Below are 136,188 nucleotides of genomic sequence, written 5' to 3' on the forward strand. Positions count from 1 at the left end.
TTGGCCGTAAAGTGCTTTGGGACATCCTGAGATGGTAAAAAGCACTATATGTATGCAAGTCTTTCTGTCTTTACCCTACTGCTACCAAGTGCTGGTCTCCACCTCGACCCACACGCATTCCTCACGGGGGGGGGGGGTTTGCACCCAGCCTCAGCCGCTGCAGCTCCCAATCACCGGTTCCGACCTCCACCATGACCTCTAGTTCCTTCCTGCTCCTGCTCCTGATCGCCGGTCGACAGTCTATGGCCTGAGCTCCTGGTCAGGGTCCCGGGCCTACCCCCCGCCCCCCCGCTTCTCCTCTTCGCCAAGTGCCCACCAGCCAGCTGGGACCAGGCAATCGGTTTTTAAGGCACTTCTGGCGTTGTCACCTGTCGACAGCCACGTTGACAAGCAGCCCCCCCCTGCTCCCAGCTCAGTGCTGGGAATCCCCTTCAGTTAGGGCACGGTGTGGGGGATGGGCACGAATGGCCAATGGGGCTGCAGGGGTAAGGCGGCAGTTGTCAGCCGTGGCTCAGTGGGCAGCACTCTCAGTCAGAAGGTTGTGGGTTCAAGTCCCACTCCACCAGCCTTCAGCACATAAATCTAGGCTGACACTCCAGTACAGTGCTGAGGGAGTGCTACACTGTCGGAGGTGCCATCTTTAAGATGAGACATTAAACAGGCCCTCTCAGGTGGACGTAAAAGATCCCACTACACGATTTCAAAGAAGAGCAGAGGAGTTCTCCTGGTGTGCTGGGGTTAATATTTATCCCTCAGTCAGCATCACAAAAACAGATTATCTGGTCAGTATCACATTGCTGTTTGTGGGAGCTTGCTGTGCGCAAATTGGCTGCTGTGTTTCCTACATTACAACAGTGACTACACTCCAAAAGTACTTCATTGGCTGCAAAGTGCTTTGATACGTCCAGCAGTCGTGAAAGGCACTATATAAATGCAAGTCTTACTTTTTTTGTCCTTTTTTTGCGAGGGTTGGCGACCTATTTGGCCACAGAGGGCATCGCGGCCAAGTCCTGTCATGCCTTCCATACGGGGCCTTTGATACACGGCCTTCAATACATGACTTTTCATACATGTCCTTTCATACATGGCCTTCCATACATGACCTTCCATACAGGGCTTTCCATACATGGCCTTCCATACAGAGCTTTCCATACATGGCCTTCCATACAGGGCTTTCCATACATGGCCTTCCATACAGGGCTTCCATATGTGGCCTTCCATACAGAGCTTTCCATACATGGCCTTCCATACAGGGCTTTCCATACATGGCCTTCCATACAGGGCTTCCATATGTGGCCTTCTATTCGGGGTCTTCCATACATGACCTTCCACACCTGACCTTCCATACATGGCCTTCCATACATGACCTTTCACACCTGACCTTCCACACCTGACCTTCCATACATGACCTTCCATACGGGGCCTTACATACCTGACCTTCCACACCTGACCTTCCATACCTGACCTTCCACACCTGACCTTCCATACCTGACCTTCCACACCTGACCTTCCACACGTGACCTTCCATACCTGACCTTCCACACCTGACCTTCCATACCTGACCTTCCACACCTGACCTTCCATACATGGCCTTACATACCTGACCTTCCACACCTGACCTTCCATACCTGACCTTCCACACCTGACCTTCCACACCTGACCTTCCATACATGGCCTTACATACATGACCTTCCACACCTGACCTTCCATACATGGCCTTCCATACATGGCCTTCCATACGAGGTCATCACTCAGTAATCTGGAACTGGGACACCTGGCTGAATTCTGGCTCCGCTGGTGGTGGGACTGGTTGCAGTGTCTGTACAGCGGCCCCGGTTAAAATTGGCCGTCCCGATCTTGTGCTATTGGTTCCAGCGGGCGCCAGAAGCCATCGGCCAAAAGACGGGCCGACATATGTCAATGAGGAGGTTCTGATGATGTGACTTTATACAGGAAGAATGTTCCCAATGTTGGGGAAGTCCAGAACCAGGGGTCACAGTCTAAGGATAAGGGGTAAGCCATTTAGGGCCGAGATGAAGAGAAACTTCTTCACCCAGAGAGTGATGAACCTGTGGAATTCTCTACCACAGAAAGTAGTTGAGGCCAATTCACTAAATATATTCAAAAGGGAGTTAGATGAAGTCCTTACTACTCGGGGATCAAGGGGTATGGCGTGAAAGCAGGAAGGGGGTACTGAAGTTTCATGTTCAGCCATGAACTCATTGAATGGCGGTGCAGGCTAGAAGGGCTGAATGGCCTGCTCCTGCACCTATTTTCTATGTTTCTATGTTTCTATGTTTTAACAGGCAACATTACTAACAGGCACTATTGCCGAGTCAACAACAGCAACAATCATAGCTTGCATTTATATCAAACAAAATTTGTCACAGCACCACATAAGGAGCAATTGGGGCAGGTCACAGAGGTAGGTTTTAAGGAGCGTCTTAAAGGAGGAGAGATATGTAGAGAGGCAGAGAGGTTTAGGGAGGGAGTTCCAGAGCTTGGGGTCGAGGCAGCCGAAGGTATGGCCACCAATGGTTGAGCGATTATAATAAGGGATGCTCAAGAGGGCAGAATTAGAGGAGCGCAGACATCTCGGGGGGGTTGTGGGGCTACAGGAGATTACAGAGATAGGGAGGGGAGAGGGCCATGGAGGGATTTGAAAACAAAGATGAGAATTTTAAAATCGAGGCGTTGCTTAACCGGGAGCCAGTGTAGGTCAGCGAGCACAGGGGGTGATGGGTGAGCGGGACTTGATGCAAGTTAGACATGGGCAGCTGAGCTGTGGATGACCTCAAGTTTACATAGGGTGGGAGGCCAGTATACAACAGGCACTGCTACCAAGTCAGTAACACTGATGCTACCTCTGCCTGTCGTCAACATTGCTGCAATGATGCAGAGCAGGTAAAAGAATTTACAATAGTCATCAAAGGCCCTGACATTAATGCAAAGGTTGAAAGTTGATTGATAGCCTTTTCCGCATTGCTTCATTTTGCAGCCTGCGCATGTATGTGTGCACGCGGTGAGTGTGAGAGCGTGTACGTGTGTGCGTGTGCATGTGTACGTGAGAGCATGTTCACGTGTGCGTGTTTACGAAAATACAATTGGGCTCATTCTGTGCTACTGACCCACAGGCGCTGTCTGCCCTCCAACACCTCACTCAACACCTTAACCAGAGCGTGAGCCGGAACTGTGAGAGCTGCCAGGCTGCTGGACCAAGGGGGGCGTCACAGCTAAGCTCACCAGACGTGCGCACAAGGCACTCTCCCCCTGAGGTCCGCAGATAACAATCAGGAGTGGGATCCCTGACTGATTCCCCACCGTCCCCCCACAACCCTCCCATTGTGGACCAGGCTGTTGATTCCAACTGGACCGGCCCTGCCTGCCAGTTAACCCAGCACAGGCCGGGGAGCGAGACCGGGCCCTCCTGGTTCCTGTCCGCTTCAGTGCCACGCCGAGGTGGAGTTACCAGCCGAGCCTGCGTGAGCCCACCCGTCCCCTCCCCTCCCACCCCCGCACACCCTGATCACGGCACATGCTATGAATCAATGGCGGCCTTTGTCTGTAGGCAGCTCTCGCCTGGGCACGGACTCAATTCCCAACACGTTGTACGGTGTTTCCTTACAGACCTGTAGGACAAGAGGAAGGCTTCATCGACCAACCCGGTGTCCTCATTAACCCACAGGGCCGTCTGGAATGCTGTACCAGCACCAAGCTGAAAAACTCCCATTGTTCAACTCTGTTACACTCTGCAGTGCAGGGCCTGTGTAGACACATTTATATATATATGGGGAAAGAAAGTCAGACCGGGCCCTCCTGGTCCTGTCCGCTTCAGTGCCACGCCAAGGTGGAGTTACCAGCCGAGCCTGCATGAGCCCACCCCGCACACCCTGTTCGCGGCACATGCTGTGGACCAATGGCGGCCTTTGTCTGTAGCTCCTTTCACAACCTCAGGTTGCCCCAAGGCGCTTTGCAGCCAATGAAGTACTTTCCGAAGTGTGGTCACCGTTGTAATGCAGGAAACGCAGCAGCCAACTTGCGCACTGCAAGCTCGCACACACAGCAGTGTGATAATGGCCCAGATCATCTGTTTTACTGATGATGGTTGACGGATAAATATTGGCCCCAGGACACCGGGGAGAAATGCGCAGATCTTTAACGTCCACTCTGAGAGGCCAGAAGGTGTCTCAGTTTGTCTCAACCGGAAAAGGCCACCGCCGACAGTGCGGCACTCCCTCAGCATGGCACCGGCAGTGTCAGCCTAGATTTATGTGCTCAAGTCACTGGAGTGGGACTTGGATCTGCAACCTTCTGACTCAGAGACGGGAGTGCTGCCCACTGAGCCACAGCTGACACCGTGCCATGTTTGCCGACTATATAAAAGTGTGCGTTTGTTGGTGATGAGCTGTTGTTTTAATTGTGGGTCACTGGAGCCCTTTAACCGGCGCAGATGTTTATACACTTTCCTGGGACAGAGTCTGAATGGCCTAGGTTAATCTGAACTGCAGAATGCTGGACTCCAGGGTGAGACTGGAGTACGGTGACCGTTCGAGAGGCAACCACTCCGGGGTTCACCCAGCAGCTCCACTGCTGGGGAACGGGAGCTGCGCGTGGAGAAGAGCCCTCCCAAACTGCGAGTGCAAGGCCCTGGCTCAGTGGGCAGCACCTGAGTCAGATGTTTGTGTGTGCAAGTCCCACTCTAGGGACGTGAACACACAATCTAGGCCGACACTCCAGTGCAGTGCTGAGTGAGCGCCGCACTGTCGGAGGGGCAGTACTGAGGGAGTGCCGCACTGTCGGAGGGGCAGTACTGAGGGAGTGCCGCACTGTCGGAGGGGCAGTACTGAGGGAGTGCCGCACTGTCGGAGGGGCAGTACTGAGGGAGTGCCGCACTGTCAGAGGGGCAGTACTGAGGGAGTGCTGCACTGTCGGAGGGGCAGTACTGAGGGAGCGCTGCACTGTCGGAGGGGCAGTACTGAAGGAGCGCTGCACTGTCGGAGGGGCAGTGCTGAGGGAGCGCTGCACTGTCAGAGGGGCAGTACTGAGGGAGTGCTGCACTGTCGGAGGGGCAGTGCTGAGGGAGCGCTGCACTGTCGGAGGGGCAGTACTGAGGGAGTGCTGCACTGTCGGAGGGGCAGTACTGAGGGAGTGCTGCACTGTCGGAGGGGCAGTACTGAGGGAGCGCTGCACTGTCGGAGGGGCAGTGCTGAGGGAGTGCTGCACTGTCAGAGGGGCAGTACTGAGGGAGTGCTGCACTGTCGGAGGGGCAGTACTGAGGGAGCGCTGCACTGTCGGAGGGGCAGTGCTGAGGGAGCGCTGCACTGTCAGAGGGGCAGTACTGAGGGAGTGCTGCACTGTCGGAGGGGCAGTACTGAGGGAGTGCTGCACTGTCGGAGGGGCAGTACTGAGGGAGTGCTGCACTGTCGGAGGGGCAGTGCTGAGGGAGCGCTGCACTGTCAGAGGGGCAGTACTGAGGGAGTGCTGCACTGTCGGAGGGGCAGTACTGAGGGAGCGCTGCACTGTCGGAGGGGCAGTGCTGAGGGAGCGCTGCACTGTCAAAGGGGCAGTACTGAGGGAGTCCTCGGCCACAAGGAAAGTCATTGCAAGAATCCTCCTCAATCGCCTTCTCCCCATGGCTGAGGAGCTCCTCCCAGAATCACAATGCGGATTCTGTCTACTAAGGGGTACAACAGACATGATCTTCACTGTGCATCAACCACAAGAGAAATGCAGGGAACAGCACCAACCCTTGTACATGGCCTTCTTTGACCTTACAAAGGCCTTTGACACTGTCAACTGCGAGGGACGATGGAACGTCCTCCTCCGTCTTGGCTGCCCCCAAAGATTTGTCAATATCCTCCGCCTGCTCCATGATGACATGTAGGCCGTGATCATGGCCAACGGATCCATCACAGACGCAATCCACGTCTGGACCGGGGTCAAACAGGGCTGCATCATCGCCCCAACCCTCTTCTCAATCTTCCTCGCTGCAATGCTCCATCTCACACTCAATAAGCTCCCCTCTGGAGTGAAGCTAAATTACAGGACAAATGGGAATCTGTTCAACCTCCGCCGCTTCCAGGCCAGATCCAAGGTCATCCCATCCTCCGTCATTCAATTACAGTATTGGATGACGCTTGCGTCTGCACACATTCAGAGGCCGAACTCCAAGCCATCGTCAACACCTTCATTGAGGCGTACGAGAGCATGGGCCTTACACTAAACATCCTTAAGACAAAGGTCCTCCACCAACCTCACCCTGCCATACAGTACTGCTCCCAATTATCAAGATCCACGGCCGCAGCCTTGAACAACGTGGACCATTTCCTATACCTCGGAAGCTTACGATCAGCAAAGGCAGACATCGTCGATGAGGTCCAACACCGCCTCCAGTGCGCCAGCACAGCCTTTGGTTGCCTGACGAAGAGAGTGTTTGAAGATCAGGACCTCAAATCTGGCACCAAGCTTATGGTCTACAGGGCTGTAGTGATATCCGCCCTCCTGTATGGCTCAGAGATGTGGAGCATATACAGTAGACACCTCAAATCGCTGGAGAAATACCACCAACGATGTCTCTGCAAGATCCTACAAATCCCCTGGGAGGACAGATGAGCGTCCTCGATCAGGCCAACATTCCCAGCATCGAAGCACTGACCACACTCGACCAGCTCCGCTGGGTGGGCCACATTGTCCGCATGCCCGACACAAGACTCCCAAAGCAAGCCCTCTACTCGGAACTCCTACACAGCAAGCGAGCCCCAAGTGGGCAGAGGAAACATTTCAAGGACACCCTCAAAGCCTCCTTGATAAAGTGCACCATCCCCACCGACACCTGGGAGTCCCTGGCCAAAGACCACACTCAGTGGAGGAAGAGCATCCAGGAGGGTGCTGAGCACCTCGAGTCTCGTCACCGAGAGCATGCAGAAATCAAGCGCAGGCAGCGGAAAGAGCGTGCGGCAAACCTGTCTCATCCTCCCTTTCCTCCAACCACTGTTTGTCCCACCTGATACAGAAAGTGCAGGTCCCGCATTGGACTCATCAGTACTGAGGGAGTGTTGCACTGTCGGAGGGGCAGTACTGAGGGAGCGCTGCACTGTGGGAGGGGCAGTACTGAGGGAGCGCTGCACTGTCGGAGGGGAAGTACTGAGGCAGCGCTGCACTGTCGGAGGGGCAGTACTGAGGGAGTGCTGCACTGTCGGAGGGGCAGTGCTGAGGGAGCGCTGCACTGTCGGAGGGGCAGTACTGAGGGAGTGCTGCACTGTCGGAGGGGCAGTACTGAGGGAGCGCTGCACTGTCGGAGGGGCAGTACTGAGGGAGCATTTCACTGTCAGAGGGGCAGTACTGAGGGAACGCTGCAGTGTCAGAGGGGCAGTACTGAGAGAACGCTGCACTGTCAAAGGAGCAGTGCTGAGGGAGTGCTGCACTGTCGAAGGGGCAGTACTGAGGGAGTGCTGCACTGTGGGAGGGGCAGTACTGAGGGAGCGTTTCACTGTCGGAGAGGCAGTACTGAGGGAACGCTGCACTGTTGGAGGGGCAGTACTAAGGGAGCGCTGCACTGTCAGAGGGGCAGTACTGAGGGAGCGCTGCACAGTCGGAGGGGCAGTACTGAGGGAGTGTTGCACTGTCAGAGGGGTAGTACTGAGAGAGCATTGCACTGTCGGAGGGGCAGTACTGAGAGATCGCTGCACTGTCGGAGGGGCAGTACTGAGGGAGCACTGAACTGTTGGAGGGACAGTACTGAGGGAATGTTGCACTGTCGGAGGGACAGTACTGAGGGAATGTTGCACTGTCAGAGGGCAGTACTGAGGGAGCACTGCACTGTTGAAGGGGCATTACTGAGTGAGCGCTGCACTGTCGGAGGGGCAGTACTGAGGGAGTGCTGCACTGTTGGAGGGTCAGTACTGAGCGAATGCTGCACTGTCGGAGGGGCAGTACTGAGGGAGCGCTGCACTGTCAGAGGGGCAGTACTGAGGGAGCGCTGCACTGTGGGAGGGGCAGTACTGAGGGAGCGCTGCACTGTCGGAGGGGAAGTACTGAGGCAGCGCTGCACTGTCGGAGGGGCAGTACTGAGGGAGTGCTGCACTGTCGGAGGGGCAGTGCTGAGGGAGCGCTGCACTGTCGGAGGGGCAGTACTGAGGGAGTGCTGCACTGTCGGAGGGGCAGTACTGAGGGAGCGCTGCACTGTCGGAGGGGCAGTACTGAGGGAGCATTTCACTGTCAGAGGGGCAGTACTGAGGGAACGCTGCAGTGTCAGAGGGGCAGTACTGAGAGAACGCTGCACTGTCAAAGGAGCAGTGCTGAGGGAGTGCTGCACTGTCGAAGGGGCAGTACTGAGGGAGTGCTGCACTGTGGGAGGGGCAGTACTGAGGGAGCGTTTCACTGTCGGAGAGGCAGTACTGAGGGAACGCTGCACTGTTGGAGGGGCAGTACTAAGGGAGCGCTGCACTGTCAGAGGGGCAGTACTGAGGGAGCGCTGCACAGTCGGAGGGGCAGTACTGAGGGAGTGTTGCACTGTCAGAGGGGTAGTACTGAGAGAGCATTGCACTGTCGGAGGGGCAGTACTGAGAGATCGCTGCACTGTCGGAGGGGCAGTACTGAGGGAGCACTGAACTGTTGGAGGGACAGTACTGAGGGAATGTTGCACTGTCGGAGGGACAGTACTGAGGGAATGTTGCACTGTCAGAGGGCAGTACTGAGGGAGCACTGCACTGTTGAAGGGGCATTACTGAGTGAGCGCTGCACTGTCGGAGGGGCAGTACTGAGGGAGTGCTGCACTGTTGGAGGGTCAGTACTGAGGGAATGTTGCACTGTCAGAGGGCAGTACTGAGGGAGCACTGCACTGTTGAAGGGGCATTACTGAGTGAGCGCTGCACTGTCGGAGGGGCAGTACTGAGGGAGTGCTGCACTGTTGGAGGGTCAGTACTGAGCGAATGCTGCACTGTCGGAGGGGCAGTACTGAGGGAGCGCTGCACTGTCAGAGGGGCAGTACTGAGGGAGCGCTGCACTGTGGGAGGGGCAGTACTGAGGGAGCGCTGCACTGTCGGAGGGGAAGTACTGAGGCAGCGCTGCACTGTCGGAGGGGCAGTACTGAGGGAGTGCTGCACTGTCGGAGGGGCAGTGCTGAGGGAGCGCTGCACTGTCGGAGGGGCAGTACTGAGGGAGTGCTGCACTGTCGGAGGGGCAGTACTGAGGGAGCGCTGCACTGTCGGAGGGGCAGTACTGAGGGAGCATTTCACTGTCAGAGGGGCAGTACTGAGGGAACGCTGCAGTGTCAGAGGGGCAGTACTGAGAGAACGCTGCACTGTCAAAGGAGCAGTGCTGAGGGAGTGCTGCACTGTCGAAGGGGCAGTACTGAGGGAGTGCTGCACTGTGGGAGGGGCAGTACTGAGGGAGCGTTTCACTGTCGGAGAGGCAGTACTGAGGGAACGCTGCACTGTTGGAGGGGCAGTACTAAGGGAGCGCTGCACTGTCAGAGGGGCAGTACTGAGGGAGCGCTGCACAGTCGGAGGGGCAGTACTGAGGGAGTGTTGCACTGTCAGAGGGGTAGTACTGAGAGAGCATTGCACTGTCGGAGGGGCAGTACTGAGAGATCGCTGCACTGTCGGAGGGGCAGTACTGAGGGAGCACTGAACTGTTGGAGGGACAGTACTGAGGGAATGTTGCACTGTCGGAGGGACAGTACTGAGGGAATGTTGCACTGTCAGAGGGCAGTACTGAGGGAGCACTGCACTGTTGAAGGGGCATTACTGAGTGAGCGCTGCACTGTCGGAGGGGCAGTACTGAGGGAGTGCTGCACTGTTGGAGGGTCAGTACTGAGCGAATGCTGCACTGTCGGAGGGGCAGTACTGAGGGAGCGCTGCACTGTCAGAGGGGCAGTACTGAGGGAGCGCTGCACTGTGGGAGGGGCAGTACTGAGGGAGCGCTGCACTGTCGGAGGGGAAGTACTGAGGCAGCGCTGCACTGTCGGAGGGGCAGTACTGAGGGAGTGCTGCACTGTCGGAGGGGCAGTGCTGAGGGAGCGCTGCACTGTCGGAGGGGCAGTACTGAGGGAGTGCTGCACTGTCGGAGGGGCAGTACTGAGGGAGCGCTGCACTGTCGGAGGGGCAGTACTGAGGGAGCATTTCACTGTCAGAGGGGCAGTACTGAGGGAACGCTGCAGTGTCAGAGGGGCAGTACTGAGAGAACGCTGCACTGTCAAAGGAGCAGTGCTGAGGGAGTGCTGCACTGTCGAAGGGGCAGTACTGAGGGAGTGCTGCACTGTGGGAGGGGCAGTACTGAGGGAGCGTTTCACTGTCGGAGAGGCAGTACTGAGGGAACGCTGCACTGTTGGAGGGGCAGTACTAAGGGAGCGCTGCACTGTCAGAGGGGCAGTACTGAGGGAGCGCTGCACAGTCGGAGGGGCAGTACTGAGGGAGTGTTGCACTGTCAGAGGGGTAGTACTGAGAGAGCATTGCACTGTCGGAGGGGCAGTACTGAGAGATCGCTGCACTGTCGGAGGGGCAGTACTGAGGGAGCACTGAACTGTTGGAGGGACAGTACTGAGGGAATGTTGCACTGTCGGAGGGACAGTACTGAGGGAATGTTGCACTGTCAGAGGGCAGTACTGAGGGAGCACTGCACTGTTGAAGGGGCATTACTGAGTGAGCGCTGCACTGTCGGAGGGGCAGTACTGAGGGAGTGCTGCACTGTTGGAGGGTCAGTACTGAGCGAATGCTGCACTGTCGGAGGGGCAGTACTGAGGGAGCGCTGCACTGTCAGAGGGGCAGTGCTGAGGGAGCGCTGCACTGTCGGAGGGGCAGTACTGAGGGAGTGCTGCACTGTCGGAGGGGCAGTACTGAGGGAGCGCTGCACTGTCGGAGGGGCAGTACTGAGGGAGCGTTTCACTGTCGGAGAGGCAGTACTGAGGGAGCGCTGCACTGTCGGAGGGACATACTGAGGGAGCGTTTCACTGTTGGAGGGGCAGTACTGAGGGAACGCTGCACTGTTGGAGGGGCAGTACTAAGGGAGCGCTGCACTGTCAGAGGGGCAGTACTGAGGGAGCGCTGCACAGTCGGAGGGGCAGTACTGAGGGAGTGTTGCACTGTCAGAGGGGTAGTACTGAGAGAGCATTGCACTGTCGGAGGGGCAGTACTGAGGGAGTGCTGCACTGTCGGAGGGGCAGTACTGAGGGAGCGCTGAACTGTTGGAGGGACAGTACTGAGGGAATGTTGCACTGTCGGAGGGACAGTACTGAAGGAATGTTGCACTGTCAGAGGGCAGTACTGAGGGAGCACTGCACTGTTGAAGGGGCATTACTGAGTGAGCGCTGCACTGTCGGAGGGGCAGTACTGAGGGAGTGCTGCACTGTTGGAGGGTCAGTACTGAGCGAATGCTGCACTGTCGGAGGGGCAGTACTGAGGGAGCGCTGCACTGTCGGAGGGGCAGTACTGAGGGAGCGCTGCACTGTCGGAGGGACAGTACTGAGGAAGTGCTGTTCGGAAGGAGATGGATCCACGAACTGGCTGAACAGGGAGACAGGAAAGGTGCTCATTTCAGACCCGCATGGCAAATTCCTTCCAAAGCCACAGGTATGCTTGGGCTGACAGGCACTCATGGTTTGAGAGGTAACTCCCCATAACCCTCCCCCTGACACCCCCCCCCTCCCCCTCCCCCCCACCACCCACCTCCTCCTCTCCAATGACGGAGCATGTCTTTCTCTCTATAAAGAAAGAAAAAAAAAACAGCTAAACTTTACATTGATAAAATAAACCAAACTCCGACAGGGCCTTGCGCAGACAGAGGCCTCCTTTGTTCACTGGGCCGGGCTGGGTTTCAAATGAAGCTGAGGAATCACAGGTCAGACTGCCTGCTCCTTCATCAGCTCCCGAGCTGCTCGGGCAGAGTGTAAGTCTGTCCCCACCTTGGATAGATTCCAGCGCTCTCTCCTGAACCCGGCCTCCCAACTTGCCCCCTCCGTAAACCTGAGCTCCTCCAAAACTCTGGCGCCCGTATCCCAAACCGCACTCGGTCCTGTTCACCCATGACCCGCGCCCCCCCATGGCTCGCTGATCTCCATTGGCTCCCAGTCCGGCAACATCAGAATGTCGGGCAGGAGCAGGCCATTCAGCTCTCTCCAGCCTGTTCCTACAATGATTTAGGTCGCAGGTTAATCTGTACCTGAACTCCATCTACCCGCCTCGGTTCCATAACCCTCAATACTCTTGCTGAACAAAAATTTATCACTCTCAGTTTTGATATTTTCAATTGATCCCTCCCCCCGGCCTCAACAGCTTTTTGGGAGAGAGAGCTCCAGATTCCTGTAACGTCCTTACTCGACAGCATGAAACCAAACGAGGCACATTCCAGGGACAAGGTCACTCTGTGACCTTAACTCTTTATTCACAGGACTCCAGCAGTGATGACCCTGCGTGGGACCTCCCTTTTTATACCTGTGTGATCAGGTAAGGGGTGTCTCCCACAAGTTCACCCCTTGTGGTCAAGGTGTGCATCTAGGTTGAGTGTATACAGTAATACAGTGGTGTTACATTGTAGTTACAAACATGACATCACCTCCCCCCCAAAGTCTTACTGGGATCATAGGTTTAGTCTTTCAGGTGGTCTCCGCTCCCTCGTGGAGCGCTGCAGTTGGGGCTCTGGTTGTTGGACACTGATGTGAGTGTCTGTCACCTGTGGTGATTCCGGCCTGTCCGGGCTGACCGCAGGGACTGTGCATTCTTCTGATTGCTCTTGTTGCTCGTTCACTGGCGGTGTTGTGAGCTCCATCTCATGGCTGAACCTTTTTTTTACTTGGTCCAGATGCTTACGGCATATCTGACCATTGTTGAGTTTTACCACGATGACCCTATTCCCCTCTTTGTCAATTACAGTGCCCTCAAGCCATTTGGGCCCCATGGCGTGATTGAGGACGAATATAGGATCATTTATTTCTATACAACTCCCCCTCGCATTACGGTCATGGTACTCGTTTTGTGACTTGCGCTTGCCCTCAACTATGTCGGTCTGGATTGGGTGGATGAGGGACAACCGAGTTTTGAGTGTCCGTTTCATAAGTAGCTCTGCGGGTGGGACCCCAGTGAGCGAGTGCGGGCGGGATCTATAGGCCAGCAGGAGGAGCGATAGGCGGCATTGTAGGGAGGGTCCTTGAATCCTGAGCATACCTTGCTTAATGATTTGGACTGCCTGTTCCGCCTGGCCATTGGAGGCCGGCTTGAACGGCGCAGTCCTGACGTGGTTGATGCCATTGCCCGACATAAACTCCCAGAATTCATAGCTCGTGAAACATGGGCCATTGTCACTAACCAGGATGTCTGGCAAGCCATGGGTTGCAAAGATCGCACGTCGGCTTTCCATGGTGGTGGATGATGTGCATGAATTCAGGATGATGCACTCGATCCATTTCGAGTACGCATCTACTACAATGAGGAACATCTTCCCCATGAACGGGCCCATGTAGTCAACATGAATGCGTGACCATGGCTTGGTGGGCCAGGGTCACTGGCTGAGCGGGGCCTCCCTGGGGGCATTACCCAGCTCGGCACAGGTCGTGCACCTGCGAACACAGTGTTCCAGGTCTAAGTCAATTCCAGGCCACTAACGTGTGACCGGGCAATGGCCTTCATCATCACAATGCCTGGGTGCTCGCTGTGGAGTTTTCTGGTGAATGCCTCCCTGCCCTTCTGGGGCATGACTACCCGGCTGCCCCATAGTAGGCAGTCGGCTTGGATGGAGAGCTCATCCATCCGCCTGTGGAACGGTCTGACCTCCTCAGGGCATGCTCTGTGTGTGGGCTCCCAATCCCCAGTCAGGACACATTTCTTAATCAGGGATAGGAGGGGATCACTGTTTGTCCACATTTTGATCTGTTGGGCTGTGATGGGGGAGCCTGCACTGTCAAAGGCATCGACAGCCATGACCATCTCGGCGCTTTGCTCCGCTGCCCCCTCGGTGGTGGCTAGTGGGAGCCTGCTGAGCATGTCAGCGCAGTTTTCAGTGCCGGGCCGGTGCTGGATGGAGTAGTCATAAGCAGCGAGCGTGAGAGCCCATCGCTGTATGCGAGCTGATGCGTTGGTATTGACAGCCTTGCTGTCTGACAACAGGGATGTTAATGGCTTGTGGTCTGTCTCTAATCCAAACTTCCTACCAAAGAGGTACTGATGCATTTTTTTTACACCATAGACACATGCAAGCGCTTCCTTCTCGACCATCCCATGGCCCCGTTCTGCTTGAGAGAGAGACCTGGAGGCATAAGCCACAGGTTGTAGCTGACCCTCAGCATTACCCTGCTGCAACATGCACCCAACCCCATAGGACGATGCATCACATGTCAGAACTAAACGTTTACAGGGGTCGTACAGGGTCAACAACTTGTTTGAACAAAGTAGGTTTCGCGCCCGTTCCTGACAGTCCCCCCAAAACCAATCGAAACTCTTACGCAGGAGTATGTGCAGCAGCTCCAACAGCGTGCCCAAGTTCAGCAGAAAGTTCCCGAAATAGTTCAACAGTCCCACGAATGAATGCAACTCCGATGTGTTGCAGGGCCTGGGTGCTCGTCGAATCGCCTCTGTTTTGGATTCGGTGGGCCGAATCCCATCTGCAGCAACCCTGCTGCCCAGGAACTCAGCCTCAGGAGCTAAGAACACAGATTTAGACTTCTTGAGTCGCAGGCCTACCCGGTCCAGTCGGCGTAGCACCTCCTCCAGGTTGTGGAGGTGTTCCTCGGTGTCTCAACCCGTGTTGAGGATGTCGTCCTGGAATACGATCGTTCCAGGAATGGATTTAAGCAGGCTTTCCATGTTTCTTTGAAAAATCGCGGCCGCTGATTGAATGCCAAATGGGCACTTGTTATAAACGAACAGTCCTTTGTGCGTGGTGATAGTGGTCAGTAGTTTGGATTCGTCAGCCAGTTCCTGGGTCATATAGGCTGAAGTGAGATCCAACTTGGTGAACAGCTTGCCGCCTGCCAGCGTGGCGAAGTGGTCCTCCGCTCTTAGGAGCGGGTATTGATCTTATAGGGACACCCGATTGATGGTGGCCTTGTAGTCGCCACAGATCCTGACAGAGCTATCCGCTTTTAGAATGGGAATGATGGGGCTCGCCCAGTTGCTGAATTCAACAGGCGAGATGATGCCCTCTCACAACAGCTGGTCTAATTCGCTCTCGGTATTTTCCCACATCACGTACGGCACTGCTCTGGCTTTGTGGTGCACTGGCCTGGCGTCCGGGGTGATGCGTATCACCACTTTACTGCCTTTGAAAGTCCCGACGCCCGGTTGAAATAGTGACTCGAATTGTTGTAGGACTTGTGAGCACGAACTTCGCTCCACCGAGGACATTGCGAGAACATCCCCCCATTTCCAGTTCATCTCGGCTAACCAGCTCCTCCCCAATCCAGAGCGACAGCCGGTTCACTAGCCCATTGTGTGTGACAGCCATCATTGCACTGCCTAGCACCGGAATGATTTCTTTGATGTAAGTCCGTAATTGTGTCTCAGTATGAGCTAATTTGGGTTTACTGACTTTAAGTGGCCATAGCTTCTCAAATTGGTGAATGCCCATGAGTGACTGGCTGGCCCCAGTGTCCAGCTCCATGCGTACTTTGATATCGTTCAACAAAACCCTCATCATCATTGGTGACGATTTGGTGTATGAACTGTGAATATTCACCGCATGGACCTGCTGAACCTCGGCGTCCATCGATTTGCCCCAAAAGTCATCCTGCCTCACAGAACCCTCTTCTGGTCCATCTGCCTCATATATTAATCTGGTTGCCGGTTTTCTGCGCATTCGAGCTAAATGGCCACTGAGATTGCAGTTTCTGCAGACAAACTGTTGGAATCTGCAAGATCTGGCTGAGTGTTTTCCCCCACACCTCCAGCATGAGTTAAAGTTTCCATTGTTGGGAACAAAGGGACTATGGCCAGGCATTCCGCGCTCACTGTCCCTTTGACTGCTCTTAAGTACTCTATTAGTGGGTGTCAATGGCCCCATCCTGGGCCACATTGTCCACTGTGATGGTGTGAACGTCCGTTCAACCTGCCATTGTCTCTGTTGAGATCCTGCTCTGGGGTCTATTGCTGCGTGGTAAATGTTGGACTGCCCCTGCCTGCCTGCGGGGCTCTGAGTAGCATTGATGATGTTGACTCCATCAATGTGATGGAGTCAACATCATCAATGCTACATCGCGGTGTTAGAGGCAGAATTGCGCGTGTAAATCATTTTTGTCTCTTCCTCCAACGCCATGAAAGTTTGAGCTAACAAAACTGCCGCTTCCAAGGTCAAGTCCTTAGTCTCAATTAACTTGCGAAAAATTCCCGCATGACCGATACCCTCAATAAAGAAGTCCCTTAGCATCTCCCCCTGCAGGCGTCTGTGAACTTACAGAGGCTGGCCAAACGCCGGAGGTCCACTACAAAGTCCGGTATGCTCTGTCCTTCACGACGTCAGTGGGTGTAGAATCTGTGTCGGGCCATATGTATGCTGCTCGCCAGTTTGAGGTGCTCCCTGATTAATTTGCTGAGCTCTTCAAAGGTTTTGTCTGCCGGCTTTTCAGGTGCCAGTAAGTCCTTCATGAGCGCGTAAGTGTTTGGTCCGCAGCTGGTCAAAAGATGAGCCCTTCACTTGTCGGCCGCTGCATCCCCCAGCCATTCTTTCGTAATGAAGCTTTGCTGAAGCCTCTCAACAAAATCGTCCCAGTCTTCCCCAACACAGTACCGTTCCTCTGTGCTACCGGTGGCCATTCTCGTGGGTCGTGAATTGCTGTTTCCTGTCGCCATGAAACCACATGAGGCACATTCCGGGGACAAGGTCACTCTGTGACCTTAACTCTTTATTACAGGACTCCAGAAGTGATGACCCTGCGTGGGACCTCCCTTTATATACCTGTGTGATCAGGTAAGGAGTGTCTCCCATACATTCACCCCCTGTGGTCAAGGTGTGCATCTGAGTTGAGTGTATACAGTAATACAGTGGTGTTACATTGTAGTTACAAACATGACAATTCCCACTGCCCTTTGTGTGAAGAAGTGCTTCCTGACATCACCCCTGAACGGCCTAGCTCTAATTTTAAGATTATACCCCCTTGTTCTGTACTCCCACACCCGAGGAAATAGTTTCCCTCTATCCACCCTATCAAATCCTTTAATCATCTTTAACATCGCAATTCGATCGCCCCTTAATCTTCTATACTCGAGGGAATACAAGCCTAGTCTATTCATCCTGTCCTCATAATTGAACCCTTTTAGACCCGGTCTCACTCTGGTGAATCTGCTCTGCATCACCTCCAATATCAATGCATCCTTCCTGAGATGCGGAGTCCAGAACTGATCACGGTACTCCGATGGGGTCTAACCAGAGCTTTGTACAGCTGTAACATAACGTTCACCTTTGTATTGCAGCCCCGTTGAGATAAAGGCCAACATTCCATCCGCCATCTTAATCATTTTTTAGACCTGTCCACTGGCTTTTAGTGATTGAAGTACATGGGCCCCGTCTTTCGGATGAGACGTTAAATCGAGGCCCCACCTGCTCTCTCAGGTGGACGTAAAAGATCCCACGGCACTATTTCGAAGAAGAGCAGGGGAGTTATCCCTGGTGCCCTGGCCAATATTTCTTCTTCTTAGGCAGTCCCTCGGAGTTGAGGATAACATGAGTTCTCAGGTGACTGATGAGTCCAATGTGGGATCTACTGTCTCTGTCACAGGTGGGACAGACAGTGGTTGGAGGGATGGGTGGGTGGGGTGCTTGGGTTGGTCTCGGTGTCCTGGGGCCAATATTTATCCCTCAATCAACATAACAAAAACAGATTATCTGGGTCATTATCACATTGCTGTTTGTGGGAGCTTGCTGTGCACAGGTTGGCGGCTGCCTTTCCAACATTACAACAGTGACTGCACTCCAAAAGTACTTCATTGACTTTGAGACATCCGGTAGTCATGAAAGGCGCTATATAAATGCAAGTCTTTCCTTCTTTCTAAATCTCTCTGCTCCTCCACAGTTCCGAGCTTCTCAGCATTTATAAAATACGCTGATCTATCTTTCTTCAGTCCAAAGTGGATGACCTCACACTTCCCCAGCCGACCTCCATCTGCCACAGTTTTACCGACTCACTTAATCTATCAATGGCCCTTTGCAACTTTCCACTCCCATCTACACCACGTACCGCCGCCTAACTTAATGTCGTCAGCAAACTTAGATATATGGCTCTCTATATTTCTTTATAGGATGGCAGGACTGTCGTATGAGGAGAGATTGGGCCGACTAGGCCTGTATTCACTCGAGTTTAGAAGAATGAGAGGGGATCTCATTGAAACGTATAAAATTCTGACTGGGTTGGACAGACTGGATGCGGGGAGGATGTTTCCCCTGGCTGGGAAGTCTAGAACAAGGGATCGCAGTCTCAGAATACGGGGAAAGAAATTTAGGACCGAAATGAGGAGAAATGTTTTCAGTCAGAGGGTGGTGAACCTGTGGAATTCTCTACCACAGAAGGCTGTGGAGGCCAAGTCACTGAATATATTTAAGAGGGAGATAGATAGATTTCTCAACACAAAAGGCATCAAGGGGTATGGGGGAAAAGCGGGAATATGGAGTTGAGATAGAGGATCAGCCATGATCATATTGAATGGTGGTGCAGACTCGAAGGGCCGAGTGGCCTACTACTGCTCCTATTTTCTATGTCTCTATGTTTTATCTCAATCCTTGATATGAGGGTAGGGTTATCCTAGAATTCACAGTGCGTGTGAAAGGCCCACAATGAAACCAGTAAGTGGCACTGTTTTTATAGAGCACCTTCACTGTTGCTAGGAATGCTGGGAGGGCACTACCTTCATTGCTGTCTCTTACATCCTTCTGCTCTCCCGCTGGTCTTTTGAATGGGAATTACCTGCACAGTGCACAGATGTGGGAGATTTTGATCCTGAGGCAGAAGGGGAGGCACACCAGTGAGTCTGTTTTTGAGGCCAGCCAGGAGTCCAATGCACTCCTGGCCGGCCTCCCACGTTGTACCCTACGTAAACTAGAGGTGATCCAAAACTTGGCAGCCCATGTCCTAACTCGCACCAAGTCCTGCTCACCCATCACCCCCTGTGCTCACTGACCTACATCGGCTTCTATTTAAGCAACACCTCCATTTCAACATTTTCATCCTTGTTTACAAATCCCTCCATGGCCTTCGCCCCTCCCTATCTCTATAATCTTCTCCGGCCCCACATCCCTCCCCCGAGATGTCTGCACTCTTATAATTCTGCCCTTTTGAGCATCCCTGATTATAATCACTCGACCATTGGTGGCCGTGCCTTCTGTTGCCTGGGCCCCGAGCTCTGGAACCTCTCTACCTCTCTTTCATCCTTCAAGATGCTCCTTAAAACTTACCTCTCTGACCAAGCTTTTGGTCACCTGCCCTAATTTCTCCTTATGCGGCTTGGTGTCAAATATTTTGTCATAATACTCCTGTGAAGCGCCTTGGGACGTTTTATTACGTTAAAGGCGCTATATAAATACAAGTTGTTGTTGTTGAGTGGGGAAGGAAAGAAAAGAAAAACTTGCATTTATATAGCGCATTCACGGCCTCAGGATGCCCCAAAACGCTTTACAGCCAATGAAGTACTTGTTTTGGAGCGTAGTCACTGTTGTAATGTCGGAAACGCAGCAGCCAATTTGCGCACAGCAAGCTCCCACAAACAGCAAATTGACAATGATCAGATAATCTGTTTTTTTGTTATGTTGATTGAGGGATAAATATTGACCCCAGGACACCAGGGATAACTCTCCTGCTCTTACTCGAAATAGTGCCCGTGGGGTCCGTTACATCCACCTGAGAGAGCAGACGGGGCCTCGGTTTAACGTCTCAGCCGAAAGACGGCACCTCCGACAGTGCAGCGCTGACGGAGCGAGAAAAATGAGAGGAATTGTTGGCTTAGGTTGGTGATGTTGATGCTCCAAGTTCTGTCTGCCAGATTTCAGGAAGAGCCAATATTGGCTGAGGGCAGGGTGAGGCGAGGCTGGGCAGTATAAGATGTTCTTTAGCTGGGAGTGGCAGTTATTAATAGGCAGTTCCAAGCACTGAAGGCACAAAGCCTTCTCATTGTGAGCAAATGGAAGCAGAGGCGAAAGAAAAAATTAGGCCGAGGAGGAAGGGGAAGGAATGTGGTCAAGAGCCAGTGTGAATCGAGCTTGCCTTTCATCAATCCATCCTCCCCAACCCCCACCTCTCCCCCGCTCCCTGAAGGGATCGACTCCTTGTAGGGGACATGGCCCTCGGGGCACTTGGTTCTCTCCAATGCTCCCACCCGAGAGGCCGTTCTTCATCAGCGGCACCTGCACCACAAGGCCAGGATTCTTTGCCCCACCCCGCCACCACGTGCTCCTGGTGCATGCTGGAAGCGCACATTGGCCAACCTACGACCTGGAGCAATGCTGACGGGGGAGGGGTGGTGGGGGGGGGGGGGGGGTGCCGGTCAGTGCGATATATCCCAGTGAGCCCCATGAGCGCGGGACTGGGAAATGCTTTACAGCCGATGAAGTGTTGTAATGTAGCAAACGCAGCAGCCAACTTGCGCACAGCAAGCTCCCACTGACAGCCACGTGATACTACAACAACAACAACTTCTATTTATATAGCGCCTTTAACGTAGTGAAACGTCCCAAGGTGCTTCCCAGGAGCGTTATGAGGTAAAAATTTGACACCGAACTGCACAAGCAGAAATTAGCGCAGGCGACCAACAGCTTGGTCAAAGAGGTAAGTTTTAAGGAGCGACTTCATAGAATTATAGAAGTTTACAGCACGGAAGGAGGACATTTCGGCCCATCGGGTCCGCGCCGGCCGACAAAGAGCTATCCAGCCTAATCCCATTTTCCAGCTCTAGGTCCGTAGCCCTGTAGGTTACGGCACTTCAGGTGCACATCCAAGTATTTTTTAAATGTGGTGAGGGTTTCTGCCTCCACCACCCTTTCACGCCGTGAGTTCCAGACCCCCACATCTCTCTGTGTGAAGAAGTTTCCTATCAAATCCCCTCTAAACCTTCTACCAATTACTTTAAATATATGCCCCTGGATGTTGATCCCTCTGCTAAGGGAAATAGGCCCTTTCTATCCACTATATCAAGGCCCCTCATAATTTTATACACCTCAATGAGGTCTTCCCTCAGCCTCCTCCGTTCCTAGCAAAACAAACCCAGCCTATCCTCTCTGTCCTCATAGCTACGATTCTCCACTCCCGGCAACATCCTCGTAAATCTCCTCTGTACCCTCTCCAGTGCAATCACATCTTTCCTGTAATGTGGTGACCAGAACTGCACGCAGTACTCCAGTTGTGGCCTAACCAGTGTTTTATACAGTTCAAGCATAACCCCCCCTGCTCTTCTATTCTATGCCTCAGCTAATAAAGGCAAGTATTCCGTATGCCTTCTTAACCACCTTATCTACCTGGCCTGCCACCGTCAGGGATCTGTGGACATGCACTCCAAGGTCCCTTTTTTCGTCTACACTTCTCAGTGTCCTACCATTTAATGTGTATTCCCTTGCCTTGTTAGCCCTCCCCAAATGCATTACCTCACACTTACCCGGATTGAATTCCATTTGCCACTATTCTGCCCACCTGACCAGTACATTGATATCTTCCTGCAGTCCACAGCTTTCTTCTTCATTATCAACCACACAGCCGATTTATGTATCATCTACAAACTTCTTAATCATAACCCCTATATTCAAGTCCAAATCATTGATGTATACCACAAAAAGCAAGGGACCCAGTACTGAGCCCTGCAGAACCCCACTGGATGCCACTTTCCAGTCACAAACACACCCATCAACCATTACCCTCTGCTTCCTGCCTCTGAGCCAATTTTGGATCCAACCTGCCATTTTGTTCTGGATCCCATGGGCTTTTACTTTCGTGACTTGAAGGAGGAAAGAGAGGTCAAGAGGTGGAGAGGTTTAGGCAGGGAGTTCCAGAGCTTGGGGCCTAGGCAACAGAAGGCACGGCCACCAATGATTGAGCGATTATAATCAGGGATGCTCAAGAGGGCAGAATTTGAGGAGCGCAGACATCTCAGGGGTTGTGGGGCTGGAGGAGATTACAGAGATAGGGAGGGGCGAAGCCATGGAGGGATTTGAAAATAAGGATGAGAATTTTGAAATTGAGGCGTTGCTTTACTGGAAGCCAATGTAGTGAGCGAGCAGAGGGGTGATGGGTGAACAGGACTTGGTGCAAGTTAAGACACGGGCAGACGAGTTTTGGATCAGCTCTAGTTTACGTTGGGTAGAATGTGGGTGGCCAACCAGGAGTGCGTTGGAATAGTCAAGTCTAGAGGTAACAAAGGCGTGGATGAGGGCTTTAGCATTGGATGAGCTGAGGCAGGGGCGGATGTGGGTGATGTTACGGAGGTAGAAATAGGCAGTTTTAGTTATGCTGCGGATATGTGTTCGCCAGATAATTTGTTTTAGTAGTGATGTTGGTTGAGGAATAAACATTGGCTCCCCCAGCTCTTCTTTGAAATAATGCCCCTGGCAGCTTTTGTGTTCACCTGAGAGGGCAGTCGTCTCATCCGAAAGCCAGCACCGCCCACTTGCAGGACGGAGACAGCAGCACACTGCCCCGTGAAATGGGAGATCTGAGGGGAGATGTTCATTCAATTCCTCGGTCAGATTTCCGAATGGCCTCTGATTCAGTGGTGCCTAATGCACAGCGTGCTTTAACACCAGGTGCCATGACATCACCTGCTCCTGATGAATAATGGAATTCAAAGTCCAGAGACTTTGCAAAACTGTGCCTACTGCTCACAACGTTGCTGGAACCCCATTCACCTGACCTTCCATGTAGTTCCATTATCACATCACCGACATTGGCTCCCAGTCTGGCAAAGCTGCGACTATTTTTATTAATCGTTCCTGGGATGTGGGCATCGCTGGCATGGCCGGCATTTATTGCCCAACCCTAATTGCCCCTTGAGAAGGTGGTGGTGAGCCGCCTTCTTGAACCGCTGCAGTCCGTGTGGTGACGAGGGTGCTCCCACAGTGCTGTTAGGGAGGGAGTTCCAGGATCGTGACCCAGCGACGATGAAGGAATGGCCGATATATTTCCAAGTCAGGATGGTGGGTGACTTGGAGGGGAACATGGAGATGGTGGTGTTCCCATGTGCCTGCTGCCCTTGTCCTTCCAAGTGGTAGAGGTCGTGAGTTTGGGAGGTGCTGTCGAAGAAGCCTTGGTGAGTTGCTGCAGTGCATCTTGTAGATGGTACACACTGTAGCCACGGTGCGCCGGTGGTGGAGGGAGTGAATGTTTAAGGTGGTGGATGGGGTGCCAATCAAGCGGGCTGCTTTGTCCTGGACGCTGTTGAGCTTCTTGAGTGTTGTTGGAGCTGCATCACACTCCTGACTTGTGCCTTTTAGATGGTGGAAAGGTTTTGGGGAATCAAGAGGTGAGACTTCAAAATTCTCATCCTTGTTTTCAAATCCCTCCATGGCCTCCCCCCTCCCTAGCTCTGTAATCTCCTCCAGCCCTACAATCGCCCGAGATGTCTGCGCTCCTCCAATTCTGGCCTCTTGTGCACCCCCAATTTCCTGTGTTCAACCATCGGTGGCCGTGCCTTCTGTTGCCTGGGCCCCATGCTCTGGAACTCCCTCCCTAAACCTCTCCACCTCTCTACCTCTCTTTCCTCCTTTAAGCCGCTCCTTAAAACCTACCTCTGTGACCAAGCTCTGGGTCACCTGTCCTGATATTTCCTCATGTGGCTCGGTGTGAGATTTTGTTTGATAACGCTCCTGTGAAGCGCCTTGGGACGTTTCACTACGTGAAAGGCGCTGTACAAATACAAGTTGTTGTTGTTGCACCACCCAGCACCAGAGCTCAAAGGGCAGCATCTTATCCGCAGCACCAACCAGCTCAAGGGGTGAAAGGTCAACGCGTTGGGTTGCTTTCCGACGGCCAGGGCCGCGACATAAACGCAGGCCGTTGTTTAACCCCACTGCCTCACTGTGGCGAAAGGCCAGAGGCCATTTCACCTGTGACGGGAAAGCTGGACGAAGGTTGGAAGCGGAGGAAGAGGCAATACTACGAGGGGAGCGCGGGGTGTGGGGGGGGAGAGGTGTGGGGAAGCGGGGTACAGCAGGACCGAATGGACATGCGCCGGGAGTAAATGGCCTCCTCCTCCTCTGTCTCAGGTCTGTGGTTCCTTGCCTTCGTGAGGTGCGGGGGAGCGATCGCTGTTTTAGCTGAGCGTCATCATCAGAGGTGGCCCCTCGTATCGAGGGTGACTTGCTTCCACACCAAAAGGGATGAGTTCACAGGTGTTCCACTGGAGAACCCGATATTCCAGTCCTGAGCTCCAGGGGTGGAAGATGCCTGTGCGTGGATTTATTTTAACGGGGTTGCTGATCATCTCCACATCAGCCACCGCACGGGCTTGACAGAGCGAGGCCTTTATCCAGTGGCGAGGGTAAACCAGGACGGCTGGAGACCTGCCCTTGCTGCACGGACCCCGTGCGGACACATATTTGCTGAGCGTTGCAAAAATGAAACCCACAATTGCTTTCCGCTCAGCAAAAATCATCTGAAAGTAATGCGTTGTGCGATTAGCCAGGTTTACATGAAGCCACCACCTCCCCCCCTGACCCCCCCACCCCCCTGCAAACCCCTCCACCCCCAACCCCCCCCACCCACCGGGAACCAAAGCCTGCAGTGTCGGGCAAATGCAGGAATGAGAAGAACGTGTTTACGAGGAAGCCTTGCAGTCCAGGTGATCGCAGGGCCGGAGCCAAGGCGGTGGGCCGGAGAGAGAAGCCAGGTTTGTTAAGCTGCTTTATTCATAGTTCCTGACGATTGTTTTCTGTTCCTGCAAGGGAGCATTTGATCTTGGTTATAAAGAGAGGCCTTTTTCACACTCCTCCTCCCCCACCCCCCCCCCCCCCCCCCAGGCCCCCACCTTCAGCTCCACGTCAGGAATGTGCAGACTTCAAACCTGGAGCCAGCCAGCGGCTGCAGACAGCTGGCTGTGGAGTCCTCACTCGAAGCTTTCTTCTCCGTGCAGTCAGCTTCCCGGCCATGCCAAAGTAAGCAGTGGTCCGGGGCGGGGGGGGGGGGGGAACGTGCTGCGGCCTGCCGTTCAGAAAGGGCTCACTGTTCTCCGCAGCCTTCCACAAGCCCTTCCCACCAGGCCCGTGCAGCGGGCCTCTTCCCAGCGAGCACCCCTCCATCTCCCTTCCTTCGCGGGTAAAACGGTGCGCTTCACTCGCGGAGATTCGGGGGAGTCAGGGATCGGCAGGGAGCTGCCTCGGCTTTTGACGGTGTAGGTTTTTGGCGGGGGGGGGGGGGGGGGGGGAAGAATATGTTAGGCAGAGACATCTGGAGAGGCCCCTCCTGAATAGCGCCCCAAGGGGGAGCTTTTACCTCCAATGGGGCCTCGGGTTTAACGTCTCACCTCGGACAGTGTCACCTCGGACTGCCGGCCTGTGGATTATGGGCACGTGCCTCTGGAGCGGGACGCAAACCCACAAGCTCCTTACTCTTTCAAAATACAGGCAATTGCCAATTTAAAAGTCAAGCACGTGCCATCCTTTTTAAAGGTGCACAACCGAATAAAAACCTGGAAATTAACAAATTTTAACTAAAGCGTAACTAATCAAGTTAAAATTTGGTTGCCGGGGACGATGACGCACTCCAGTCCCTCCGGCGCCCACCTCTGGCGGAAGGCCGCGAGCGTACCGGTGGACACCGCGCGCTCCATCTCCAGGGACACCCTGGCTCGGATGCAACCGCGGAAGAGAGGCAGGCAGTTGGGAGAAGCAACCCCTTCAACCGCCAGCTTGGGGCAGGCCCGGGCCTACGAGGAGGCCTTCCAACCTGCCCGATCCCCTCCACACAGGGTGCCCAAAGATCAGGAGCATGGGACTGAAGTGCAGCCAAAATCTGAGGAGCAGCCCCTTTAAATAATGGAAGAGGGGCAGCAACCTCGTACATTCAACGTACACGTGGAACGCGGATTCTTCAAGGCCGCAGAAAGTGCAGGCGGCCTGGGAATCCGTGAACCGACTTAAAAACTTATTGCACGGGACTGCCCCATGCCACACCCTCCAGGCCCAGTCCCCAGTAGATAAAGGGAGGGACTCCCGCGTCACGAGCCCTCACGACCTTCTGACTCAGAGGCGAGAGAGCCACCCACTGAGCCACAGCTGACACCGAGATGAATGCAAGATTCTCAGCTTCAAAACAGTCTGGTGGCAGACAATCACAGCGCAGATACAGATGAGGGAGGCCACCATTCGAGAGAGAATGTTTGAAGTAGTGTACTGGATTTACCTTACCTGTGACCTGTACTCTCTGACAGGCCTCGATATAAGGTCCCCTCTCAGCAGTCTTCTCTCAGCGCTCAAGTGCCCAAGCTTCCCCCGTCGGTTCTTGCAACTTTTGGATGACCTCAAGTTCACGGAGGCCTGCAGGCGTTAAAACTAAAAGTTTACTTAAATTTGGAGGCACACAAAATATTTTAATCAACAACCCTCCCCCTGAGAACATGTTGGTCCTTCGCTAAAAAACTGGGTTGGAAGTGGATTGGGGCCCAGTTGCCCAATTTTTTTTTTAACCCCCATCCCAACCCACCCCTGGGAGTTAAAATTACCACTATGGTTTCAGGCAGGAGAAGACCTTTGGTCCATCTAGCTCACATATCCACAGCATTCCCTTGGTACATTTCTTACAACCCTGAATCCCGAGTACAATGGGGCTACTTAAGCAGGATTTGATTCCAAGAATATTACATTCAATTCAGATATAAAATTATTCCCAGTCGCTGCAAGATGTGATTAAGCTCAACTTTTGATCATTTCAGATGTTACTTGCCATCTTTCCAGAATCACTAATTTGTTGAACAAAGACTCTTTAAGTAGGCTCCCAGAGACGGCAAAACATATATTTTTTTTTGTGAAATCCATTTTGATCAGTTAATATTAGCAAAGCATTAAATGTTGCGATCACTCTTAATACTTATTATTCTGAATATATCTAGCAAGGCGTCCCTTGTGTGTCGGTGCCTGGAGGGGGAACAAGGGGGCATAACCTTCAAATTCGAGCGGGGTCATTCAGGGGTGATGTCAGGAAGCATTTCTTCACACAAAGGGCAGTGGAAATCTGGAACTCTTCCTCAGAAATCTGTTGAGGCCAGGGGTCAATTGAAAATGTCAAAACCGAGCTCGATAGATTTTTGTTCAGCAAGGATAGTAAGGGTTGCGGAACCAAGGCGGGTAGATGGATTTGAGGTGCGGATCAGCCATGATCTAATTGAACAGCGGGACAGGCTCGAAGGACTGAATGGCCACCTCCTGTTCCAACGATGTCTCCGCAAGATCCTGCAAATCCCCTGGGAGGACAAACGCACCAACGTTAGCGTCCTCGACCAGGCCAACATCCCCAGCATCGAAGCACTGACCACACTCGACCAGCTCCGCTGGGTGGGCCACATTGTTCGCATGCCTGACACAAGACTCCCAAAGCAAGCGCTCTACTCGGAACTCCTACACGGCAAGCGAGCCCCAGATGGGCAGAGGAAACGTTACAGGGACACCCTCAAAGCCTCCTTGATAAAATGCAACATCCCCACCGACACCTGGGAGTCCCCGGCCAAAGACCTCCCTAAGTGGAGGAAGTGCATCTGGGAGGGCGCTGAACACCTCGGGTCTCATCGCCGAGAGCATGCAGAAATCAAGCGCAGGCAGCGGAAGGAGTGTACGGCAAACCAGACTCCCCACCCATCCTTTCCTTCAACCACTGTCCCACCTGTGACAGAGACTGTAATTCCCGTATTGGACTGTACAGTCACCTGAGAACTCACTGTTAGAGTGGAAGCAAGTCTTCCTCGATTCCGAGGGACTGCTTATGATGATGATGTTTGGGTGTAGGCAGTCAAAGGAGGACAGTGGACTACAACTCAAAACAGAGATCGCTCCGGGTGCCAGAATTGAGAGAAGAGTCTGCTCACATGGAGGATAAACGGCGACACGACGGGCTGGCCTGATGCCGTGTGGTAATCTCCGCCCGATGGCACGTAGCGAACGGTGACAGATCGACTGTCTCCACGCACGATGAGCACTCGTTCCAGTGGCATGGGACATTGCCGAAGACAGCAACATGGCAGGTTGACTTCAGCAGGAAGCAGTGAGCAAAGGGGAACTGAGAGTGCAGACTGTACAGGAGGTGGCGATAGGCTATTGCAAAAGCTCAGCAATGGTTGCCTTAAGGATGGTTCCTAATGTGATGTATGCACCTGCGAGGATGCTCACAGGTTGGCAGAGCTGTTGAGTTGGGAGTGGCTTAGTCAGTCACGTGATGTTCACAAGACTCAATAAAACCCCGGCCAGTTGGGTTTGGGGGATCCACGATGAGGCAGGTGAGCATAGGAACATAGAAAATAGGAGCAGTAGTAGGCCATTCGTCCCTTCGATCCTGCACCACCATTCAATATGATCATGGCTGATCTTCTATCTCAACACCATATTCCCGCTTTTTCCCCATACCCCTTGATCCTTTTGTGTCTAGAAATCTATCTATCTCCCTCTTAAATATATTCAGTGACTTGGCCTCCACAGCCTTCTGTGGTCGAGAATTCCACAGGTTCACCACCCTCTGACTGAAAACATTTCTCCTCATCTCAGTCCTAAATTTCCTACCCCGTATCCTGAGACTGTGATCCCTTGTTCTAGACTTCCCAGCCAGGGGAAACATCCTCCCCGCATCCAGCCTGGTGGATGAACTGGTAATGTGTAATGTGATTGTTAAACCCTATTCTAATAAACCAACTAGTTCTTAATAGCAATGTATTGCCCTGAATTCTTAAGCATTGTGACCCATGAAGCAAATACAGTACAGCTATCTACGCCCCTTCACATCTCAGTAATGGAATTAAAGCCAAAACAAGGCAGTTAGTTGAGAAAAAGAGAGAAGAAAGAAAGACTTGCATTTCTAACAGTGCCTTTCACAATCGCAGGACGTCCCAAAGTGCTTCACAGCCAATGAAGTACTTTTACAGGGTAGTCACAGTTGTAATGTAGAAGGCGCAGCAGCCAACTCAAGCACAGCAAGCTCCCGCAACCAGCAATGTGATCATGACCGGAACATCTGTTTTAGGTGCTGGTCGAGGGTTAAATATTGGCCCCTGGGAGAATTAGAATCAGAGAATGGTTACAGCACGGAAGTTGGCCATTCGGCCCGTCGAGCCCGTGCTGACTCTCAGCTAGTCCCACTCCCCCGCCCTTTCCCCGTAGCCCTGCAAATTCTTCTTCGGATACGTATCAAACTCCCCTTTGAAAGCAATGATTGAGTCTGCCTCCACCACCCTTTCCAGCAGTGCATTCCAGGTCCTAACCACTCGCTACGTCACCTTTGGTTCTTCTGCCAATCGCCTTAACTCTGTGTCTCTGGTTCTCCACCCTTCCACCAATGGGACCAGTTTCTCTCTATCTGCCTTATCCAGACCCCCTCCTCTGCCCTGCTCTTTTTTGACTAGTGGCCATGGGACCTTTGACATCCCCCTGAGAGGGCCGATATCTCGGTTTAACGCCTCATCCGAAAGACGGCACCCTCTGACAGTGCAGCACTCCCTCGGTACTGCACTGGGAGCGCCGGCTTGGATTATGGGCTCAAGGCTCGTGGCAGGGGGCTTGAACCCACGACCTTCTGAGCCAGAGGCGAGAGGGCTACCCACGGAGCCACAGCTGACACAAGCCGAGTGGGAAACACAGTCAGCCGGTGTTGCTAATATTCTGTCAGGGTCATGATCCGAACCAAGGTCTGACTAAGGGGAACTGCTCATGATGCTGCAACGCAACGCATCATGGAGTGGTGGGCCGCAGGTCTGACCCACTGATGTCCCACATAGGGGGGGGGGGGGGGCTCTCAGTCATACCCACAGTGTGAGCGGTCGCTGAGCAACGGTCAGGCACTCACCCACTGGAACAGAAACGATAGGGTCAGTAGTTCTATTACAGGGCTCCTGCACTCCCAATATGGAAGCCAGACGAAGCCAGCCTCCTGGTGCCTTTGCTCACCATCTTTTGCCGGTGAATGGCACAAGGAGAGGGGATCGGCACCAAAACCCCTGCTTGGCCAATGTCCCACAGGCAGGGAGGCCTTGAGTAGTGCCTCAAAGGCCCAATGGGCAGTGCCACTCTCCCAGGGGCCACAGGTAAAAAAGATTTGGATTTATTTATATAGCGCCTTTCATGACCACCAGACGTCTCAAAGTGCTTTACAGCCAATGAAGTACTTTTGGAGTGTAGTCACTGTTGTAATGTAGGAAACGTGGCAGCCAATGTGATAATGACCAGATAATCTGTTTTTTTTTTGTTATAGAAACATAGAAACATAGAAAATAGGTGCAGGAGTAGGCCATTCGGCCCTTCTAGCCTGCACCGCCATTCAATGAGTTCATGGCTGAACATGCAACTTCAGTACCCCATTCCTGCTTTCTCACCATACCCCTTGATTCCCCTAGTAGTAAGGACTACATCTAACTCCTTTTTGAATATATTTAGTGAATTGGCCTCAACAACTTTCTGTGGTAGAGAATTCCACAGGTTCACCACTCTCTGGGTGAAGAAATTCCTCCTCATCTCGGTCCTAAATGGCTTCCCCCTTATCCTTAGACTGTGTCCTCTGGTTCTGGACTTCCCCAACATTGGGAACATTCTTCCTGCATCTAACCTGTCTAACCCCGTCAGAATTTTAAACGTTTCTAATGAGGTCCACTCTCATTCTTCTGAACTCCAGTGAATACAAGCCCAGTTGATCCAGTCTTTCTTGATAGATCAGTCCCGCCATCCCGGGAATCAGTCTGGTGAACCTTTGCTGCACTCCCTCAATAGCAAGAATGTCCTTCCTCAGGTTAGGAGACCAAAACTGTACACAATACTCCAGGTGTGGCCTCACAATTGTAGCAACACCTCCCTGCCCCTGTACTCAAATCCCCTCGCTATGAAGGCCAACATGCCATTTGCTTTCTTAACCGCCTGCTGTACCTGCATGCCAACCTTCAATGACTGATGTACCATGACACCCAGGTCTCTTTGCACCTCCCCTTTTCCTAATGTGTCACCATTCAGATAATAGTCTGTCTCTCTGTTTTTACCACCAAAGTGGATAACCTCACATTTATCCACATTATACTTCATCTGCCATGCATTTGCCCACTCACCTAACCTATCCAAGTCGCTCTGCAGCCTCATAGCATCCTCCTCGCAGCTCACACTGCCACCCAACTTAATGTCATCCGCAAATTTGGAGATACTACATTTAATCCCCTCGTCTAAATCATTAATGTACAGTGTAAACAGCTGGGGCCCCAGCACAGAACCTTACGGTACCCCACTAGTCACTGCCTGCCATTCTGAAAAGTCCCCATTTACTCCTACTCTTTGCTTCCTGTCTGACAACCAGTTCTCAATCCATGTCAGCACACTACCCCCAATCCCATGTGCTTTAACTTTGCACATTAATCTCTTGTGTGGGACCTTGTCGAAAGCCTTCTGAAAGTCCAAATATACCACATCAACTGGTTCTCCCTTGTCCACTCTACTGGAAACATCCTTAAAAAATTCCAGAAGATTTGTCAAGCATGATTTCCCTTTCACAAATCCATGCTGACTTGGACCTATCATATTACCTCTTTCCAAATGCACTGCTATGACATCCTTAATAATTGATTCCATCATTTTACCCACTACTGATGTCAGGTCTATAATTCCCTGTTTTCTCTCTCCCTCCTTTTTTAAAAAGTGGGGTTACATTGGCTACCCTCCACTCCATAGGAACTGATCCAGAGTCAATGGAATGTTGGAAAATGACTGTCAATGCATCCACTATTTCCAAGGCCACCTCCTTAAGTACTCTGGGATGCAGTCCATCAGGCCCTGGGGATTTATCGGCCTTCAATCCCATCAATTTCCCCAACACAATTTCCCGACTAATAAGGATTTCCCTCAGTTCCTCCTCCTTACTAGAGCCTCCGACCCCTTTTATATCCGGAAGGTTGTTTGTGTCCTCCTCAGTGAATACCGAACCAAAGTACTTGTTCAATTGGTCCGTCATTTCTTTGTTCCCCGTTATGACTTCCCCTGATTCTGACTGCAGGGGACCTACGTTTGTCTTTACTAACCTTTTTCTCTTTACATATCTATAGAAACTTTTGCAATCCGTCTTAATGTTCCCTGCAAGCTTCTTCTCATACTCCATTTTCCCTGCCCTAATCAAACCCTTTGTCCTCCTCTGCTGAGTTCTAAATTTCTCCCAGTCCCCGGGTTCGCTGCTATTTCTGGCCAATTTGTATGCCACTTCCTTGGCTTTAATGCTATCCCTGATTTCCCTTGATAGCCACGGTTGAGCCACCTTCCCTTTTTTATTTTTACGCCAGACAGGAATGTACAATTGTTGTAATTCATCCATGCGGTCTCTAAATGTCTGCCATTGCCCATCCACAGTCAACCCCTTCAGTATCATTCGCCAATCTATCCTAGCCAATTCACGCCTCATACCTTCAAAGTTACCCTTCTTTAAGTTCTGGACCATGGTCTCTGAATTTACTGTTTCATTCTCCATCCTAATGCAGAATTCCACCATATTATGGTCACTCTTCCCCAAGGGGCCTCGCACAATGAGATTGCTAATTAATCCTCTCTCATTACACAACACCCAGTCTAAGATGGCCTCCCCCCTAGTTGGTTCCTCGACATATTGGTCTAAAAAACCATCCCTTATGCACTCCAGGAAATCCTCCTCCACCGTATTGCTTCCAGTTTGGTTAACCCAATCTATGTGCATATTAAAGTCACCCATTATAACTGCTGCACCTTTATTGCACGCACCCCTAATTTCATGTTTGATGCCCTCCCCAACATCACTACTACTGTTTGGAGGTCTGTACACAACTCCCACTAACGTTTTTTGCCCTTTGGTATTCTGCAGCTCTACCCATATAGATTCCACATCATCCAAGCTAATGTCCTTCCGAACTATTGCCTTAATTTGCTCCTTAACCAGCAATGCTACCCTACCTCCTTTTCCTTTTATTCTATCTTTCCTGCACAGGAGGGCAGGAAAAAGAGTGGGAGAGCAATAGTGATTGGGGATTCAATGGTGAGGGGAATAGATAGGCGTTTCTGCGGCCGCAACCGAGACTCCAGGATGGTATGTTGCCTCCCTGGTGCAAGGGTCAAGGATGTTGATTGAGGGATAAATATTGGCCCCAGGACACCGGAGATAACTCCCCTGCTTTTAAAAACATAAGAACATAAGAATTAGGAGCAGGAGTAGGCCATACAGCCCCTCGAGCCTGCTCCGCCATTTAATACGATCATGGCTGATCCGATCATGGACTCAGCTCCACTTCCCCGCCTGCTCCCCATAACCCCTTATCCCCTTACCGGTTAAGAAACTGTTTATCTCTGTCTTATATCTACTAATTTCCTTCAAAATAGTGCCACGGGATCTTTTACATCCACTTGAGAGAGCAGACGGGATCTCGGTTTAATGTCTCATCTGAAAGACAGCACCTCCGGCAGTGCGGCGCTCCCTCAGCACTGCACTGGGAGTGTCAGCCTAGATTTATGTGCTCAAGTCTCTGGAGTGGGGCTAGAGCCCACAACCTTCTGACTCAGGGGTGAGTGTGCTGCCCATTGAGACACGGCTGGCATGTGAAAGGGAGGTGGCTTCAAGTAGCCCGTGAGCCATAATATGCGCAACATTGCTGTGATTGGCTGGTGGTCCGGGTGGAAGGGTCAAGTGAATGAATTCTACACAGGGCCGAGAGACACGGCAAATGGTCCAGGGTGTTGGGTCAGTTCAACAGCTGAATGGACTCGACACAGGGCCGAGAGACACGGCAAATGGTCCAGGGTGTTGGGTCAGTTCGATAGCTCAACAGTCTCGAAGCGGTCTGAGAGACACTTCAATAATCAGATGGACAGTGGAATAGGGCTTGGATCTGCTCAGGAACCCATGGGACCTTCTCAGCACCACTATAGTACACCAGGGGTCATGGAAATCCGCTGGGTTGGTCTGGGGACCTGGACCTGAAGCACAACCCACTCGCTCGAAGGTACGCTCCTCAGTCACTCCGGGGCAGCAAGGGTTAAACCTTCGGGAGGCCCGCCGATTGCTGGGAATGGAAATATTCCAAGACTGCAGTGAGGAAATGAGGAGAGAGCTCGACACAAATACACACACTGAGCACTCTCAACCAGCCTAATGAAAGGCTCATTGTCCCCACAGCCCTGGCTCACAATTGGCCTTTTCAACAGGACACATTCCACAGTGAAAGCAGCCATATTCAACAGGATCAGATACACACGTCGCGGCCTTTGAATTTATTTAACAAGTTATTTTTCATATGCCCAGGGCGGGGGCTGAACCTTCACCAGTTTACTGGAAGTGAGAGGCAGGGTCACAGACAGCAGCACTGGAACTGGGGGCTGATCAATCAAACCCTTTCACTTTGCAAATCCAGACACCTATTTCAGCAACAACCGGCTTTATAAAATCCTGTTACAGCAAGCGGCTCACAGGATCACAAGGGGGCGAGAATTTGTCTTTACTTTTCATACTTTCCCTCTCATATACCACATCCCTCAACACACTGCCTGATACACCACACCCCTCACTGCACTGATATACCACATCCCTCAACACACTGATATACCACACCCCTCACTGCACTCATATACCACATCCCTCAACACACTGCCTGATACACCACACCCCTCACTGCACTCATATACCACATCCCTCAACACACTGCCTGATACACCACACCCCTCACTGCACTGATATACACACCCCTCAACACACTGATATACCACACCCCTCACCGCACTGATATACCACACCCCTCAACACACTGATACACCACACCCCTCACCGCACTGATATACCACACCCCTCAACACACTGATATACCACACCCCTCACCGCACTGATATACCACACCCCTCACTGCACTGATACACCACACCCCTCACCGCACTGATATACCACACCCCTCAACACACTGATATACCACACCCCTCACTGCACTGATACACCACACCCCTCACCGCACTGATACACCACACCCCTCACCGCACTGATATACCACACTCCTCAACACACTGATATACCACATCCCTCACTGCACTCATATACCACATCCCTCAACACACTGCCTGATACACCACACCCCTCACTGCACTCATATACCACATCCCTCAACACACTGCCTGATACACCACACCCCTCACTGCACTGATATACCACACCCCTTAACACACTGATATACCACACCCCTCACTGCACTGATACACCACACCCCTCACCGCACTGATATACCACACCCCTCACCACACTGATATACCACACCCCTCACTGTACTGATACACCACACCCCTCACCACACTGATATACCACACCCCTCACCACACTGATATACCACACCCCTCACTGTACTGATACACCACACCCCTCACCGCACTGATATACCACACCCCTCACCACACTGATATACCACACCCCTCACCGTACTGATACACCACACCCCTCACCGCACTGATATACCACACCCCTCACCACACTGATATACCACACCCCTCACCGCACTGATATACCACACCCCTCACCACACTGATATATCACACCCCTCACCACACTGATATACCACACCCCTCACCGCACTGATACACCACACCCCTCACCGCACTGATATACCACACCCCTCAACACACTGATATACCACACCCCTCACTGTACTGATACACCACACCCCGCACCACACTGATATACCACACCCCTCACCACACTGATATACCACACGCTTCATTGCATTGATGTACCACACCCCTCATCACACTGATATACCACATCCCTCAGCAGACTGATATACCACGCCCCTCACTGCACTGATATACCACACCCCTCACCACACTGATACACCACACCCCTCACCATACTTTTTTATATACCAATCCATCTAACTGGGAATGTTTGATGGGACAGTGTAGAGGGAGCTTTACTCTGTATCTAACCCATGCTGTACCTGAACTGGGAGTGTTTGATGGGACAGTGTAGAGGGAGCTTTACTCTGTATCTAACCCATGCTGTACCTGCCCTGGGAGTGTTCGATGAGACATTCTTGGCAAAAGATCCAGAAGGGAGATGTGTAGAATTTTACTTTTACGCAACGAGTTGTGTTCTGGAACGCACTGCCTGAAAGGGGTGGTGGAAGCGGATTCAAAAGTAACTGTGAAATAGGAATCGGATAAATACTTCAACAGATAAAAATGATAGGGCTATGGGGAGAGAGCATGGGGGAATGTGACCAATTGAATTTCTCTTTCAAAGAGTTGATATGGGCACGATGGGCCGAATGGCCTCCTTTGGACTGTTAGATCATATGGACATAAAATCAGGTGATTTCCTTTACGAAGCGGCAAAATTCCTTCCAGAACTTTCTATGTGTGCTGAACCCAGCCGATGGTCTTAAGTACGGAAGATGGAAATTTAGGCCGCTGTCACTGAAACAACGTGAGGTGTTGAGGGAAGGGTTTGGGGAAGGGGGAGGAATGAGGGATGAGGGGTGAGAGGACAGAGTCTTCTGGTCTCCCACTGTAGCTCTGGGTTAGGTTAAAGATTGGAGGTCTCTATCTCCAGTGGGTGATGGGTGGATGGTCTCGAGAATCCAGACTGGACTGCTGAGTCATGAAGGTCAAGGGATGTTTAGAATCTAATGACTGTCCTTAATGCTCAATAAGTGCCCAACAAGCCCTCCCTCACAGATCTACTGCACCTAACCACCCCCTCACAATTTCCACAAACCCCTTTTCTCTCTCACGCAGGGAGAAGCGTTTTACGACCTTTGACTCATTGACACTGCCCACTTCAGTGCCCCTACCCTGGCATCTAATTCCACAGCGCCAGCCTTGGCTCAGTGGGCAGCACTCTCATCTCCGAGTCATGGAGGTTGTATGTTCAAGTCCCATTCCGGAGACTTGAGCCCGTAATCCAGGCCATCGCTCCAAGTGCAGTGCTGAGGGAGTGCTGCACTGTCGGAGGTGCCGTCTTTCGGATGAGACATTAAACCGAGGCCCCGTTTGCCCTCTCAGTTGGGTGTAAAAGATCCCACGGCCACGATTTCAGAGCCAGGGAGTTATCCCCGGTGTCCTGGGGCCAATAGTTATCCCTTAATCAACATCACTAAATAACTGCGACACAACTTGTATTTCTATAGCGCCTTTAACATAGTAAAATGCCCCAAGGAACTTCACAGGAGTGTTTTCAGACAAAACAAATAAATTTGACACCATTCGACATAAGAAGAAATTACAGCAGGTGACCAAAAGCTTGGTAGGGAGATAGGTTTTAAGGAGCATCTTAGAGGAGGAAAGAAAGGTGGAGAGGTTTAGGGAGGGAGTTCCAGAGCTTGGAGCCCAGGCAGCAGAAGGCACGGCCACCGATGGTTGAGTGATTATAATCAGCGATGCTCAAGAGGGCAGAATTAGAGGAGCGCAGACATTTCGGGGGGGTTGTGGGGCTGGAGCAGATTACAGAGATAAGGAGGGGCGAGGCCAGGGAGGGATTTGAAAACATAGAAACATAGAAATATACAGCGCAGAAGGAGGCCATTTCGGCCCATCGTGTCCACACCGGCCGACAAAGAGCCGCACGGTCCTTGGTCAGCAGCCCTTAAGGTTACATATAAACCTATGAACAATGAACAATGACGGAAAGGCAAAGAGAACCCAGCCCAACCAGACCGCCTCACCACAACTGCGACACCCCTTATACTGAAACATTCTACACTCCACCCCAATCGGAGCCATGCAATCTCCTGGGAGAGGCAAAAACCAAAAACCCAGGCCAATTTGGGGAAAAAAAGTCTGGGAAAATTCCTCTTCGACCCATCCAGGCGATCGACACGAGTCCAGGAGATCACCCTGACCGTATTCGATTCCCTGCAGTACTTATCATCGTATCTGCACCGTCCAACAAAAGGTCATCCAGTCTAATTCCAATTACCAGCTCTAGGTCTGTAACCCTGCAGGTTACGGCACTTTAAGTGCCCATCCAACCCTCTCTTAAAAGTGGTGAGGGTTTCTGCATCCACCACTCTTCCAGGCAGCGAGTTCCAGATCCCCACAACCTCTGCGTAAATAAGGATGAGAATTTTGAAATCGAGGTGTTGCTTAACCGGGAGCCAATGTGGGTCGGCGAGCACAGGGGGTGATGGGGGACAGTTCATTATCACATTGCTGCTTGTGGGAGCTTGCTGTGCGCAAATTGGCTGCTCCGTTTCCCACATTGCAACAGTGACCACACTTCAAAAAAGTACTTCATTGGCTGTAAAGGTGCTATATAAATGCAAGTTTTCTTGCTTTCACAGGTACAGTGTGGTTCAAGGACTTGGCTTCCCTTCCATTCTCACCCGTAAACTCTGCTGTTATTTTGTTTGAACCGTGGCCCCCCTGTTGTTTGAACTTTTTCACCACAAGTGAGCAATTAACCTCTGACAGCCCAGCCTGTCCCCTGGACAACCCCGGTCGTTAGTGAGGGCTGACCCCCGCAGGTTTATGAGGTAGGCCCCAGGGGGCGGAGGGGGGGAGCTGTGACCGACTGCTCCCAGGGCAAGCTACCCCCCCCGCCAGCCCCCCCAACATTCCTGTCTCTGCAAATGCCACGCATGCAGAGAATTTTATCCCGGGATGCATGAAGTCATCGGGAAGCGCGTCTGGTTTCAAATTCCTCCTGCGGCTCGCAGCGAAAAGTGCCGCCGTTTCTGGCTGCAGCAATTGGCTCTGTGAGACTGTCGCTGTCAATAAAATCAGCATGTTCTTTGGCTCATTGTGGCCTCAGTTAATTAATAGTCGTTAATCAGTCGGGGAGGAGGGGGAGAGAGGGAGAAAGGGGAGGGGAGGGGGAGAGAGCGGTGGGGAGGGAGAGAGAGGGGCAGGGGGGAGAGAGGGGAGGGGAGAGGAGAGAGAGGGGAGGGGAGAGGGGAGAGAGAGGGGCGTGGAGGGAGAGAGAGGGGCGGGGGGAGAGAGGGTAGGGGAGGGGAGAGAGAGGGGAGTGGAGGGAGAGAGAGGAGAGGGGGAGAGAGCGGTGGGGAGGGAGCGAGAGAGGCGGGGGAGAGAGGGGAGGGGAGGGGAGAGAGAGGGGAGGGGAGGGAGCGAGGGGAGGAGGAGGGGAGGTGAGGGGAGGGAAAGAGAGTCGCGTGGGGAGAGAGGGGAGGGGAGGGGAGAGAGAGGGGAGGGGAGGGAGCGAGGGGAGGGGAGGGGAGTGGAGGGAGAGAGAGAGGCGGGGGGAGAGAGGGGAGGGGAGGGGAGAGAGGGAGAAAGGGGAGGGGAGGGGGAGAGCACGGTGGGGAGGGAGAGAGAGGGGCGGGAGAGAGTAGGGGAGGGGAGGGGAGAGAGAGGGGAGGGGAGGGGAGGGGAGGGAGAGAGATGGGTGGGGGGGAGGGGAGGGGAGAGAGAGGGGAGGGGAGGGGAGAGAGAGGGGAGCGGAGGGAGCGAGGGGAGGGGGAGGAGGGAGAGAGAGAGGCAGGGGGAGAGAGGGGAGGGGAGGGGAGAGAGGGGAGGGGAGGGGCAGAGGGGGGAGAGGGGAGGGGGAGAGCAGGGAAAAAGAGAGGAGGAGGGAGAGAGGGGGCAGAGGCGAGGAGGGGAGGGGAGGGGAGAGAGGGGGAGAGAGGGGAGGGGTGAGGGGGGAGGGGGGGACGGGAGGGTGAGAGAGGGGAAGGTGAGAGAGGAGGGGGAGAGAGGAGAGAGCGGGATGAGGGAGAGAGAGAGAGCGAAGGGTGAGGGGAGAGAGGAAGGGGGCAGAGAGGAGAAAGAAGGGGACGGGAGAGGGGGAGAGAGGTGAGGGGAGAGAGGGAAGGGGAGAGAGCGGAGAGGAGGTGAGGGTGTGAGAGGGGAGAGATGGTAGTGGAGTGGAGGGGCAGAGAGGGGGTAGGGAGGGGAGGGGGAGAGGGGAGGGGACGGGAATGGGCGAGGGAAAGGCGAGAGAGGAGGGGAGAGAGAGAGAGAGAGCAGAGGGTGAGGGGAGAGCGGGAGGGGAGATTGGGGGTTAGAGGAGAGGTGGAGAGTGTGGGGAGAGAGGGGAGAAAGGGAAGAGGGAGAGAGAGAGGCGAGAGAGGGGATGGGAGAGGGGATGGGAGAGGGATAAGAGAAGAGATAAAGGGGAGTGGGAGGGGAGAGATGGGGCGAGGAGAGGGGGAGAGAGGGGAGGGGGAAGAGATGGGGAGAGAGGGGAGGGGAGGGGGAGAGATGGGAGAGAGGGGGGAGAGAGGGGAGGGGAGAGAGGGGGACGGGAGAGAGAGAGAGGGGAGTTGAGAGAGGGGGACAGAGGGGGAGGGAAGGGAGGGGAGCGAGTGGGAGGAAAGGGAGGGGAGAGAGAGGGAGAGAGAGAGGTGGGCAGGGGCAGAGGCAAGGGGGAGAGAGGGTTGGGGAAGGATAGAGAGGTGAGGAGAGATGGGGTAGAGAGGGGAGTGGTGGGGAGGAGGATAGAGGGGATGGACGATAGGCGAGGGAGAGAAGGGAGGGGAGAGAGGGGGAGGGAAGAGAGGGGAGAGGAGGTGAGAGGGAGAGAGTGGGGAGAGAGGAGAGGGGAGAGAGGAGGGAGAGAGGGGGATGTGAGGGGAGAGAGGAGAGGGAATGGAGAGAAGGGGAGAGAGAGGCATGGAGGAGAGGGGAGAGGGGGGAGAGAGGGGGAGGGGAGAGAGGGGAGAGAGGGGAGAGAGGGGGATGGCGGGGAGGGGAGAGAGGGGGAGGGTAGAGAGGGTAGAGAGGGTAGAGAGGGGGACGGAGGGGAGGGCAGAGGGGGAGAGAGGGGGAGGGGAGGAGAGGCGGAGAGAGAGAGGGATGGAGGGGAGGGGAGAGGGGGGAGAGAGGGGGAGGGGAGAGAGGGGGACGGAGGGGAGAGAGGGGGGAGAGAGAGGGGAGAGAGGGGGACGGAGGGGAAGGGAGAGGGGGGAGAGAGGAGATGCAGAGGAGAGAGGAGGGAGAGAGGGGAGAGGGAGAGAGAAGGGAAAGAAAGAGAAGGAGGGAGAGGGGGTGGAGAGGTGAGGGGGAGAGAATGGAGGGGAGGGAAGAGAGGGGAGGGGGTGGGAGAAAGGGGGAGAGAGGGGAGCGGAGGTGAGGGGAGAGAGGGGAGGGGAGGGGAGAGAGGGGGATGGAGGAGGAGAGAAGAGGGAAAGAGAGGAGGGGGAGAGAAGGGAAAGAGCGAGGAGGAGGGAGAGAGGGGAAGAGGCGAGGTGGAGCGAGAGGAGGGGGAAGGAAGAGAGGGAAGGGAGGGGATGGGGGAGAATGAAGGGGACGGGAGGGTGTGAGAGGGGAGGATGAGAGAGGAGGGGAGAGAGGGGAGGAGGAGGGGAGGGGAGAGAGGGAAGGGAGGGGAGGGGGGAGAAGGAAGTGGACGGGAGGGTGAGAGAGGGGAGGGTGAGAGAGGAGAGAGAATGGAGAGTGAGAGAGAATGGAGAGTGAGAGAGAGAGAGAGGTGAGGAGAGATTGGAGATTAGAGGGGAGGTGGAGAGTGTGGGGAGAGAGGGGAGAAATAGAAGAGGGAGAGAGAGAGGGGAGCGAGGGGAAGGAGAGGGGAAAGAGGGGGGAGAGGGGGGAGAGAGTGGGGAGAGAGAAGAGGGGAGAGAGGGGGACGGGAGAGGGGAGAGAGGAGAGGGAGTGGAGAGAGGGAGAAGGGGAGAGAGGGGAGGGGAGAGGGAGAGAGAGAGGATGGGAGGGGGGAGGCGAGGGGGAGAGAGTGGTGGGAAGGGGAGAGAGGGGAGGGGAGATGGGTTAGAGAGAGAAGTGGTGGGAGGAGGATAGAAGGGAGGGGGTGATAGGAGGGGAGAGAGGGGAAGGGGAGAGAGAGGAGGGGGAGGAAGAGAGGGGAGGGGAGGCGAGAGGAGGTGAGGTGGTGAGGGGGAGAGAGGGGGTAGGGTGGGAAGGGGGGAGAGTGGAGTGGATGGAGAGAGAGAGAGAGGGAGGGGAGAGAGAGAGAGAGAGGAGGAGGATTAGGGGCGAGAGGGAGAGGGAGGGGGGAGGGAGGGGAAGGAGGGGGAGAGAGCAGAGGGGAGAGAGGGGGAGAGGAGGGAGAGGAGAGAGATAGGGGAGATGGTGGGAGTTGGTGTGTAAGGGGCAGGGGAGAGAAAAGGGAGAGAGGGGGGGGGAAGAGAGGGGAGAGGGAGTGGGGAGAGAGGGGATGGGGAGAGAGGGTAGGGGTGGGGGAGAGAGCGGGAGGGGAGGAGAGAGGGGGGGTAGAGTGCGTAGGGGGACAGAGGGGAGGGGAGGGAGAGAGGGGGAGAAGGAAGGGAGAGAGAAGGGAGAGAGGGGATGGGGAGAGAGGATAGTGAGGGGGAGAGCGGAGGGGTGGGGAGAGAAGGGCAGGAGGGTGGGAGAGAGGAGAGTGGGAGGGAAGGTGAGAGAGGGGGAGAGAAGAGTGGGGAGGGGAGGGGGAGAGAGCAGAGAGGCAGAGAGGGGAGAGGGGAGAGATGGGAGGGGGAGAGGGGGCAGGGGAGGTGGAGGGTGGAGTGGGGCGAGGGAGGGGGAGATATGGGAGGAGGAGAGAGAGCGGAGCGTGAGAGTGGATAAGTGGAGGGGATAGAGGGAGGGGAGTGAGGGGAGGGGAGTGGGAGAGAGGGGAGGGAAGGGGGTGAGAGAGGAGGGGAGGGGGTGAGAGGGGAGGGGGGAGAGAGTGGACGGGGGAGAGAGGGGAGCGGAAGGTGTTATTTATGTTAACTGGGTTTTACCTGCCAACTGTTGGAGTCCTAACGGTCACTGGCAGACACGTGCAAGCCATAGATATAATGTTGGCAGCCATCTTGAATCCTCACTTTGAGAATAAATAAACTGGAGTAAGGTCGTGCCTGAACTAGCTCACCATACTTAGCCTCGTGGAGTTATTCGATACTTAACAATTGGCGACGAGTTAAAAATACGAACTTTCACGCAACCATGTCTGTTGGAATTTTGAAGAGATTCATGGAAGGGGAAGACTGGGAGGATTTCACTGATTGCCTCGACCAGTACTTCGTAGCCAACAGATTGGAAGGAACCGATAACGCAATTAAGCACAGGGCGGTTCTCCTCACCGTTTGTGGGTCAAAAATTTATGGCCTTATCAGGAATCTACTCTCACCGACTCGACCAACGGAGAAGACTTACAATGAATTGTGTACGCTGGTTCGGAACCACTTTAAACCGAAGGAAAGCATCATCATGGTGAGGTATCGTTTCTATACGCACAATCGCTCCCAGGGCCAGGACATGGCGGAATTTGTCGCCAACCCAAGACGTCTCGCTAGGCCGTGCAACTTCGGAGCTGCGTTGGAGGAAATGCTGTGGGACTTTTACGTGCTTGGCATTGGCCACGAGGTCATCCTTCAAAAGCTGCAGGCTGCTGAATCTCTAGACCTGAGCAGGGCCATCACGATCACCCAGGCATGCATGTCCACGGACAAAAACTCAAAACAGATATCTTCCCAGCATCGAAACTCACTGACAAGAACTGTGCATTAAATAATATCGTCAGCAGGCAGAGCTGCACATGGCAAGGCCACGTTCGTACGACCTGTAACTGCTTAAAGTCCGCTATCGGGGATGAATCAAATCTCGCCTTGTTGGCGTTGCGGGGGCCATCATCGGGCTCATCAATGCCGATTCAAGCAATACGTGTGCAAAGGCTGTGCAACAATGGGGCACCTTCAGCGAATGTGTCCACAACCGAGCAAGTGTGCTGCGACACACCACGTGGCTGAGTATGATCAATCCAGCATGGATCAAGCGGCACAGGCAACTCAACCCGAGGTACAGGACGAAGAAGTGTATGGGGTACATTCTTTTACAAAAAGTCCTCCGATAATGCTGGATGTTAAATTAAATGGGGTTTCAGTATTCATGGAATTGGACACGGGTGCGAGTCAGTCAATAATGAGCCAGAAGGCTTTCGAAAAGTTGTGGGACACGAAGGCAAAAAGACCCAAACTGAGCCCAATCAATGCAAAGCTGCGTACCTACACCAAAGAGCTCATATCATTTATTGGCAGCGCGGCAATAAAGGTATCGTACGAAGGAGCTGTGCATGATTTATTGTTGTGGATCGTTCCAGGCAATGACCCAATGCTGTTCAGCAGGAGTTGGTTTGAGAAAATTAAATGGAACTGGAATGATATTAAAGCCTTATCATCAGTGGATGATGCTTCGTGTGCTCAAGTGCTGAGCAAGTTACCCTCGTTGTTCGACCCAGGCATCGGCAACTTCACGGGAGCCAAGATGCAGATCCACCTAGGCCCTGATGCAAGACCCATCCATCACAAGGCGGTTCCGTACATGATGAGGGAGAAGGTCGAGATCGAACTGGACAGACTTCAACGGGAAGGAATCATATCACCAGTCGAGTTCAGTGAATGGGCCAGTCCAATTGTCCCGGTGTAGAAAAGTGATGGCATGGTCAAGATCTGCGGCGACTGCAAGGTAATGATCAACTGAGTCTCGATACAGGATCAGTACCCGTTACCCAAGGCTGACGACTTGTTTACAACGCTAGCGGGGGGGAAGTCGTTCACCAAATTGGACCTGACCTCCGCTTACATGACACAGGAGCTGGTCGAATCGTCGAAAAACTGACATGCATCAACATGCACAAAGGACTGTTTATATACCACAGATGCCCTTTTGGAATTCGCTTGGCGGCAGCCATATTTCAGAGAAACATGGAGAGTTTGCTGCAGTCCGTCCCGAGAACCGTCGTCTTCCAAGATGACATCCTGATCACCTGCACAAACTGGAAGAGGTTCTACGTCGTCTGGACAGTGTGGGACTCAGGCTGAAACGCATCAAGTGCATTTTCATGGCACCAGAAGTCAAATTCCTGGGGAGAAAGATTGCAGCAGACGGCATCAGGCTTACAGACTCGAAGACAGAGGTGATCAAGAATGCACCCAGACCCCAGAGTGTGACAGAGCTACATTCATTCCTGGGTCTTCTCAACTATTTTGGTAACTTTCTACCTTGTTTGAGCACATTGCTGGAGCCCTTGCACATGTTGCTGAGAAAGGGTAAGGGCTGGGTTTGGGGCAAATCTCAAGACAGAGCCTTTGAGAAGGCCAGAAACCTGCTATGTTCCACTAAATTACTGGTACATTATGACCCATGTAAGCGGTTAGTGCTGGCCTGCGACGCCTCATCATATGGGGTCGGTTGTGTGCTCCAGCAAGCCAATGTATCAGGCAAACTCCAACCAGTTGTATACATGTCCAGAAGCTTGTCTAAGGCTGAAAGAGCCGATAGTATGGTTGAGAAAGAGGCTTTAGCATGGGAATATGGGGTTAGGAAAATGCACCAATACCTGTTTGGGCTTTGGTTTGAGCTTGAAACAGACCACTAGCCACTCATTTCATTGTTTTCTCAGAGCAAAGGTATAAACACCAATGCCTTGTCCCACATCCAAAGATGGGCACTGACATTATCCGCTTATGATTATGTCATCCGCCACAGACCAGGCACTGAAAATTCTGCTGTTGCGCTTAGCCGGCTACAATCGGGATGGAAATGTCGCAGCCCACAGACTTGCTGCTGGTCATGGATGCCTTCGAGAGCGAGGGGTCACCTGTCACGGCTCGGCAAATTAGGACCTGGACCAGCCAGGATCCTGTACTGTCAAGTGTAAAAAAGGTGTGTCCTAAATGGAAATTGGTCTGCCATTCCCAGGGAAATGCAGGATGAAATTAAGCCTTATATCTGCCGCAAAGATGAATTGTCTATTCAGTCTGATTGTCTGTATGGAGTAATCGTGTTGTTATACCAAAAAAAGGCAGGGAAACTTTTGTGCGAGATTGACACAGTACCCACCCAGGCGTTGTCATGATGAAGGCCATTGCCAGGTCTCACGTTTGGTGGCCCGGCATTGACTCAGACTTGGAGTCATGAGTGCATCAGTGCAACACTTGCATGCAACAGAGTAATGCACCTGTGGAGGCTCCACTGAGTATGTGGTCATGGCCATCCAAACCGTGGTCAAGGATCCACATTGACTTTGCCGGCCCCTTTCTCGGCAAAATGTTTTTAGTGGTAGTGGACGCTTACTCCAAATGGATTGAATGTGTAACCATGTCATCCAGCACGTCCACAGCCACTATTGAAAGCCTCCGGGCCATGTTCGCCACCCATGGCCTGCCCGACGTCCTTGTCAGCGACAACGGACCGTGTTTCACCAGTTCGGAGTTTCACGAGTTTATGACCCGTAATGGCAACAAGCATGTCGGGTCTGTCCCTTTCAAACCTGCGTCTAACAGTCAAGCGGAGCGGGTTGTCCAAACTATTAAGCAGAACCTTAAACGGTTGACTCACGGCTCCCTACAGACCTGCTTGTCCCGCATTCTGCTCAGTTACCGGACGAGACCCCACTCGCTCTCCGGGGTCTCTCCTGCCGAGCTGTTAATGAAGAGAGGCCTTAAAACCAGGCTCTCCCTTGTACACCTGGATCTCAATGATCACGTCAAAACCAGAAGGCAACGGCAGCAATGGTACCACGATCGCACAGCCGTATCACGTGACATTGCTGTTCCTGACCCTGTGTTTGTCCTGAATTATGGTCATGGTCCAAAGTGGGTTGCTGGCACGGTTTTGGCCAAGGAGGGGAACAGAGTGTTTGCAGTCAAACTGTTAAATGGCCAAACTTGCAAGAGGCACATTGACCAAACCAAACTGCGATTCACAGACAACCCAGAACAAATTGAAGATGACATCATCATCGACCAACCAAAACACATCCAACCATCAGTTGACCCTTGTGTCATTCATGAAGATGAACCTCCCATCCCTGACAGTCCTATCAGACCGACTGCTCCGCAATGCAGCAAGGATCCTACTAACTCACCCAAGCTTGGGTTCGAACTGAGAAGATCAACCAGGGAGCGGAAGGCCCCGGACCATCTCAACTTGTAAATACAACCTGTACCAAGGACTTTAGGGGGAATGATGTTATGTATATTAACTGGGTTTTACCTGCCACTGGAGGGCACGACTGACGGAGCCCTAATGGTCACTGGCAGACACGTGCAAGCCATGTAGAAATGTTGGCAGCCATGTTGAATCCTCACTTTGAGAATAAATAAACTGGAGTAAGGTGATGCCTGAACTAACTCACCGTACTTAGCCTCGTGGAGTTATTCGATACTTAACAGAAGGGGAGAGAGAGGAGGGGAGAGGAGGAGAGAGGGGAGAGGAATAGGGAGAGAGAGGGAGGGGGGGAGAAGGGAGGGGAGGGGAGGGGAGGGGAGAGAGGGGGGAGAGAGGGGAGGAGAGCAGAGGGAGGGAGGGGAGGGGGAGGGGGAGGGGAGAGAGGGGGAGAGGGGGGTAGGGGGAGGGTACAGTGGGTAGAGGGCTGTGGGTGGGAGAGAGGGGGAGCAGGGGAGAGGGAGGGGAGAGAGGGGAGGCAAGAGAGGGGAAGAGAGTAGATAGAGAGAGAGGGTAGGGGGAGAGCGCATAGAGGGAAAGAGGGGATGGGGAGGGGAGAGATAGGAGCAGAGGGGGAGAGAGGGAAGGGGAGGGGAGAGAGTGGTAGTGGGAGGAGAGGGGGAGGGGAGGAGGAGGGGGAGCGTACAGTGGGTAGAGAGGGAAGGGGGGAGAGGCGAGAAGGAGGGGAGAGAGGGGAGGGGAGAGAGGGGGAGAGTGGGGAGGGGGAGGGAAGGGAGGGCGAGAGAGGGGCGGGTAAGAGAGGGGAGGGGAGGGCGAGAGAGGGGATGGGGAGATAGGGGAGGGGAGAGGAGGGGAATGGGATGGTGAGGGGGAGAGGGAGAGAGGGAAGGTAGTGGAGAGGGAGGGGTCGAGAGTGGGGATAGAGGGGATAGGAAGGGGAGGTGGAGGGAAGGAAGTCGGAGGGAGGGGGAGGGGAGTGGAGGGGGAGGGGAGTGGAGGGGGAAGGGGAGAGGGAGGGGGAGGAATGGGGGAGGGGAGGGAGAGAGAAGGAGGGAGGGTGTGGGGAGAGGCAAGAGAGGAAAGAGGGAAGGAGGTGAGGTGTAGGGGAGAGGAGGGGGAGGGTAAGGGTGAGGGGAGAGGGAGAGGTTTGAGGGTGAGCGGAAGTGATGTGGAGAGTGTTATGGGGTAAGTGAATTGGGTGGGAGAGGGGGAGGGAGAGGGAGAGGGGAGGTGAAGGGATTAGGATTGGGGCAGGGGAGGGGGGAGGGGGAGACTGCGGGAGTTGTGGAGAAGAGGGGAGGGTATGTGAAGGGAGAGGGAGGTCTTGGAGGAGGAGGGAGGGGAGGGAATGGGGTAGGGGTGAGAGAGATGTGAGGGGGAGGAGAGGGGCATGGGGATGGGAGGAGAGGGGGAGCGGAGAAGAGGGGAGGGAGCGGGATAGGTGATGAGAGGGGGAGGTGACGGGTGATGGGGGGAGAGGGCAAAGGGCGGAGATGGATTGGGGATTGGGCAGGTTGGGTGGGGTGCGGCAAATGGGACGGGGAAGAGGAGGAGGGCGTGGGAGGTGGGGAGGAGACGGGAGGGAATGGGATAGGGGTGAGAGGGGAGGAGAGGAGGAGGGGAGGTGAGGGGGAGGGGAGGTGAGGGGAGGAGGGGGAGTGGAGTGGTGGGCTGCTCGTTGTCAGAGGTCAGGCTTGCTACGAGAGGCTGTCTAGTTCCAGTCCGAGCCAAGCCTTGCAGCTCTCCCTTCACTGTTACTTCACGGATGGGCCTCCAGGAGTCAGTGAGCGCCCGGGCTTGCGGGCGGGGTGCGGGGATGGGGGGTGGCTGCCCTGTGAACCTGATTTCAATTGAAACCTTTTTCTCCCCACTCACCTCCCTCTCTCTCTGGCTCAAAAAGCAAGTGAGGCGTAGCCTCCTCGAGGGTGGGACAGAGGAGACGGGTAAGGGGAGAAACACGGGCCCCGATATCTATAGGGATGATCGCAGTGTGGTGGGGGGCAGGGAGCGGGTGGGATGGAAAGCGTGGGCGAGGGGAGGGAGAGAGAGAGGCCTCCGCGATCGGGAGCGATGGGGGAAAGAGAGATGGAGCGAGGGAGAGAAAGAGGCTGTGATCGGGAGCGATGGGGGAGAGAGAGAGGCTGCGATCGGGAGCGATGGGGGAGAGGGAGAGGGAGCGAGGGAGAGAGAGAGGCTGCGATCGGGAGCGATGGAGGGGGGGGAGGGTGAGAGGCCACGATCGGGAGCGATGGAGCGAGGGAGAGAGAGAGGGTGAGAGGGAGAGAGAGAGGCCACGATCGGGAGCGATGGGGGAGAGAGAGAGGGCGCGAGGGAGAGAGAGAGGGTGAGAGGGAGAGAGAGAGGCCACGATCAGGAGCGATGGAGCGAGGGAGAGAGAGAGGGTGAGAGGGAGAGAGAGAGGCTACAATCGGGAGCGATGGGCGAGAGAGAGAGGGAGCGAGGGAGAGAGAGCGGCTGCGATCGGGAGCGATGGAGCGAGGGAGAGGGAGAGGAAGTGAGGGAGAGAGAGAGGCCACGATTGGGAGCGATGGGGGAGAGAGAGAGGGAGCGAGGGAGAGAAAGAGGGTGAGAGGGAGAAACATAGAAACATAGAAACATAGAAAATAGGTGCAGGAGCAGGCCATTCAGCCCTTCTAGCCTGCAACGCCATTCAATGAGTTCATGGCTGAACATGTAACTTCAGTACCCCATTCCTGCTTTCTCGCCATACCCCTTGATCCCCCGAGTAGTAAGGACTTCATCTAACTCCCTTTTGAATATATTTAGTGAATTGGCCTCAACAACTTTCTGTGGTAGAGAATTCCACAGGTTCACCACTCTCTGGGTGAAGAAGTTTCTCCTTATCTCGGTCCTAAATGGCTTAGCCCTTATCCTTAGACTGTGACCCCTGGTTCTGGACTTCCCCAACATTGGGAACATTCTTCCTGCATCTAACCTGTCTAAACCCGTCAGAATTTTAAACGTGAAAACAAGCCCAGTTGATCCAGTCTTTCTTGATAGGTCAGTCCCACCATCCTGGGAATCAGTCTGGTGAATCTTCGCTACACTCCCTCAATAGCAAGAATGTCCTTCCTCAAGTTAGGAGACCAAAACTGTACACAATACTCCAGGTGTGGCCTCACCAAGGCCCTGTACAACTGTAGTAACACCTCCCTGCCCCTATACTCAAATCCCCTCGCTATGAAGGCCAACATGCCATTTGCTTTCTTAACCGCCTGCTGTACCTGCATGCCAACTTCAATGACTGATGTACCATGACACCCAGGTCTCGTTGCACCTTCCCTTTTCCTAATGTGTCACCATTCAGATAATAGTCTGTCTCTCTGTTTTTACCACCAAAGTGGATAACCTCACATTTATCCACATTATAATTCATCTGCCATGCATTTGCCCACTCACCTAACCTATCCAAGTCACTCTGCAGCCTCATAGCATCCTCCTCGCAGCTCACACTGCCACCTAACTTAGTGTCATCCACAAATTTGGAGATACTACATTTAATCCCCTCGTCTAAATCATTAATGTACAATGTAAACAGCTGGGGCCCCAGCACAGAACCTTGCGGTACCCCACTAGTCACTGCCTGCCATTCTGAAAAGTCCCCATTTACTCCTACTCTTTGCTTCCTGTCTGACAACCAGTTCTCAATCCACGTCAGCACACTACCCCCAATCCCATGTGCTTTAACTTTGCACATTAATCTCTTGTGTGGGACCTTGTCGAAAGCCTTCTGAAAGTCCAAATATACCACATCAACTGGTTCTCCTTTGTCCACTTTACTGGAAACATCCTCAAAAAATTCCAGAATATTTGTCACGCATGATTTCCCTTTCACAAATCCATGCTGACTTGGACCTATCATGTCACCATTTTCCAAATGCGCTGCTATGACATCCTTAATAATTGATTCCATCATTTTACCCACGACTGAGGTCAGGCTGACCGGTCTATAATTCCCTGTTTTCTCTCTCCCTCCTTTTTTAAAAAGTGGGGTTACATTGGCTACCCTCCACTTGATAGGAACTGATCTCGAGTCAATGGAATGTTGGAAAATGACTGTCAACACATCCGCTATTTCCAAGGCCACCTCCTTAAGTACTCTGGGATGCAGTCCATCAGGCCTTGGGGATTTATCGGCCTTCAATCCCATCAATTTCCCCAACACAATTTCCCGACTAATAAAGATTTCCCTCAGTTCCTCCTCCTTACGAGACCCTCTGACCCCTTTTATATCCGAAAGGTTGTTTGTGTCCTCCTTAGTGAATACTGAACCAAAGTACTTGTTCAATTGGTCTGCCATTTCTTTGTTCCCCGTTATGACTTCCCCTGATTCTGACTGCAGGGGACCTACGTTTGTCTTTACTAACCTTTTTCTCTTTACATATCTATAGAAAGTTTTGCAATCCGTCTTAATGTTCCCTGCAAGCTTCTTCTCATACTCCATTTTCCCTGCCCTAATCAAACCCTTTGTCCTCCTCTGCTGAGTTCTAAATTTCTCCCAGTCCCCAGGTTCGCTGCTATTTCTGGCCAATTTGTATGCCACTTCCTTGGCTTTAATACTATCCCTGATTTCCCTAGATAGCCACGGTTGAGCCACCTTCCCTTTTTTATTTTTACGCCAGACAGGAATGTACAATTGTTGTAATTCATCCATGCGGTCTCTAAATGTCTGCCATTGCCCATCCACAGTCAACCCCTTAAGTATCATTCGCCAATCTATCCTAGCCAATTCACGCCTCATACCTTCAAAGTTACCCTTCTTTAAGTTCTGGACCATGGTCTCTGAATTAACTGTATCATTCTCCATCCTAATGCAGAATTCCACCATATTATTGTCACTCTTCCCCAAGGGGCCTCGCACAATGAGATTGCTAATTAGTCCTCTCTCATTACACAACACCCAGTCTAAGATGGCCTCCCCCCGAGTTGGTTCCTCGACATATTGGTCTAGAAAACCATCCCTTATGCACTCCAGGAAATCCTCCTCCACCGTATTGCTTCCAGTTTGGCTAGCCCAATCTATGTGCATATTAAAGTCACCCATTATAACTGCTGCACTTTTATTGCATGCACCCCTAATTTCCTGTTTGATGCCCTCCCCAACATCACTACTACTGTTTGGAGGTCTGTACACAACTCCCACGAACGTTTTTTGCCCTTTGGTGTTCTGCAGCTCTACCCATATAGATTCCACATCATCCAAGCTAATGTCTTTCCTAACTATTGCATTAATCTCCTCTTTAACCAGCAATGCTACCCCACCTCCTTTTCCTTTTATTTTATCCTTCCTGAATGTTGAATACCCCTGGATGTTGAGTTCCCAGCCCTGATCATCCTGGAGCCACGTCTCCGTAATCCCAATCACATCATATTTGTTAACATCTATTTGCACAGTTAATTCATCCACCTTATTGCGGATACTCCTTGCATTAAGACACAAAGCCTTCAGGCTTGTTTTTTTAACACCCTTTGTCCTTTTAGAATTTTGCTGTACAGTGGCCCTTTTTGTTCTTTGCCTTGGGTTTCTCTGCCCTCCACTTTTCCTCATCTCCTTTCTGTCTTTTGCTTTTTCCTCCTTTTTGTTTCCCTCTGTCTCCCTGCATTGGTTCCCATCCCCCTGCTATATTAGTTTAACTCCTCCCCAACAGCACTAGCAAACACTCCCCCTAGGACATTGGTTCAGGTCCTGCCCAGGTGCAGACCGTCCGGTTTGTACTGGTCCCACCTCCCCCAGAACCGGTTCCAATGCCCCAGGAATTTGAATCCCTCCCTGCTGCACCACTGCTCAAGCCACGTATTCATCTGCGCTATCCTGCGATTCCTACTCTGACTAGCACGTGGCACTGGTAGCAATCCCGAGATTACTACTTTTGAGGTCCTACTTTTTAATTTAGCTCCTAGCTCCTTAAATTCGTTTCGTAGGACCTCATCCCTTTTTTTACCTATGTCGTTGGTACCAATGTGCACCACGACAACTGGCTGTTCTCCCTCCCATTTCAGAATGTCCTGCACCCGCTCCGAGACATCCTTGACCCTTGCACCAGGGAGGCAACATACCATCCTGGAGTCTCGGTTGCGGCCGCAGAAACGCCTATCTATTCCCCTCACCATAGAATCCCCTATCACTATCGCGCTCCCACTCTTTTTCCTTCCCTCCTGTGTAGCAGAGCCAGCCACGGTGCCATGAACTTGGCTGCTGCTGCCCTCCCCTGATGAGTCATCCCCCCCAATAGCACTCAAAGCAGTGTATCTGTTTTGCAGGGGGATGACCACAGGGGACCCCTGCACTACCTTCCTTGCACTGCTCTTCCTGCTGGTCTTCCATTCCCTATCTGGCTGTGGACCCTTCTCCTGCGGTAAGACCAACTCACTACACGTGATACTCACGTCATTCTCAGCATCGTGGATGCTCCAGAGTGAATCCACCCTCAGCTCCAATTCCGCAATGCGGACCGTCAGGAGCTCGAGGCGGATACACTTCCCACACACGTAGTCGTCAGGGACACCGGAAGTGTCCCTGAGTTCCCACATGGTACAGGAGGAGCATATCACGTGACCGAGCTCTCCTGCCATGCCTTAACCCTTAGATACCCTTAAATTGGTAATAACAATGTTACAGTTCACTTACTGATATAAAAAATAAAAAGAAAAGCTACTCACCAATCACCAGCCAATCACATCCCATTGGCTGTGACGTCACCTTTTGATTCCTTTCTACTTCTATTTTGCTTTCTCTCCCGCTGTAGCTGCAGCGGTACGCCTTTATAGGCCGCTCCGACACTGCTCCCACCTCTCGCTGACTGCCGCTGACTCTCGAGCTCCCGCTGGGCCTTTATAGGCCGCTCCGAAACTGCTCCCACCTCTCGCTGACTGCCGCTGACTCTCGAGCTCCCGCTGGGCCTTTATAGGCCGCTCCGACACTGCTCCCACCTCTCGCTGACTGCCGCTGACTCTCGAGCTCCCGCTGGGCCTTTATAGGCTGCTCCGACACTGCTCCCACCTCTCGCTGACTGCCGCTGACCCTCGAGCTCCCGCTGGGCCTTTATAGGCCGCTCCGACGCTGCTCCCACCTCTCACCAACTGCCGCTGACTCTCGAGCTCCCGCTGGGCCTTTATAGGCCGCTCCGACGCTGCTCCCACCTCTCACCAACTGCCGCTGACTCTCGAGCTCCCGCTGGGCCTTTATAGGCCGCTCCGACGCTGCTCCCACCTCTCACCAACTGCCGCTGACTCTCGAGCTCCCGCTGGGCCTTTATAGGCCGCTCCGACACTGCTCCCACCTCTCGCCGACTGCCGCTGACCCTCGAGCTCCCGCTGGGCCTTTATAGGCCGCTCCGACACTGCTCCCACCTCTCACCAACTGCCGCTGACTATCGAGCTCCCGCTGGGCCTTTATAGGCCGCTCCGACACTGCTCCCACCTCTCGCCAACTGCCGCTGACTCTCGAGCTCCCGCTGGGCCTTTATAGGCCGCTCCGACACTGCTCCCACCTCTCGCCAACTGCCGCTGACCCTCGAGCTCCCGCTGGGCCTTTATAGGCCACTCCGACGCTGCTCCCACCTCTCGCCAACTGCCGCTGACCCTCGACCTCCCGCTGGGCCTTTATAGGCCGCTCCGACACTGCTCCCACCTCTCACCAACTGCCAACTGAGAGAGAGAGGCCACGATCGGGAGCGATGGAGCGAGGGAGAGGGAGAGGGAGTGAGGGAGAGAGAGAGGCTGCGATTGGGAGCGATGGAGCGAGGGAGAGAGAGAGGGTGAGAGCGAGGCCACGATTGGGAGCGATGGAGCGAGGGAGAGAGGGAGAGGATGGGAGGGAGAGAGAGAGGCTGCGATCGGGAGCGATGGGGGAGAGAGAGAGGGAGTGAGGGAGAGAGAGAGGGTGAGAGCGAGGCCACGATTGGGAGCGATGGAGCGATGGAGCGAGGGAGAGGATGAGAGGGAGAGAGAGAGGCTACATTCGGGAGCGATGGGGGAGAGAGAGCGGGAGCGAGGGAGAGAGAGAGGGTGAGAGGGAGAGAGAGAGGCCACGATCGGGAGAGAGGGCACGGAGGCAGTACACCAGGCCCTCCTGGCCCACAAGGAATGCCGAGACTAGGCATTAACCCTGTGGAGCTGGTTTCTCCTGCCTCACTGCAAGATCCCTGAGCACAGGCAATCCCACACCGCAGCGGGGAATTTTAAATCAACCTCCCAATATGTTATCGAAGCAGTGTGTAGGCGCTGTGTTCCTCATATTTAGGCCTTTAAGCTCCCTTCCTCCCTCCCACTTAATCCCGCCCGTAATGTGTGCACCTGTGCGTATGCTCACAGGTTAGTACAGGTTGAACCTCTGGAACCCTCGGACCCGGTCTGTTCTGGATAAGGGATTTTTCTGGACGAGGGGTGGTCACGTTAAATTGGATGGTACAGGTAATGAGCAAGGGGATATCGGGGCTGTCTGGCTTGGGGCTGGGAGTGCGGCAGTGAGATCATGGGAAGGGGATGGGGGTGGGGACGGTGGATGGCGGGGTCAGGCCAGCGATTGCGGGAGTCGGCAGCGAGGAAGGACTTCAATTTGTTCATTTTGTTCATGGCGGAGTTCTGCGCATGAGCCACCTGGTGGCCGGGAATGGTTCTGGATGAGTGGTGGTTCCCGGATAAAGGAGTTCTGGATAAGGGAGGTTCAAACTGTAGAGCTGTTGAGTTGTGAATGGCTTAGACAGTCACGTGAGGCTGTTCAGAGAAGGTTCACTAGGTTGATTCCTAAGATGAAGGGGTTGTCTTATGAAGAAAGGTTGAGCAGGTTGGGCCTATACTCATTGGAGTTTAGAAGAATGAGAGGTGATCTTATTGAAACATATAAGATTCTGAGGGGGCTTGACAGGGTAGATGCAGAGAGGATGGTTCCCCTCGTGGAGGAATCGAGAACTAGGGGGCATAGTTTCAGAATAAGGAGTCGTCCATTTAAAACTGAGATGAGGATGAATTTCTTCTCTCAGAGAGTTGTGAATCTGTGGAATTCTCTGCCCCAGAAAGTTGTGGAGGCTGGGTCATTGAATATATTCAAGGTGGGGATAAACAGATTTTTGAATGATAAGGGAATCAAGGGTTATGGGGAGCGGGCAGGGAAGTGGAGTTGAGTCCATGATCAGATCAGCCATGATCTTATAGAATGGCGGAGCAGGCTCGAGGGGCTGTATGGCTTACTCCTGCTCCTACTTCTTATGTTCTTATGTTCTTATGTGATGTTCACGAGGCTCAATAAAACCCCAGCCAGTTGGGTTCAGGGGATCCACGATGAGGCAGGTGGTTGTGAGCCTATTGGATGAACTGGAAATGTGTAGTGTAATTGTTTAATCTTTTGCTAATAAACCAACTAGTTCTTAATAGCAATGCATTGCCGTGAATTCTTAAACAAAGAAGACATGAAGCAAATACATTACATCCTCCATCTTTGCGAGGGTGTTGGTTTAATATCGAGGGTATGAACTCCGATCCTGTGCCCTTTACCCCTTGACCCTGGCTTGGCCGTCTATGAGGCCTCACGATCTGGATACTGCAACTGGCTCAGTGGAAACCAGGATCGGCAGCATGTTGGTGAAGGAATGTTTTGGCTGCCACTCGGTGTCCTGGTAAAATGCCCACAGATATTTGGCACAGTGGGACCTGACATCCCACGGTCATGGACAGGGTAATGGTCTCCTTGCGTCCCAAAGCACTTTCTGGGCAAAGAAGTACTTTTTTTGAGAGTAGTCACTGTTGTATTGTGGGAAACATGGCAGACAATTTGCGCACAGCAAGCTTCCACATACAACAATGTGGTAATGACAAGATAATCTGTTGTTTAGAGATGTTGGTGATCGGGTAAATATTGGCCCTAGGATCACCGGGGAGAACTTCCCCTGCTCTTCTTCGACATAGTGGCTGTGGGATCTTTTACTTCCACCTGAGAGGGCAGACAGGGCCTCGGTTTACACATCTCATCTGAAAGACGGCATCTGCGACAGTGCAGCACTCCCTCAGTACTGCCCCTCCGACAGTGCAGCGCTCCCTCAGTACTGCCCCTCCAACAGTGCAGCGCTCCCTCAGTACAGCCCCTCCAACAGTGCAGCACTCCCTCAGTACTGCCCCTCCAACAGTGCAGCGTTCCCTCAGTACTGCCCCTCCGACAGTGCAGCGCTCCCTCAGTACTGTCCCTCCGAAAGTGCAGCGCTCCCTCAGTACTGCCCCTCCAACAGTGCAGCGTTCCCTCAGTACTGCCCCTCCGACAGTGCAGCGCTCCCTCAGTACTGCCCCTCCAACAGTGCAGCACTCCCTCAGTCCTGCCCCTCCGATAGTGCAGCGCTCCCTCAGTACTGCCCCTCCGACAGTGCAGCGCTCCCTCAGTGCAGCCCCTCCGACAGTGCAGCGCTCCCTCAGTACTGCCCCTCCGACAGTGCAGCGCTCCCTCAGTACTGCCCCTCCGACAGTGCAGCACTCCCTCAGTACGGCCCCTCCGACAGTGCAGCGCTCCCTCAGTACTGCCCTTCCGACAGTGCAGCACTCCCTCAGTACTGCCCTTCCGACAGTACAGCACTCCCTCAGTACTGCCCCTCCGACAGTGCAGCGCTCCCTCAGTACTGCCCCTCCGACAGTGCAGTGCTCCCTCAGTACTGCACTGGGAGTGTCAGCCTGGATTATGTGCTCAAGTACTTGGAGTGGGGCTTGAACCCATGACCTTCGGAGTCCGAGCTGAGACTGAGCGCCGGCTGAGATCACTTGCTCCAGTGTGCCATTGATGGCCAGCTCCACAGCAGCTTGTTGTACAGGGTCTGTCGCTGGATTCTGTGGTGATTAGTCGAGCAAACCGGAGCAGGAGGGGGCGCTGTGTGCCGTGCCGTGCCAAGCCCGGAGCTAGACGGCTGGCTTCAGACATAACTGCACCCCAATGACTCGCAGCCCTCTGACAGGCAGATGGTGCACGGAGCTCCTAGGCTTGCTTAACCTCGCTCTCTAATCCCCTGATTATAAAGTAAATACACGCAGCCTTTAACCCGCTTCCCATTTGTAGCTGGAACAGTCTGCAGCCAGGACTGCACCAGCGAGGCAGAGTGGCTCGGGGATTAACTCCTTCACTGCCCTCCTCCCTCTATAGACAGACACTGGGCTGCCTGGTCCCAGCTCGGGAATTAACCCCTTCACTGCCCTCCCCCCTCTATAGACAGACACCGGGCACATTGATCCCAGCTCGGGAATTAACCCCTTCACTGCCCTCCCCCCTCTATAGACAGACACCGGGCACATTGATCCCAGCTCGGGAATTAACCCCTTCACTGCCCTCCCCCGCTCTACAGACAGACACTGGGCAGATTGATCCTAGCTCGGGGATTAACCCCTTCACTGCCCTCCCCCCCCTCTATAGACAGACACCGGGCAGATTGATCCTAGCTCGGGGATTAACCCCTTCACCACTCTCCCCCCTCTATAGACAGACACTGGGCTGCCTGGTCCCAGCTCGGGAATTAACCCCTTCACTGCCCTCCCCCCTCTATAGACAGACACCGGGCACATTGATCCTAGCTCAGGCATTAACCGCTTCACTGCCCTCCCCACTCTATAGACAGACACCGGGCAGATTGATCCCAGCTCGGGGATTAACCCCTTCACTGCCGTCCCCCTCTATAGACAGACACCAGGCACATTGATCCCAGCTCGGGAATTAACCCCTTCACTGCCCTCCCCCCTCTATAGACAGACACCGGGCACATTGATCCTAGCTCAGGCATTAACCGCTTCACTGCCCTCCCCACTCTATAGACAGACACCGGGCAGATTGATCCCAGCTCGGGGATTAACCCCTTCACTGCCGTCCCCCTCTATAGACAGACACCAGGCACATTGATCCCAGCTCGGGGATTAACCCCTTCACTGCCCTCCCCCGCTCTATAGACAGACACTGGGCTGCCTGGTCCCAGTTCGGGAATTAACCCCTTCACTGCCCTCCCCCCTCTATAGACAGACACCGGGCAGATTGATCCCAGCTCGGGAATTAACCCCTTCACTGCCCTCCCCCCTCTATAGACAGACACCGGGCACATTGATCCCAGCTCGGGAATTAACCCCTTCACTGCCCTCCCCCCTCTATAGGCAGACACCGGGCACATTGATCCCAGCTCGGGAATTAACCCCTTCACTGCCCTCCCCCGCTCTATAGACAGACACTGGGCAGATTGATCCTAGCTCGGGGATTAACCCCTTCACTGCCCTCCCCGCCTCTATAGACAGACACCGGGCAGATTGATCCTAGCTCGGGGATTAACCCCTTCACTGCCCTCCCCTCCTCTATAGACAGACACCGGGCAGATTGATCCTAGCTCGGGGATTAACCCCTTCACTACCCTCCCTCCTCTATAGACAGACACCGGGCACATTGATCCTAGCTCAGGCATTAACCCCTTCACTGCCCTCCCCCCTCTATAGACAGACACCGGGCAGATTGATCCCAGCTCGGGGATTAACCCCTTCACTGCCGTCCCCCCTCTATAGACAGACACCAGGCACATTGATCCCAGCTCGGGGATTAACCCCTTCACTGCCCTCCCCCCAGTATAGACAGATGCCGGTCAAAATGATCCCAGAGAAGGATTAACCCCATCACTCACTGAGTAACATTTATAGACACTGGGCATTGTTACTCAGGCATGGGGCAGTGCTGTTACTTCGTTACTCTCTCAGTCTGTGTCTCGGGATTTCTGTGTCAGTCTGTGTCTGTCTATGCCTCTGTGTCAGTCTGCATTTCTGTATCTCGGTGTCCGTCTGTGTCTCTGTGTCTCTGTGTCAGTCTGTGTCTGTCTGTGTCTCTGTGTCAGTCTGTGACTGTCTGTGTCTCTGTGTCAGTCTGCGTTTCTGTGTCTCTGTATCCGTCTGTGTCTCTGTGTCTCTGTGTCAGTCTGTGTCTGTCTGTGTCTCTGTGTCAGTCTGTGTCTCTGTGTCTCTGTGTCAGTCTATGTCTGTCTGTGTCTCTGTGTCAGTCTGTGTCTCTGTGTCATTCTGTGTCTGTCTGTGTCTCTGTGTTAGTCTGTGTCAGTCTGTGTCTCTGTGTTAGTCTGTGTATCAGTGTCTCTGTGTCAGTCTGTGCATCTGTGTCTCTGTGTCAGCCTGTGTCTCTGTGTCTCTGTGTTAGTCTGTGTCTGTCTGTGTCTCTGTGTTAGTCTGTGTCTCTGTGTCTCTGTGTCAGCCTGTGTCTCTGTGTCTCTGTGTCAGTCTGTGTTTCTGTCCCTCTGTGTCTCTGCATCAGGAGAATCTCCCTGCTTCAGCCACTGGGAAAGTTGTCGCTCGAGTTCTCCTCAATCGTCTTCTCCCTGTGGCCGAGGAGCTCCTCCCGGAATCACAATGCGGATTTCGTCCCCTACGGGGCACAACAGACATGATCTTTGCAGCGAGCCAGTTGCAGAAAAAATGCCCTCATACATGGCCTTTTTCGATCTGACAAAGGCCTTTGACACTGTCAACCGTGAGGGTCTATGGAGCGTCCTCCTCCATTTCGGATACCCCAAAAGTTTGTCAACATCCTTCGCCTGCTTCACGATGACATGCAGGCCGTGATCCTTACAAATGGATCCATTACAGACCCAATCCACGTCCGGACCGGAGTCAAACAGGGCTGCTTTATCGCTCCAACCCTCTTCTCAATCTTCCTCACTGCCATGATCCACCTCACAATCAACAAGCTCCCCGCTGGAGTGGAACTAAACTACAGAACCAGTGGGAAGCTGTTTAACCTACGCTGCCTCCAGGTCAGGTCCAAGATCACCCCGACCTCTGTCGTTGAGCTGCTGTATGCGGACGACGCCTGCTTCTGTGCACATTCAGAGGCTGAACTCCAGGATATAGTCGATGTATTCACTGAGGCATAGGAAAACATAGGCCTTATGCTTAACAGCCGTAAGACAAGGGTCCTCTATCAGCCTGTCCCCGCCGCACAGCACTACCCTCCAATCATCAAGATCCATGGTGCGGCCCTTGACAACGTGGACCATTTCCCATATCTCAGGAGCCTCTTGTCCACAAGAGCAGATGTTGACGACGAGATCCAACACCGCCTCCAGTGCGCCAGTGCAGCCTTCGGCCACCTGAGGAAAAGAGTGTTTGAAGACCAGGCCCTCAAATCTACCCCCAAGCTCATGGTCTACAGGGCTGTAGTAATACCCGCCCTCCTGTATGGATCTGATGCATGGACAATGTATAGACGGCACCTCAAATCGCTGGAGATATATCACCAACGATGTCTCCGCAAGATCCTGCAAATGTCCTGGGAGGACAGGCCAACCAACATCAGTGTCCTTGACCAGGCCAACATCCCCAGCATTGAAGCACTGACCACACTCGATCAGCTTCGCTGGGCAGGCCACATAGTTCGCATGTCAGATACGAGACTCCCTAAGCAAATGCTTTATGCGGAGCTCCTTCATGGTAAATGAGCCAAAGGAGGACATAGGAAACATTATAAGGCCACCCTCAAAGCCTCCCTGGTAAAGTGCGACATCACCACTGACACCTGGGAGACTCTGGCCGAAGACCGCCCGAGGTGGAGATAGTCCATCCGGGAGGGCGTTGAGCTCTTCGAGTCTTGATGCAAGGAGCATGAAGAGGCCAAGCGCAGGCAGCGGAAGGAGCGTGCAGCAAACCAGCCCCACCCACCCCTTCCTTCAACAAATGTCTGTCCCACCTGTAACAGGGTCTGTGACTCTCGTATCGGACTGTTCAGCCATCAAAGAGCTCACTGAGGGAATGGAAGCAAGTCTTCCTTAATTCCGAGGGACTGCCTATAATGTGTCAGTCTGTGTCTCTGTGTCTCTCTGTCTGTGTCAATCTGTGTGTCTCTGTCATTCTGTGTCTCTCTGTCATTCTGTGTCCCTGAGTCTCTGTGTCTCTGTGTCAATCTGTGTATCTGTGTCACTCTGTGTCTCTGTGTCTCTGTGTCTCTTTGTCTCTGTGTCTCTATGTCTCTGTCTTTCTATGTCTCTGTGTCAGTCTGTGTCTCTGTGTCTCTGTGTCAGTCTGTGTCTCTGTGTCAGTCTGTGTCTCTCTGTTCTGTGCCTCTGTATCAGTCTGTGTCACTCTGTGTCTCTGTGTCAGTCTGTGTCCGTCTTTGTCTGTCTGTGTCTCTGTGTCAGTCTGTGTCCCTGTGTCCGTCTGTGTCTCTGTGTCTTTGTGTCTCTGTGTCAGTCTATGTCTCTGTGTCTCTGTGTCAGTCTGTGTTCTTGTGTCAGTTTGTGTCTATCTGTGTCAGTCTGTGTCTCTGTGTCAGTCTGTGTCTCTGTGTCAGTCTGTGTCAGTCTGTGTTCCTGTGTCTGTGTGTGTCTCTCTGTGTCCCTGTGTGTCTCTGTGTGTCTGTGTGTGTCTCTGTGTGACCCTGTGTGTCCCTGTGTGTCTGTGTGTCCCTGTGTCTCTGTGTGTCTCTGTGTGTCCCTGTGTGTCCCTGTGTCCCTGTGTGTCTCTCTGTGTCCCTGTGTGTCTGTGTCTCTGTGTGTCCCTGTTTCCCTGTGTGTCCCTGTGTGTCTGTGTGTCTCTGTGTGTCCCTGTGTGTCTGTATGTCCCTGTGTGTCTGTGTGTCTCTGTGTGTCCCTGTGTCTCTGTGTGTCACTGTGTGTCTGTGTGTCCCTGTGTGTCTGTGTGTCCCTGTGTGTCCCTGTGCCTCTGTGTGTTCCTGTGTGTCCCTGTGTCCCTGTGTGTCTCTTTGTGTCCCATTGTCCCAGTGTGTCAGTCTCTGTGTGTCCCTGTGTCCCTGTGTGTCAGTCTCTGTGTGTCCCTGTGTCCCTGTGTGTCTCTGTGTGTCTGTGTGTCTCTGTGTGTCTGTGTGTCAGTCTCTGTGTGTCCCTGTGTGTTCCTGTGTCTCTGTGTGTCCCTGTGTCTCTGTGTGTCCCTGTGTGTCTCTGTGTGTCTGTGTGTCCCTGTGTGTCCCTGTGTGTCCCTGTGTGTCCCTGTGTCTCTGTGTGTACCTGTGTGTCTGTGTGTCTCTGTGTGTCCCTGTGTCCCTGTGTGTCTCTGTGTCCCTGTGTGTCCCTGTGTGTCTCTGTGTGTCCCTGTGTGGCCCTGTGTGTCTGTTTGTCCTTGTGGCCCTGTGTGTCCCTGTGTGTCTCTGTGTCAGTCTCTGTGTGTCCCTGTGTGTCCCTGTGCCCCAGTGTGCTGTGTGTCCCTGTGTCCCAGCGTGTCCTTGTGTCCCTTTGTGTCCCTGTGTCAGTCTCTGTATGTCCCTATGTGTCCCTCTGCCTGCAGGTGTCTCTGTGTGTACCTGTGTGTCTCTGTGTGTCTGTGTGTGTCTCTGTGTGTCCCTGTGTGTCCCTGTGTGTCTGTGTGTGTCTCTGTGTGTCTGTGTGTGTCTCTGTGTGTCCCTGTGTGGCCCTGTGTGTCTGTGTGTCCCTGTGTCCCTGTGTGTCCCTGTGTGTCTCTGTGTCAGTCTTTGTGTGTCCCTGTGTGTCCCTGTGTGTCTCTGTGTCCCTGTGTCCCTCTGTGCTGTGTGTCCCTGCATGTCCTTGTGTCCCTGTGTGTCCCTGTGTCAGTCTCTGTATGTCCCTGTGTGTCCCTCTGTCTGCATGTGTCTCTGTGTGTTCCTGTGTGTCTCAGTGTGTCTGTGTGTGTCTCTGTGTGACCATGTCTGTCCCTGTATGTCTGTGTGTGTCTCTGTGTGTCTCTGTGTCCCCGTGTGTCTGTGTGTGTCTCTGTGTGACCCTGTGTGTCCCTCTGTCTGCATGTGTCTCTGTGTGTTCCTGTGTGTCTCAGTGTGTCTGTGTGTGTCTCTGTGTGACCATGTCTGTCCCTGTATGTCTGTGTGTGTCTCTGTGTGTCTCTGTGTCCCTGTGTGTCTGTGTGTGTCTCTGTGTGACCCTGTGTGTCCCTGCGTGTCTGTGTGTGTCTCTGTGTGTCCCTGTGTGTCTGTGTCTCTGTTTGACCCTGTCTGTCCCTGTGTCCCTGTGTGTCTCTATGTGACCCTGTGTGTCTGTGTGTCCCTGTGTGCTGTGTGTCCCTGTGTCCCTGTGTGCTGTGTGTCCCTGTGTGTCTGTGTGTGTCTGTGTGCTGTCTGTCCCTGTGTGTTCCTGTGTGTCTGTGTGTCCCTGTGTCTCTGTGTGTCCCTGTGTCCCTGTGTGTCTCTCTGTGTCCCTGTGTGCTGTGTGTCCCTGTGTGTCCCTCTGTGTCTGTGTGTCTGTGTGTCAGTCTCTGTGTGTCCCTGTGTGTCGCTCTGTGCTGTGTCCCGGTGTGTCCCTGTGTCCCGGTGTGTCCCTGTGTGTCCCTGTGTGTCTGTGTGTCCCTGTGTCCGTGTGTCTGTGTGTCCCTGTGTGTCTATGTGTCCCTATATGCTGTGTGTCCCTGTGTCCCTCTGTGTCCCTGTTTGTCTGTGTATCCCTGTGTGCTGTGTGGCCCTGTGTGTCTGTGTGTCCCTGTTTGTCTGTGTGTCCCTGTGTGTCTGTGTGTCACTGTGCGTTTGTGTGTCCCTGTGTGTCCCTGTGTCCCTGTGTGTCCCTGTTTTTTTGTGTGTCACTGTGTCCCTGTGTGTCCCTGTGTTTCTCTGTGTCAGTCTCTGTCTGTCCCTGTGTGTCCCTCTGTCTGCATGTGTCTCTGTGTGTTCCTGTGTGTCTCTGTGTGTCTCTGTGTGACCCTGTGTGTCCCTGTGTGTCTGTGTGTGTCTCTCTGTGTCCCTGTGTGTCTCTGTGTGTCTGTGTGTGTCTCTGTGTGACCCTGTGTGTCCCTGTGTGTCTGTGTGTGTCTCTCTGTGTCCCTGTGTGTCCCTGCGTGTCTGTGTGTCAGTCTCTGTGTGCCCCTGTGTGTCTCTGTGTGTCCCTGTGTCTCTGTGTGTCCCTGTGGGCATTTGTGTCCCTGTGTGTTCCTGTGTCTCTGTGTGTCTCTGTGTGTCCCTGTGTCTCTGTGTGTCCCTGTATGTCTGTGTGTTTCTGTGTGTCTCTGTGTGTCCCTGTGTCCCTGTGTGTAGGCGTGTGTCTGTGTGTCTCTGTGTGTCCCTATGTCCCTGTGTGTCTCTGTGTGTCCCTGTGTGTCTGTGTGTCTGTTTTTCTGTGTGTCACTGTGTGTCTGTGCGTCCCTGTGTGTCTCTGTGTGTCTGTGTGTCCCTGAGTCCCTGTGTGTCCCTGTGTGTCCCTGTGTGTCTCTGTGTCAGTCTCTGTGTGTCCCTGTGTGTCTCTGTGTGTCCCTGAGTCCCTGTGTGTCTCTGTGTCAGTCTCTCTGTGTCCCTGTGTGTCCCTGTGTGTCTCTGTGTCCCTGTGTGTCCCTGTGTGTCTCTGTGTGTCTGTGTGTCTCTGTGTGACCATGTCTATCCCTGTATGTCTGTGAGTGTCTCTGTGTGTCCCTGTGTGCCCCTGTGTGTCTATGTGTCCCTGTGTGTCTCTGTGTCAGTCTCTGTATGTCCATGTGTGTCCCTGTGTGTCCCTGTGTCTCTGTGTGTCCCTGTGTGTCTCTGTGTGTCTGTGTGTCTGTGTGACCATGTCTGTCCCTGTATGTCTGCGTGTGTCTCTGTGTGTCCCTGTGTGTCCCTGTGTGTCTATGTGTGTCTCTGTGTGACCCCGTGTGTCTTTGTGTGTCTGTGTGTGTCTCTGTGTAACCGTGTGTGTCCCTGCGTGTCTGTGTGTGTCTCTGTGTGTCCCTGTGTGTCTGTGTCTCTGTTTGACCCTGTCTATCCCTGTGTCCCTGTGTGTCTCTATGTGACCCTGTGTGTCTGTGCGTCCCTGTGTGTCCCTGTGAGTCCCTATGTCCCTGTGTGCTGTGTGTCCCTGTGTCCCTGTGTGCTGTGTGTGTCTGTGTGTCCCTGTGTGCTGTGTGTCCCTGTGTGTCTGTGTGTCCCTGTGTGTCCCTGTGTCCCTGTGTGTCCCTGTGTGTCCCTGTGCGCCCTGTGTCTCTGTGTGTCCCTGTGTGTCTGTGTGTCCCTGTGTGTCCCTGTGTGTCCCTGTGTCCCTGTGTGTCCCTGATCTTCTGTGTGTCACTGTGTCCCTGTGTTTCCCTGTGTCAGTCTCTGTCTGTCCCTGTGTGTCCCTCTGTCTGCATGTGTCTCTGTGTGTTCCTGTGTGTCCCTGTGTGTCTCTGTGTGACCCTGTGTGTCCCTGTGTCCCTGTGTGTGTCTCTGTGTGACCCTGTGTGTCCCTGTGTCCCTGTGTGTGTCTCTGTGTAACCCTGTGTGTCCCTGCGTGTCTGTGTGTCAGTCTCTGTGTGTCCCTGTGTGTCTCTGTGTGTCCCTGTGTCTCTGTGTGTCCCTGTGGGCAAGTTTGTCCCTGTGTGTTCCTGTGTCTCTGTGTGTCTCTGTGTGTCCCTGTGTCTCTGTGTGTCCCTGTATTTCTGTGTGTGTCTGTGTGTCTCTGTGTGTCCCTATGTCCCTGTGTGTCTCTGTGTGTCCCTGTGTGTCCCTGTGTCCCTGTGTGTCTCTGTGTGTCCCTGTGTGTCCCTGTGTGTCTGTGTGTGTCTCTGTGTAACCCTGTGTGTCCCTGCGTGTCTGTGTGTCAGTCTCTGTGTGTCCCTGTGTGTCTCTGTGTGTCCCTGTGTCTCTGTGTGTCCCTGTGGGCAAGTTTGTCCCTGTGTGTTCCTGTGTCTCTGTGTGTCTGTGTGTCCCTGTGTCCCTGTGTGTCCCTGTGTCTCTGTGTGTCTCTGTGTGTCCCTGTGTGTCCCTGTGTCCCTGTGTGTCTCTCTGTGTCCCTGTGTCCCTGTGTGCTGTGTGTCCCTGTGTCCCAGTATCCCTGTGTGCTGTGTGTCCCTGTGTGTCCCTCTGTGTCTGTGTGTCTGTGTGTCAGTCTCTGTGTGTCCCTGTGTGTCCCTGTGTGCGGTGTGTCTCTGTGTGTCCCTGTGTGTCCCTGTGTCTCTGTGTGTCTGTGTGTGTATGTGTGTCTCTGTGTGTCCCTGTGTGCCTCTGTGTCCCTATGTGTCCCTGTGTGTCTGTGTGTCCCTGTGTGTCTCTGTGTGTCCCTGTGTCCCTGTGTGTCCCTGTGTCCCTGTGTCCTGTGTGTACCTGTGTGTCCCTGTGTCTCTGTGTGTCCCTGTGTGCTGTGTGTCCTTGTGTGGCTGTGTGTCCCTGTGTGTCTCTGTGTCAGTCTCTGTGTGACCCTGTGTGTCCCTGTGTGTCCCTGTGTGTCTCTGTGTCAGTCCCTGTGTGTCCCTGTGTGACTCTGTGTGTCTGTGTGTGTCTCTGTGTGTGCCTGTGTGTCTCTGTGTGTCTGACTGTGTCTCTGTGTGTGTCTCTGTGTGTCCCTGTGTGTCTGTGTGTCAGTCTCTGTGTGTCCCTGTGTGTCTCTGTGTGTCCCTGTGTGTCTGTGTGTCCCTGTGGGCATGTGTGTCCCTGTGTGTCTGTGTGTCTCTGTGTGTTCCTGTGTCCCTGTGTGTCAGTCTCTGTGTGTCTGTGTGTACCTGTGTGTCCCTGTGTGTCCCTGTGTCCCTGTGTGTCTGTGTGTACCTGGGTGTCCCTGTGTCTCTGTGTGTCCCTGTGTGTCCCTGTGTGCTGTGTGTACCTGTGTGTCCCTGTGTGCTGCCTGTCTCTGTGTGTCTGTGTATCGCTGTGTGTCTGTGTGTCCCTGTGTGTCCCTGTGTGTCTGTGTGTCCCTGTGTGTCTGTGTCTCTGTGTGTCCCCGTTTCCCTGTGTGTCCCTGTGTGTCTGTGTGTCTCTGTGTGTCCCTGTGTGTCTGTATGTCCCTGTGTGTCTGTGTGTCTCTGTGTGTCCCTGTGTCTCTGTGTGTCACTGTGTGTCTGTGTGTCCCTGTGTGTCCCTGTGCCTCTGTGTGTTCCTGTGTGTCCCTGTGTCCCTGTATGTCTCTTTGTGTCCCATTGTCCCAGTGTGTCAGTCTCTGTGTGTCCCTGTCTCCCTGTGTGTCAGTCTCTGTGTGTCCCAGTGTCCCTGTGTGTCTCAGTGTGTCTGTGTGTCTCTGTGTGTCTGTGTGTCAGTCTCTGTGTGTCCGTGTGTGTTCCTGTGTCTCTGTGTGTCCCTGTGTCTCTGTGTGTCCCTGTGTGTCTCTGTGTGTCTGTGTGTCTCTGTGTGTCCCTGTGTGTCCCTGTGTGTCTCTGTGTGTCCCTGTGTCTCTGTGTGTACCTGTGTGTCTGTGTGTGTCTCTGTGTGTGCCTGTGTGTCTCTGTGTGTCTGACTGTGTCTCTGTGTGTGTCTCTGTGTGTCCCTGTGTGTCTGTGTGTCAGTCTCTGTGTGTCCCTGTGTGTCTCTGTGTGTCCCTGTGTGTCTGTGTGTCCCTGTGGGCATGTGTGTCCCTGTGTGTCTGTGTGTCTCTGTGTGTTCCTGTGTCCCTGTGTGTCAGTCTCTGTGTGTCTGTGTGTACCTGTGTGTCCCTGTGTGTCCCTGTGTGTCTGTGTGTACCTGTGTGTCCCTGTGTCTCTGTGTGTCCCTGTGTGTCCCTGTGTGCTGTGTGTACCTGTGTGTCCCTGTGTGCTGCCTGTCCCTGTGTGTCTGTGTATCGCTGTGTCCCTGTGTGTCCCTGTGTGTCTGTGTGTCCCTGTGTGTCTGTGTCTCTGTGTGTCCCCGTTTCCCTGTGTGTCCCTGTGTGTCTGTGTGTCTCTGTGTGTCCCTGTGTGTCTGTATGTCCCTGTGTGTCTGTTTGTCTCTGTGTGTCCCTGTGTCTCTGTGTGTCACTGTGTGTCTGTGTGTCCCTGTGTGTCCCTGTGCCTCTGTGTGTTCCTGTGTGTCCCTGTGTCCCTGTATGTCTCTTTGTGTCCCATTGTCCCAGTGTGTCAGTCTCTGTGTGTCCCTGTCTCCCTGTGTGTCAGTCTCTGTGTGTCCCTGTGTCCCTGTGTGTCTCTGTGTGTCTGTGTGTCTCTGTGTGTCTGTGTCTCAGTCTCTGTGTGTCCCTGTGTGTTCCTGTGTCTCTGTGTGTCCCTGTGTCTCTGTGTGTACCTGTGTGTCTGTGTGTCTCTATGTGTCCCTGTGTCCCTGTGTGTCTCTGTGTCCCTGTGTGTCCCTGTGTGTCCCTGTGTGTCTCTGTGTGTCCCTGTGTGTCCCTGTGTGTCTGTTTGTCCCTGTGGCCCTGTGTGTCCCTGTGTGTCTCTGTGTCAGACTCTGTGTGTCCCTGTGTGTCCCTGTGTGTCTCTGTGTCCCTGTGCCCCTGTGTGCTGTGTGTCCCTGTGTCCCTGCGTGTCCTTGTGTCCCTTTGTATCCCTGTGTCAGTCTCTGTATGTCCCTATGTGTCCCTCTGCCTGCATGTGTCTCTGTGTGTTCCTGTGTGTCTCTGTGTGTCTGTGTGTGTCTCTGTGTGTCCCTGTGTGTCCCTGTGTGTCCCTGTGTGTCTGTGTGTGTCTCTGTGTGACCCCGTGTGTCTCTGTGTGTCTGTGTGTGTCTCTGTGTGTCCCTGTGTGGCCCTGTGTGTCTGTGTGTCCCTGTTTCCCTGTGTGTCCCTGTGTGTCTCTGTGTCAGTCTCTGCGTGTCCCTGTGTGTCCCTGTGTGTCTCTGTGTCCCTGTGTCCCTGTGTGTCCCTGTGTCCCTGCGTGTCCTTGTGTCCCTGTGTGTCCCTGTGTCAGTCTCTGCATGTCCCTGTGTGTCCCTCTGTCTGCATGTGTCTCTGTGTGTTCCTGTGTGTCTCAGTGTGTCTGTGTGTGTCTCTGTGTGACCATGTCTGTCCCTGTATGTCTGTGTGTGTCTCTGTGTGTCTCTGTGTCCCTGTGTGTCTGTGTGTGTCTCTGTGTGACCCTGTGTGTCCCTCTGTCTGCATGTGTCTCTGTGTGTTCCTGTGTGTCTCAGTGTGTCTGTGTGTGTCTCTGTGTGTCCCTGTGTGTCTGTGTCTCTGTTTGACCCTGTCTGTCCCTGTGTCCCTGTGTGTCTCTATGTGACCCTGTGTGTCTGTGTGTCCCTGTGTGCTGTGTGTCCCTGTGTCCCTGTGTGCTGTGTGTCCCTGTGTGTCTGTGTGTCCCTGTGTGCTGTCTGTCTTTGTGTGTCCCTGTGTCCCTGTGTGTCCCTGTGTGCTGTGTGTCCCTGTGTGCTGTGTGTCCCTGTGTCCCTGTGTGTGTCTCTGTGTGACCCCGTGTGTCTCTGTGTGTCTGTGTGTGTCTCTGTGTGTCCCTGTGTGGCCCTGTGTGTCTGTGTGTCCCTGTGTCCCTGTGTGTCCCTGTGTGTCTCTGTGTCAGTCTCTGTGTGGCCCTGTGTGTCCCTGTGTGTCTCTGTGTCAGACTCTGTGTGTCCCTGTGTGTCCCTGTGTGTCTCTGTGTCCCTGTGCCCCTGTGTGCTGTGTGTCCCTGTGTCCCTGCGTGTCCTTGTGTCCCTTTGTATCCCTGTGTCAGTCTCTGTATGTCCCTATGTGTCCCTCTGCCTGCATGTGTCTCTGTGTGTTCCTGTGTGTCTCTGTGTGTCTGTGTGTGTCTCTGTGTGTCCCTGTGTGTCCCTGTGTGTCCCTGTGTGTCTGTGTGTGTCTCTGTGTGACCCCGTGTGTCTCTGTGTGTCTGTGTGTGTCTCTGTGTGTCCCTGTGTGGCCCTGTGTGTCTGTGTGTCCCTGTTTCCCTGTGTGTCCCTGTGTGTCTCTGTGTCAGTCTCTGTGTGTCCCTGTGTGTCCCTGTGTGTCTCTGTGTCCCTGTGTCCCTGTGTGTCCCTGTGTCCCTGCGTGTCCTTGTGTCCCTGTGTGTCCCTGTGTCAGTCTCTGCATGTCCCTGTGTGTCCCTCTGTCTGCATGTGTCTCTGTGTGTTCCTGTGTGTCTCAGTGTGTCTGTGTGTGTCTCTGTGTGACCATGTCTGTCCCTGTATGTCTGTGTGTGTCTCTGTGTGTCTCTGTGTCCCTGTGTGTCTGTGTGTGTCTCTGTGTGACCCTGTGTGTCCCTCTGTCTGCATGTGTCTCTGTGTGTTCCTGTGTGTCTCAGTGTGTCTGTGTGTGTCTCTGTGTGTCCCTGTGTGTCTGTGTCTCTGTTTGACCCTGTCTGTCCCTGTGTCCCTGTGTGTCTCTATGTGACCCTGTGTGTCTGTGTGTCCCTGTGTGCTGTGTGTCCCTGTGTCCCTGTGTGCTGTGTGTCCCTGTGTGTCTGTGTGTCCCTGTGTGCTGTCTGTCCCTGTGTGTCCCTGTGTCCCTGTGTGTCCCTGTGTGCTGTGTGTCCCTGTGTGCTGTGTGTCCCTGTGTCCCTGTGTGTGTCTCTGTGTGACCCCGTGTGTCTCTGTGTGTCTGTGTGTGTCTCTGTGTGTCCCTGTGTGGCCCTGTGTGTCTGTGTGTCCCTGTGTCCCTGTGTGTCCCTGTGTGTCTCTGTGTCAGTCTCTGTGTGTCCCTGTGTGTCCCTGTGTGTCTCTGTGTCCCTGTGTCCCTGTGTGCTGTGTGTCCCTGTGTCCCAGCGTGTCCTTGTGTCCCTGTGTGTCCCTGTGTCAGTCTCTGTATGTCCCTGTGTGTCCCTCTGTCTGCATGTATCTCTGTGTGTTCCTGTGTGTCTCAGTGTGACTGTGTGTGTCTCTGTGTGACCATGTCTGTCGCTGAATGTCTGTGTGTGTCTCTGTGTGTCTCTGTATCCCTGTGTGTCTGTGTGTGTCTCTGTGTGACCCTGTGTGTCCCTCTGTCTGCATGTGTCTCTGTGTGTTCCTGTGTGTCTCAGTGTGTCTGTGTGTGTCTCTGTGTGACCATGTCTGTCCCTGTATGTCTGTGTGTGTCTCTGTGTGTCTCTGTGTCCCTGTGTGTCTGTGTGTGTCTCTGTGTGACCTTGTGTGTCCCTGCGTGTCTGTGTGTGTCTCTGTGTGTCCCTGTGTGTCTGTGTCTCTGTTTGACCCTGTCTGTCCCTGTGCCCCTGTGTGTCTCTATGTGACCCTGTGTGTCTGTGTGTCCCTGTGTGCTGTGTGTCCCTGTGTCCCTGTGTGCTGTGTGTCCCTGTGTGTCTGTGTGTCCCTGTGTGTCCCTGTGTGTCCCTGTGTGTCTCTGTGTCAGTCTCTGTGTGTCCCTGTGTGTCCCTGTGTGTCTCTGTGTCCCTGTGTCCCTGTGTGCTGTGTGTCCCTGTGTCCCTGTGTCCCTGCGTGTCCTTGTGTCCCTGTGTGTCCCTGTGTCAGTCTCTGTATGTCCCTGTGTGTCCCTCTGTCTGCATGTGTCTCTGTGTGTTCCTGTGTGTCTCAGTGTGTCTGTGTGTGTCTCTGTGTGACCATGTCTGTCCCTGCATGTCTGTGTGTGTCTCTGTGTGTCTCTGTGTCCCTGTGTGTCTGTGTGTGTCTCTGTGTAACCCTGTGTGTCCCTGCGTGTCTGTGTGTGTCTCTGTGTGTCCCTGTGTGTCTGTGTCTCTGTTTGACCCTGTCTGTCCCTGTGTCCCTATGTGTCTCTATGTGACCCTGTGTGTCTGTGTGTCCCTGTGTGCTGTGTGTCCCTGTGTCCCTGCGTGTCCTTGTGTCCCTGTGTGTCCCTGTGTCAGTCTCTGTATGTCCCTGTGTGTCCCTCTGTCTGCATGTGTCTCTGTGTGTTCCTGTGTGTCTCAGTGTGTCTGTGTGTGTCTCTGTGTGACCATGTCTGTCCCTGCATGTCTGTGTGTGTCTCTGTGTGTCTCTGTGTCCCTGTGTGTCTGTGTGTGTCTCTGTGTAACCCTGTGTGTCCCTGCGTGTCTGTGTGTGTCTCTGTGTGTCCCTGTGTGTCTGTGTCTCTGTTTGACCCTGTCTGTCCCTGTGTCCCTATGTGTCTCTATGTGACCCTGTGTGTCTGTGTGTCCCTGTGTGCTGTGTGTCCCTGTGTCCCTGTGTGCTGTGTGTCCCTGTGTGTCTGTGTGTCCCTGTGTGCTGTTTGTCCCTGTGTGTCCCTGTGTGTCTGTGTTTCCCTGTGTGCTGTGTGTCCCTGTGTGCTGTGTGTCCCTGTGTGTGTCTGTGTGTCTGTGTGTCTGTGTGTCAGTCTCTGTGTCTCTGTGTGTATGTGTGTCCCTGTGTGTCTCTGTGTCCCTGTGTCCCTGTGTGTTTGTGTGTCCCTGTGTGTCCCTGTGTGACCCTGTGCACCCTGTGTCTCTGTGTGTCCCTGTGTCCCTGTGTGTCCCTGTGTGTCTTTGTGTGCCTGTGTGTCTCTGTGTGACCCCGTGTGTCTCTGTGTGTCTGTGTGTGTCTCTGTGTGTCCCTGTGTGGCCCTGTGTGTCTGTGTGTCCCTGTGTCCCTGTGTGTCCCTGTGTGTCTCTGTGTCAGTCTCTGTGTGTCCCTGTGTGTCTCTGTGTCCCTGTGTCCCTATGTGCTGTGTGTCCCTGTGTCCCTGCGTGTCCTTGTGTCCCTGTGTGTCCCTGTGTCAGTCTCTGTATGTCCCTGTGTGTCCCTCTGTCTGCATGTGTCTCTGTGTGTTCCTGTGTGTCTCAGTGTGTCTGTGTGTGTCTCTTTGTGACCATGTCTGTCCCTGTATGTCTGTGTGTGTCTCTGTGTGTCTCTGTGTCCCTGTGTGTCTGTGTGTGTCTCTGTGTGACCCTGTGTGTGCCTGCGTGTCTGTGTGTGTCTTTGTGTGTCCCTGTGTGTCTGTGTCTCTGTTTGACCATGTCTGTCCATGTGTCCCTGTGTGTCTCTATGTGACCCTGTGTGTCTGTGTGTCCCTGTATGCTGTGTGTCCCTGTGTGCTGTGTGTCCCTGTGTGTCTGTGTGTCCCTGTGTGCTGTCTGTCCCTGTGTGTCTGTGTGTCTATGTGTCAGTCTCTGTGTCTCTGTATGTCCCTGTGTGTTCCTGTGTGTCCCTGTGCACCCTGTGTCTCTGTGTGTCCCTGTGTCCCTGTGTGTGTCTGTGTGTCTGTGTGTCCCTGTGTCTCTGTGTGTCCCTCTGTCCCTGTGTGTCTCTCTGTGTCCCTGTGTGCTGTGTGTCCCTGTGTGTCCCTCTGTGTCTGTGTGTCTGTGTGTCAGTCTCTGTGTGTCCCTGTGTGTCGCTCTGTGCTGTGTGTCTGTGTGTCCCTGTGTCCCTGTGTGTCCCTGTGTGTCCCTGTGTGTCTGTGTGTCCCTGTGTCCGTGCGTCTGTGTGTCCCTGTGTGTCTATGTGTCCCTGTATGCTGTGTGTCCCTGTGTCCCTCTGTGTCCCTGTTTGTCTGTGTATCTCTGTGTGCTGTGTGTCCCTGTGTATCTGTGTGTCCCTGTTTGTCTGTGTGTCCCTGTGTGTCTGTGTGTCCCTGTGCGTTTGTGTGTCCCTGTGTGTCCCTGTGTCCCTGTGTGTCCCTGTTTTTTTGTGTGTCACTGTGTCCCTGTGTGTCCCTGTGTTTCCCTGTGTCAGTCTCTGTCTGTCCCTGTGTGTCCCTCTGTCTGCATGTGTCTCTGTGTGTTCCTGTGTGTCTCTGTGTGTCTGTGTGTGTCTCTGTGTGACCCTGTGTGTCCCTGTGTGTCTGTGTGTGTCTCTGTGTGACCCTGTGTGTCCCTGTGTGTCTGTGTGTGTCTCTGTGTAACCCTGTGTGTCCCTGCGTGTCTGTGTGTCAGTCTCTGTGTGTCCCTGTGTGTCTCTGTGTGTCCCTGTGTCTCTGTGTGTCTCTGTGGGCATGTGTGTCCCTGTGTGTTCCTGTGTCTCTGTGTGTCTCTGTGTGTCCCTGTGTCTCTGTGTGTCCCTGTATGTCTGTGTGTTTCTGTGTGTCTCTGTGTGTCCCTGTGTCCCTGTGTGTAGGCGTGTGTCTGTGTGTCTCTGTGTGTCCCTATGTCTCTGTGTGTCCCTGTGTGTCCCTGTGTGTCTGTGTGTCTCTGTGTGTCCCTGTGTGTCCCTGTGTGTCTGTGTGTCTGTTTTTCTGTGTGTCACTGTGTGTCTGTGCGTCCCTGTGTGTCTCTGTGTGTCTGTGTGTCCCTGAGTCCCTGTGTGTCCCTGTGTGTCTCTGTGTCAGTCTCTGTGTGTCCCTGTGTGTCTCTGTGTGTCTCTGAGTCCCTGTGTGTCCCTGTGTGTCTCTGTGTTCCTGTGTCCCTGTGTGTCCCTGTGTCAGTCTCTGTATGTCCCTGTGTGTCCCTGTGTGTCCCTGTGTCTCTGTGTGTCCCTGTGTGTCTCTGTGTGTCTGCGTGTCTCTGTGTGACCATGTCTGTCCCTGTATGTCTGTGTGTGTCTCTGTGTGTCCCTGTGTGTCACTGTGTGTCTATGTGTGTCTCTGTGTGACCCCGTGTGTCTTTGTGTGTCTGTGTGTGTCTCTGTGTAACCGTGTCTGTCCCTGCGTGTCTGTGTGTGTCTGTGTGTGTCCCTGTGTGTCTGTGTCTCTGTTTGACCCTGTCTATCCCTGTGTCCCTGTGTGTCTCTATGTGACCCTGTGTGTCTGTGCATCCCTGTGTGTCCCTGTATCCCTGTGAGTCCCTGTGTCCCTGTGTGCTGTGTGTGTCTGTGTGTCCCTGTGTGCTGTGTGTCCCTGTGTGTCTCTGTGTCCCTGTGTCCCTGTGTGTCTGTGTGTTCCTGTGTGTCCCTGTGTGTCTGTGTGTCCCTGTGTGTCCCTGTGTGTCCCTGTGCGCCCTGTGTCTCTGTGTGTCCCTGTGTGTCTGTGTGTCCCTGTATGCTGTGTGTCCCTGTGTCCCTGTGTGTCTCTGTGTGTCCCTGTGTGTCTGTGTGTCCCTGTGTGTCCCTGAGTGTCCCTGTGTCTCTGTGTGTCCCTGTTTTTCTGTGTGTCCACTGTGTCCCTGTGTGTCCCTGTGTTTCCCTGTGTCAGTCTCTGTCTGTCCCTGTGTGTCCCTCTGTCTGCATGTGTCTCTGTGTGTTCCTGTGTGTCTCTGTGTGTCTGTGTGTGTCTCTGTGTGACCCTGTGTGTCCCTGTGTGTCTGTGTGTGTCTCTCTGTGTCCCTGTGTGTCTCTGTGTGTCTGTGTGTGTCTCTGTGTGACCCTGTGTGTCCCTGTGTGTCTCTGTGTGTTCCTGTGTGTCTCTGTGTGTCTGTGTGTGTCTCTGTGTGACCCTGTGTGTCCCTGTGTGTCTGTGTGTGTCTCTCTGTGTCCCTGTGTGTCTCTGTGTGTCTGTGTGTGTCTCTGTGTGACCCTGTGTGTCCCTGTGTGTCTCTGTGTGTTCCTGTGTGTCTCTGTGTGTCTGTGTGTGTCTCTGTGTGACCCTGTGTGTCCCTGTGTGTCTGTGTGTGTCTCTCTGTGTCCCTGTGTGTCCCTGTGTGTCTGTGTTTGTCTCTGTGAGACCCTGTGTGTCCCTGTGTCCCTGTGTGTGTCTCTGTGTAACCCTCTGTGTCCCTGCGTGTCTGTGTGTCAGTCTCTGTGTGTCCCTGTGTATCTCTGTGTGTCCCTGTGTCTCTGTGTGTCCCTGTGGGCAAGTTTGTCCCTGTGTGTTCCTGTGTCTCTGTGTGTCTCTGTGTGTCCCTGTGTCTCTGTGTGTCCCTGTATGTCTGTGTGTGTCTGTGTGTCTCTGTGTGTCCCTATGTCCCTGTGTGTCTCTGTGTGTCCCTGTGTGTCCCTGTGTGTCTCTGTGTCTCTGTGTGTCCCTGTGTGTCCCTGTGTGTCTGTGTGTCCCTGTGGGCAAGATTGTCCCTGTGTGTTCCTGTGTCTCTGTGTGTCTGTGTGTCCCTGTGTGTCTGTGTGCCCCTGTGTCTATGTGTGTCTCTGTGTGTCCCTGTGTGTCCCTGTGTCCCTGTGTGTCTCTCTGTGTCCCTGTGTGTCTGTGTGTACCTGTGTGTCCCTGTTTACCTGTGTGTCCCTGTGTGTCTGTGTGTCTCTATGTGTCCCTGTGTGTCTGTATGTCCCTGTGTGTCTGTGTGTCTCTGTGTGTCCCATTGTCCCAGTGTGTCAGTCTCTGTGTGTCCCTGTGTCCCTGTGTGTCTCTGTGTGTCTGTGTGTCTCTGTATGTCTGTGTGTCAGTCTCTGTGTGTCCCTGTGTGTTCCTGTGTCTCTGTGTGTCCCTGTGTCTCAGTGTGTCCCTGTGTGTCCCTGTGTCTCTGTGTGTACCTGTGTGTCTGTGTGTCTCTGTGTGTCCCTGTGTCCCTGTGTGTCTCTGTGTCCCTGTGTGTCCCTGTGTGTCTTTGTGTGTCCCTGTGTGGCCCTGTGTGTCTGTTTGTCCCTGTGGCCCTGTGTGTCCCTGTGTGTCTCTGTGTCAGTCTCTGTCTGTCCCTGTGTGTCTCTGTGTGTCTCTGTGTCCCTGTGCCCCTGTGTGCTGTGTGTCCCTGTGTCCCTGCGTGTCCTTGTGTCCCTTTGTGTCCCTGTGTCAGTCTCTGTATGTCACTATGTGTCCCTCTGCCTGCATGTGGCTCTGTGTGTTCCTGTGTGTCTCTGTGTGTCTGTGTGTGTCTCTGTGTGTCCCTGTGTGTCCCTGTGTGTCTGTGTGTGTCTCTGTGTGACCCCGTGTGTCTCTGTGTGTCTGTGTGTGTCTCTGTGTGTCCCTGTGTGGCCCTGTGTGTCTGTGTGTCCCTGTGTCCCTGTGTGTCCCTGTGTGTCTCTGTGTCAGTCTCTGTGTGTCCCTGTGTGTCCCTGTGTGTCTCTGTGTCCCTGTGTCCCTGTGTGCTGTGTGTCCCTGTGTCCCTGCGTGTCCTTGTGTCCCTGTGTGTCCCTGTGTCAGTCTCTGTATGTCCCTGTGTGTCCCTCTGTCTGCATGTGTCTCTGTGTGTTCCTGTGTGTCTCAGTGTGTCTGTGTGTGTCTCTGTGTGACCATGTCTGTCCCTGTATGTCTGTGTGTGTCTCTGTGTGTCTCTGTGTCCCTGTGTGTCTGTGTGTGTCTTTGTGTGGCCCTGTGTGTCCCTGCGTGTCTGTGTGTGTCTCTGTGTGTCCCTGTGTGTCTGTGTCTCTGTTTGACCCTGTCTGTCCCTGTGTCCCTGTGTGTCTCTATGTGACCCTGTGTGTCTGTGTGTCCCTGTGTGCTGTGTGTCCCTGTGTGTCCCTGTTGTCCCTGTGCACTCTGTGTCTCTGTGTGTCCCTGTGACCCTGTGTCACTGTGTGTCCCTGTGTCCCTGTGTGTCCCTGTGTCTCTGTGTGTCCCTGTGTCCCTGTGTGTCCCTGTGTGTCTGTGTGTCCCTGTGTCTCTGTGTGTCCCTGTGTGTCCCTGTGTGTCTGTGTGTCCCTGTATGCTGTGTGTCCCTGTGTCCCTGTGTGTCCCTGTGTTTCCCTGTGTCAGTCTCTGTCTGTCCCTGTGTGTCCCTCTGTCTGCATGTGTCTCTGTGTGTTCCTGTGTGTCTCTATGTGTCTGTGTGTGTCTCTGTGTGACCCTGTGTGTCCCTGTGTGTCTGTGTGTGTCTCTCTGTGTCCCTGTGTGTATCTGTGTGTCTGTGTGTGTCTCTGTGTGACCCTGTGTGTCCCTGTGTGTCTCTGTGTGTTCCTGTGTGTCCCTGTGTGTCTGTGTGTGTCTCTGTGTGACCCTGTGTGTCCCTGTGTTCCTGTGTGTGTCTCTGTGTAACCCTGTGTGTCCCTGCGTGTCTGTGTGTCAGTCTCTGTGTGTCACTGTATGTCTCTGTGTGTCCCTGTGTCTCTGTGTGTCCCTGTGGGCAAGTTTGTCCCTGTGTGTTCCTGTGTCTCTGTGTGTCTCTGTGTGTCCCTGTGTCTCTGTGTGTCCCTGTATGTCTGTGTGTGTCTGTGTGTCTCTGTGTGTCCCTATGTCCCAGTGTGTCTCTGTGTGTCCCTGTGTGTCCCTGTGTGTCTGTGTGTCTCTGTGTGTCCCTGTGTGTCCCTGTGTGTCTGTGTGTCTCTGTGTGTCCCTGTGTGTCCCTGTGTGTCTGTGTGTGTCTCTGTAACCCTGTGTGTCCCTGCGTGTCTGTGTGTCAGACTCTGTGTGTCCCTGTGTGTCCCTGTGTGTCCCTGTCTCTCTGTGTGTCCCTGTGTGCAAGTTTGTCCCTGTGTGTTCCTGTGTCTCTGTGTGTCTCTGTGTCCCTGTGTGTCTGTGTGTCCCTGTGTCTCTGTGTGTCTCTGTGTGTCCCTGTGTGTCCCTGTGTCCCTGTGTGTCTCTCTGTGTCCCTGTGTCCCTGTGTGCTGTGTGTCCCTGTGTCCCAGTATCCCTGTGTGCTGTGTGTCCCTGTATGTCCCTCTGTGTCTGTGTGTCTGTGTGTCAGTCTCTGTGTGTCCCTGTGTGTCCCTGTGTGCGGTGTGTCTCTGTGTGTCCCTGTGTGTCCCTGTGTCTCTGTGTGTCTGTGTGTGTCTCTGTGTGTCCCTGTGTGTCCCTGTGTGTCTGTGTGTCCCTGTGGGCATGTGTGTCCCTGTGTGTCTGTGTGTCTCTGTGTGTTCCTGTATCCCTGTGTGTCAGTCTCTGTGTGTCTGTGTGTACCTGTGTGTCCCTGTGTGTCCCTGTGTCCCTGTGTGTCTGTGTGTACCTGGGTGTCCCTGTGTGTCCCTGTGTCTCTGTGTGTCCCTGTGTCTCCCTGTGTGCTGTGTGTACCTGTGTGTCCCTGTGTGCTGCCTGTCCCTGTGTGTCTGTGTATTGCTGTGTGTCTGTGTGTCCCTGTGTGTCCCTGTGTGTCTGTGTGTCCCTGTGTGTCTGTGTCTCTGTGTGTCCCTGTTTCCCTGTGTGTGTCTGTGTGTCTCTGTGTGTCCCTGTGTGTCTGTATGTCCCTGTGTGTCTGTGTGTCTCTGTGTGTCCCTGTGTCTCTGTGTGTCACTGTGTGTCTGTGTGTCCCTGTGTCCCTGTGTGTCCCTGTGTGTCCCTGTGCCTCTGTGTGTTCCTGTGTGTCCCTGTGTCCCTGTGTGTCTCTTTGTGTCCCATTGTCCCAGTGTGTCAGTCTCTGTGTGTCCCTGAGTCCCTGTGTGTCGGTCTCTGTGTGTCCCTGTGTCCCTGTGTGTCCCTGTGTCCCTGTGTGTCTCTGTGTGTCTGTGTGTCAGTCTCTGTGTGTCTCTGTGTGTCCCTGTGTCTCTGTGTGTCCCTGTGTGTCTCTGTGTGTCTGTGTGTCTCTGTGTGTCCCTGTGTGTCCCTGTGTGTCTCTATGTGTCCCTGTGTCTCTGTGTGTACCTGTGTGTCTGTGTGTCTCTGTGTGTCCCTGTGTCCCTGTGTATCCCTGTGTGTCCCTGTGTATCCCTGTGTGTCCCTGTGTGTCTCTGTGTGTCCCTGTGTGGCCCTGTGTGTCTGTTTGTCCCTGTGGCCCTGTGTGTCCCTGTGTGTCTCTGTGTCAGTTTCTGTGTGTCCCTGTGTGTCTCTGTGTCCATGTGCCCATGTGTGCTGTGTGTCCCTGTGTCCCTGCGTGTCCTTGTGTCCCTTTGTGTCCCTGTGTCAGTCTCTGTATGTCCCTATGTGTCCCTCTGCCTGCATGTGTCTCTGTGTGTTCCTGTGTGTCTCTGTGTGTCTGTGTGTGTCTCTGTGTGTCCCTGTGTGTCCCTGTGTGTCTGTGTGTGTCTCTGTGTGACCCCGTGTGTCTTTGTGTGTCTGTGTGTGTCTCTGTGTGTCCCTGTGTGGCCCTGTGTGTCTGTGTGTCCCTGTGTCCCTGTGTGTCCCTGTGTGTCTCTGTGTCAGTCTCTGTGTGTCCCTGTGTGTCCCTGTGTGTCTCTGTGTCCCTGTGTCCCTGTGTGCTGTGTGTCCCTGTGTCCCTGCGTGTCCTTGTGTCCCTGTGTGTCCCTGTGTCAGTCTCTGTATGTCCCTGTGTGTCCCTCTGTCTGCATGTGTCTCTGTGTGTTCCTGTGTGTCTCAGTGTGTCTGTGTGTGTCTCTGTGTGACCATGTCTGTCCCTGTATGTCTGTGTGTGTCTCTGTGTGTCTCTGTGTCCCTGTGTGTCTGTGTGTGTCTCTGTGTGACCCTGTGTGTCCCTGCGTGTCTGTGTGTGTCTCTGTGTGTCCCTGTGTGTCTGTGTCTCTGTTTGACCCAGTCTGTCCCTGTGTCCCTGTGCGTCTCTATGTGACCCTGTGTGTCTGTGTGTCCCTGTGTGCTGTGTGTCCCTGTGTCCCTGTGTGCTGTGTGTCCCTGTGTGTCTGTGTGTCCCTGTGTGCTGTGTGTCCCTGTGTGTCTGTGTGTCCCTGTGTGCTGTGTGTCCCTGTGTGCTGTGTGTCCCTTTGTGTCCCTGTGTGTCTGTGTGTCTGTGTGTCTGTGTGTCAGTCTCTGTGTCTCTGTGTGTATGTGTGTCCCTGTGTGTCTCTGAGTCCCTGTGTCCCTGTGTGTCTGTGTGTCCCTGTGTGTCCCTGTGTGACCCTGTGCTCCCTGTGTCTCTGTGTGTCCCTGTGTCCCTGTGTGTCCCTGTGTGTCTGTGTGTCCCTGTGTGTCTCTGTGTGACCCCGTGTGTCTCTGTGTGTCTGTGTGTGTCCCTGTGTGTCCCTGTGTGTCTCTGTGTCAGTCTCTGTGTGTCCCTGTGTGTCCCTGTGTGTCTCTGTGTCCCTGTGTCCCTGTGTGCTGTGTGTCCCTGTGTCCCTGCGTGTCCTTGTGTCCCTGTGTGTCCCTGTGTCAGTCTCTGTATGTCCCTGTGTGTCCCTCTGTCTGCATGTGTCTCTGTGTGTTCCTCTTTGTGTCTCATTCTGTGTGTGTCTCTGTGTGACCATGTCTGTCCCTGTATATCTGTGTGTGACCCTGTGTGTCTCTATGTGACCCTGTGTGTCTGTGTGTCCCTGTGTGCTGTGTGTCCCTGTGTGTCCCTGTGTGTCTGTGTGTCTGTGTGTCAGTCTCTGTGTCTCTGTGTGTATGTGTGTCCCTGTGTGTCTCTGTGTTCCTGTGACCCTGTGTGTCTGTGTGTCCCTGTGTGACCCCGTGTGTCTCTGTGTGTCTGTGTGTCCCTGTGTGTCTCTGTGTGACCCCGTGTGTCTCTGTGTGTCTGTGTGTGTCTCTGTGTGTCCCTGTGTGGCCCTGTGTGTCTGTGTGTCCCTGTGTCCCTGTGTGTCCCTGTGTGTCTCTGTGTCAGTCTCTGTGTGTCCCTGTGTGTCCCTGTGTGTCTCTGTGTCCCTGTGTCCCTGTGTGCTGTGTGTCCCTGTGTCCCTGCGTGTCCTTGTGTCCCTGTGTGTCCCTGTGTCAGTCTCTGTATGTCCCTGTGTGTCCCTCTGTCTGCATGTGTCTCTGTGTGTTCCTGTGTGTCTCAGTGTGTCTGTGTGTGTCTCTGTGTGACCATGTCTGTCCCTGTATGTCTGTGTGTGTCTCTGTGTGTCTCTGTGTCCCTGTGTGTCTGTGTGTGTCTCTGTGTGACCCTGTGTGTCCCTGCGTGTCTGTGTGTGTCTCTGTGTGTCCCTGTGTGTCTGTGTCTCTGTTTGACCCTGTCTGTCCCTGTGTCCCTGTGCGTCTCTATGTGACCCTGTGTGTCTGTGTGTCCCTGTGTGCTGTGTGTCCCTGTGTCCCTGTGTGCTGTGTGTCCCTGTGTGTCTGTGTGTCCCTGTGTGCTGTGTGTCCCTGTGTGTCTGTGTGTCCCTGTGTGTCTCTGTGTGTCTCTGTGTCAGTCTCTGTGTGTCCCTGTGTGTCCCTGTGTGCTCTGTGTCCCTGTGTCCCTGTGTGCTGTGTGTCCCTGTGTCCCTGCGTGTCCTTGTGTCCCTGTGTGTCCCTGTGTCAGTCTCTGTATGTCCCTGTGTGTCCCTCTGTCTGCATGTGTCTCTGTGTGTTCCTGTGTGTCTCAGTGTGTCTGTGTGTGTCTCTGTGTGACTATGTCTGTCCCTGTATGTCTGTGTGTGTCCCTGTGTGTCTCTATGTGACCCTGTGTGTTAGTGTGTCCCTGTGTGCTGTGTGTCCCTGTGTCCCTGTGTGCTGTTTGTCCCTGTGTGTCTGTGTGTCCCTGTGTGCTGTGTGTCCCTGTGTGTCCCTGTGTGTCCCTGTGCACCCTGTGTCTCTGTGTGTCCCTGTGTCCCTGTGTCCCTGTGTGTCCCTGTGTGTCTGTGTGTCCCTGTGTCTCTGTGTGTCCCTGTGTGTCTCTCTGTGTCCCTGTGTGCTGTGTGTCCCTGTGTGTCCCTCTGTGTCTGTGTGTCTGTGTGTCAGTCTCTGTGTGTCCCTGTATGTCGCTCTGTGCTGTGTGTCTGTGTGTCCCTGTGTCCCGGTGTGTCCCTGTGTGTCCCTGTGTGTCTGTGTGTCCCTGTGTCCGTGTGTCTCTGTGTCCCTGTGTGTCTATGTGTCCCTGTATGCTGTGTGTCCCTGTGTCCCTCTGTGTCCCTGTTTGTCTGTGTATCCCTGTGTGCTGTGTGTCCCTGTGTGTCTGTGTGTCCCTGTTTGTCTGTGTGTCCCTGTGTGTCTGTGTGTCACTGTGCGTTTGTGTGTCCCTGTGTGTCCCTGTGTCCCTGTGTGTCCCTGTTTTTTGGTGTGTCACTGTGTCCCTGTGTGTCCCTGTGTTTCTCTGTGTCAGTCTCTGTCTGTCCCTGTGTGTCCCTCTGTCTGCATATGTCTCTGTGTGTTCCTGTGTGTCTCTGTGTGTCTCTGTGTGACCCTGTGTGTCCCTGTGTGTCTGTGTGTGTCTCTCTGTGTCCCTGCATGTCTCTGTGTGCCTGTGTGTGTCTCTGTGTGACCCTGTGTGTCCCTGTGTGTCTGTGTGTGTCTCTCTGTGTCCCTGTGTGTCCCTGCGTGTCTGTGTGTCAGTCTCTGTGTGCCCCTGTGTGTCTCTGTGTGTCCCTGTGTCTCTGTGTGTCCCTGTGGGCATTTGTGTCCCTGTGTGTTCCTGTGTCTCTGTGTGTCTCTGTGTGTCCCTGTGTCTCTGTGTGTCCCTGTATGTCTGTGTGTTTCTGTGTGTCTCTGTGCGTCCCTGTGTCCCTGTGTGTAGGCGTGTGTCTGTGTGTCTCTTGTGTCCCTATGTCCCTGTGTGTCTCTGTGTGTCCCTGTGTGTCTGTGTGTCTGTTTTTCTGTGTGTCACTGTGTGTCTGTGCGTCCCTGTGTGTCTCTGTGTGTCTGTGTGTCCCTGAGTCTCTGTGTGTCCCTGTGTGTCTCTGTGTGTCCCTGAGTCCCTGTGTGTCTCTGTGTCAGTCTCTCTGTGTCCCTGTGTGTCCCTGTGTGTCTCTGTGTCCCTGTGTGTCCCTGTGTGTCTCTGTGTGTCTGTGTGTCTCTGTGTGACCATGTCTGTCTCTGTATGTCCGTGTGTGTCCCTGTGTGTCCCTGTGTCTCTGTGTGTCCCAGTGTGTCTCTGTGTGTCTGTGTGTCTCTGTGTGACCATGTCTGTCCCTGTATGTCTGTGTGTGTCTCTGTGTGTCCCTGTGTGTCCCTGTGTGTCTATGTGTGTCTCTGTGTGACCCCGTGTGTCTTTGTGTGTCTGTGTGTGTCTCTGTGTAACCGTGTGTGTCCCTGCATGTCTGTGTGTGTCTCTGTGTGTCCCTGTGTGTCTGTGTCTCTGTTTGACCCTGTCTATCCCTGTGTCCCTGTGTGTCTCTATGTGACTCTGTGTGTCTGTGCGTCCCTGTGTGTCCCTGTGAGTCCCTATGTCCCTGTGTGCTGTGTGTCTCTGTGTCCCTTTGTGCTGTGTGTGTCTGTGTGTCCCTGTGTGCTGTGTGTCCCTGTGTGTCTCTGTGTCCCTGTGTGTTTGTGTGTCCCTGTGTGTCCCTGTGCGCCCTGTGTCTCTGTGTGTCCCTGTGTGTCTGTGTGTCAGTCTCTGTGTGTCCCTGTGTGTCCCTGTGTGTCTGTTTCTCCCTGTGTGTCTCTGTGTGTCCCTGAGTCCCTGTGTGTCCCTGTGTCCCTGTGTCCTGTGTGTACCTGTGTGTCCCTGTGTCTCTGTGTGTCCCTGTGTGCTGTGTGTCCTTGTGTGGCTGTGTGTCCCTGTGTGTCTCTGTGTCAGTCTCTGTGTGACCCTGTGTGTCCCTGTGTGTCCCTGTGTGTCTCTGTTTCAGTCTCTGTGTGTCCCTGTGTGACCCTGTGTGTCTGTGTGTGTCTCTGTGTGTGCCTGTGTGTCTCTGTGTGTCTGACTGTGTCTCTGTGTGTGTCTCTGTGTGTCCCTGTGTGTCTGTGTGTCAGTCTCCGTGTGTCCCTGTGTGTCTCTGTGTGTCCCTGTGTGTCTGTGTGTCCCTGTGGGCATGTGTGTCCCTGTGTGTCTGTGTGTCTCTGTGTGTTCCTGTGTCCCTATGTGTCAGTCTCTGTGTGTCTGTGTGTACCTGTGAGTCCCTGTGTGTCCCTGTGTCCCTGTGTGTCTGTGTGTACCTGGGTGTCCCTGTGTGTCCCTGTGTCTCTGTGTGTCCCTGTGTCTCCCTGTGTGCTGTGTGTACCTGTGTGTCCCGGTGTGCTGCCTGTCCCTGTGTGTCTGTGTATTGCTGTGTGTCTGTGTGTCCCTGTGTGTCCCTGTGTGTCTGTGTGTCCCTGTGTGTCTGTGTCTCTGTGTGTCCCTGTTTCCCTGTGTGTGTCTGTGTGTCTCTGTGTGTCCCTGTGTGTCTGTATGTCCCTGTGTGTCTGTGTGTCTCTGTGTGTCCCTGTGTCTCTGTGTGTCACTGTGTGTCTGTGTGTCCCTGTGTCCCTGTGTGTCCCTGTGTGTCCCTGTGCCTCTGTGTGTTCCTGTGTGTCCCTGTGTCCCTGTGTGTCTCTTTGTGTCCCATTGTCCCAGTGTGTCAGTCTCTGTGTGTCCCTGTGTCCCTGTGTGTCAGTCTCTGTGTGTCCCTGTGTCCCTGTGTGTCCCTGTGTCCCTGTGTGTCTCTGTGTGTCTGTGTGTCAGTCTCTGTGTGTCCCTGTGTGTTCCTGTGTCTCTGTGTGTCCCTGTGTCTCTGTGTGTCCCTGTGTGTCTCTGTGTGTCTGTGTGTCTCTGTGTGTCCCTGTGTGTCCCTGTGTGTCTCTGTGTGTCCCTGTGTCTCTGTGTGTACCTGTGTGTCTGTGTGTCTCTGTGTGTCCCTGTGTTCCTGTGTGTCTCTGTGTCCCTGTGTATCCCTGTGTGTCCCTGTGTGTCTCTGTGTGTCCCTGTGTGGCCCTGTGTGTCTGTTTGTCCCTGTGGCCCTGTGTGTCCCTGTGTGTCTCTGTGTCAGTTTCTTTGTGTCCCTGTGTGTCTCTGTGTCCATGTGCCCCTGTGTGCTGTGTGTCCCTGTGTCCCTGCGTGTCCTTGTGTCCCTTTGTGTCCCTGTGTCAGTCTCTGTATGTCCCTATGTGTCCCTCTGCCTGCATGTGTCTGTGTGTTCCTGTGTGTCTCTGTGTGTCTGTGTGTGTCTCTGTGTGACTATGTCTGTCCCTGTATGTCTGTGTGTGTCCCTGTGTGTCTCTATGTGACCCTGTGTGTCTGTGTGTCCCTGTGTGCTGTGTGTCCCTGTGTCCCTGTGTGCTGTTTGTCCCTGTGTGTCTGTGTGTCTCTGTGTGTCCCTGTGTCTCTGTGTGTCACTGTGTGTCTGTGTGTCCCTGTGTCCCTGTGTGTCCCTGTGTGTCCCTGTGCCTCTGTGTGTTCCTGTGTGTCCCTGTGTCCCTGTGTGTCTCTTTGTGTCCCATTGTCCCAGTGTGTCAGTCTCTGTGTGTCCCTGTGTCCCTGTGTGTCAGTCTCTGTGTGTCCCTGTGTCCCTGTGTGTCCCTGTGTCCCTGTGTGTCTCTGTGTGTCTGTGTGTCAGTCTCTGTGTGTCCCTGTGTGTTCCTGTGTCTCTGTGTGTCCCTGTGTCTCTGTGTGTCCCTGTGTGTCTCTGTGTGTCTGTGTGTCTCTGTGTCTCCCTGTGTGTCCCTGTGTGTCCCTGTGTGTCTCTGTGTGTCCCTGTGTCTCTGTGTGTACCTGTGTGTCTGTGTGTCTCTGTGTGTCCCTGTGTTCCTGTGTGTCTGTGTGTCCCTGTGTCCGTGTGTCTCTGTGTCCCTGTGTGTCTATGTGTCCCTGTATGCTGTGTGTCCCTGTGTCCCTCTGTGTCCCTGTTTGTCTGTGTATCCCTGTGTGCTGTGTGTCCCTGTGTGTCTGTGTGTCCCTGTTTGTCTGTGTGTCCCTGTGTGTCTGTGTGTCACTGTGCGTTTGTGTGTCCCTGTGTGTCCCTGTGTCCCTGTGTGTCCCTGTTTTTTGGTGTGTCACTGTGTCCCTGTGTGTCCCTGTGTTTCTCTGTGTCAGTCTCTGTCTGTCCCTGTGTGTCCCTCTGTCTGCATATGTCTCTGTGTGTTCCTGTGTGTCTCTGTGTGTCTCTGTGTGACCCTGTGTGTCCCTGTGTGTCTGTGTGTGTCTCTCTGTGTCCCTGCGTGTCTCTGTGTGCCTGTGTGTGTCTCTGTGTGACCCTGTGTGTCCCTGTGTGTCTGTGTGTGTCTCTCTGTGTCCCTGTGTGTCCCTGCGTGTCTGTGTGTCAGTCTCTGTGTGCCCCTGTGTGTCTCTGTGTGTCCCTGTGTCTCTGTGTGTCCCTGTGGGCATTTGTGTCCCTGTGTGTTCCTGTGTCTCTGTGTGTCTCTGTGTGTCCCTGTGTCTCTGTGTGTCCCTGTATGTCTGTGTGTTTCTGTGTGTCTCTGTGTGTCCCTGTGTCCCTGTGTGTAGGCGTGTGTCTGTGTGTCTCTTGTGTCCCTATGTCCCTGTGTGTCTCTGTGTGTCCCTGTGTGTCTGTGTGTCTGTTTTTCTGTGTGTCACTGTGTGTCTGTGCGTCCCTGTGTGTCTCTGTGTGTCTGTGTGTCCCTGAGTCTCTGTGTGTCCCTGTGTGTCTCTGTGTGTCCCTGAGTCCCTGTGTGTCTCTGTGTCAGTCTCTCTGTGTCCCTGTGTGTCCCTGTGTGTCTCTGTGTCCCTGTGTGTCCCTGTGTGTCTCTGTGTGTCTGTGTGTCTCTGTGTGACCATGTCTGTCCCTGTATGTCTGTGTGTGTCTCTGTGTGTCCCTGTGTGCCCCTGTGTGTCTATGTGTCCCTGTGTGTCTCTGTGTCAGTCTCTGTATGTCCGTGTGTGTCCCTGTGTGTCCCTGTGTGTCTGTGTGTCTCTGTGTGACCATGTCTGTCCCTGTATGTCTGTGTGTGTCTCTGTGTGTCCCTGTGTGTCCCTGTGTGTCTATGTGTGTCTCTGTGTGACCCCGTGTGTCTTTGTGTGTCTGTGTGTGTCTCTGTGTAACCGTGTGTGTCCCTGCATGTCTGTGTGTGTCTCTGTGTGTCCCTGTGTGTCTGTGTCTCTGTTTGACCCTATCTATCCCTGTGTCCCTGTGTGTCTCTATGTGACTCTGTGTGTCTGTGCGTCCCTGTGTGTCCCTGTGAGTCCCTATGTCCCTGTGTGCTGTGTGTCCCTGTGTCCCTTTGTGCTGTGTGTGTCTGTGTGTCCCTGTGTGCTGTGTGTCCCTGTGTGTCTCTGTGTCCCTGTGTGTTTGTGTGTCCCTGTGTGTCCCTGTGCGCCCTGTGTCTCTGTGTGTCCCTGTGTGTCTGTGTGTCAGTCTCTGTGTGTCCCTGTGTGTCCCTGTGTGTCTGTTTCTCCCTGTGTGTCTCTGTGTGTCCCTGAGTCCCTGTGTGTCCCTGTGTCCCTGTGTCCTGTGTGTACCTGTGTGTCCCTGTGTCTCTGTGTGTCCCTGTGTGCTGTGTGTCCTTGTGTGGCTGTGTGTCCCTGTGTGTCTCTGTGTCAGTCTCTGTGTGACCCTGTGTGTCCCTGTGTGTCCCTGTGTGTCTCTGTTTCAGTCTCTGTGTGTCCCTGTGTGACCCTGTGTGTCTGTGTGTGTCTCTGTGTGTGCCTGTGTGTCTCTGTGTGTCTGACTGTGTCTCTGTGTGTGTCTCTGTGTGTCCCTGTGTGTCTGTGTGTCAGTCTCCGTGTGTCCCTGTGTGTCTCTGTGTGTCCCTGTGTGTCTGTGTGTCCCTGTGGGCATGTGTGTCCCTGTGTGTCTGTGTGTCTCTGTGTGTTCCTGTGTCCCTATGTGTCAGTCTCTGTGTGTCTGTGTGTACCTGTGAGTCCCTGTGTGTCCCTGTGTCCCTGTGTGTCTGTGTGTACCTGGGTGTCCCTGTGTGTCCCTGTGTCTCTGTGTGTCCCTGTGTCTCCCTGTGTGCTGTGTGTACCTGTGTGTCCCGGTGTGCTGCCTGTCCCTGTGTGTCTGTGTATTGCTGTGTGTCTGTGTGTCCCTGTGTGTCCCTGTGTGTCTGTGTGTCCCTGTGTGTCTGTGTCTCTGTGTGTCCCTGTTTCCCTGTGTGTGTCTGTGTGTCTCTGTGTGTCCCTGTGTGTCTGTATGTCCCTGTGTGTCTGTGTGTCTCTGTGTGTCCCTGTGTCTCTGTGTGTCACTGTGTGTCTGTGTGTCCCTGTGTCCCTGTGTGTCCCTGTGTGTCCCTGTGCCTCTGTGTGTTCCTGTGTGTCCCTGTGTCCCTGTGTGTCTCTTTGTGTCCCATTGTCCCAGTGTGTCAGTCTCTGTGTGTCCCTGTGTCCCTGTGTGTCAGTCTCTGTGTGTCCCTGTGTCCCTGTGTGTCCCTGTGTCCCTGTGTGTCTCTGTGTGTCTGTGTGTCAGTCTCTGTGTGTCCCTGTGTGTTCCTGTGTCTCTGTGTGTCCCTGTGTCTCTGTGTGTCCCTGTGTGTCTCTGTGTGTCTGTGTGTCTCTGTGTGTCCCTGTGTGTCCCTGTGTGTCTCTGTGTGTCCCTGTGTCTCTGTGTGTACCTGTGTGTCTGTGTGTCTCTGTGTGTCCCTGTGTTCCTGTGTGTCTCTGTGTCCCTGTGTATCCCTGTGTGTCCCTGTGTGTCTCTGTGTGTCCCTGTGTGGCCCTGTGTGTCTGTTTGTCCCTGTGGCCCTGTGTGTCCCTGTGTGTCTCTGTGTCAGTTTCTTTGTGTCCCTGTGTGTCTCTGTGTCCATGTGCCCCTGTGTGCTGTGTGTCCCTGTGTCCCTGCGTGTCCTTGTGTCCCTTTGTGTCCCTGTGTCAGTCTCTGTATGTCCCTATGTGTCCCTCTGCCTGCATGTGTCTGTGTGTTCCTGTGTGTCTCTGTGTGTCTGTGTGTGTCTCTGTGTGACTATGTCTGTCCCTGTATGTCTGTGTGTGTCCCTGTGTGTCTCTATGTGACCCTGTGTGTCTGTGTGTCCCTGTGTGCTGTGTGTCCCTGTGTCCCTGTGTGCTGTTTGTCCCTGTGTGTCTGTGTGTCTCTGTGTGTCCCTGTGTCTCTGTGTGTCACTGTGTGTCTGTGTGTCCCTGTGTCCCTGTGTGTCCCTGTGTGTCCCTGTGCCTCTGTGTGTTCCTGTGTGTCCCTGTGTCCCTGTGTGTCTCTTTGTGTCCCATTGTCCCAGTGTGTCAGTCTCTGTGTGTCCCTGTGTCCCTGTGTGTCAGTCTCTGTGTGTCCCTGTGTCCCTGTGTGTCCCTGTGTCCCTGTGTGTCTCTGTGTGTCTGTGTGTCAGTCTCTGTGTGTCCCTGTGTGTTCCTGTGTCTCTGTGTGTCCCTGTGTCTCTGTGTGTCCCTGTGTGTCTCTGTGTGTCTGTGTGTCTCTGTGTCTCCCTGTGTGTCCCTGTGTGTCCCTGTGTGTCTCTGTGTGTCCCTGTGTCTCTGTGTGTACCTGTGTGTCTGTGTGTCTCTGTGTGTCCCTGTGTTCCTGTGTGTCTGTGTGTCCCTGTGTCCGTGTGTCTCTGTGTCCCTGTGTGTCTATGTGTCCCTGTATGCTGTGTGTCCCTGTGTCCCTCTGTGTCCCTGTTTGTCTGTGTATCCCTGTGTGCTGTGTGTCCCTGTGTGTCTGTGTGTCCCTGTTTGTCTGTGTGTCCCTGTGTGTCTGTGTGTCACTGTGCGTTTGTGTGTCCCTGTGTGTCCCTGTGTCCCTGTGTGTCCCTGTTTTTTGGTGTGTCACTGTGTCCCTGTGTGTCCCTGTGTTTCTGTGTCAGTCTCTGTCTGTCCCTGTGTGTCCCTCTGTCTGCATATGTCTCTGTGTGTTCCTGTGTGTCTCTGTGTGTCTCTGTGTGACCCTGTGTGTCCCTGTGTGTCTGTGTGTGTCTCTCTGTGTCCCTGCGTGTCTCTGTGTGCCTGTGTGTGTCTCTGTGTGACCCTGTGTGTCCCTGTGTGTCTGTGTGTGTCTCTCTGTGTCCCTGTGTGTCCCTGCGTGTCTGTGTGTCAGTCTCTGTGTGCCCCTGTGTGTCTCTGTGTGTCCCTGTGTCTCTGTGTGTCCCTGTGGGCATTTGTGTCCCTGTGTGTTCCTGTGTGTCTCTGTGTGTCCCTGTGTCTCTGTGTGTCCCTGTGTCCCTGTGTGTAGGCGTGTGTCTGTGTGTCTCTTGTGTCCCTATGTCCCTGTGTGTCTCTGTGTGTCCCTGTGTGTCTGTGTGTCTGTTTTTCTGTGTGTCACTGTGTGTCTGTGCGTCCCTGTGTGTCTCTGTGTGTCTGTGTGTCCCTGAGTCTCTGTGTGTCCCTGTGTGTCTCTGTGTGTCCCTGAGTCCCTGTGTGTCTCTGTGTCAGTCTCTCTGTGTCCCTGTGTGTCCCTGTGTGTCTCTGTGTCCCTGTGTGTCCCTGTGTGTCTCTGTGTGTCTGTGTGTCTCTGTGTGACCATGTCTGTCTCTGTATGTCCGTGTGTGTCCCTGTGTGTCCCTGTGTCTCTGTGTGTCCCAGTGTGTCTCTGTGTGTCTGTGTGTCTCTGTGTGACCATGTCTGTCCCTGTATGTCTGTGTGTGTCTCTGTGTGTCTCTGTGTGTCCCTGTGTGTCTATGTGTGTCTCTGTGTGACCCCGTGTGTCTTTGTGTGTCTGTGTGTGTCTCTGTGTAACCGTGTGTGTCCCTGCATGTCTGTGTGTGTCTCTGTGTGTCCCTGTGTGTCTGTGTCTCTGTTTGACCCTGTCTATCCCTGTGTCCCTGTGTGTCTCTATGTGACTCTGTGTGTCTGTGCGTCCCTGTGTGTCCCTGTGAGTCCCTATGTCCCTGTGTGCTGTGTGTCTCTGTGTCCCTTTGTGCTGTGTGTGTCTGTGTGTCCCTGTGTGCTGTGTGTCCCTGTGTGTCTCTGTGTCCCTGTGTGTTTGTGTGTCCCTGTGTGTCCCTGTGCGCCCTGTGTCTCTGTGTGTCCCTGTGTGTCTGTGTGTCAGTCTCTGTGTGTCCCTGTGTGTCCCTGTGTGTCTGTTTCTCCCTGTGTGTCTCTGTGTGTCCCTGAGTCCCTGTGTGTCCCTGTGTCCCTGTGTCCTGTGTGTACCTGTGTGTCCCTGTGTCTCTGTGTGTCCCTGTGTGCTGTGTGTCCTTGTGTGGCTGTGTGTCCCTGTGTGTCTCTGTGTCAGTCTCTGTGTGACCCTGTGTGTCCCTGTGTGTCCCTGTGTGTCTCTGTTTCAGTCTCTGTGTGTCCCTGTGTGACCCTGTGTGTCTGTGTGTGTCTCTGTGTGTGCCTGTGTGTCTCTGTGTGTCTGACTGTGTCTCTGTGTGTGTCTCTGTGTGTCCCTGTGTGTCTGTGTGTCAGTCTCCGTGTGTCCCTGTGTGTCTCTGTGTGTCCCTGTGTGTCTGTGTGTCCCTGTGGGCATGTGTGTCCCTGTGTGTCTGTGTGTCTCTGTGTGTTCCTGTGTCCCTATGTGTCAGTCTCTGTGTGTCTGTGTGTACCTGTGAGTCCCTGTGTGTCCCTGTGTCCCTGTGTGTCTGTGTGTACCTGGGTGTCCCTGTGTGTCCCTGTGTCTCTGTGTGTCCCTGTGTCTCCCTGTGTGCTGTGTGTACCTGTGTGTCCCGGTGTGCTGCCTGTCCCTGTGTGTCTGTGTATTGCTGTGTGTCTGTGTGTCCCTGTGTGTCCCTGTGTGTCTGTGTGTCCCTGTGTGTCTGTGTCTCTGTGTGTCCCTGTTTCCCTGTGTGTGTCTGTGTGTCTCTGTGTGTCCCTGTGTGTCTGTATGTCCCTGTGTGTCTGTGTGTCTCTGTGTGTCCCTGTGTCTCTGTGTGTCACTGTGTGTCTGTGTGTCCCTGTGTCCCTGTGTGGCCCTGTGTGTCTGTTTGTCCCTGTGGCCCTGTGTGTCCCTGTGTGTCTCTGTGTCAGTTTCTTTGTGTCCCTGTGTGTCTCTGTGTCCATGTGCCCCTGTGTGCTGTGTGTCCCTGTGTCCCTGCGTGTCCTTGTGTCCCTTTGTGTCCCTGTGTCAGTCTCTGTATGTCCCTATGTGTCCCTCTGCCTGCATGTGTCTGTGTGTTCCTGTGTGTCTCTGTGTGTCTGTGTGTGTCTCTGTGTGACTATGTCTGTCCCTGTATGTCTGTGTGTGTCCCTGTGTGTCTCTATGTGACCCTGTGTGTCTGTGTGTCCCTGTGTGCTGTGTGTCCCTGTGTCCCTGTGTGCTGTTTGTCCCTGTGTGTCTGTGTGTCTCTGTGTGTCCCTGTGTCTCTGTGTGTCACTGTGTGTCTGTGTGTCCCTGTGTCCCTGTGTGTCCCTGTGTGTCCCTGTGCCTCTGTGTGTTCCTGTGTGTCCCTGTGTCCCTGTGTGTCTCTTTGTGTCCCATTGTCCCAGTGTGTCAGTCTCTGTGTGTCCCTGTGTCCCTGTGTGTCAGTCTCTGTGTGTCCCTGTGTCCCTGTGTGTCCCTGTGTCCCTGTGTGTCTCTGTGTGTCTGTGTGTCAGTCTCTGTGTGTCCCTGTGTGTTCCTGTGTCTCTGTGTGTCCCTGTGTCTCTGTGTGTCCCTGTGTGTCTCTGTGTGTCTGTGTGTCTCTGTGTCTCCCTGTGTGTCCCTGTGTGTCCCTGTGTGTCTCTGTGTGTCCCTGTGTCTCTGTGTGTACCTGTGTGTCTGTGTGTCTCTGTGTGTCCCTGTGTTCCTGTGTGTCTGTGTGTCCCTGTGTCCGTGTGTCTCTGTGTCCCTGTGTGTCTATGTGTCCCTGTATGCTGTGTGTCCCTGTGTCCCTCTGTGTCCCTGTTTGTCTGTGTATCCCTGTGTGCTGTGTGTCCCTGTGTGTCTGTGTGTCCCTGTTTGTCTGTGTGTCCCTGTGTGTCTGTGTGTCACTGTGCGTTTGTGTGTCCCTGTGTGTCCCTGTGTCCCTGTGTGTCCCTGTTTTTTGGTGTGTCACTGTGTCCCTGTGTGTCCCTGTGTTTCTGTGTCAGTCTCTGTCTGTCCCTGTGTGTCCCTCTGTCTGCATATGTCTCTGTGTGTTCCTGTGTGTCTCTGTGTGTCTCTGTGTGACCCTGTGTGTCCCTGTGTGTCTGTGTGTGTCTCTCTGTGTCCCTGCGTGTCTCTGTGTGCCTGTGTGTGTCTCTGTGTGACCCTGTGTGTCCCTGTGTGTCTGTGTGTGTCTCTCTGTGTCCCTGTGTGTCCCTGCGTGTCTGTGTGTCAGTCTCTGTGTGCCCCTGTGTGTCTCTGTGTGTCCCTGTGTCTCTGTGTGTCCCTGTGGGCATTTGTGTCCCTGTGTGTTCCTGTGTGTCTCTGTGTGTCCCTGTGTCTCTGTGTGTCCCTGTGTCCCTGTGTGTAGGCGTGTGTCTGTGTGTCTCTTGTGTCCCTATGTCCCTGTGTGTCTCTGTGTGTCCCTGTGTGTCTGTGTGTCTGTTTTTCTGTGTGTCACTGTGTGTCTGTGCGTCCCTGTGTGTCTCTGTGTGTCTGTGTGTCCCTGAGTCTCTGTGTGTCCCTGTGTGTCTCTGTGTGTCCCTGAGTCCCTGTGTGTCTCTGTGTCAGTCTCTCTGTGTCCCTGTGTGTCCCTGTGTGTCTCTGTGTCCCTGTGTGTCCCTGTGTGTCTCTGTGTGTCTGTGTGTCTCTGTGTGACCATGTCTGTCTCTGTATGTCCGTGTGTGTCCCTGTGTGTCCCTGTGTCTCTGTGTGTCCCAGTGTGTCTCTGTGTGTCTGTGTGTCTCTGTGTGACCATGTCTGTCCCTGTATGTCTGTGTGTGTCTCTGTGTGTCTCTGTGTGTCCCTGTGTGTCTATGTGTGTCTCTGTGTGACCCCGTGTGTCTTTGTGTGTCTGTGTGTGTCTCTGTGTAACCGTGTGTGTCCCTGCATGTCTGTGTGTGTCTCTGTGTGTCCCTGTGTGTCTGTGTCTCTGTTTGACCCTGTCTATCCCTGTGTCCCTGTGTGTCTCTATGTGACTCTGTGTGTCTGTGCGTCCCTGTGTGTCCCTGTGAGTCCCTATGTCCCTGTGTGCTGTGTGTCTCTGTGTCCCTTTGTGCTGTGTGTGTCTGTGTGTCCCTGTGTGCTGTGTGTCCCTGTGTGTCTCTGTGTCCCTGTGTGTTTGTGTGTCCCTGTGTGTCCCTGTGCGCCCTGTGTCTCTGTGTGTCCCTGTGTGTCTGTGTGTCAGTCTCTGTGTGTCCCTGTGTGTCCCTGTGTGTCTGTTTCTCCCTGTGTGTCTCTGTGTGTCCCTGAGTCCCTGTGTGTCCCTGTGTCCCTGTGTCCTGTGTGTACCTGTGTGTCCCTGTGTCTCTGTGTGTCCCTGTGTGCTGTGTGTCCTTGTGTGGCTGTGTGTCCCTGTGTGTCTCTGTGTCAGTCTCTGTGTGACCCTGTGTGTCCCTGTGTGTCCCTGTGTGTCTCTGTTTCAGTCTCTGTGTGTCCCTGTGTGACCCTGTGTGTCTGTGTGTGTCTCTGTGTGTGCCTGTGTGTCTCTGTGTGTCTGACTGTGTCTCTGTGTGTGTCTCTGTGTGTCCCTGTGTGTCTGTGTGTCAGTCTCCGTGTGTCCCTGTGTGTCTCTGTGTGTCCCTGTGTGTCTGTGTGTCCCTGTGGGCATGTGTGTCCCTGTGTGTCTGTGTGTCTCTGTGTGTTCCTGTGTCCCTATGTGTCAGTCTCTGTGTGTCTGTGTGTACCTGTGAGTCCCTGTGTGTCCCTGTGTCCCTGTGTGTCTGTGTGTACCTGGGTGTCCCTGTGTGTCCCTGTGTCTCTGTGTGTCCCTGTGTCTCCCTGTGTGCTGTGTGTACCTGTGTGTCCCGGTGTGCTGCCTGTCCCTGTGTGTCTGTGTATTGCTGTGTGTCTGTGTGTCCCTGTGTGTCCCTGTGTGTCTGTGTGTCCCTGTGTGTCTGTGTCTCTGTGTGTCCCTGTTTCCCTGTGTGTGTCTGTGTGTCTCTGTGTGTCCCTGTGTGTCTGTATGTCCCTGTGTGTCTGTGTGTCTCTGTGTGTCCCTGTGTCTCTGTGTGTCACTGTGTGTCTGTGTGTCCCTGTGTCCCTGTGTGTCCCTGTGTGTCCCTGTGCCTCTGTGTGTTCCTGTGTGTCCCTGTGTCCCTGTGTGTCTCTTTGTGTCCCATTGTCCCAGTGTGTCAGTCTCTGTGTGTCCCTGTGTCCCTGTGTGTCAGTCTCTGTGTGTCCCTGTGTCCCTGTGTGTCCCTGTGTCCCTGTGTGTCTCTGTGTGTCTGTGTGTCAGTCTCTGTGTGTCCCTGTGTGTTCCTGTGTCTCTGTGTGTCCCTGTGTCTCTGTGTGTCCCTGTGTGTCTCTGTGTGTCTGTGTGTCTCTGTGTGTCCCTGTGTGTCCCTGTGTGTCCCTGTGTGTCTCTGTGTGTCCCTGTGTCTCTGTGTGTACCTGTGTGTCTGTGTGTCTCTGTGTGTCCCTGTGTTCCTGTGTGTCTCTGTGTCCCTGTGTATCCCTGTGTGTCCCTGTGTGTCTCTGTGTGTCCCTGTGTGGCCCTGTGTGTCTGTTTGTCCCTGTGGCCCTGTGTGTCCCTGTGTGTCTCTGTGTCAGTTTCTGTGTGTCCCTGTGTGTCTCTGTGTCCATGTGCCCCTGTGTGCTGTGTGTCCCTGTGTCCCTGCGTGTCCTTGTGTCCCTTTGTGTCCCTGTGTCAGTCTCTGTATGTCCCTATGTGTCCCTCTGCCTGCATGTGTCTGTGTGTTCCTGTGTGTCTCTGTGTGTCTGTGTGTGTCTCTGTGTGACTATGTCTGTCCCTGTATGTCTGTGTGTGTCCCTGTGTGTCTCTATGTGACCCTGTGTGTCTGTGTGTCCCTGTGTGCTGTGTGTCCCTGTGTCCCTGTGTGCTGTTTGTCCCTGTGTGTCTGTGTGTCTCTGTGTGTCCCTGTGTCTCTGTGTGTCACTGTGTGTCTGTGTGTCCCTGTGTCCCTGTGTGTCCCTGTGTGTCCCTGTGCCTCTGTGTGTTCCTGTGTGTCCCTGTGTCCCTGTGTGTCTCTTTGTGTCCCATTGTCCCAGTGTGTCAGTCTCTGTGTGTCCCTGTGTCCCTGTGTGTCAGTCTCTGTGTGTCCCTGTGTCCCTGTGTGTCCCTGTGTCCCTGTGTGTCTCTGTGTGTCTGTGTGTCAGTCTCTGTGTGTCCCTGTGTGTTCCTGTGTCTCTGTGTGTCCCTGTGTCTCTGTGTGTCCCTGTGTGTCTCTGTGTGTCTGTGTGTCTCTGTGTGTCCCTGTGTGTCCCTGTGTGTCCCTGTGTGTCTCTGTGTGTCCCTGTGTCTCTGTGTGTACCTGTGTGTCTGTGTGTCTCTGTGTGTCCCTGTGTTCCTGTGTGTCTCTGTGTCCCTGTGTATCCCTGTGTGTCCCTGTGTGTCTCTGTGTGTCCCTGTGTGGCCCTGTGTGTCTGTTTGTCCCTGTGGCCCTGTGTGTCCCTGTGTGTCTCTGTGTCAGTTTCTGTGTGTCCCTGTGTGTCTCTGTGTCCATGTGCCCCTGTGTGCTGTGTGTCCCTGTGTCCCTGCGTGTCCTTGTGTCCCTTTGTGTCCCTGTGCCAGTCTCTGTATGTCCCTATGTGTCCCTCTGCCTGCATGTGTCTGTGTGTTCCTGTGTGTCTCTGTGTGTCTGTGTGTGTCTCTGTGTGTCCCTGTGTGTCCCTGTGTGTCTGTGTGTGTCTCTGTGTGACCCTGTGTGTCCCTGTGTGTCTGTGTGTGTCTCTGTGTGACCCCGTGTGTCTCTGTGTGTCTGTGTGTGTCTCTGTGTGTCCCAGTGTGGCCCTGTGTGTCTGTGTGTCCCTGTGTCCCTGTGTGTCCCTGTGTGTCTCTGTGTCAGTCTCTGTGTGTCCCTGTGTATCCCTGTGTGTCCCTGTGTGTCTCTGTGTCCCTGTGTCCCTGTGTGTCCCTGTGTCCCTGCGTGTCCTTGTGTCCCTGTGTGTCCCTGTGTCAGTCTCTGTATGTCCCTGTGTGTCCCTCTGTCTGCATGTGCCTCTGTGTGTTCCTGTGTGTCTCAGTGTGTCTGTGTGTGTCTCTGTGTGACCATGTCTGTCCCTGTATGTCTGTGTGTGTCTCTGTGTGTCTCTGTGTCCCTGTGTGTCTGTGTGTGTCTCTGTGTGACCCTGTGTGTCCCTCTGTCTGCATGTGTCTCTGTGTGTTCCTGTGTGTCTCAGTGTGTCTGTGTGTGTCTCTGTGTGACCATGTCTGTCCCTGTATGTCTGTGTGTGTCTCTGTGTGTCTCTGTGTCCCTGTGTCCCTGTGTGTGTCTCTGTGTGACCCTGTGTGTCCCTGCATGTCTGTGTGTGTCTCTGTGTGTCCCTGTGTGTCTGTGTCTCTGTTTGACCCTGTCTGTCCCTGTGTCCCTGTGTGTCTCTATGTGACCCTGTGTGTCTGTGTGTCCCTGTGTGCTGTGTGTCCCTGTGTCCCTGTGTCCCTGTGTGCTGTGTGTCCCTGTGTCCCTGTGTGTCCCTGTGTGCTGTCTGTCCCTGTGTGCTGTCTGTGTGTCTGTGTGTCCCTGTGTGCTGTGTGTCCCTGTGTGCTGTGTGTCCCTTTGTGTCCCTGTGTGTCTGTGTGTCTGTGTGTCAGTCTCTGTGTCTCTGTGTGTATGTGTGTCCCTGTGTGTCTCTGAGTCCCTGTGTCCCTGTGTGTCTGTGTGTCCCTGTGTGACCCTGTGCACCCTGTGTCTCTGTGTGTCCCTGTGTCCCTGTGTGTCCCTGTGTGTCTGTGTGTCCCTGTGTGTCTCTGTGTGACCCCGTGTGTCTCTGTGTGTCTGTGTGTGTCCCTGTGTGTCCCTGTGTGTCTCTGTGTCAGTCTCTGTGTGTCCCTGTGTGTCCCTGTGTGTCTCTGTGTCCCTGTGTCCCTGTGTGCTGTGTGTCCCTGTGTCCCTGCGTGTCCTTGTGTCACTGTGTGTCCCTGTGTCAGTCTCTGTATGTCCCTATGTGTCCCTCTGCTTGCATGTGTCTCTGTGTGTTCCTGTGTGTCTCTGTGTGTCTGTGTGTGTCTCTGTGTGTCCCTGTGTGTCCATGTGTCTCTGTGTGTCTGTGTGTGTATGTGTGTCTCTGTGTGTCCCTGTGTGCCTCTGTGTCCCTATGTGTCCCTGTGTGTCTGTTTGTCCCTGTGTGTCTCTGTGTGTCCCTGAGTCCCTGTGTGTCCCTGTGTCCCTGTGTCCTGTGTGTACCTGTGTGTCCCTGTGTCTCTGTGTGTCCCTGTGTGCTGTGTGTCCTTGTGTGGCTGTGTGTCCCTGTGTGTCTCTGTGTCAGTCTCTGTGTGACCCTGTGTGTCCCTGTGTGTGCCTGTGTGTCTCTGTGTGTCTGACTGTGTCTCTGTGTGTGTCTCTGTGTGTCCCTGTGTGTCTGTGTGTCAGTCTCTGTGTGTCCCTGTGTGTCTCTGTGTGTCCCTGTGTGTCTGTGTGTCCCTGTGGGCATGTGTGTCCCTGTGTGTCTGTGTGTCTCTGTGTGTTCCTGTGTCCCTGTGTGTCAGTCTCTGTGTGTCTGTGTGTACCTGTGTGTCCCTGTGTCCCTGTGTGTCTCTTTGTGTCCCATTGTCCCAGTGTGTCAGTCTCTGTGTGTCCCTGTCTCCCTGTGTGTCAGTCTCTGTGTGTCCCTGTGTCCCTGTGTGTCTCTGTGTGTCTGTGTGTCTCTGTGTGTCTGTGTGTCAGTCTCTGTGTGTCCCTGTGTGTTCCTCTGTCTCTGTGTGTCCCTGTGTCTCTGTGTGTCCCTGTGAGTCTCTGTGTGTCTGTGTGTCCCTGTGTGTCCCTGTGTGTCTCTGTGTGTCCCTGTGTCTCTGTGTGTACCTGTGTGTCTGTGTGTCTCTGTGTGTCCCTGTGTCCCTGTGTGTCTCTGTGTCCCTGTGTGTCCCTGTGTGTCTCTGTGTGTCCCTGTGTGTCCCTGTGTGTCTGTTTGTCCCTGTGGCCCTGTGTGTCCCTGTGTGTCTCTGTGTCAGTCTCTGTGTTGTCCCTGTGTGTCCCTGTGTGTCTCTGTGTCCCTGTGCCCCTGTGTGCTGTGTGTCCCTGTGTCCCTGCGTGTCCTTGTGTCCCTTTGTGTCCCTGTGTCAGTCTCTGTATGTCCCTATGTGTCCCTCTGCCTGCATGTGTCTCTGTGTGTTCCTGTGTGTCTCTGTGTGTCTGTGTGTGTCTCTGTGTGTCCCTGTGTGTCCCTGTGTGTCTGTGTGTGTCTCTGTGTGACCCCGTGTGTCTCTGTGTGTCTGTGTGTGTCTCTGTGTGTCCCTGTGTGGCCCTGTGTGTCTGTGTGTCCCTGTGTCCCTGTGTGTCCCTGTGTGTCTCTGTGTCAGTCTCTGTGTGTCCCTGTGTGTCCCTGTGTGTCTCTGTGTCCCTGTGTCCCTGTGTGCTGTGTGTCCCTGTGTCCCTGCGTGTCCTTGTGTCCCTGTGTGTCCCTGTGTCAGTCTCTGTATGTCCCTGTGTGTCCCTCTGTCTGCATGTGTCTCTGTGTGTTCCTGTGTGTCTCAGTGTGTCTGTGTGTGTCTCTGTGTGACCATGTCTGTCCCTGTATGTCTGTGTGTGTCTCTGTGTGTCTCTGTGTCCCTGTGTGTCTGTGTGTGTCTCTGTGTGACCCTGTGTGTCCCTGCGTGTCTGTGTGTGTCTCTGTGTGTTCATGTGTGTCTCAGTGTGTCTGTGTGTGTCTCTGTGTGACCATGTCTGTCCCTGTATGTCTGTGTGTGTCTCTGTGTGTCTCTGTGTCCCTGTGTGTCTGTGTGTGTCTCTGTGTGACCCTGTGTGTCCCTGCGTGTCTGTGTGTGTCTCTGTGTGTCCCTGTGTGTCTGTGTCTCTGTTTGACCCTGTCTGTCCCTGTGTCCCTGTGTGTCTCTATGTGACCCTGTGTGTCTGTGTGTCCCTGTGTGCTGTGTGTCCCTGTGTCCCTGTGTGCTGTGTGTCCCTGTGTGTCTGTGTGTCCCAGTGTGCTGTCTGTCCCTGTGTGTCCCTGTGTGTTTGTGTGTCCCTGTGTGCTGTGTGTCCCTGTGTGCTGTGTGTCTCTGTGTCCCTGTGTGTGTCTCTGTGTGACCCCGTGTGTCTCTGTGTGTCTGTGTGTGTCTCTGTGTGTCCCTGTGTGGCCCTGTGTGTCTGTGTGTCCCTGTGTCCCTGTGTGTCCCTGTGTGTCTCTGTGTCAGTTTCTGTGTGTCCCTGTGTGTCCCTGTGTGTCTCTGTGTCCCTGTGTCCCTGTGTGCTGTGTGTACCTGTGTCCCAGCGTGTCCTTGTGTCCCTGTGTGTCCCTGTGTCAGTCTCTGTATGTCCCTGTGTGTCCCTCTGTCTGCATGTATCTCTGTGTGTTACTGTGTGTCTCAGTGTGACTGTGTGTGTCTCTGTGTGACCATGTCTGTCGCTGAATGTCTGTGTGTGTCTCTGTGTGTCTCTGTATCCCTGTGTGTCTGTGTGTGTCTCTGTGTGACCCTGTGTGTCCCTCTGTCTGCATGTGTCTCTGTGTGTTCCTGTGTGTCTCAGTGTGTCTGTGTGTGTCTCTGTGTGACCATGTCTGTCCCTGTATGTCTGTGTGTGTCTCTGTGTGTCTCTGTGTCCCTGTGTGTCTGTGTGTGTCTCTGTGTGACCCTGTGTGTCTGACTGTGTCTCTGTGTGTGTCTCTGTGTGTCCCTGTGTGTCTGTGTCTCTGTTTGACCCTGTCTGTCCCTGTGTCCCTATGTGTCTCTATGTGACCCTGTGTGTCCCTGTGTGCTGTGTGTCCCTGTGTCCCTGTGTGCTGTGTGTCTCTGTGTGTCTCTGTGTGTCCCCGTGTCACTGTGTGTCCCTGTGTGTCCCTGTGTCCCTGTGTGCCCCTGTGTGTCTGTGTTTCCCTGTGTGTCTGTGTGTCTCTGTGTCCCTGTGTGTCCCTGTGTGTCTGTGTGTCTCTGTGTCCCTGTGTGTCTGTGTGTCCCTGTGTCCCTGTGTGTCCCTATGTGTGTTCCTGTGTTTACCTGTGTGTCTGTGTGTCCCTGTGTCCCTGTGTGTCACTGTTTTTCTGTGTGTCACTGTGTGTCTCTGTGTCCCTGTATGTCTGTGTGTCTCTGTGTTTCCCTGTGTGTCTGTGTGTCCCTGTGTGTCCCTGTGTGTCTCTGTGTGTCCCTGTGTGTCCCTGTGTCTCTGTGTGTTCTGTGTGTCCCTGGGTTCCTGTGTGTCCCTGTGTGTCTGTGTGTCTGTGTGTCCCTGTGTGTCTGTGTGTCCCTGTGTGTCCCTGTGTGTCTGTGTGTCCCTGTGTCCCTGTGTGTCCCTGTGTGTCTCTGTGTGTCTGTGTGTCTGTGTGTCCCTGTGTGTCTGTGTGTCCCTGTGTGTCCCTGTGTGTCTGTGTGTCCCTGTGTGTCTCTGTGTGTCCCCGTGTGTCTGTGTGTCTGTGTGTCCCTGTGTGTCTGTGTGTTCCTGTGTTTACCTGTGTGTCTGTGTGTCCCTGTGTCCCTGTGTGTCACTGTTTTTCTGTGTGTCACTGTGTGTCTCTGTGTCCCTGTATGTCTGTGTGTCTCTGTGTTTCCCTGTGTGTCTGTGTGTCCCTGTGTGTCCCTGTGTGTCTCTGTGTGTCCCTGTGTGTCCCTGTGTCCCTGTGTCCCTGTGTGTCCATGTTTGTCTCTGTGTCAGTCTCTGTGTGTCGCTGCGTGTCCCTGTGTGTCTCTGTTACCCTGTGTCCCTGTGTGTCCCTGTGTCCCTGCGTGTCCTTGTGTCCCTGTGTGTCCCTGTGTCAGTCTCTGTGTGTCCCCGTGTGTCCCTCTGTCTGCTTGTGTCTCTGTGTGTTCCTGTGTGTCTCTGTGTGTCTGTGTGTGTCTCTGTGTGACCCTGTGTATCCCTGTGTGTCCCTATGTGTCTGTGTGTGTCTCTGTGTGTCCCTGTGTGTCTCTGTGTGTCTTTGTGTGTCTCTGTGTGACCCTGTGTGTCCCTGTGTGTCTGTGTGTCTCTGTGTGTCCCTGTGTGTCTCTGTGTATCTCTGTGTGTCCCTGTGTGTCTGTGTGTCTCTGTGTGTCTCTGTGTGTCTCTGTGTGTCCCTGTGTGTCCCTGTGCCCCTGTGTGTCTCTGCGTGTCCTTTTGTCCCTGTGTGTTTGTGTGTCCCTGTGTGTCTCTGTGTGTCTGTGTGTCCCTGTGTGTCCCTGTGTGTCGCTGTGTCTCTGTGTGTCCCTGTGTCCCTGTGTGTCCCTGTGTGTCTCTGTGTCCCTGTGTGTCTCTGTGTGACCCGTGTGTGTCTGTGTGTCGTGTGTCCCCATGTCCCTGTGTGATGTGTGTCCCTGTGTCCCTGTGTGTCTCTGTGTGTCTGTGTGTCTGTGTATCAGTCTCTGTGTGTCTCTGTGTGTCTCTGTGTGTCCCTGTGTGTCCCTGTGCCCCTGTGTGTCTCTGCGTGTCCTTTTGTCCCTGTGTGTTTGTGTGTCCCTGTGTGTCGCTGTGTCTCTGTGTGTCCCTGTGTCCCTGTGTGTCCCTGTGTGTCTCTGTGTCCCTGTGTGTCTCTGTGTGACCCGTGTGTGTCTGTGTGTCATGTGTCCCCATGTCCCTGTGTGATGTGTGTCCCTGTGTCCCTGTGTGTCTCTGTGTGTCTGTGTGTCTGTGTATCAGTCTCTGTGTGTCCCTGTGTGTCTCTGTGTGTCCCTGTGTCTCTGTGTGTCGCTGTGGGCATGTGTTTCCCTGTGTGTTCCTGTGTCTCTGTGTGTCTGTGTGTCTGTGTGTACCTGTGTGTCTATATGTTTCTGTGTGTCTCTGTGTGTCCCCGTGTCCCTGTGTGTCCCTGTGTGTTTCTGTGTCCCTGTGTGCCGCTGTGTGTCTGTGTGTCCCTGTGTGTCTATGTGTCTCTGTGTCCCTGTGTGTCCCTGTGTGTCTGTGTGTCTCTGTGTCCCTGTGTGTCCCTGTGTGTCCCTGTGTGTCTCTGTGTGTCCCTGTGTCCCTGTGAGTCCCTGTGTGTCCCTGTGTCCCTGTGTGTCCCTGTGTCTCTGTGTGTCCCTGTGTCCCTGTGTGTCTGTGTGTCTGTGTGTCCCTGTGTGTCTGTATGTCCCTGTGTGTCCCTGTGTGTCTGTGTGTCCCTGTGTCCCTGTGTGTCCCTGCGTGTCCCTGTGTGTCTGTGTGTCCCTGTGTCCCTGTGTGTCCCTATGTGTCCCTGTGTCTCTGTGTGTTCTGTGTGTCCCTGGGTTCCTGTGTGTCCCTGTGTGTCTGTGTGTCTGTGTGTCCCTGTGTGTCTGTGTGTCCCTGTGTGTCCCTGTGTGTCTGTGTGTCCCTGTGTCCCTGTGTGTCCCTGTGTGTCTCTGTGTGTCTGTGTGTCTGTGTGTCCCTGTGTGTCTGTGTGTCCCTGTGTGTCCCTGTGTGTCTGTGTGTCCCTGTGTCCCTGTGTGTCCCTGTGTGTCTGTGTGTCTGTGTGTCCCTGTGTGTCTGTGTGTTCCTGTGTTTACCTGTGTGTCTGTGTGTCCCTGTGTCCCTGTGTGTCACTGTTTTTCTGTGTGTCACTGTGTGTCTCTGTGTCCCTGTATGTCTGTGTGTCTCTGTGTTTCCCTGTGTGTCTGTGTGTCCCTGTGTGTCCCTGTGTGTCTCTGTGTGTCCCTGTGTGTCCCTGTGTCCCTGTGTCCCTGTGTGTCCATGTTTGTCTCTGTGTCAGTCTCTGTGTCAGTCTCTGTGTGTCCCCGTGTGTCCCTCTGTCTGCTTGTGTCTCTGTGTGTTCCTGTGTGTCTCTGTGTGTCTGTGTGTGTCTCTGTGTGACCCTGTGTATCCCTGTGTGTCCCTATGTGTCTGTGTGTGTCTCTGTGTGTCCCTGTGTGTCTCTGTGTGTCTTTGTGTGTCTCTGTGTGACCCTGTGTGTCCCTGTGTGTCTGTGTGTCTCTGTGTGTCCCTGTGTGTCTCTGTGTATCTCTGTGTGTCCCTGTGTGTCTGTGTGTCTCTGTGTGTCTCTGTGTGTCTCTGTGTGTCCCTGTGTGTCCCTGTGCCCCTGTGTGTCTCTGCGTGTCCTTTTGTCCCTGTGTGTTTGTGTGTCCCTGTGTGTCTCTGTGTGTCTGTGTGTCCCTGTGTGTCGCTGTGTCTCTGTGTGTTCCTGTGTGTCTCTGTGTGTCTGTGTGTGTCTCTGTGTGACCCTGTGTATCCCTGTGTGTCCCTATGTGTCTGTGTGTGTCTCTGTGTGTCCCTGTGTGTCTCTGTGTGTCTGTGTGTGTCTCTGTGTGACCCTGTGTGTCCCTGTGTGTCTGTGTGTCTCTGTGTGTCCCTGTGTGTCTCTGTGTATCTCTGTGTGTCCCTGTGTGTCTGTGTGTCTCTGTGTGTCTCTGTGTGTCTCTGTGTGTCCCTGTGTGTCCCTGTGCCCCTGTGTGTCTCTGCGTGTCCTTTTGTCCCTGTGTGTTTGTGTGTCCCTGTGTGTCGCTGTGTCTCTGTGTGTCCCTGTGTCCCTGTGTGTCCCTGTGTGTCTCTGTGTCCCTGTGTGTCTCTGTGTGACCCGTGTGTGTCTGTGTGTCATGTGTCCCCATGTCCCTGTGTGATGTGTGTCCCTGTGTCCCTGTGTGTCTCTGTGTGTCTGTGTGTCTGTGTATCAGTCTCTGTGTGTCCCTGTGTGTCTCTGTGTGTCCCTGTGTCTCTGTGTGTCGCTGTGGGCATGTGTTTCCCTGTGTGTTCCTGTGTCTCTGTGTGTCTGTGTGTCTGTGTGTACCTGTGTGTCTATATGTTTCTGTGTGTCTCTGTGTGTCCCCGTGTCCCTGTGTGTCCCTGTGTGTTTCTGTGTCCCTGTGTGCCCCTGTGTGTCTGTGTGTCCCTGTGTGTCTATGTGTCTCTGTGTCCCTGTGTGTCCCTGTGTGTCTGTGTGTCTCTGTGTCCCTGTGTGTCCCTGTGTGTCCCTGTGTGTCTCTGTGTGTCCCTGTGTCCCTGTGAGTCCCTGTGTGTCCCTGTGTCCCTGTGTGTCCCTGTGTCTCTGTGTGTCCCTGTGTCCCTGTGTGTCTGTGTGTCTGTGTGTCCCTGTGTGTCTGTATGTCCCTGTGTGTCCCTGTGTGTCTGTGTGTCCCTGTGTCCCTGTGTGTCTCTGTGTCAGTCTCTGTGTGTCGCTGCGTGTCCCTGTGTGTCTCTGTTACCCTGTGTCCCTGTGTGTCCCTGTGTCCCTGCGTGTCCTTGTGTCCCTGTGTGTCCCTGTGTCAGTCTCTGTGTGTCCCCGTGTGTCCCTCTGTCTGCTTGTGTCTCTGTGTGTTCCTGTGTGTCTCTGTGTGTCTGTGTGTGTCTCTGTGTGACCCTGTGTATCCCTGTGTGTCCCTATGTGTCTGTGTGTGTCTCTGTGTGTCCCTGTGTGTCTCTGTGTGTCTGTGTGTGTCTCTGTGTGACCCTGTGTGTCCCTGTGTGTCTGTGTGTCTCTGTGTGTCCCTGTGTGTCTCTGTGTATCTCTGTGTGTCCCTGTGTGTCTGTGTGTCTCTGTGTGTCTCTGTGTGTCTCTGTGTGTCCCTGTGTGTCCCTGTGCCCCTGTGTGTCTCTGCGTGTCCTTTTGTCCCTGTGTGTTTGTGTGTCCCTGTGTGTCGCTGTGTCTCTGTGTGTCCCTGTGTCCCTGTGTGTCCCTGTGTGTCTCTGTGTCCCTGTGTGTCTCTGTGTGACCCGTGTGTGTCTGTGTGTCATGTGTCCCCATGTCCCTGTGTGATGTGTGTCCCTGTGTCCCTGTGTGTCTCTGTGTGTCTGTGTGTCTGTGTATCAGTCTCTGTGTGTCCCTGTGTGTCTCTGTGTGTCCCTGTGTCTCTGTGTGTCGCTGTGGGCATGTGTTTCCCTGTGTGTTCCTGTGTCTCTGTGTGTCTGTGTGTCTGTGTGTACCTGTGTGTCTATATGTTTCTGTGTGTCTCTGTGTGTCCCCGTGTCCCTGTGTGTCCCTGTGTGTTTCTGTGTCCCTGTGTGCCCCTGTGTGTCTGTGTGTCCCTGTGTGTCTATGTGTCTCTGTGTCCCTGTGTGTCCCTGTGTGTCTGTGTGTCTCTGTGTCCCTGTGTGTCCCTGTGTGTCCCTGTGTGTCTCTGTGTGTCCCTGTGTCCCTGTGAGTCCCTGTGTGTCCCTGTGTCCCTGTGTGTCCCTGTGTCTCTGTGTGTCCCTGTGTCCCTGTGTGTCTGTGTGTCTGTGTGTCCCTGTGTGTCTGTATGTCCCTGTGTGTCCCTGTGTGTCTGTGTGTCCCTGTGTCCCTGTGTGTCCCTGTGTGTCCCTGTGTCTCTGTGTGTCTCTGTGTATCCCTGTGTCCCTGTGTGTCCCTGTGTGTCTGTGTCCCTGTGTGTCCCTGTGTGTCTGTGTGTCCCTGTGTGTCCCTGTGTGTCTGTGTGTCCCTGTGTCCCTGTGTGTCCCTGTGTGTCTCTGTGTCCCTGTGTGTCTGTGTGTCCCTGTGTGTCCCTGTGTGTCTGTGTGTCCCTGTGTCCCTGTGTGTCCCTGTGTGTCCCTGTGTCTGTGTGTCCCTGTGTCCCTGTGTGTCCCTGTGTGTCTCTGTGTGTCCCCGTGTCCCTGTGTGCTGTGTGTCCCTGTGTCCCTGTGTGTCTGTGTGTCCCTGTGTCCCTGTGTGTCCCTGTGTGTCCCTGTGTGTCTGTGTCCCTGTGTGTCCCTGTGTGTCTGTGTGTCCCTGTGTGTCCCTATGTGTCTGTGTGTCCCTGTGTCCCTGTGTGTCCCTGTGTGTCCCTGTGTCCCTGTGTGTCTGTGTGTCCCTGTGTGTCTGTGTGTTCCTGTGTCCCTGTGTCCCTGTGTGTCCCTGTGTCCCTGTGTGTCCCTGTGTGTCTCTGTGTGTCCCTGTGTCCCTGTGTGTCTGTGTGTCCCTGTGTGTCTGTGTGTCCCTGTGTGACCCTGTGTCCCTGTGTGTCCCTGTGTGTCTGTGTGTCTGTGTGTCCCTGTGTCCTTGTGTGTCTCTGTGTGTCCCCGTGTCCCTGTGTGTCTCTGTGTGTCTGTGTGTCCCTGTGTGTCTGTGTGTCCCTGTGTGTCCCTGTGTGTCTGTGTGTCCCTGTGTCCCTGTGTGTCCCTGTGTCTCTGTGTGTATCTGTGTGTCCCTGTGTTCCTGTGTGTCCCTGTGTGTCCCTGTGTGTCTGTGTCCCTGTGTGTCCCTGTGTATCTGTGTGTCCCTGTGTGTCCCTATGTGTCTGTGTGTCCCTGTGTCCCTGTGTGTCCCTGTGTCCCTGTGTGTCTGTGTGTCCCTGTGTGTCCCTGTGTGTCTGTGTGTCCCTGTGTCCCTGTGTGTCCCTGTGTGTCCCTGTGTCCCTGTGTGTCTGTGTGTCCCTGTGTGTCTCTGTGTGTCCCCGTGTCCCTGTGTGCTGTGTGTCCCTGTGTGTCTGTGTGTCTGTGTGTCCCTGTGTGTCTGTGTGTCCCTGTGTGACCCTGTGTCCCTGTGTGTCCCTGTGTGTCAGTGTGTCTGTGTGTCCCTGTGTCCCTGTGTGTCTCTGTGTGTCCCCGTGTCCCTGTGTGCTGTGTGACCCTGTGTGTCCCTGTTTCCCTGTGTTCTGTGTGTCGCTGTGTGTCCCTGTGTCCCTGTGTGTCTCCGTGCGTCTGTGTGTCCCTGTGTGTCCCTCTGTGTCTGTGTTTCTGTGTGTCAGTCTCTGTGTGTCCCTGTGTGTCCCTGTGTGCTGTGTGTCCCTGTGTGTCCCTGTGTGCTGTGTGTCTCTGTCGGTCCCTGTGTGCTGTGTGTCCCTGTGTGTCTGTGTGTCCCTGGGTGTCCATGTGTGTCTGTGTGTGTCTGTGTGTCCCTGTGTCCCTGTGTGTCTCGATGTCCCTGTGTGCTGTGTGTGTCCCTGTGTGTCCCTGTATATCCCTGTGTCTCTGTGTGTCCCTGTGAGTCCCTGTGTCCCTGTGTGTCTCTGTGTGTCCCTGTGTCCCTGTGTGTCTCTGTGTCTGTGTGTCATACTCTGTGTGTCCTTGTGTGTCTCTGTGTGTCCCTGTGTGTCTGTATGTCTGCATGTCATACTCTCTGTGTCCATGTGTGTCTCTGTGTCCCTGTGTGTCCCTGTGTCCCTATGTGTCCCTGTGTCTCTGTGTGTCCCTGTGTGTCCCTATGTGTCTGTGTGTCTCTGTGTGTCCCTGTGTGTCTCTGTGTGTCCCTGTGTGTCTGTGTGTCTCTGTGTGTCTCTGTGTGACTCTGTGTGTCCCTGTGTGTCCCTGTGTCCCTGTGTGTCTCTGCGTGTCCTTTTGTCCCTGTGTGTCTGTGTGTCCCTGTGTGTCCCTGTGTATCCCTGTGTCTCTGTGTGTCCCCATGTCCCTGTGTGATGTGTGTCCCTGTGGCCCTGTGTGTCTCTGTGATTTTGTGTGTCAGTCTCTGTGTGTCCCTGTGTGTCTCTGTGTGTCCCTGTGTCTCTGTGTGTCGCTGTAGGCATGTGTGTCCCTGTGTGTTCCTGTGTCTCTGTGTGTCTCTGTGTGTCTGTGTGTCTGTGTGTACCTGTGTGTCTATATGTTTCTGTGTGCCCCTGTGTGTCTGTGTATACCTGTGTGTCTGTGTGTCTCTGTGTCCCTGTGTGTCCTTGTGTGTCTGTGTGTCCCTGTGTGTCTCTGTGTGTCTCTGTGTGTCACTGTGTGTCTGTGTGTCTCTGTGTGTCTCTGTGTGACTCTGTGTGTCCCTGTGTGTCCCTGTGTCCCTGTGTGTCTCTGTTTGTCCCTGTGTCTCTGTGTGTCCCCATGTCCCTGTGTGATGTGTGTCCCTGTGTCCCTGTGTGTCCCTGTGTGTATCTGTGTGTCTCTGTGTCTGTGTTTCCCTGTGTGTCTGTGTGTCTCTGTGTCCCTGTGTGTCCCTGTGTGTCTGTGTGTCTCTGTGTCCCTGTGTGTCTCTGTGTGTCCCTGTGTGTCCCTGTGTGTCCCTGTGTGTCTGTGTGTCCCTGTGTCCCTGTGTGTCCCTGTGTCTCTATGTGTTTCTGTGTGTCCCTGTGTCCCTGTGTGTCCCTGTGTGCCCCTGTGCCCCTGTGTGTCTGTGTGTCCCTGTGTCTCTGTGTGTCTCTGTGTGTCTGTGTGTCTGTGTGTACCTGTGTGTATATATGTTTCTGTGTGTCTCTGTGTGTCCCCGTGTCACTGTGTGTCCCTGTGTGTCCCTGTGTCCCTGTGTGTCTCTGTGTCCCTGTGTGTCCCTGTGTGTCTGTGTGTCTCTGTGTCCCTGTGTGTCCCTGTGTGTCCCTGTGTGTCTCTGTGTCCCTGTGTGTCCCTGTGTGTCTCTGTGTGTCCCTGTGTCCCTGTGTGTCCCTGTGTGTCTGTGTGTCCCTCTGTCCCTGTGTGTCCCTGTGTGTCCCTGTGTCTCTGTGTGTTTCTGTGTGTCCCTGTGTCCCTGTGTGTCCCTGTGTGCCCCTGTGCCCCTGTGTGTCTGTGTGTCCCTGTGTGTCTGTGTGTCCCTGTGTGTCCCTGTGTGTCTGTGTGTCCCTGTGTCCCTGTGTGTCCCTGTGTGTCCCTGTGTCTCTGTGTGTTCTGTGTGTCCCTGTGTTCCTGTGTGTCCCTGTGTGTCTGTGTGTCTGTGTGTCCCTGTGTGTCTGTGTGTCCCTGTGTGTCCCTGTGTGTCTGTGTGTCCCTGTGTCCCTGTGTGTCCCTGTGTGTCCCTGTGTGTCTGTGTGTCTGGGTGTCCCTGTGTGTCTGTGTGTCCCTGTGTGTCCCTGTGTGTCTGTGTGTCCCTGTGTCCCTGTGTGTCCCAGTGTGTCTGTGTGTCTGTGTGTCCCTGTGTGTCTGTGTGTCCCTGTGTGTCCCTGTGTATCCCTGTGTCTCTGTGTGTCCCCATGTCCCTGTGTGATGTGTGTCCCTGTGGCCCTGTGTGTCTCTGTGATTTTGTGTGTCAGTCTCTGTGTGTCCCTGTGTGTCTCTGTGTGTCCCTGTGTCTCTGTGTGTCGCTGTAGGCATGTGTGTCCCTGTGTGTTCCTGTGTCTCTGTGTGTCTCTGTGTGTCTGTGTGTCTGTGTGTACCTGTGTGTCTATATGTTTCTGTGTGCCCCTGTGTGTCTGTGTATACCTGTGTGTCTGTGTGTCTCTGTGTCCCTGTGTGTCCTTGTGTGTCTGTGTGTCCCTGTGTGTCTCTGTGTGTCTCTGTGTGTCACTGTGTGTCTGTGTGCCTCTGTGTGTCTCTGTTTGACTCTGTGTGTCCCTGTGTGTCCCTGTGTCCCTGTGTGTCTCTGTGTGTCCCTGTGTCTCTGTGTGTCCCCATGTCCCTGTGTGATGTGTGTCCCTGTGTCCCTGTGTGTCCCTGTGTGTATCTGTGTGTCTCTGTGTCTGTGTTTCCCTGTGTGTCTGTGTGTCTCTGTGTCCCTGTGTGTCCCTGTGTGTCTGTGTGTCTCTGTGTCCCTGTGTGTCTCTGTGTGTCCCTGTGTGTCCCTGTGTGTCCCTGTGTGTCTGTGTGTCCCTGTGTCCCTGTGTGTCCCTGTGTCTCTATGTGTTTCTGTGTGTCCCTGTGTCCCTGTGTGTCCCTGTGTGCCCCTGTGCCCCTGTGTGTCTGTGTGTCCCTGTGTCTCTGTGTGTCTCTGTGTGTCTGTGTGTCTGTGTGTACCTGTGTGTATATATGTTTCTGTGTGTCTCTGTGTGTCCCCGTGTCACTGTGTGTCCCTGTGTGTCCCTGTGTCCCTGTGTGTCTCTGTGTCCCTGTGTGTCCCTGTGTGTCTGTGTGTCTCTGTGTCCCTGTGTGTCCCTGTGTGTCCCTGTGTGTCTCTGTGTCCCTGTGTGTCCCTGTGTGTCTCTGTGTGTCCCTGTGTCCCTGTGTGTCCCTGTGTGTCTGTGTGTCCCTCTGTCCCTGTGTGTCCCTGTGTGTCCCTGTGTCTCTGTGTGTTTCTGTGTGTCCCTGTGTCCCTGTGTGTCCCTGTGTGCCCCTGTGCCCCTGTGTGTCTGTGTGTCCCTGTGTGTCTGTGTGTCCCTGTGTGTCCCTGTGTGTCTGTGTGTCCCTGTGTCCCTGTGTGTCCCTGTGTGTCCCTGTGTCTCTGTGTGTTCTGTGTGTCCCTGTGTTCCTGTGTGTCCCTGTGTGTCTGTGTGTCTGTGTGTCCCTGTGTGTCTGTGTGTCCCTGTGTGTCCCTGTGTGTCTGTGTGTCCCTGTGTCCCTGTGTGTCCCTGTGTGTCCCTGTGTGTCTGTGTGTCTGGGTGTCCCTGTGTGTCTGTGTGTCCCTGTGTGTCCCTGTGTGTCTGTGTGTCCCTGTGTCCCTGTGTGTCCCAGTGTGTCTGTGTGTCTGTGTGTCCCTGTGTGTCTGTGTGTTCCTGTGTGTACCTGTGTGTCTGTGTGTCCCTGTGTCCCTGTGTGTCACTGTTTTTCTGTGTGTCACTGTGTGTCTCTGTGTCCCTGTATGTCTGTGTGTCTCTGTGTTTCCCTGTGTGTCTGTGTGTCCCTGTGTGTCCCTGTGTGTCTCTGTGTGTCCCTGTGTGTCCCTGTGTCCCTGTGTCCCTGTGTGTCCATGTGTGTCTCTGTGTCAGTCTCTGTGTGTCGCTGCGTGTCCCTGTGTGTCTCTGTTACCCTGTGTCCCTGTGTGTCCCTGTGTCCCTGCGTGTCCTTGTGTCCCTGTGTGTCCCTGTGTCAGTCTCTGTGTGTCCCCGTGTGTCCCTCTGTCTGCTTGTGTCTCTGTGTGTTCCTGTGTGTCTCTGTGTGTCTGTGTGTGTCTCTGTGTGACCCTGTGTGTCCCTGTGTGTCCCTATGTGTCTGTGTGTGTCTCTGTGTGTCCCTGTGTGTCTCTGTGTGTCTGTGTGTGTCTCTGTGTGACCCTGTGTGTCCCTGTGTGTCTGTGTGTCCCTGTGTGTCTGTGTGTCTCTGTGTGTCTCTGTGTGTCTCCGTGTGTCCCTGTGTGTCCCTGTGCTCCTGTGCGTCTCTGCGTGTCCTTTTGTCCCTGTGTGTTTGTGTGTCCCTGTGTGTCTCTGTGTGTCCCTGTGTCTGTGTGTCCCTGTGTCCCCCTGTGTGTCCCTGTGTCTCTGTGTGTCTCTGTGTGTCCCTGTGTCCCTGTGTGTCCCTGTGTGTCTGTGTGTCTGTGTGTGCCTGTGTGTCTGTGTGTCCCTGTGTGTCCCTGTGTGTCTGTGTGTCCCTGTGTCCGTGTGTGTCCCTGTGTCTCTGTGTGTATCTGTGTGTCCCTGTGTTCCTGTGTGTCCCTGTGTGTCCCTGTGTGTCTGTGTCCCTGTGTGTCCCTGTGTGTCCCTGTGTGTCTGCGTGTCCCTGTGTGTCCCTATGTGTCTGTGTGTCCCTGTGTCCCTGTGTGTCTGTGTGTCCCTGTGTCCCTGTGTGTCCCTGTGTGTCCCTGTGTCCCTGTGTGTCCCTGTGTCCCTGTGTCCCTGTGTGTCCCTGTGTGTCTCTGTGTGTCCCCGTGTCCCTGTGTGCTGTGTGTCCCTGTGTCCCTGTGTGTCTGTGTGTCCCTGTGTCCCTGTGTGTCCCTGTGTGACCCTGTGTCCCTGTGTGTGTCTGTGTGTCTGTGTGTCTGTGTGTCCCTGTGTCCCTGTGTGTCTCTGTGTGTCCCCGTGTCCCTGTGTGCTGTGTGACCCTGTGTGTCCCTGTTTCCCTGTGTTCTGTGTGTCGCTGTGTGTCCCTGTGTCCCTGTGTGTCTCTGTGCGTCTGTGTGTCCCTGTGTGTCCCTCCGTATCTGTGTGTCTGTGTGTCAGTCTCTGTGTGTCCCTGTGTGTCCCTGTGTGCTGTGTGTCCCTGTGTGTCCCTGTGTGCTGTGTGTCTCTGTGTGTCCCTGTGTGTCCCTGTGTGCTGTGTGTCCCTGTGTGTCTGTGTGTCCCTGGGTGTGCATGTGTGTCTGTGTGTGTCTGTGTGTCCCTGTGTCCCTGTGTGTCTCGATGTCCCTGTGTGCTGTGTGTGTCCCTGTGTGTCCCTGTATGTCCCTGTGTCTCTGTGTGTCCCTGTGTGTCCCTGTGTCCCTGTGTGTCTCTGTGTGTCCCTGTGTCCCTGTGTGTCTCTGTGTCTGTGTGTCATACTCTGTGTGTCCTTGTGTGTCTCTGTGTGTCCCTGTGTGTCTGTATGTCTGCATGTCATACTCTCTGTGTCCCTGTGTGTCTCTGTGTGTCCATGTGTGTCCCAGTGTCCCTATGTGTCCCTCTGTCTCTGTGTGTCCCTGTGTGTCCCTGTGTGTCTGTGTGTCTCTGTGTGTCCCTGTGTGTCTCTGTGTGTCCCTGTGTGTCTCTGTGTGTCTGTGTGTCCCTGTGTGTCCCTGTGTGTCTCTGTGTGTCCCTGTGTCCCTTTGTGTCCCTGTGTCTCTGTGTGTCCCTGTGTGTCCCTGTGTCTCTGTGTGTCTCTGTGTGTCCCTGTGTGTCTGTGTGTCTCTGTGTGTCCCTGTGTGTCCCTGTGTCCCTGTGTGTCTCTGCGTGTCCTTTTGTCCCTGTGTGTCTGTGTGTCCCTGTGTGTCCCTGTGTCCCTATGTGTCCCTGTGTCTCTGTGTGTCCTTGTGTGTCTCTGTGTGTCCCTGTGTGTCTGTATGTCTGCATGTCATACTCTCTGTGTCCCTGTGTGTCTCTGTGTGTCCATGTGTGTCCCAGTGTCCCTATGTGTCCCTCTGTCTCTGTGTGTCCCTGTGTGTCCCTGTGTGTCTGTGTGTCTCTGTGTGTCCCTGTGTGTCTCTGTGTGTCCCTGTGTGTCTCTGTGTGTCTGTGTGTCCCTTTGTGTCCCTGTGTGTCTCTGTGTGTCCCTGTGTCCCTTTGTGTCCCTGTGTCTCTGTGTGTCCCTGTGTGTCCCTGTGCCTCTGTGTGTCTCTGTGTGTCCCTGTGTGTCTGTGTGTCTCTGTGTGTCCCTGTGTGTCCCTGTGTCCCTGTGTGTCTCTGCGTGTCCTTTTGTCCCTGTGTGTCTGTGTGTCCCTGTGTGTCCCTGTGTCCCTATGTGTCCCTGTGTCTCTGTGTGTCCTTGTGTGTCCCTGTGTGTCTGTGTGTCTCTGTGTGTCACTGTGTGTCTCTGTGTGTCTCTGTGTGTCCCTGTGTGTCTGTGTGTCTCTGTGTGTCTCTGTGTGACTCTGTGTGTCCCTGTGTGTCCCTGTGTCCCTGTGTGTCTCTGCGTGTCCTTTTGTCCCTGTGTGTCTGTGTGTCCCTGTGTGTCCCTGTGTGTCCCTGTGTCTCTGTGTGTCCCCATGTACCTGTGTGATGTGTGTCGCTGTGTCCCTGTGTGTCTCTGTGAGTTTGTGTGTCAGTCTCTGTGTGTCCCTGTGTGTCTCTGTGTGTCCCTGTGTCTCTGTGTGTCGCTGTGGGCATGTGTGTCCCTGTGTGTTCCTGTGTCTCTGTGTGTCTCTGTGTGTCTGTGTGTCTGTGTGTACCTGTGTGTATATATGTTTCTGTGTGTCTCTGTGTGTCCCCGTGTCACTGTGTGTCCCTGTGTGTCCCTGTGTCCCTGTGTGCCCCTGTGTGTCTGTGTTTCCCTGTGTGTCTGTGTGTCTCTGTGTCCCTGTGTGTCCCTGTGTGTCTGTGTGTCTCTGTGTCCCTGTGTGTCCCTGTGTGTCTCTGTGTGTCCCTGTGTCCCTGTGTGTCCCTGTGTGTCCCTGTGTGTCTGTGTGTCCCTCTGTCCCTGTGTGTCCCTGTGTCTCTGTGTGTTTCTGTGTGTCCCTGTGTGTCCCTGTGTGTCTGTGTGTCTGTGTGTCCCTGTGTGTCTGTGTGTCCCTGTGTGTCCCTGTGTCTCTGTGTGTTCTGTGTGTCCCTGTGTGTCTGTGTGTCCCTGTGTGTCCCTGTGTGTCTGTGTATCCCTGTGTCCCTGTGTGTCCCTGTGTGTCTGTGTGTCTGGGTGTCCCTGTGTGTCTGTGTGTCTCTGTGTGTCCCTGTGTGTCTGTGTGTCCCTGTGTCCCTGTGTGTCCCTGTGTCTCTGTGTGTATCTGTGTGTCCCTGTGTTCCTGTGTGTCCCTGTGTGTCTGTGTCCCTGTGTGTCCCTGTGTGTCTGCGTGTCCCTGTGTGTCCCTATGTCCCTGTGTCCCTGTGTGTCCCTGTGTGTCCCTGTGTCCCTGTGTGTCTGTGTGTCCCTGTGTGTCCCTGTGTGTCTGTGTGTCCCTGTGTCCCTGTGTGTCCCTGTGTGTCCCTGTGTGTCTGTGTGTCCCTGTGTCCCTGTGTGTCCCTGTGTCCCTGTGTGTCCCTGTGTGTCTCTGTGTGTCCCCGTGTCCCTGTGTGCTGTGTGACCCTGTGTGTCCCTGTGTGTCCCTGTGTGTCTGTGTGTCCCTGTGTCCCTGTGTGTCCCTGTGTGTCCCTGTGTGTCCCTGTGTGTCTGTGTGTCCCTGTGTCCCTGTGTCCCTGTGTGTCCCTGTGTCCCTGTGTGTCCCTGTGTGTCTCTGTGTGTCCCCGTGTCCCTGTGTGCTGTGTGACCCTGTGTGTCCCTGTTTCCCTGTGTTCTGTGTGTCGCTGTGTGTCCCTGTGTCCCTGTGTGTCTCTGTGCGTCTGTGTGTCCCTGTGTGTCCCTCTGTGTCTGTGTGTCTGTGTGTCAGTCTCTGTGTGTCCCTGTGTGTCCCTGTGTGCTGTGTGTCCCTGTGTGTCCCTGTGTGCTGTGTGTCTCTGTGTGTCCCTGTGTGTCCCTGTGTGCTGTGTGTCCCTGTGTGTCTGTGTGTCCCTGGGTGTCCATGTGTGTCTGTGTGTGTCTGTGTGTCCCTGTGTCCCTGTGTGTCTCGATGTCCCTGTGTGCTGTGTGTGTCCCTGTGTGTCCCTATATGTCCCTGTGTGTCTGTGTGTCCCTGTGTGTCCCTGTGTCCCTGTGTGTCCCTGTGTGTCTGTGTGTCCCTGTGTCCCTGTGTGTCCCTGTGTGTCTGTGTGTCTGGGTGTCCCTGTGTGTCTGTGTGTCTCTGTGTGTCCCTGTGTGTCTGTGTGTCCCTGTGTCCCTGTGTGTCCCTGTGTCTCTGTGTGTATCTGTGTGTCCCTGTGTTCCTGTGTGTCCCTGTGTGTCTGTGTCCCTGTATGTCTGTGTGTCTCTGTGTTTCCCTGTGTGTCTGTGTGTCCCTGTGTGTCCCTGTGTGTCTCTGTGTGTCCCTGTGTGTCCCTGTGTCCCTGTGTCCCTGTGTGTCCATGTGTGTCTCTGTGTCAGTCTCTGTGTGTCGCTGCGTGTCCCTGTGTGTCTCTGTTACCCTGTGTCCCTGTGTGTCCCTGTGTCCCTGCGTGTCCTTGTGTCCCTGTGTGTCCCTGTGTCAGTCTCTGTGTGTCCCCGTGTGTCCCTCTGTCTGCTTGTGTCTCTGTGTGTTCCTGTGTGTCTCTGTGTGTCTGTGTGTGTCTCTGTGTGACCCTGTGTGTCCCTGTGTGTCCCTATGTGTCTGTGTGTGTCTCTGTGTGTCCCTGTGTGTCTCTGTGTGTCTGTGTGTGTCTCTGTGTGACCCTGTGTGTCCCTGTGTGTCTGTGTGTCCCTGTGTGTCTGTGTGTCTCTGTGTGTCTCTGTGTGTCTCCGTGTGTCCCTGTGTGTCCCTGTGCCCCTGTGCGTCTCTGCGTGTCCTTTTGTCCCTGTGTGTTTGTGTGTCCCTGTGTGTCTCTGTGTGTCCCTGTGTCTGTGTGTCCCTGTGTCCCCCTGTGTGTCCCTGTGTCTCTGTGTGTCTCTGTGTGTCCCTGTGTCCCTGTGTGTCCCTGTGTGTCTGTGTGTCTGTGTGTGCCTGTGTGTCTGTGTGTCCCTGTGTGTCCCTGTGTGTCTGTGTGTCCCTGTGTCCGTGTGTGTCCCTGTGTCTCTGTGTGTATCTGTGTGTCCCTGTGTTCCTGTGTGTCCCTGTGTGTCCCTGTGTGTCTGTGTCCCTGTGTGTCCCTGTGTGTCCCTGTGTGTCTGCGTGTCCCTGTGTGTCCCTATGTGTCTGTGTGTCCCTGTGTCCCTGTGTGTCTGTGTGTCCCTGTGTCCCTGTGTGTCCCTGTGTGTCCCTGTGTCCCTGTGTGTCCCTGTGTCCCTGTGTCCCTGTGTGTCCCTGTGTCCCTGTGTGTCCCTGTGTGTCTCTGTGTGTCCCCGTGTCCCTGTGTGCTGTGTGTCCCTGTGTCCCTGTGTGTCTGTGTGTCCCTGTGTCCCTGTGTGTCCCTGTGTGACCCTGTGTCCCTGTGTGTGTCTGTGTGTCTGTGTGTCTGTGTGTCCCTGTGTCCCTGTGTGTCTCTGTGTGTCCCCGTGTCCCTGTGTGCTGTGTGACCCTGTGTGTCCCTGTTTCCCTGTGTTCTGTGTGTCGCTGTGTGTCCCTGTGTCCCTGTGTGTCTCTGTGCGTCTGTGTGTCCCTGTGTGTCCCTCCGTATCTGTGTGTCTGTGTGTCAGTCTCTGTGTGTCCCTGTGTGTCCCTGTGTGCTGTGTGTCCCTGTGTGTCCCTGTGTGCTGTGTGTCTCTGTGTGTCCCTGTGTGTCCCTGTGTGCTGTGTGTCCCTGTGTGTCTGTGTGTCCCTGGGTGTGCATGTGTGTCTGTGTGTGTCTGTGTGTCCCTGTGTCCCTGTGTGTCTCGATGTCCCTGTGTGCTGTGTGTGTCCCTGTGTGTCCCTGTATGTCCCTGTGTCTCTGTGTGTCCCTGTGTGTCCCTGTGTCCCTGTGTGTCTCTGTGTGTCCCTGTGTCCCTGTGTGTCTCTGTGTCTGTGTGTCATACTCTGTGTGTCCTTGTGTGTCTCTGTGTGTCCCTGTGTGTCTGTATGTCTGCATGTCATACTCTCTGTGTCCCTGTGTGTCTCTGTGTGTCCATGTGTGTCCCAGTGTCCCTATGTGTCCCTCTGTCTCTGTGTGTCCCTGTGTGTCCCTGTGTGTCTGTGTGTCTCTGTGTGTCCCTGTGTGTCTCTGTGTGTCCCTGTGTGTCTCTGTGTGTCTGTGTGTCCCTGTGTGTCCCTGTGTGTCTCTGTGTGTCCCTGTGTCCCTTTGTGTCCCTGTGTCTCTGTGTGTCCCTGTGTGTCCCTGTGTCTCTGTGTGTCTCTGTGTGTCCCTGTGTGTCTGTGTGTCTCTGTGTGTCCCTGTGTGTCCCTGTGTCCCTGTGTGTCTCTGCGTGTCCTTTTGTCCCTGTGTGTCTGTGTGTCCCTGTGTGTCCCTGTGTCCCTATGTGTCCCTGTGTCTCTGTGTGTCCTTGTGTGTCTCTGTGTGTCCCTGTGTGTCTGTATGTCTGCATGTCATACTCTCTGTGTCCCTGTGTGTCTCTGTGTGTCCATGTGTGTCCCAGTGTCCCTATGTGTCCCTCTGTCTCTGTGTGTCCCTGTGTGTCCCTGTGTGTCTGTGTGTCTCTGTGTGTCCCTGTGTGTCTCTGTGTGTCCCTGTGTGTCTCTGTGTGTCTGTGTGTCCCTGTGTGTCCCTGTGTGTCTCTGTGTGTCCCTGTGTCCCTTTGTGTCCCTGTGTCTCTGTGTGTCCCTGTGTGTCCCTGTGCCTCTGTGTGTCTCTGTGTGTCCCTGTGTGTCTGTGTGTCTCTGTGTGTCCCTGTGTGTCCCTGTGTCCCTGTGTGTCTCTGCGTGTCCTTTTGTCCCTGTGTGTCTGTGTGTCCCTGTGTGTCCCTGTGTCCCTATGTGTCCCTGTGTCTCTGTGTGTCCTTGTGTGTCCCTGTGTGTCTGTGTGTCTCTGTGTGTCACTGTGTGTCTCTGTGTGTCTCTGTGTGTCCCTGTGTGTCTGTGTGTCTCTGTGTGTCTCTGTGTGACTCTGTGTGTCCCTGTGTGTCCCTGTGTCCCTGTGTGTCTCTGCGTGTCCTTTTGTCCCTGTGTGTCTGTGTGTCCCTGTGTGTCCCTGTGTGTCCCTGTGTCTCTGTGTGTCCCCATGTACCTGTGTGATGTGTGTCGCTGTGTCCCTGTGTGTCTCTGTGAGTTTGTGTGTCAGTCTCTGTGTGTCCCTGTGTGTCTCTGTGTGTCCCTGTGTCTCTGTGTGTCGCTGTGGGCATGTGTGTCCCTGTGTGTTCCTGTGTCTCTGTGTGTCTCTGTGTGTCTGTGTGTCTGTGTGTACCTGTGTGTATATATGTTTCTGTGTGTCTCTGTGTGTCCCCGTGTCACTGTGTGTCCCTGTGTGTCCCTGTGTCCCTGTGTGCCCCTGTGTGTCTGTGTTTCCCTGTGTGTCTGTGTGTCTCTGTGTCCCTGTGTGTCCCTGTGTGTCTGTGTGTCTCTGTGTCCCTGTGTGTCCCTGTGTGTCTCTGTGTGTCCCTGTGTCCCTGTGTGTCCCTGTGTGTCCCTGTGTGTCTGTGTGTCCCTCTGTCCCTGTGTGTCCCTGTGTCTCTGTGTGTTTCTGTGTGTCCCTGTGTGTCCCTGTGTGTCTGTGTGTCTGTGTGTCCCTGTGTGTCTGTGTGTCCCTGTGTGTCCCTGTGTCTCTGTGTGTTCTGTGTGTCCCTGTGTTTCTGTCTGTCCCTGTGTGTCTGTGTGTCTGTGTGTCCCTGTGTGTCTGTGTGTCCCTGTGTGTCCCTGTGTGTCTGTGTATCCCTGTGTCCCTGTGTGTCCCTGTGTGTCTGTGTGTCTGGGTGTCCCTGTGTGTCTGTGTGTCTCTGTGTGTCCCTGTGTGTCTGTGTGTCCCTGTGTCCCTGTGTGTCCCTGTGTCTCTGTGTGTATCTGTGTGTCCCTGTGTTCCTGTGTGTCCCTGTGTGTCTGTGTCCCTGTGTGTCCCTGTGTGTCTGCGTGTCCCTGTGTCCCTGTGTGTCCCTGTGTCCCTGTGTGTCTGTGTGTCCCTGTGTGTCCCTGTGTGTCTGTGTGTCCCTGTGTCCCTGTGTGTCCCTGTGTGTCCCTGTGTGTCTGTGTGTCCCTGTGTCCCTGTGTGTCCCTGTGTCCCTGTGTGTCCCTGTGTGTCTCTGTGTGTCCCCGTGTCCCTGTGTGCTGTGTGACCCTGTGTGTCCCTGTGTGTCCCTGTGTGTCTGTGTGTCCCTGTGTCCCTGTGTGTCCCTGTGTGTCCCTGTGTGTCTGTGTGTCCCTGTGTCCCTGTGTCCCTGTGTGTCCCTGTGTCCCTGTGTGTCCCTGTGTCCCTGTGTGTCCCTGTGTGTCTCTGTGTGTCCCCGTGTCCCTGTGTGCTGTGTGACCCTGTGTGTCCCTGTTTCCCTGTGTTCTGTGTGTCGCTGTGTGTCCCTGTGTCCCTGTGTGTCTCTGTGCGTCTGTGTGTCCCTGTGTGTCCCTCTGTGTCTGTGTGTCTGTGTGTCAGTCTCTGTGTGTCCCTGTGTGTCCCTGTGTGCTGTGTGTCCCTGTGTGTCCCTGTGTGCTGTGTGTCTCTGTGTGTCCCTGTGTGTCCCTGTGTGCTGTGTGTCCCTGTGTGTCTGTGTGTCCCTGGGTGTCCATGTGTGTCTGTGTGTGTCTGTGTGTCCCTGTGTCCCTGTGTGTCTCGATGTCCCTGTGTGCTGTGTGTGTCCCTGTGTGTCCCTATATGTCCCTGTGTGTCTGTGTGTCCCTGTGTGTCCCTGTGTCCCTGTGTGTCCCTGTGTGTCTGTGTGTCCCTGTGTCCCTGTGTGTCCCTGTGTGTCTGTGTGTCTGGGTGTCCCTGTGTGTCTGTGTGTCTCTGTGTGTCCCTGTGTGTCTGTGTGTCCCTGTGTCCCTGTGTGTCCCTGTGTCTCTGTGTGTATCTGTGTGTCCCTGTGTTCCTGTGTGTCCCTGTGTGTCTGTGTCCCTGTGTGTCCCTGTGTGTCTGCGTGTCCCTGTGTGTCCCTATGTCCCTGTGTCCCTGTGTGTCCCTGTGTGTCCCTGTGTCCCTGTGTGTCTGTGTGTCCCTGTGTGTCCCTGTGTGTCTGTGTGTCCCTGTGTCCCTGTGTGTCCCTGTGTGTCCCTGTGTGTCTGTGTGTCCCTGTGTCCCTGTGTCCCTGTGTGTCCCTGTGTCCCTGTGTGTCCCTGTGTCCCTGTGTGTCCCTGTGTGTCTCTGTGTGTCCCCGTGTCCCTGTGTGCTGTGTGTCCCTGTGTCCCTGTGTGTCTGTGTGTCCCTGTGTGTCTGTGTGTCCCTGTGTGACCCTGTGTCCCTGTGTGTCCCTGTGTGTCCCTGTGTGTCTGTGTGTCTGTGTGTCCCTGTGTCCCTGTGTGTCTCTGTGTGTCCCCGTGTCCCTGTGTGCTGTGTGACCCTGTGTGTCCCTGTTTCCCTGTGTTCTGTGTGTCGCTGTGTGTCCCTGTGTCCCTGTGTGTCTCTGTGCGTCTGTGTGTCCCTGTGTGTCCCTCTGTGTCTGTGTGTCTGTGTGTCAGTCTCTGTGTGTCCCTGTGTGTCCCTGTGTGCTGTGTGTCCCTGTGTGTCCCTGTGTGCTGTGTGTCTCTGTGTGTCCCTGTGTGTCCCTGTGTGCTGTGTGTCCCTGTGTGTCTGTGTGTCCCTGGGTGTCCATGTGTGTCTGTGTGTGTCTGTGTGTCCCTGTGTCCCTGTGTGTCTCGATGTCCCTGTGTGCTGTGTGTGTCCCTGTGTGTCCCTATATGTCCCTGTGTCTCTGTGTGTCCCTGTGTGTCCCTGTGTCCCTGTGTGTCTCTGTGTGTCCCTGTGTCCCTGTGTGTCTCTGTGTCTGTGTGTCATACTCTGTGTGTCCTTGTGTGTCTCTGTGTGTCCCTGTGTGTCTGTATGTCTGCATGTCATACTCTCTGTGTCCCTGTGTGTCTCTGTGTGTCCCTGTGTGTCCCAGTGTCCCTATGTGTCCCTGTGTCTCTGTGTGTCCCTGTGTGTCCTGTGTGTCTGTGTGTCTCTGTGTGTCCATGTGTGTCTCTGTGTGTCCCTGTGTGTCTCTGTGTGTCTGTGTGTCCCTGTGTGTCTCTGTGTGTCCCTGTGTGTCTGTGTGTGTCCCTGTGTCTCTGTGTGTCTCTGTGTGTCTCTGTGTGTCTGTGTGTCCCTGTGTGTCTCTGTGTGTCCCTGTGTGTCTCTGTGTGTCCCTGTGTCTCTGTGTGTCTCTGTGTGTCCCTGTGTGTCTGTGTGTCTCTGTGAGATGTGTGTCCCTGTGTCCCTGTGTGTCCCTGTGTGTCTCTGTGTCCCTGTGTGTCCCTGTGTCCCTTTGTGTCCCTGTGTCTCTGTGTGTCCCTGTGTGTCCCTGTGTCTCTGTGTGTCTCTGTGTGTCCCTGTGTGTCTGTGTGTCTCTGTGAGATGTGTGTCCCTGTGTCCCTGTGTGTCCCTGTGTGTCTCTGTGTGTCCCTGTGTCTCTGTGTGTCGCTGTGGGCATGTGTGTCCCTGTGTGTTCCTGTGTCTCTGTGTGTCTCTGTGTGTCTGTGTGTCTGTGTGTACCTGTGTGTCTATATGTTTCTGTGTGTCTCTGTGTGTCCCCGTGTCCCTGTGTGTCCCTGTGTGTCCCTGTGTCCCTGTGTGCCCCTGTGTGTCTGTGTGTCCCTGTGTGTCTGTGTGTCTCTGTGTCCCTGTGTGTCCCTGTGTGTCTGTGTGTCTCTGTGTCCCTGTGTGTCCCTGTGTGTCCCTGTGTGTTTCTGTGTGTCCCTGTGTCCCTGTGTGTCCCTGTGTGTCCCTGTGTGTCTGTGTGTCCCTGTGTCCCCCTGTGTGTCCCTGTGTCTCTGTGTGTCTCTGTGTGTCCCTGTGTCCCTGTGTGTCTCTGTGTGTCTGTGTGTCCCTATGTGTCTGTGTGTCCCTGTGTCCCTGTGTGTCCCTGTGTGTCCCTGTGTCCCTGTGTGTCTGTGTGTCACTGTGTGTCCCTGTGTGTCTGTGTGTCCCTGTGTCCCTGTGTGTCCCTGTGTGTCCCTGTGTCCCTGTGTGTCTGTGTGTCCCTGTGTCCCTGTGTGTCCCTGTGTCCCTGTGTGTCCCTGTGTGTCTCTGTGTGTCCCCGTGTCCCTGTGTGCTGTGTGTCCCTGTGTCCCTGTGTGTCTGTGTGTCCCTGTGTGTCTGTGTGTCCCTGTGTGACCCTGTGTCCCTGTGTGTCCCTGTGTGTCTGTGAGTCTGTGTGTCCCTGTGTCCCTGTGTGTCTCTGTGTGTCCCCGTGTCCCTGTGTGCTGTGTGACCCTGTGTGTCCCTGTTTCCCTGTGTTCTGTGTGTCGCAGTGTGTCCCTGTGTCCCTGTGTGTCTCTGTGCGTCTGTGTGTCCCTGTGTGTCCCTCTGTGTCTGTGTGTCTGTGTGTCAGTCTCTGTGTGTCCCTGTGTGTCCCTGTGTGCTGTGTGTCCCTGTGTGTCCCTGTGTGCTGTGTGTCTCTGTGTGTCCCTGTGTGCTGTGTGTCCCTGTGTGTCTGTGTGTCCCTGGGTGTCCATGTGTGTCTGTGTGTGTCTGTGTGTCCCTGTGTCCCTGTGTGTCTCGATGTCCCTGTGTGCTGTGTGTGTCCCTGTGTGTCCCTGTATGTCCCTGTGTCTCTGTGTGTCCCTGTGTGTCCCTGTGTCCCTGTGTGTCTCTGTGTGTCCCTGTGTCCCTGTGTGTCTCTGTGTTTGTGTGTCATACTCTGTGTGTCCTTGTGTGTCTCTGTGTGTCCCTGTGTGTCTGTATGTCTGCATGTCATACTCTCTGTGTCCATGTGTGTCTCTGTGTGTCCCTGTGTGTCCCTGTGTCCCTATGTGTCCCTGTGTCTCTGTGTGTCCCTGTGTGTCCCTATGTGTCTGTGTGTCTCTGTGTGTCCCTGTGTGTCTCTGTGTGTCCCTGTGTGTCTGTGTGCCTCTGTGTGTCTCTGTGTGACTCTGTGTGTCCCTGTGTGTCCCTGTGTCCCTGTGTGTCTCTGCGTGTCCTTTTGTCCCTGTGTGTCTGTGTGTCCCTGTGTGTCCCTGTGTATCCCTGTGTCTCTGTGTGTCCCCATGTCCCTGTGTGATGTGGGTCCCTGTGTCCCTGTGTGTCTCTGTGAGTTTGTGTGTCAGTCTCTGTGTGTCCCTGTGTGTCTCTGTGTGTCCCTGTGTCTCTGTGTGTCGCTGTGGGCATGTGTGTCCCTGTGTGTTCCTGTGTCTCTGTGTGTCTCTGTGTGTCTGTGTGTCTGTGTGTACCTGTGTGTCTATATGTTTCTGTGTGTCTCTGTGTGTCCCCGTGTCACTGTGTGTCCCTGTGTGTCCCTGTGTCCCTGTGTGCCCCTGTGTGTCTGTGTTTCCCTGTGTGTCTGTGTGTCTCTGTGTCCCTGTGTGTCCCTGTGTGTCTGTGTGTCTCTGTGTGTCTCTGTGTGTATCTGTGTGTCCCTGTGTGTCCCTGTGCCCCTGTGTGTCTCTGCGTGTCCTTTTGTCCCTGTGTGTTTGTGTGTCCCTGTGTGTCTCTGTGTGTCTGTGTGTCTGTGTGTACCTGTGTGTCTATATGTTTCTGTGTGTCTCTGTGTGTCCCCGTGTCACTGTGTGTCCCTGTCTGTCCCTGTGTCCCTGTGTGCCCCTGTGTGTCTGTGTATCCCTGTGTGTCTGTGTGTCTCTGTGTCCCTGTGTGTCCTTGTGTGTCTGTGTGTCCCTGTGTGTCTCTGTGTGTCTCTGTGTGTCACTGTGTGTCTGTGTGTCTCTGTGTGTCTCTGTGTGTCTCTGTGTGTCTCTGTGTGACTCTGTGTGTCCCTGTGTCCCTGTGTGTCGCTGTGTGTCCCTGTGTGTCCCTGTGTCTCTGTTTGTCCCCATGTCCCTGTGTGATGTGTGTCCCTGTGTCCCTGTGTGTCTCTGTGAGTTTGTGTGTCAGTCTCTGTGTGTCCCTGTGTGTCTCTGTGTGTCCCTGTGTCTCTGTGTGTCGCTGTGGGCATGTGTGTCCCTGTGTGTTCCTGTGTCTCTGTGTGTCTCTGTGTGTCTGTGTGTCTGTGTGTACCTGTGTGTCTATATGTTTCTGTGTGTCTCTGTGTGTCCCCGTGTCACTGTGTGTCCCTGTGTGTCCCTGTGTCCCTGTGTGCCCCTGTGTGTCTGTGTTTCCCTGTGTGTCTGTGTGTCTCTGTGTCCCTGTGTGTCCCTGTGTGTCTGTGTGTCTCTGTGTCCCTGTGTGTCCCTGTGTGTCTCTGTGTGTCCCTGTGTGTCCCTGTGTGTCCCTGTGTGTCTGTGTGTCCCTGTGTCCCTGTGTGTCCCTGTGTGTCCCTGTGTCTCTGTGTGTTTCTGTGTGTCCCTGTGTCCCTGTGTGTCCCTGTGTGCCCCTGTGTGTCTGTGTGTCTGTGTGTCCCTGTGTGTCTGTGTGTCCCTGTGTGTCCCTGTGTGTCTGTGTGTCCCTGTGTCCCTGTGTGTCCCTGTGTGTCCCTGTGTGTCCCTGTGTCTCTGTGTGTTCTGTGTGTCCCTGTGTTCCTGTGTGTCCCTGTGTGTCTGTGTGTCTGTGTGTCCCTGTGTGTCTGTGTGTCCCTGTGTGTCCCTGTGTGTCTGTGTGTCCCTGTGTGTCCCTGTGTGTCTGTGTGTCTGGGTGTCCCTGTGTGTCTGTGTGTCCCTGTGTGTCCCTGTGTGTCTGTGTGTCCCTGTGTCCCTGTGTGTCCCAGTGTGTCTGTGTGTCTGTGTGTCCCTGTGTGTCTGTGTGTTCCTGTGTGTATCTGTGTGTCTGTGTGTCCCTGTGTCCCTGTGTGTCACTGTTTTTCTGTGTGTCACTGTGTGTCTCTGTGTCCCTGTATGTCTGTGTGTCTCTGTGTTTCCCTGTGTGTTTGTGTGTCCCTGTGTGTCCCTGTGTGTCTCTGTGTGTCCCTGTGTGTCCCTGTGTCCCTGTGTCCCTGTGTGTCCATGTGTGTCTCTGTGTCAGTCTCTGTGTGTCGCTGCGTGTCCCTGTGTGTCTCTGTTACCCTGTGTCCCTGTGTGTCCCTGTGTCCCTGCGTGTCCCTGTGTCCCTGTGTGTCCCTGTGTGTCTGCGTGTCCCCGTGTGTCCCTGTGTCCCTGTGTGTCCCTGTGTCCCTGTGTGTCCCTGTGTGTCCCTGTGTCAGTCTCTGTGTGTCCCCATGTGTCCCTCTGTCTGCTTGTGTCTCTGTGTGTTCCTGTGTGTCTCTGTGTGTCTGTGTGTGTCTCTGTGTGACCCTGTGTGTCCCTGTGTGTCCCTATGTGTCTGTGTGTGTCTCTGTGTGTCCCTGTGTGTCTCTGTGTGTCTGTGTGTGTCTCTGTGTGACCCTGTGTGTCCCTGTGTGTCTGTGTGTCCCTGTGTGTCTGTATGTCTCTGTGTGTCTCTGTGTGTCTCCGTGTGTCCCTGTGTGTCCCTGTGCCCCTGTGCGTCTCTGCGTGTCCTTTTGTCCCTGTGTGTTTGTGTGTCCCTGTGTGTCTCTGTGTGTCCCTGTGTCTGTGTGTCCCTGTGTCCCCCTGTGTGTCCCTGTGTCTCTGTGTGTCTCTGTGTGTCCCTGTGTCCCTGTGTGTCCCTGTGTGTCTGTGTGTCTGTGTGTGCCTGTGTGTCTGTGTGTCCCTGTGTGTCCCTATGTGTCTGTGTGTCCCTGTGTCTCTGTGTGTCCCTGTGTCTCTGTGTGTATCTGTGTGTCCCTGTGTTCCTGTGTGTCCCTGTGTGTCCCTGTGTGTCTGTGTCCCTGTGTGTCCCTGTGTGTCTGCGTGTCCCTGTGTGTCCCTATGTGTCTGTGTGTCCCTGTGTCCCTGTGTGTCCCTGTGTGTCCCTGTGTCCCTGTGTGTCTGTGTGTCCCTGTGTGTCCCTGTGTGTCTGTGTGTCCCTGTGTCCCTGTGTGTCCCTGTGTGTCCCTGTGTGTCTGTGTGTCCCTGTGTCCCTGTGTCCCTGTGTGTCCCTGTGTCCCTGTGTGTCCCTGTGTGTCTCTGTGTGTCCCCGTGTCCCTGTGTGCTGTGTGTCCCTGTGTCCCTGTGTGTCTGTGTGTCCCTGTGTGTCTGTGTGTCCCTGTGTGACCCTGTGTCCCTGTGTGTCCCTGTGTGTCTGTGTGTCTGTGTGTCCCTGTGTCCCTGTGTGTCTCTGTGTGTCCCCGTGTCCCTGTGTGCTGTGTGACCCTGTGTGTCCCTGTTTCCCTGTGTTCTGTGTGTCGCTGTGTGTCCCTGTGTCCCTGTGTGTCTCTGTGTGTCTGTGTGTCCCTGTGTGTCCCTCCGTATCTGCGTGTCTGTGTGTCAGTCTCTGTGTGTCCCTGTGTGTCCCTGTGTGCTGTGTGTCCCTGTGTGTCCCTGTGTGCTGTGTGTCTCTGTGTGTCCCTGTGTGTCCCTGTGTGCTGTGTGTCCCTGTGTGTCTGTGTGTCCCTGGGTGTGCATGTGTGTCTGTGTGTGTCTGTGTGTCCCTGTGTCCCTGTGTGTCTCGATGTCCCTGTGTGCTGTGTGTGTCCCTGTGTGTCCCTGTATGTCCCTGTGTCTCTGTGTGTCCCTGTGTGTCCCTGTGTCCCTGTGTGTCTCTGTGTGTCCCTGTGTCCCTGTGTGTCTCTGTGTCTGTGTGTCATACTCTGTGTGTCCTTGTGTGTCTCTGTGTGTCCCTGTGTGTCTGTATGTCTGCATGTCATACTCTCTGTGTCCCTGTGTGTCTCTGTGTGTCCCTGTGTGTCCCTGTGTCCCTATGTGTCCCTGTGTCTCTGTGTGTCCCTGTGTGTCCCTGTGTGTCTGTGTGTCTCTGTGTGTCCCTGTGTGTCTCTGTGTGTCCCTGTGTGTCTGTGTGTCTCTGTATGTCTCTGTGTGACTCTGTGTGTCCCTGTGTGTCCCTGTGTCCCTGTGTGTCTCTGCGTGTCCTTTTGTCCCTGTGTCCCTGTGTGTCCCTGTGTGTCCCTGTGTGTCCCTGTGTCTCTGTGTGTCCCCATGTCCCTGTGTGATGTGTGTCCCTGTGTCCCTGTGTGTCTCTGTGAGTTTGTGTGTCAGTCTCTGTGTGTCCCTGTGTGTCTCTGTGTGTCCCTGTGTCTCTGTGTGTCGCTGTGTCCCTGTGTGTCCCTGTGTGTTCCTGTGTCTCTGTGTGTCTCTGTGTGTCTGTGTGTCTGTGTGTACCTGTGTGTATATATGTTTCTGTGTGTCTCTGTGTGTCCCCGTGTCACTGTGTGTCCCTGTGTGTCCCTGTGTCCCTGTGTGCCCCTGTGTGTCTGTGTTTCCCTGTGTGTCTGTGTGTCTCTGTGTCCCTGTGTGTCCCTGTGTGTCTGTGTGTCTCTGTGTCCCTGTGTGTCCCTGTGTGTCTCTGTGTGTCCCTGTGTCCCTGTGTGTCCCTGTGTGTCTGTGTGTCCCTCTGTCCCTGTGTGTCCCTGTGTGTCCCTGTGTCTCTGTGTGTTTCTGTGTGTCCCTGTGTCCCTGTGTGTCCCTGTGTGCCCTGTGTGTCTGTGTGTCTGTGTGTCCCTGTGTGTCTGTGTGTCCCTGTGTGTCCCTGTGTGTCTGTGTGTCCCTGTGTCCCTGTGTGTCCCTGTGTGTCCCTGTGTCTCTGTGTGTTCTGTGTGTCCCTGTGTTCCTGTGTGTCCCTGTGTGTCTGTGTGTCTGTGTGTCCCTGTGTGTCTGTGTGTCCCTGTGTGTCCCTGTGTGTCTGTGTGTCCCTGTGTCCCTGTGTGTCCCTGTGTGTCTGTGTGTCTGGGTGTCCCTGTGTGTCTGTGTGTCCCTGTGTGTCCCTGTGTGTCTGTGTGTCCCTGTGTCCCTGTGTGTCCCCGTGTGTCTGTGTGTCTGTGTGTCCCTGTGTCCCTGTGTGTCACTGTTTTTCTGTGTGTCACTGTGTGTCTCTGTGTCCCTGTATGTCTGTGTGTCTCTGTGTTTCCCTGTGTGTCTGTGTGTCCCTGTGTGTCCCTGTGTGTCTCTGTGTGTCCCTGTGTGTCCCTGTGTCCCTGTGTCCCTGTGTGTCCATGTGTGTCTCTGTGTCAGTCTCTGTGTGTCGCTGCGTGTCCCTGTGTGTCTCTGTTACCCTGTGTCCCTGTGTGTCCCTGTGTCCCTGCGTGTCCTTGTGTCCCTGTGTGTCCCTGTGTCAGTCTCTGTGTGTCCCCGTGTGTCCCTCTGTCTGCTTGTGTCTCTGTGTGTTCCTGTGTGTCTCTGTGTGTCTGTGTGTGTCTCTGTGTGACCCTGTGTGTCCCTGTGTGTCCCTATGTGTCTGTGTGTGTCTCTGTGTGTCCCTGTGTGTCTCTGTGTGTCTGTGTGTGTCTCTGTGTGACCCTGTGTGTCCCTGTGTGTCTGTGTGTGTCTCTGTGTGTCCCTGTGTGTCTCTGTGTGTCTGTGTGTGTCTCTGTGTGACCCTGTGTGTCCCTGTGTGTCTGTGTGTCTCTGTGTGTCCCTGTGTGTCTCTGTGTGTCTCTGTGTGTCTGTGTGTCTCTGTGTGTCCCTGTGTGTCCCTGTTTGTCTGTGTGTCTCTGTGTGTCTCTGTGTGTCTCTGTGTGTCCCTGTGTGTCTGTGTGTCTCTGTGTGTCTCTGTGTGACTCTGTGTGTCCCTGTGTGTCCCTGTGTCCCTGTGTGTCTCTGCGTGTCCTTTTGTCCCTGTGTGTCTGTGTGTCCCTGTGTGTCCCTGTGTCTCTGTGTGTCCCCATGTACCTGTGTGATGTGTGTCCCTGTGTCCCTGTGTGTCTCTGTGAGTTTGTGTGTCAGTCTCTGTGTGTCCCTGTGTGTCCCTGTGTGTTCCTGTGTCTCTGTGTGTCTCTGTGTGTCTGTGTGTCTGTGTGTACCTGTGTGTATATATGTTTCTGTGTGTCTCTGTGTGTCCCCGTGTCACTGTGTGTCCCTGTGTGTCCCTGTGTCCCTGTGTGCCCCTGTGTGTCTGTGTTTCCCTGTGTGTCTGTGTGTCTCTGTGTCCCTGTGTGTCCCTGTGTGTCTGTGTGTCTCTGTGTCCCTGTGTGTCCCTGTGTGTCTCTGTGTGTCCCTGTGTCCCTGTGTGTCCCTGTGTGTCCCTGTGTGTCTGTGTGTCCCTCTGTCCCTGTGTGTCCCTGTGTGTCCCTGTGTCTCTGTGTGTTTCTGTGTGTCCCTGTGTGTCCCTGTGTGCCCCTGTGTGTCTGTGTGTCTGTGTGTCCCTGTGTGCCTGTGTGTCCCTGTGTCTCTGTGTGTTCTGTGTGTCCCTGTGTTCCTGTCTGTCCCTGTGTGTCTGTGTGTCTGTGTGTCCCTGTGTGTCTGTGTGTCCCTGTGTGTCCCTGTGTGTCTGTGTGTCCTTGTGTCCCTGTGTGTCCCTGTGTGTCTGTGTGTCTGGGTGTCCCTGTGTGTTTGTGTGTCCCTGTGTGTCCCTGTGTGTCTGTGTGTCCCTGTGTCCCTGTGTGTCCCTGTGTCTCTGTGTGTATCTGTGTGTCCCTGTGTTCCTGTGTGTCCCTGTGTGTCCCTGTGTGTCTGTGTCCCTGTGTGTCCCTGTGTGTCTGCGTGTCCCTGTGTGTCCCTATGTCCCTGTGTGTCCCTGTGTCCCTGTGTGTCCCTGTGTGTCCCTGTGTCACTGTGTGTCTGTGTGTCCCTGTGTGTCCCTGTGTGTCTGTGTGTCCCTGTGTCCCTGTGTGTCCCTGTGTGTCTGTGTGTCCCTGTGTCCCTGTGTCCCTGTGTGTCCCTGTGTCCCTGTGTGTCCCTGTGTCCCTGTGTGTCCCTGTGTGTCTCTGTGTGTCCCCGTGTCCCTGTGTGCTGTGTGTCCCTGTGTCCCTGTGTCCCTGTGTGTCCCTGTGTGTCTGTGTGTCCCTGTGTGACCCTGTGTCCCTGTGTGTCCCTGTGTGTCTGTGTGTCTGTGTGTCCCTGTGTCCCTGTGTGTCTCTGTGTGTCCCCGTGTCCCTGTGTGCTGTGTGACCCTGTGTGTCCCTGTTTCCCTGTGTTCTGTGTGTCGCTGTGTGTCCCTGTGTCCCTGTGTGTCTCTGTGCGTCTGTGTGTCCCTGTGTGTCCCTCTGTGTCTGTGTGTCTCTGTGTGTCTCTGTGTGTCCCTGTGTCCCTGTGCCCCTGTGTGTCTCTGCGTGTCCTTTTGTCCCTGTGTGTTTGTGTGTCCCTGTGTGTCTCTGTGTCTCTGTGTGTCCCTGTGTGTCCCTGTGTGTCTGTGTGTCTCTGTGTGTCCCTGTGTGTCTCTGTGTGTCTCTGTGTGTCCCTGTGTGTCTGTGTGTCTCTGTGTGTCTCTGTGTGACTCTGTGTGTCCCTGTGTGTCCCTGTGTCCCTGTGTGTCTCTGCGTGTCCTTTTGTCCCTGTGTGTCTGTGTGTCCCTGTGTGTCCCTGTGTCTCTGTGTGTCCCCATGTACCTGTGTGATGTGTGTCCCTGTGTCCCTGTGTGTCTCTGTGAGTTTGTGTGTCAGTCTCTGTGTGTCCCTGTGTGTCTCTGTGTGTCCCTGTGTCTCTGTGTGTCGCTGTGGGCATGTGTGTCCCTGTGTGTTCCTGTGTCTCTGTGTGTCTCTGTGTGTCTGTGTGTCTGTGTGTACCTGTGTGTATATATGTTTCTGTGTGTCTCTGTGTGTCCCCGTGTCACTGTGTGTCCCTGTGTGTCCCTGTGTCCCTGTGTGCCCCTGTGTGTCTGTGTTTCCCTGTGTGTCTGTGTGTCTCTGTGTCCCTGTGTGTCCCTGTGTGTCTGTGTGTCTGTGTGTCCCTGTGTGTCCCTGTGTGTCTCTGTGTGTCCCTGTGTCCCTGTGTGTCCCTGTGTGTCCCTGTGTGTCTGTGTGTCCCTCTGTCCCTGTGTGTCCCTGTGTGTCCCTGTGTCTCTGTGTGTTTCTGTGTGTCCCTGTGTGTCCCTGTGTGCCCCTGTGTGTCTGTGTGTCTGTGTGTCCCTGTGTCCCTGTGTGTCCCTGTGTGTCCCTGTGTCTCTGTGTGTTCTGTGTGTCCCTGTGTTCCTGTCTGTCCCTGTGTGTCTGTGTGTCTGTGTGTCCCTGTGTGTCTGTGTGTCCCTGTGTGTCCCTGTGTGTCTGTGTGTCCTTGTGTCCCTGTGTGTCCCTGTGTGTCTGTGTGTCTGGGTGTCCCTGTGTGTCTGTGTGTCCCTGTGTGTCCCTGTGTCCCTGTGTGTCCCTGTGTCCCTGTGTGTCTGTGTGTCTCTGTGTCCCTGTGTGTCCCTGTGTGTCTCTGTGTGTCCCTGTGTCCCTGTGTGTCCCTGTGTGTCCCTGTGTGTCTGTGTGTCCCTCTGTCCCTGTGTGTCCCTGTGTGTCTGCGTGTCCCTGTGTGTCCCTATGTCCCTGTGTGTCCCTGTGTCCCTGTGTGTCCCTGTGTGTCCCTGTGTGTCTGTGTGTCCCTGTGTGTCCCTGTGTGTCTGTGTGTCCCTGTGTCCCTGTGTGTCCCTGTGTGTCCCTGTGTGTCTGTGTGTCCCTGTGTCCCTGTGTCCCTGTGTGTCCCTGTGTCCCTGTGTGTCCCTGTGTGTCTCTGTGTGTCCCCGTGTCCCTGTGTGCTGTGTGTCCCTGTGTCCCTGTGTGTCTGTGTGTCCCTGTGTGTCTGTGTGTCCCTGTGTGACCCTGTGTCCCTGTGTGTCCCTGTGTGTCTGTGTGTCTGTGTGTCCCTGTGTCCCTGTGTGTCTCTGTGTGTCCCCGTGTCCCTGTGTGCTGTGTGACCCTGTGTGTCCCTGTTTCCCTGTGTTCTGTGTGTCGCTGTGTGTCCCTGTGTCCCTGTGTGTCTCTGTGCGTCTGTGTGTCCCTGTGTGTCCCTCTGTGTCTGTGTGTCTGTGTGTCAGTCTCTGTGTGTCCCTGTGTGTCCCTGTGTGCTGTGTGTCCCTGTGTGTCCCTGTGTGCTGTGTGTCTCTGTGTGTCCCTGTGTGTCCCTGTGTGCTGTGTGTCCCTGTGTGTCTGTGTGTCCCTGGGTGTCCATGTGTGTCTGTGTGTGTCTGTGTGTCCCTGTGTCCCTGTGTGTCTCGATGTCCCTGTGTGCTGTGTGTGTCCCTGTGTGTCCCTGTATGTCCCTGTGTCTCTGTGTGTCCCTGTGTGTCCCTGTGTCCCTGTGTGTCTCTGTGTGTCCCTGTGTCCCTGTGTGTCTCTGTGTCTGTGTGTCATACTCTGTATGTCCTTGTGTGTCTCTGTGTGTCCCTGTGTGTCTGTATGTCTGCATGTCATACTCTCTGTGTCCCTGTGTGTCTCTGTGTGTCCCTGTGTGTCCCAGTGTCCCTATGTGTCCCTGTATCTCTGTGTGTCCCTGTGTGTCCCTGTGTGTCTGTGTGTCTCTGTGTGTCCCTGTGTGTCTCTGTGTGTCTCTGTGTGTCCCTGTGTGTCTGTGTGTCTCTGTGTGTCTCTGTGTGACTCTGTGTGTCCCTGTGTGTCCCTGTGTCCCTGTGTGTCTCTGCGTGTCCTTTTGTCCCTGTGTGTCTGTGTGTCCCTGTGTGTCCCTGTGTCTCTGTGTGTCCCCATGTACCTGTGTGATGTGTGTCGCTGTGTCCCTGTGTGTCTCTGTGAGTTTGTGTGTCAGTCTCTGTGTGTCCCTGTGTGTCTCTGTGTGTCCCTGTGTCTCTGTGTGTCGCTGTGGGCATGTGTGTCCCTGTGTGTTCCTGTGTCTCTGTGTGTCTCTGTGTGTCCCCGTGTCCCTGTGTGTCCCTGTGTGTCCCTGTGTCCCTGTGTGCCCCTGTGTGTCTGTGTGTCTCTGTGTGTCTGTGTGTCCCTGTGTGTCCCTGTGTCTCTGTGTGTCCCTGTGTCCCTGTGTGTCCCTGTGTGTCCCTGTGTGTCTCTGTGTGTCCCTGTGTGTCTGTGTGTCCCTGTGTGTCTGTGTGTCCCTGTGTCCCCCTGTGTGTCCCTGTGTCTCTGTGTGTCTCTGTGTGTCCCTGTGTCCCTGTGTGTCCCTGTGTATCTGTGTGTCTGTGTGTCCCTGTGTGTCTGTGTGTCCCTGTGTGTCCCTGTGTGTCTGTGTGTCCCTGTGTCCCTGTGTGTCCCTGTGTGTCCCTGTGTCTCTGTGTGTATCTGTGTGTCCCTGTGTTCCTGTGTGTCCCTGTGTGTCCCTGTGTGTCTGTGTGTCTGTGTGTCCCTGTGTGTCCCTGTGTGTCTGTGTGTCCCTGTGTGTCCCTGTGTGTCCCAGTGTCCCTGTGTGTCTGTGTGTCCCTGTGTGTCCCTGTGTGTCCCTGTGTGTCTGTGTGTCTGTGTGTCCCTGTGTGCCCCTGTGTCCCTGTGTGTCCCTGTGTGTCTCTGTGTGTCCCCGTGTCCCTGTGTGCTGTGTGTCCCTGTGTCCCTGTGTGTCTGTGTGTCCCTGTGTGTCTGTGTGTCCCTGTGTGACCTGTGTCCCTGTGTGTCCCTGTGTGTCTGTGTGTCTGTGTGTCCCTGTGTCCCTGTGTGTCTCTTTGTGTCCCCGTGTCCCTGTGTGCTGTGTGACCCTGTGTGTCCCCGTGTCCCTGTGTGCTGTGTGTCCCTGTGTCCCTGTGTGTCTGTGTGTCCCTGTGTCCCTGTGTGTCTGTGTGTCCCTGTGTGTCTGTGTGTCCCTGTGTGACCCTGTGTCCCTGTGTGTCCCTGTGTGTCTGTGTGTCTGTGTGTCCCTGTGTCCCTGTGTGTCTCTTTGTGTCCCCGTGTCCCTGTTTCCCTGTGTTCTGTGTGTCGCTGTGTGTCCCTGTGTCCCTGTGTGTCTCTGTGTGTCTGTGTGTCCCTGTGTGTCCCTCTGTGTCTGTGTGTCTGTGTGTCAGTCTCTGTGTGTCCCTGTGTGCTGTGTGTCCCTGTGTGCTGTGTGTCTCTGTGTGTCCCTGTGTGTCCCTGTGTGCTGTGTGTCCCTGTGTGTCTGTGTGTCCCTGGGTGTCCATGTGTGTCTGTGTGTGTCTGTGTGTCCCTGTGTCCCTGTGTGTCTCGATGTCCCTGTGTGCTGTGTGTGTCCCTGTGTGTCCCTGTGTGTCCCTGTGTCCCTGTGTGTCTCTGTGTGTCCCTGTGTCCCTGTGTGTCTGTATGTCTGCATGTCATACTCTCTGTGTCCCTGTGTGTCTCTGTGTGTCCCTGTGTGTCCCTGTGTCCCTATGTGTCCCTGTGTGTCTCTGTGTGTCTCTGTGTGTCCCTGTGTGTCTGTGTGTCTCTGTGTGTCTCTGTGTGACTCTGTGTGTCCCTGTGTGTCCCTGTGTCCCTGTGTGTCTCTGCGTGTCCTTTTGTCCCTGTGTGTCTGTGTGTCCCTGTGTGTCCCTGTGTGTCTGTGTGTCCCCATGTCCCTGTGTGATGTGTGTCCCTGTGTCCCTGTGTGTCTCTGTGAGTTTGTGTGTCAGTCTCTGTGTGTCCCTGTGTGTCTCTGTGTGTCCCTGTGTCTCTGTGTGTCGCTGTGGGCATGTGTGTCCCTGTGTGTTCCTGTGTCTCTGTGTGTCTCTGTGTGTCTGTGTGTCTGTGTGTACCTGTGTGTCTATATGTTTCTGTGTGTCTCTGTGTGTCCCCGTGTCACTGTGTGTCCCTGTGTCCCTGTGTGCCCCTGTGTGTCTGTGTTTCCCTGTGTGTCTGTGTGTCTCTGTGTCCCTGTGTGTCCCTGTGTGTCTGTGTGTCTCTGTGTCCCTGTGTGTCCCTGTGTGTCTCTGTGTGTCCCTGTGTCCCTGTGTGTCCCTGTGTGTCCCTGTGTGTCTGTGTGTCCCTGTGTCCCTGTGTGTCCCTGTGTGTCCCTGTGTCTCTGTGTGTTTCTGTGTGTCCCTGTGTCCCTGTGTGTCCCTGTGTGCCCCTGTGTGTCTGTGTGTCTGTGTGTCCCTGTGTGTCTGTGTGTCCCTGTGTGTCCCTGTGTGTCTGTGTGTCCCTGTGTCCCTGTGTGTCCCTGTGTGTCCCTGTGTCTCTGTGTGTTCTGTGTGTCCCTGTGTTCCTGTGTGTCCCTGTGTGTCTGTGTGTCTGTGTGTCCCTGTGTGTCCCTGTGTGTCTGTGTGTCCCTGTGTCCCTGTGTGTCCCTGTGTGTCCCTGTGTGTCTGTGTGTCTGTGTGTTCCTGTGTGTACCTGTGTGTCTGTGTGTCCCTGTGTCCTTGTGTGTCACTGTTTTTCTGTGTGTCACTGTGTGTCTCTGTGTCCCTGTATGTCTGTGTCTCTGTGTTTCCCTGTGTGTCTGTATGTCCCTGTGTGTCTCTGTGTGTCCCTGTGTGTCCCTGTGTCCCTGTGTCCCTGTGTGTCCATGTGTGTCTCTGTGTCAGTCTCTGTGTGTCGCTGCGTGTCCCTGTGTGTCTCTGTTACCCTGTGTCCCTGTGTGTCCCTGTGTCCCTGCATGTCCTTGTGTCCCTGTGTGTCCCTGTGTCAGTCTCTGTGTGTCCCCGTGTGTCCCTCTGTCTGCTTGTGTCTCTGTGTGTTCCTGTGTGTCTCTGTGTGTCTGTGTGTGTCTCTGTGTGACCCTGTGTGTCCCTGTGTGTCCCTATGTGTCTGTGTGTGTCTCTGTGTGTCCCTGTGTGTCTCTGTGTGTCTGTGTGTGTCTCTGTGTGACCCTGTGTGTCCCTGTGTGTCTGTGTGTCTCTGTGTGTCCCTGTGTGTCTCTGTGTGTTTCTGTGTGTCCCTGTGTGTCTGTGTGTCTCTGTGTGTCTCTGTGTGTCCCTCTGTGTCCCTGTGCCCCTGTGTGTCTCTGCGTGTCCTTTTGTCCCTGTGTGTTTGTGTGTCCCTATGTGTCTCTGTGTGTCTGTGTGTCCCTGTGTGTCCCTGTGTCTCTGTGTGTCCCTGTGTCCCTGTGTGTCTCTGTGTCCCTGTGTGTCTCTGTGTGACCCGTGTGTCTCTGTG

This window comes from Pristiophorus japonicus, chromosome 19, assembly GCF_044704955.1.
Source record: "Pristiophorus japonicus isolate sPriJap1 chromosome 19, sPriJap1.hap1, whole genome shotgun sequence".
Classification (NCBI taxonomy): domain Eukaryota; kingdom Metazoa; phylum Chordata; class Chondrichthyes; family Pristiophoridae; genus Pristiophorus; species Pristiophorus japonicus.